Genomic DNA, 131967 nt, shown 5'->3' with positions numbered 1-131967 from the left:
ATTTTTCCTTAGCGGCTGGGTTTTTGAGGATTCTATGAAAGATTTGCAACAAGACTCAGGAGCTCAAAAAGTTAGTGTTTATTGTACAGTTCAAATAGATGTGTCCAGGGCTGGAGCGATAGCACAGCAGGTAGGGCGTTTGCCTTGCACGTGACCAACCCGGGCTCGATTCCCAGCATCCCATATGGTCCCCGAGCACCGCCAGGAGTAATTCCTGAGTGCAGAACCAGGAGTAACCCCTGAGCATCGCCGGGTGTAACCCAAATAGCAAAAAATAATAATAATAATAATGTGTCCAGGGCTGGAGCAATAGCACAGCACAGCGGGGAGGGCGTTTGCCTTGCACTTGGCCAAACCGGGTTCGAATTCCAGCATCCCATATGGTCCCCTGAGCACCTCCAGGAGTAATTCCTGAGTGCAGAGCCAGGAATTACCCCTGTGCATCTCCGGATGTGACCCAAAAAGCAAAAAAAAACCAAAAAAACACAGATGTGTCCAGATTTCTCCCAATGTCCACCTTTAGCCTTCCTCTGTCTCATGATGCCTGGCCCAATGTATGACTTCCTAAATCCTATCCTATGTCAATTTATTTGTTTTAGTTTGGGGGCCACACCCCGCTGTGTTCAGGTCTCACTCCTGCTCCCTCAGGGGGAGTATGGGATGACAGGGATGGAACTTGGGTCAGTCATGTGCCACCTCTGGGCTGTCTCCCTGCCCAGTTCGGAGACGCCGTGGGAAGGTTTCAGAGGAAGGGCTGTGTGGCAGACACCAGCAGGCCCAAAAAGGGGGGGGCACGGGTGCCAACTCCCCACTGCCCACAGACCTGCATCCCCGGGAGGTGAGAAAGGGAAGTAGCCCCTGCCGGAGAGGAAGAAAGAAAGCAGGCGGGGAGGAGTGGGGTGCCTGGCACGAGGAAGTGCCAGCCTTGATACCTAGTCTCCAACTTTTAGAAGCGGGGTGCTTTCCGAAGGAGAAGTACCCAGAGCAGGAGGAGGAGGAGGAGGAGGAGGAGGAGGACGTCATCGGAGCCCTACTGAGTCACTAAACCCAGGGCTCGGGGTCCCGTGGGGCCAGGGAGAGATGGCAGGGCAAGCTCAGGCTTTTGCTTATTTATTTGGTGGTGGTGAGGGGAGGGTCTGAGCCATGCCCAGCCATGCTTGAGGCTTACTCCTGACTCTGTACTCAGGATCACCCCCTGTGGGGCTCTGGGGACCCTCTGGGGTGCTGGGGATGGACCCCAGGTTGGCGACGTGCAAGGCAAGTGCCCGCCTCGCTGCCGCCCTGAGTACAGACTCTCACACGCAGGAGGCTGCATTCCTTTGAGTTGATTTGTTTACTGGGGGCCACGCTCGTCAGTGCTCAGGGCTCACTCCTGGTGGGTTTGAGGGACCGAACCCTGCTCAGCTGCACGCAAGGCAAACACTGTCCTCTGATCTATGCCTCTGGCCCCTCAAAGGGCTGGGTCTTATCCTGGCACTGCCCGGTGCCCCAAACACTGTCCCGAGTGACCCAGAGCACCAACCCTGCAGTAGCCCCTGAGCACTGCTGTGTGTCAAACAAACAACAAAGAGCACCCTTTCGGGGGGACCCCAGGAATCAAGTAGTAGGAATCCACTAGTGGCCAATGAGAACTAGGCAGGAGCGGTGATGAGTGCATTTTCCTCCTCCTCCTCCTCCTCCATCTTAAGAGTTGGGTGTTTGGGGCCAGAGAGATAGTGCAGTGGGCAGGGCGCTTACCTCACACGTTGGCTGACCTTGGTTCAGTTCCCGGCATCCCCTATGGTCCCCGCCAGAGTAACCCCTGAGCATTGCTGGGTGTGCCCCCGACCCCTCACCATCAGTACCAAAAGAGAGAAATCCAGTATAATTTCATTGTCTGGAGCAAAAGGGTAAGGACCTTTGATGCCACTAAAGATTTGGGGACAGGGGCTGGAGGCATGGTACAGGGGGTTAGGGATTATTTGCTTGGCACGAGCCCAGCCTAGGTTTGATCCCGGCAGCCCGCAGGGTCCCTTGAGCACTGGCAGGAGTGATCGCTGAGCACAGAGCCAGGAGTAAGCCCTGAGCACATCTGGTGTGGCCCCAAAACGAAAACGAAAAAGGAAAGAGGCGAAAGCGAGCCCTCCAGGCGCCAGTTCTTCCTTGGTCTGTCCTGGGCCCGTGTCTGCACCCCCGGCCCACCCCCGGCCCCTCTCTCCTCTCTCCTTCCCTCTCCGGGCCTCTGTGGTATGAAGTCAAAATTGGTTTTCAGCCATATCTCCTCATTCCAGGAGAAATTATATTTTTCTTTTTTGGCTTTTTGGGTCATACCCAGTGATGCTCAGGGGTTACTCGTGGCTATGCACAGGGGGGAGCAAATGGGATGCTGGGGATCGAACCCGGGTCAGCCCCGAGCAAGGCAAATGCCCTCCCCGCTGTCCTATCGCTTCAGCCCCTCCAGGAGAAACACCCTGAATGCTGATCTTCTGTCCTTAAAGGAAAAAGCAACCAGATCAAGTCACCCTACTTTCACTCCTGGCTCACAGCTGCCCTAATGATTCTGTTGGCCGAGAGTCAAGGGCAGCGTCCGGCTCCGGCCCTCCGGTTCCGCGTATCCCCGTGCTCCCGCGGGCTGGACCAGAGCAGGTAGGCTTGTCCAGGCCGTGAGGACGCTGCCCTCACAAGCCACAGGGCATCACCTCTGGGTTTAAGTCTGGGTTTTGCATTGGCCGAAGATGACCACCCCATCCCTGCCACCCACTGTGACCTTTCTAGAACTGGACCTTCCCAGCCCCTTTTTTTTTGCTTAATCCCCATGACCTATTGGCTGAAAGGCCAGTGCCAGATATGTTTGACCTTTGAACCCTAACCCCAGCTGCCCTCTCTCTCCTGAGCTGATCCTAACTCCCACCCCACCCGTCCCCTCCCACCAGGCACAAGCCCCCACAGGCCCCTGGACTTGGGCTGCTGGACTCAGGCTTTCCTGGGCTGCCCTCAGTGCGTACTCTTACACACACACACACATACACACACCACACACACATCACACACACTCTTAGGCTTTCGTTGGCTGCCCTCAGTGTGCGCTGTTACATGTACACACACATACACACCACACACACACCACACACACACATCACACACACACCACACACATAGGCTTCCCTTGGCTGCCCTCAGTGTGCGTTGCTACACACACACATACACACACCACACACACATCATACACACACCACACACACACTATACACACACATACACACCACACACAGGCTTCCCTTGGCTGCCCTCAGTGTGCGCTGTTACACACACACACACATACACACACCACACACACATCACACACACACCACACACACACCATACACACACACATACACACACATACACACACACATACACACACCACACACACATCACACACACACACCACACACACACCATACACACACACACCCCCCACACACTGGCTTCCCTTGGCTGCCCTCAGTGTGCGCTGCTACACACACACACACACACACACACACACACACACTCACACACACACACACACACACACACACACATCCTGTCTGCTGTGGAGCGTCCTGGCCAGGAGAGGTCCAAGCTCTGCTCCCGGGCTGCCCTCAGCAGCCGCCCCGGCCATTTGCCCTGTCCCGCCTCAGCTGAGGGCCCAGAGATCACCGACCTGAAACCTGAACGGGAATCCCTTCTCTGAATCCTTTCTCCGGCTTCCAGGAACGGGAGTCAATGGCTCCTCCCTTGATCCTCAAACCACTTTGCCTTTCCTCCAGCGCCTCTGAGGCTTTTGATTCCTGGGGTGACATCACCTCTTTCAGGAAGTCTTCCAGATTTGGCCGCCCTCCTCACAGGGTTTCTTTTTTTTTTTTTTTTTTTTCTTTTTGGGTCACACCCAGCGATGCTCAGGGGTTACTCCTGGCTCTGCACTCAGGAATTACTCCTGGCGGTGTTTGGAGGACCATATGGGATGCCGGGGATCGAACCCGGGTCGGCCGCGTGCAAGGCAAACGCCCTACCCGCTGTGCTATCGCTCCGGCCCCTTATAGGGTTTCTTTTTTGTTGTTTGTTTCTTACTCTTGGCTCTGACTACAGGGACCACTCTTGGTGGGGTTTGGGGTGCCAGGGATTGAACCTGATTTGGTCCAGCTAAAGCTGGTCTGGCCGTGTGCAAGGCAAGTGCCGTGCCTGCTGGATTGTCTCCCACCTTCCTCTGAGAGTTTCTTTAGTACTAAGGCACCATTAGGTTACATTGTAAATACTTTTCTTCTTTCTTTTTTTTTTTTAGCTTTTTGGGTTACACCTGGCCATGCACAGGGGTTACCCCTGGCTCTGCACTCAGGAATTACTCCTGGCGGTGCTCAGGGGACCAAATGGGATGCTGGGATTTGAATCCGGGTCAGCCGCATGCAAGGCAAATGCCCTACCCACTGTGCTATCGCTCCAGCCCCCAATACTTTTATTTTTTTAAGTTTTTCCACTTACACCTGTTAATGCTCAGGGCTTACTTCTGGCTCTGCACTCAAGGATTACTTCTGGTGGCGCTTGGGGGACCATATGGATTGCCGGGATCCAACTCAGGTCGGCCATGTGCAAGTAAGCACCCTACCCATTGTGCTATCTCTTCAGCCCCCCCTCTTTATTTCTTGTGGTGCCCAGGAGTTGAACCTAGGGTCTCACACACGAACACAGGCTCTATCACTGAGTTTTATCTCTAGCCCTGTAAATCCCTCTCTAACTCTCCGTCTCCCCCATCAGAGTCACCCTGGGGTCAGGGGTTCCTTAACAATGAGCCAGGGGGCTGGAGCGATAGCACAGCATGTAGGATGTTTGCATTGCACACGGCCGACCCGGGTTCAATCCCTGGTATCCCATTTGGTCCATTCATGCACCGCCAGGAGTAATTCTTGGGTGCAGAGCCAGGACTGACCCCTGAGTACCACCGGGTGTGACCCCCCAAAAAATTAAATAAATAAAAAGGATAGAGGGGTGATCCTTACCACTTTCTTTTTTTCTTTCTTTCTTTTTGGGTCACATCCAGCGATGCTCAGAGGGGTTACTCCTGGCTCTGCACTCAGGAGTTACTCCTGGCGGTGCTCAGGGGTCCATATGGAATGCCGGGAATCGAACTCAGGTTGGCCGCCTGCAAGGCAAATGCCCTACCCACTGTGCTATCGCTCCGGCCCCTGATCCTTACCACTTTCAACAAACAAACTAACTAACAAAGTAGTGACCCATCAAGGGGCCGGAGTGCTAGCTTGGTGCTGAGGCACATTTTACATGCAGGAGGCCCGGTTCAAGGCCACGACCCGGTCCAGTAAGCACTGCCAGGAGTGGCCACTACGCCAGATCAGGTATGTTCCCCCAAACAAATCAGTGAGCAGGAAGAGGGACAGAACCTTTGCTTTGCCTGTGTGAGGCCCTGGGGGTTGGGTCCCCGGCATCCCCTGAACACAGAGCCAGGAGTAGCTCCACCCCCAGGGCCAGCAGGTGTGGTCCCCAAACCTAAGGAAACATGAAGGGTCAGAGAGCGTTTCCAGCACTCGCAGTGACTCACCTCTGGGCCAAAACAACCCGGCTCAGCCTGTCGGCCCACCGCTGGGAATCAGCTTCCAGGAGGGAGAGCGGGCGTCGGAGGGCGCTGTCTGGCCACGTGCCCAGCACTTTTCTGCAGCACCTAGTTCAGTGCACACCCTCGACCCCTGCTCATCTGACCCCCGGAGATTCCCCTTCCTCTGCCCGACCCCCCCTCCAGCCTTCAGGGAGCGGCCAGCCGAATAGCAGGGCCAAGTTCTGTGCTAAGAAAGCCTTCTGGGTGACCAGCATCTCAACAAAGACTTCTTGTTCTCCTCTGACCCCGGAGCCACCCCCATTTCCTGCTGCCCCTCAAGCAGGCCCTGGGAATCATTAACACACTTTGTGAATGAATAACCTCTGGAGGTTTTAGAAACAAAAGATCCCTAGGCGAGGCCCACCTCCTCGCTGGTGGGCACCAATAGATGGTTGAAAAATCTGAAATATGCACCTAATCCTTCACCCAGCGTCATCAGGTCCAGTAATTTTACCTGTAGACGCTGATCTTCTAGCTCTGCCTATAAATTCTCCACGTTGTGTCTATGTAACGAGAAGATTTCCTCATCATATTATTTATAAAAATGAACCCATGGGGCCGGAGACATGCTATAGCAGGAGGGGCTCTCACCTTGCACGCTGCTGACCTGGGTTCGATCCCCAGCATCCCATATGGTCCCCCAAGCACTGCCATGTATATCCTTGAGCATCGCTGAGTGTGACCCCAAAACCTAAGCCAAACGAAAAGAATAAACCCAGATCCATAAAACAAACAGACAAAAGCCCAATCCTATGAGAAAGGGAGTTTGCTTCATTACTGCCGGCAGCAGAGAAAGACTATACAGCCATGAGCAGGCCTGTTGAGCTGAGCCGCCCGGCTGTGAGTAATAACATTCATGACTTGGCTAGAATAGGGAGGGAGGGGGTTGAGTCCCAATTCAGAATACCCAGGAGTCACCTTTGGAGCGGGAAATAGATAGATGTAGCTGGGGAGACAGATTTTTGGTTTGGGGGTTGTTTTTTTGTTTTATTTTTTGGATCGCATGCAGCAATGCGCAGGGGTTCCTCCTGGCTCTGCACTCAGGAATTACTCCTAGTGGTGCTTGCGGGACCATATTGGATGCCAGAGATTGAATCCAGATCAGCTTCGTGCAAGGCAAATGCCCTCCCCGCTGCTGTGCTATCACTCTGGCTCCCTGTGGGAACAGTTTTGATGCCACACCCAGCAGTGCAGAAGACTTACTCCTGTCTTTGTGTTCAGGGATCACTCCTGGCACTGCTCAGGGGGTGCCAGGGATTAAACTCAGCTTGGCTGCATGCAAGGAAATCTCTTCAGCCCCCTACTTTAATTTCCTAATGGGGAAACAAAGATTAAAACAAAACGAAAGATTGGGGCTGAAGCAATAGCACAGCGGGTAGGGTGTTTGCCTTGTACACGGTCGACCTGGGTTCGATTCCCAGCATCCCATATGGTCCCCTGAGCACAGCCAGGAGTAATTCCTGAGTGCAGAACCAGGAGTAACCCTGTGCATCGCCGGGTGTGACCCAAAAAGCAAAAAACAAACAAAAACAAAACAAAACGAAAGAGGAGTGGCAGGCTGTGCAGTGCCCTGGTGGTCTGGGCAGGGCTGGGGGTTTGAGCCCTGAGTAACCCCTAAACAATGTGGGGTGTGGTGCCTAAAGCCAATCAGACTGGCACCTTCGACCTCCTGCAGCTGGGGTCTGGCACCATGAATGAGGCAAACAAACGCATTAGAAGACAAGCACACAAGGACCGGTCAAGCTTCAGTGCGGCCTGGGCAGCACTGTCCACTGATGACGTCTGGTGAGGTGTGCGCTATTGATCACACAGAAAAAGCCAGTCATTCTCTGACTCTTAGGTGCAAGGGGTATGCTAAAAAGCAGTCTTTCCGAATGGATAAAGAGACTATGGCACATCTACACAGTGGAATACTATGCAGCTGTTAGGAAAAATGAAGTAATGAAATTTGCCTATGAATGGATGGACATGGAGAGTATCATCCTGAGTGAAATGAATCAGAAGGAAAGGGACAGGGGCTGGAGTGATAGCACAGTGGGTAGGGCATTTGCCTTGCACGTGGCCGACCCAGGTTCGATTCCCAGTATTACATATGGTCCCCTGAGCACTGCCAGGAGTGATTCCTGAGTGCATGAGCCAGGAATGAACCCTGAGCATCGCCGGGTGTGAGCCAACCCCCCAAAAAAGAAGAAGGGGGCTGTAGCGATAGCACAACGGGTAGGGTGTTTGCCTTGCACGCAGCCGACCTGGGTTCTAATCCCAGCATCCCATGTGGTCCCCTGAGCACCGCCAGGGGTAATTCCTGAGTGAAGAGCCAGGAGTAACCCCTGTGCATCGCCGGGTGTGACCCCCCAAAAAAAAACAAAAAAAAAAAAAAGAAGAAGAAGGAAAGGGACAGATATAGAATGACTGCATTCATCTGTGGTATATGAACTATATATACATAGTAGAAGACTAATATCCATGGCCAGGGAAACAGGGATTAAGAGGACTGGTCAATGGTTGAACTAACCACAAGTGTGTGGGGGAGCTGAAGATAGGTAAGATAGAGAAGAGACCAGTAGGACAAAAATAGCTGGGAATGACCAGGCTGGACAAGATCTGAGGGTTAAAAGTAGGTAAAGGGGGGCTGGAGTGATAACACCGTGGGAAGGGTGTTTTTTGCCTTGCACGCAGCCGACCCGGGTTCGATTCCCAGCATCCCATATGGTCCCCTGAGCACCGCCAGGAGTAATTCCTGAGTGCAAAGCCAGGAGCAATCTTTGTGCATCGCCAGGTGTGACTCAAAAAGCAAAAAAAACAAAAAAAGAATATCCCTTTACCTTTTTTTTTTTTTCTTTTGGGGTCACACCCGGCGATGTGCAGGGGTTACTCCTGGCTTTGCACTCAGGAATTACTCCTGGCGGTGCTCAGGAGACCATATGGGATGTTGGGAATCGAACCCAGGTTGGCCGCGTGCAAGGCAAACGCCCTACCGCTATACTATCCCTCCAGCCCCGGTAAAGGGATATTCTTGACAACCTTTCGGTATCAATACTGCAAACCACAATGCCCAAAAGCAGAGAGAAAGAGAGACAGAGACTGAGAAAGAAGAAAAGTGCCTGCCAGAGAGGCAGGCAGGAGTGGGGGGTGCGGGGTGATGGGAGGGAACCTGGGGACACTGGTGCTGGGAAATGTCCACTGGTGGAGGGATGGGTGCTGGAATACTATACAACTGAAATCCAATCATAAACGGCTTTGTAAGGGTCTATCTCACATTGAGTCAATAAAAAGTGAAAAAAAATAAAATAAAATAAAGCAGTCTTTCATTGGGCCAGAGCGCTAGCATAGCAGGTGGGGCTTGACTGACCTTGCGCTTGACTGAGCTCAGTTCAATCCCAGATGGTCCACTGAGCCCACCAGGAGTGAGTCTTGACAGGAGTAAGACCTGAGCGCCGCCAGGGGTGTGGCCCCAAAACCAGTATTTCAATTTTCCATGCCTGGGAGTCATCACTGGCTGAGGAAGCCCAGACTTCTAGCATGAGAAGGGGTTTTATTTTATTTTATTTAAAAAAAATAATTTTTTAAAATTTGCTTTATGGGTCAAACCCAGCGATGCACAGGGGTTACTCCTTCTTTGCACTCAGGAATTACTCCTGGCAGTGCTCAGGGGACCATATGGGATGTTGGGGATCAAACCCAGGTTCACTGCATGCAAGGCAAATGCTCTCCCTGCTGTGCTATCACTCCAGCCCCTAAAAATTAAAAAATTTTGTGTGTCCTGAGGGTCTTGGAGTTGCATTTATAGCTCTAAGTTCCTGTAGCATGCTCCATCTTCCTGATTTCTTTCTTATGGTAAAATTGGTCTATTCCAAGGGTGGAGGCCGAGGCTGGGTTCCACGTACCCTGATTGAGCCATTCAGTCACTTATTTCTTTAGCATGATCCAAAATAAAAGCAAAAGAAAAAAAGTCAAAACAAAAGAAAGGAGTCACGAGACTGTCCAGCCGATGGGTGCTTGCCTTGCATGCGGTGGCCCAGGTGTCACCCCCATTCCCAGCAGGAGGGATTCCCCGAGTGCAGAGCCTGGAGTAATTCCTGTGAGCTGGCAGGTGTGCCTTCCTGCTCCACCCCCCGCAACAAAAAAAATCAATAAGTAAAGAGCTGGGGCTGGAGCGATAGCACAGTGGGTAGGGCGTTTTCCTTGCAAGCAGCTGACCTGGGTTTGATTCCTAGCATCCTATATGGTCCCCCGAGCATCGCCAGGAGTAATTCCTGAGTGCAGAGCCAGGAGTAACCCCTGTGCATTGTCGGGTGTGACCCAAAAAGCCAAAAAAAAAAAAAAAAGTAAAAAGCTGAGTGCACCCACTCTCTACATGCTGGGTCCCCACCAGCACAAGGCTCCGCTCCCATCCCCGGCATGAGCCCCAACAGAGCTGGGAATAGCCCCAAGTGAGGGGAGACAGGCTCCGCTGATCCCTGGGCAGGCAGCCCACCCATGGAGCTAGAAGAACAATAATATTTATATCCGCGATGTTCCTGACAGAGCATTTAGAGTGCTTAGGGCTTTGCAGGTGTTCCTTCGGCTAATCCTTGCCCCCCCTCGCCCTCCTGAGAGGAAAGAGCAGGAATGGCTCTTGCTCCCCTTTTATTTATTTTCATTTTTCAGGGGCCTGGGGCCACACCTGTGGTGCTCAGGGCTCACTTCTGTTGCTGCCTGGGGGACCACCTGTGGTGCTGGGAGCAAACTGGGTCGGCGACATGCTAAGCAAGTGCTTTGCCTCCTTTACCAGCTCCCAGGCTCCCTTCCCTTTCACTAACCAGGTCCGTGTGGAGACTGGGCAGTACCAGGCCCCGTGGACCCCGGCATCCATCCGGCACCCCCAGGACCTGACCCTAATCCTCTCCCACTTCAGTTCAGCACACAACTTTTTTTGTGTGGGGGGAGGGGATACGCCATCTCTGACTCTGTGCTCAGGGATCACTTCTGGTGGGCTTGGGGGACCACATGGGGTGCCAGGGACTAAAGCCAGGTTGGCCACATGCAAAGGAAGCACCCTACCTGCTGTGCTATCTATCCCTTTGGCCCTGGGGTTTTATTTTTGTTTTAAAAATTTTTGTTTGGGGGCTGGAGAGATAGCACAGCGGGTAGGGCGTTTGCCTTGCACGCGGCCGACCCGGGTTCAAATCCCAGCATCCCATATGGTCCCCTGAGCATGGCCAGGGGTAATTCCTGAGTGCAGAGCCAGGAGTAACCCCTGTGTATTGCCAGGTGTGACCCAAAAAGAAAAAAAAAAATTTTTTGTTTGGGGGGCTGGGGCCATAGCACAGCGGGTAGGGTGTTTGCCTTGCATGTGGCCGACCCGGGTTCGATTCCCAGCATCCCATATGGTCCCCCAGCACTGCCAGGAATAATTCCTGAGTGCAGAGCCAGGAGTAACCCCTGTGCACTGTTGGATGTGACCCAAAAGCCAAAAAAAAAAAAAGGTTTTTTTTTTGTCTGTTTTGGGGGGTGTGGCTTACTCCTGGCTCTGTGCTCCAGGATCACTCCTGGTGGGCTGGAGATCAAACCCAGGTCAGCTGCTTTTGAGGCAGATGCCCTACCTGTGACACTATCGATCTGGTCCCTAGTTTGTTTTAACTGTCAGTGTTTTTTTTCTTTATGGGTCACACCTGGCAATGCACAGGGGTTACTCCTGGCTCTGCACTCAGGAATCACCGCTGGCGGTGCTCAGAGGACCATATAGGATGCTGGGAATTGAACCCGGGTCGGCCGTGTGCAAGGCAAATGCTTTACTTGCTGTACTATTGCTCCAGCCCCAACTGTCAGTGTTTTTTTAGTGGGGGAAGGCAGTGGCTAGGTGGCTAAAGGTGTCCAGGGCTTACCGACTCCTGATTCTGTGCTCAGGAATAAGTCCTGTGATACTCAGTAGACCATACAGGGTCAGTTCATGCAAAGAAGCATTCTGTGCTATCTCTCAGTGGAGAAATCCCTAACCTGAATTTTTTTCTTCACTTGGTTAAATACTTCCCGGAGGCTCTCAAGTGCTTCCCACCCTCCCAGCCACTCCCCTGCACCCCATCCTGCCTCAGCACCACCCGGCAACCAAAGGGGTAGCTCAGGGCTCTGTAGGCATCTGGGGCCTGCACTGGCATTTGTGGTTGGCTTTATTTGATTGGCCTGGTGTTTGGATTCTACCAGTTGTTAAATATTAATATCCTTGCCTGTACCTGGGTCATAAACACCTGTTCCCTTGGCTGCTCATTCACCAGGCAGATCTCTCTGAAGTCAGGAGACACCTCCCTCAGCAATAGAACAATCCAGCACATGCTGAGGTGTGTACTGGAGGGAGGGATGGGTGACGGGTGGTTGAACAGATTGGTGGATGGTGAATGGATGTATGCATGTATGATTAGGTGCATAGACTATGGCTGATGGGTAGAGGCATGAATAGTTGAATGCATGGATGGGTGGGTAGATTGATAAGTGAATGGGTGGATGGATGAGTGAATAGATAGATGGATTGGTGTATGGGTGAATGGATGGATGGATGAATGATGATTAGATGGATGGATGGGTGTCTGATAAGTGTAAGTGGATGACCGGATGAGTGGATGGATGGATGGAAAAGTGGGTGGGTGAGTGGTGGATGGATGAAAGGGTAGGTGGATTGGTGGGTGGATGGATGGAAGGCTGGGTGGGCCAGTGGGTGGATAGATGGAAGGCTGGGTGGGCCAGTGGGTGGATAGATGGAAGCCTGGGTGGGCCAGTGGGTAGATGGATGGAAGGGTAGGTGGATGGGTGGGTGGATGGATGAAAGGCTGGGTGGGCCAGTGGGTGGATGGATGGAAGGCTGGGTGGATCAGTGGGTAGATAAATGGAAGGGTGGGTGGATGGGTGGGAGATGGTGGATGGATGGATGGTGGGTGATGAATTGATATGTGAATGAATGAGTGGGGCCTAAATAGTTGAAGAAAACTACGAGCCACCCTCATCTTCAGAGTGGACTTTATAGCCTTTGTTTTGTTTGGCGGGGAACACAACCAGCAGTGGTCAGGGTTTACTCCTGGCTTTGTGCTCAGGGATCACTCCTGGCAGGCGTGGGGGACCATATGGAATGCCAGGGATGGAGCCCAGGTTGACTGCGTGCAAGGCAGGTGCCCTCCCTCTGCATTATCACTCTAGCCTGGACTCCAGTCTCACCCTAGGTCCTGCTCTTTGCCCTGCTCTGAGGTTTATGACTCAGGCCTCGCCCTGTCCTTGCCTAATGAGATTCTACACACACACACACACACACACACACACACACACACACACACACACACGAGTCTCGTCTCGACCCACGGAACTTCCACTCTCACTGCTGAGAGCCCTTGAGCCTTGGGAGACCAAGATGTGCCCATTCCATAAATGCATATGTGTGCAGACACACATCCCCATGCATACAGCAAGTGCACATATACCTGCACACATGCATGTGCATACGGTGGCACACAGTCTATCACTGCTCACCGCAGGTGCTGGGGGAAACCCTACACAACAGGACCCTCAGGATCCTGGGCAAATAGGGGGTGTTGAGCCACACTAGCAGTAGATTGTGGGGGTCCCTCTGTAAAGATCCCAGTGGCGGTCTGCAGGACGTGATGGGTCAGCCCTGGCAAATGACTTCATTTCAGAAAAGCCTCCCCCTGCATGCTGGCCTATGCTGGCCTATTGTACTTTTGTTTTGTTTCTTTTTGTTTTTTTTTTTTTTTTGCTTTTTGGGTCACACCTGGCTCTGCACAGGGGTTACTCCTGGCTCTTCACTCAGAAATTACTCCTGGCGGTGCTCAGGGGACCATATGGGATGCTGGGAATCGAACCCGGGTCGGCCGCGTGCAAGGCAAACGCCCTACCCGCTGTGCTATTGCTCCAGCCCCTCTTTTCTTTTTTTTTTTAATTCTCTGTCATATCCAGAGGGGTGCTCAGGGGTTACCCCTGGCTGTGCTCAGGTCCCTTCTGTGGTGCTCAGGGACCAAGCACCGCTGAGACTGACCTCTAGGCCTCCTGCAGGCAAGGCATGGTTTGATCTCCAGCACCATGTATGGACCCCGCACAGCACAGCCAAGAGTGATCCCTGAGCACTGAGCGAGGATACATCCTGAGCAGCACTGGTGTGGCCCAAACAGCCCACCCTCTGAACCCCCCAACATACCACCACCACCACCACCACACACACACACACACACACACACACACACACACACACACACACAAATCTATGTTCTAGCCCTTTGAGCCATTTCCCCACCTCCACCCCTCCACCCCCCCCCACACCTCCCAACTCATGGCTTTTGGGGGCAGAGGAAATTGGAAAGATTCTCTCAGGCCACGGAGTCACCTTACAGACTGGAAGCTGAGACTGAGAGTAGGAAAGAGGCGTTGCTTCAAGTCACACAGTCAAGGCTTTACACTCCTGGAATGCGATGGATGGCTAGATAAGTAAATACATTAGCTTTGTTTTGCTTTTTGGGTCACACCTGATGGGTTCCGGTGCTACTCCTGGCTCTGCTTAGGATCCCACAGTGTCAGGGATTGAACCTGGGGCTCCCACATGCAGTGTATGTGCCCCACCTCTCTGAGCTATCTCCTGCCCCCCCAAAGGTCCCTTCTAAGGGGAATTAAAGGACAAGAACTTTCCTTTAAGGATTCCAGGCACTGGGCCAAAGTAGAAGCCTCTCAGCTGCCCCTGCCTGACTTGAATTTGTCACAGAGGAGTTTCACAGGCTGTGGCTGGAGGGGAGATGGGTCCTTGGCCCAGAGAGACCGGGAAGCCCCTGCTGGACCTTATCTTGGTACAGAGTGTGGAAAGAGGGCGCTGGCAGGCCTCGGCAGGCTCAGGGCAGCAGCCCCTCCTCTTTCCTGGGAGTTATGGGGGAGGAAACCTGTAGTTCAGGGGCGCCCCTCAGGGGGGGCCCAGCACCGGCCTCCAGACTCAGGGAAAGAAGACTAGTTAATGTTTTTTTTTTTTTTTTTTTTGCTTTTTGGGTCACACCCAGCGATGCTCAGGGGTCACTCCTAGCTCTGCACTCAGGATTACCCTGGCCGTGCTCGGGGACCATATGGGATGATGCTGGGAATTGAACCCGGGTCAGCCTCGTGCAAGGCAAACGCCCTACCCGCTGTGCTATCACTCCAGCCCCAAGACTAGTTAATGTTTACTTAGCACTTCCTGCCTGCCGGGGTGTTCAGAGCGGCACAGCAATTGGCTTTACCCTCTAGGTCCTGGTGCCCAAGCCCGAGACCTGGCGCTTTCTAGGCCTCCGCTGCCTCCTCTGCACAAATGGGGCAGCTCTGGGGCTGGAGCGATAGCACAGCGGGTAGGGCGTTTGCCTTGCACGCAGCCGACCCGGGTTCGATTCCCAGCATCCCATATGGTCACCCGAGGACTGCCAGGAGTAATTCCTGAGTGCAGAGCCAGGAGTAACCCCTGAGCATTGCCAGGTGTGACCCAAAAAAAGCTTTAAAAAAAAATGGGGCAGCTCTTTCGCCTGAACCTTGTTACCTGGGGCAAATCCCTACTTCTCGGAGACTCTGCTTCTAAGCCTATAATGCAGGGGCCTGGGTGAGGCCTGGTGAGATTCTGATGAGCAGTCAGTGGTGGCTACCACTTATATCACCCACCATTTCTGTAGCTGTTCTGGCCCCTAGGTAGGGCACAGCTGGCATCCAAGAGGTAGTAAGTGGAGTCGGATGACCGCTTACCTCTCTGCATCCCTCAATATCTGACCAGCTTCTGCAGGGCAGGGGCCGTATTTATTTCATTTATTTCTGTGTCCCCAGTGCCGGGCCTAGTGTCTGGCACAGATGGAACTGAATTCACACACCTACCCTAATGATATCATGGGGGGCCAAGAGCAGAGCAGGAGGCAGAAGCTGATAGAGAGAATTTGATAAGGAAGATCAGCTGACACAGCTGAATTTTAGCTTCCTAAACATGACTCACCTAGACAATTTCTGCTTCCTGATACTACATGCTGGAAAGCACTCAGTACCACTCAAGAAGCAGTCTGGCCTAGCAAACTGAATCTGAATCAAATCTCAGATCTGAGTTCCTGTTGGTGTGACATGGGGGATGGAGGAACATGTTAAGTGACACCATGAAGTTGCGTTCAGTCAGCTACCAACTGGAAGAAACAGAAAAAAGCAGACCTGGTGGGTTATTATCTTTTCCTGCTTTGTTTTTGGGACACACCTCTCCGTGCTCAGGGATCACTCCTGGCTGGCTCGGTGCTGGGGCTTGAACCTGGCTCACTGTGCTGTACTATCGATTCAGCCCTTTTGGTTTTTTTTTTAATGTTTTTTTTCCTCTGATGGGTTTTTTTTTTCCTTTTTGGGTCACACCCTGCAATGCTCAGGGGTTACTCCTGGCTCTGTACTCAGGAATTACTCCTGTGCTCAGGGGACCATATGGGATGCCAGGGATAGAACCTGGCTTAGCCACATGCAAGGAAAATGTCTTCCCTGCTGGCTGTACTATTGCTCTGCCCCTCCCCCCATGGGTGTTTATTGTTTTTTTTCCTTGTCCTTTTGGGCTACAAAACTGTGGGTCAAACACAGCCTACAGGGGCTGGAGTGATAGCATAGCGGGTAGGGCGTTTGCCTTGCACACGGCCGACCTGGGTTCAAATCCCAGCATCCCATATGGTCCCCTGAGCACCGCCAGGAGTAATTCCTGAGTGCAGAGCCAGGAGTAACCCCTGTGCATCGCCAGGTGTGACCCAAAAACCAAAAAAAAGAAAAAACAAAAACAGCCTACCCACATGCAAGACACATGCTCTAGCTCTCTGCACCATCTCCCCGGCCCCTGAACTGTTGTTTTGGTTTGGTCTGGGGCTGGGGAGATGGGAGTTGCTCACCTGTGCTCAGGAGTGAGTCCTAGTGGTGCTAGGAGAACCATAAGCCGTGCCAGGGATCCAACCAGGGTTGGTCCAAGCAGCCACATGCCAAACAAGGGTCTTAACCGCCTCTACTATTTATTTATTTATTTATTTATTTATTTATTTCAGCTTTTCAGGTCGCACCCGGCGATGCACAGGGGTTACTCCTGGCTCTGCACTTAGGAATTACTCCTTGAGGTGCTGGGGGACTATATGGGAATGCTGGGAATCGAACCCGGGTCGGCCTCTTGCAAGGCAAACGCCCTACCCACTGTGCTATCACCCCAGCCCCTCCTCTACTATTTCTATGACCTCTGACCCGGTATTTTGCTTAGGGTTTTATTTTGGGGCTACAACAGGTGTGCTCAGCAGGTTCTCCCAGAGAGGACAATGTGGTGCCGAGGAGTCCAGGCCCCCCTGCTGGCAGGCGCCCCCCTCAGTCCACGCCCTAGGGTTTTGTTCCTAGGTTGTTTACTTCTATGTTTTTGTGTGAGGGGCCATACTCATGGTGCTCAGAGGGTAGCCCAGCTCTGTGCTGGGGGGGGGGGGTCACTTCTCCCTTATTCAGGGGCCCACTGCGTATGGGGATAGAATGCGGGCTTCCTGCTTGCTTGGGGGCGGGCGCTAGAGATGTTTCTCTGGCTCCTGCTTTTATTTTGTAAATGCTGCTCCAGGGGCCAGAAACGTCTCACCGCGGGAGAGCCACTTGCCTCGCCTGTGTGAGACCCTGGGCACCACAAGATTCATGAATGAATTGAAATTAAAATGCTTCTCAGGCCCCCCTGAACCTGGTGAGCTGGCGGGGCCCTCACCTTGCACGACTGAAAATGGGGGAGCAGGGCCGGAGCGACAGCACCGCGGGGACGGTGTCTGCTCAGCACGTGGCCCACCCGACATGGTCCCCCTGAACCCCACCAGGAGTGGTCCCTGAGTGCAGAGTCAGCCCTGAGCACCGCGGGGCGTGGCCCCCAAACCCAAACAAACAAGGACCGCTGGAAGTGGAAACGGGTACTCGAATACTCTCCCTTTGTGTTTGCAACCCTGCCCCGCCCCCAGCGAGCGGCTGAGCCGCAGAAGGCGGCACCCCTGTCCTTTCCCAGCTTGCTGGCGGCCGGGTGGCGCGGCCCACCCAGCCCCGGGTGCAGGGGAACAGCCTCCGCGGCCGCCCCAGCAATCCCCGGGCCGGGCACTTCCTCCTCCGCACCGCCCCTCCCCCCGGCCGCGGTGGGTGCGGTGGGCCGAGGTGGCCCCACCCGCCCGAGCCCTTTGCCTAAGAGAGGAAAGGAGCAGTTCTGCTCGCGGATTAATCATTAACTCCGGCTGCCTCCGTCGCCAGGACACCCAAGAAATAAAACTCTGCCAGAGGCGCACCCTGCAATAAGGAAACCTGGAATGTTTCACCCACCCCGAAGGGGCTCGCCCAGCTGCGCCCGGGTGGGGGTCTCCTGTTTCCGGGGAAGATCTGCAAGGCCTCTGACCGGCGTTTCTATTTTTAAATTTTATTATTATTATTGTTTTATCGAATCATTGTGAGGTAGACCCTTACAAAGCCGTTCCCGGTTGGATTTCAGTCATACAGTGCTCCAACACCTAGCCCTCCACCAGTGTACATTTCCCAGCACCCCCACCCCTGCCCGCCTCTATGGCAGGCGCTTTTCTTCTCTCTGTCTCTTTCTCTCTCTCTCTTTTTGGGCATTGGGGTTTGCAGTATTGATACTGAAAGGTGATCAAGAATATCCCTTTACCTACTTTTTTTTTTTTTTTTGGCTTTTTTGGGTCACACCCGGCGTTGCACAGGGGTTACTCCTGGCTCTGCACTCAGGAATTACCCCTGGCGGTGCTCAGGGGACCCTATGGGATGCTGGGAATCGAACCTGGGTCGGCCGCGTGCAAGGCAAACGCCCTACCCGCTGTGCTATCGCTCCAGCCCCCCTTTGCCTACTTTTAACCCTCAGATCTTGCCCAGCGCGATCATGCTGGTCGACGTTTCTTTCCCTGTGGATGCTCCAAATTCTCCCCCATTCCCGCTAGAGGGACCTTGGGAAGATCCCAGCTCCTAGATCTGAAATCTCTCCTCGAGGAGCTCAGGGATGCCCCTTCCCTCCGGAAGCCCCTCACAGAACCCAGGGGTGCAGGCAGCAGACAGCCGACCCGAGTTTCCCCCCATCCTCTCCCAGAGCACAAAACCCGGAGCAGCCTCCCGCACTGCAGGATTGATCCCCAACTCCTGCAGAAGACCCCTGCGGGACCTCCCCTTCCTGGTGGGCACCAACTCTGTACCCTGGGGGATCCTCGAACCCAACCATCCGCCTCCCCCACTGCCGCAGAGAAAAAGAAGGAGCACATCCTAGGCGGCGTGAGGCCCCCTCCCCCACCCCCTCACCCGGGAGCGTGCAAAGCAGCGCCCACTTTTTCACGCCTTTGAAGGAAGCAGCTTCCACTCTCTCCCCTTTAAAATGCTAATGACTGCTGTTTCGGGGGAGGGTCCGAATCCCTAACCAGACCACTTGAAAGTCGCCTTTTTTTTTTTTTTTTCCTAGTTCTAGCAAAGGCTCGAGATAGCTTAGGAGATTTGCAAGGGCGGTGGAGAAAGGCGAGCCTGCGGCCGGGCGCTCCCCCAGGGCTCCGACTTGGCGCCAACCTGGAGGGGGAAGGTCGGGCCCCAGCCCTTCGCTAATGGCTCGGGCTGATGGGCCGAGCTGCGGGGCTAAGTGCTCTCAACAGCCCCATTTTGCAGATGAGACTTGAGATCCAGGGAGATCCCGCTGCGACCCTGCAGGCTGGCGGGAGAACCCTCCAAGCAGCTTGCACGGCAGGGAAACTGAGGCACCGACCACAAAGCCGCGGCCCCACCCCGCCCCCACCCGGGCCCCTGCCCTCTCCCTGGAGAGTGTGCAGTGGCTCGTCCCGCCTGGCCTGTCCTCTAAGGCAGCTGGACTGAATGAGCTGAGTGTCCTGGAAGAGGCGCGGGGATCCGGGCATTTCCAAGGTCGGGCTGGACGGAAGCAAAGCCCTGATGTCTAAAGGCTCCCCCCGGCTGGAGGTGGTTTAAAATATGTATTTTTATAGAACTGGGAGAAACATAAATAACCGACAGACCTCCACCCCTGGGGCAAGGCCTCTGTGCTTCCATTATCTTGTCAGAGGGAAAGGAAATGCTGGAGCCATTCCCTGCTGAGCCCTGGGGTCCGAGGGGCTTAGAGCCAAGCAGCTGCCCTGGGCACTGCACTCAGAGACCCATTCAGTGGGAGTGGGGGTGGGGCCGCGCTGGCCGGAAACTGCCCTGTCTTAAGGTGATCTCTCTCCTTGGGGATTCACAAAGTTCCCTCCGTGGGCAAAGCAACCCACCCATGTACTCTGAGTGGAATGTGTTATTTGGGAGGGGGTATTGGACACACACGTGATGGTGCTCTGGGGATACTCCCAGCTTTGTGTTCAGGGGACTCTCATGGTGGTGCTCAGGGATTCAGTGCCAGCCTCTTACAAGCAAAGCATGTACTCTGTTTTTGTCTTTTTTTGTTTTTGGGTCACACCCGGCGATGCACAGGGGTTACTCCTGGCTTATGGACTCAGGAATTACCCCTGGCAGTGCTCAGGGGACCATATGGGATGCTGGGAATCAAACTTGGGTCGGCTGCGTGCAAGGCAAAGGCCCTACCCGCTGTGCTATTGCTCCAGTCCGCAAGCATGCACTCTGGCCCTGGGTGAAATGTTTGAAATATGTTCTTTCCCGATAGCACAGCGGGTAGGGCGTTTGCCTTGCACGCAGCTGACCCGGGTTCGATTCCTTCTGCCCCTTTCAGAGAGCCTGGCAAGCTACTGAGAGTATCTCGCCCGCACGGCAGAGCCTGGCAAGCTACCGGTGACGTATTCAATATGCCAAAAACAGTAACAACAAGTCTCACAATGGAGATGTTACTGGTGCCCGCTCGAGCATCTCCATGAGCAACAGGAAGACAGTGCAATAGTGCTGTGGTCTTCCTCTAGAGGAAGAGCAGGGGAGGGGCCAGAGATATTGGACACAGGTAAGGGGCACTAGTCTTGCATCCAACTAACCCTGGTTCGAAATCTCAGCACCACTCACAGAGCCAGGAAGTGTCTCTAAGCGCTGCCCATGTGGCTCCAAAACCAACCAAACAAAAAACACCAAAGAACAGGTGGTGACTGAACAGTGCCCATAAATGCCAAATCCTCTGGTCAATGGTTTTCTTGGAATTGCTCCTGTTGGCCCATTCAGACCTATGGGAAGGCTGAGGGATGTGGTCAGTGAGCGCTGACTCACTCGGCGCTATACAGTGAAAGCAATGCTGGTTTTCTTGTCAGAGTAGCCGAACCAGAGATAGTGCTGGTTCCTGGAAATCAGACATGGAAGGAAGCTATTAGCGTGTCTAAATGTCTAGTCTTTGTTTATCCAAATAATTCTTTTTTTCTTTTTGAGTCACACCTGGGATTACTCCTGGCTCTACACTCAGGAATTACTCCTGGTGGTGCTTGGGGGACCATATGGGATGCCGGGGATGGAACCCAGGTCAGCCACGTGAAAGGCAAATGCCCTACCTGCTGTACTATCCCTCTGGCCCCATATCCGAATAATTTTACTGGGGACCATTCTCTAGTGAAGATGGCGTTGGCTGTGTGTTAAGAGCGCAGTGCGGTTCAGGAGGTCTCTAAATTTGGATTTCGACTTGCTACATCAAAATGGTGATTATATGATGGTGAGTTATTTACAAGGAACAAGAAAGAACAACCTCTAAAGGGTCTTTTACAGGCCACCATTAAAGGACAGGCAGAGGACTGGAGAGGAAGTACAGGAGCTAGGGTGTTTATCTTGTGTCCTATTGACCCCAGTTAAGTCCCTGGCATTGCATAGGGTCCCCCAAGTACTGCCTGGGGTCACTTCTGAGTGGATTGCCAGAAATTGCACCTGAGCACCAAGTGTGGCCCCCACACTGGAACAAATAGAGGACAGGTTGGACTCTGTGGAGCAGAGACTGTCTGGGACCATGAGTGACGATCAGAGAGGAAAGGAAGAGGAATAAGAAAGAAGGGAGAGGCTTCCAGTGTTCCGTGTCATCTGCTGGCCTCTTTCTGTTCTTTGGATCTCAGTCCCCTGCCTGCCATCGCCCTGATTATTTTGAGATGTAACTGGATGAGATAGTCAGTGATCAATACTTAGCACAGAGCCTGGCATAGCACTGCAGTGTCCAGCTGCTACTATTGTTTGTTTTTCTTTTTTCTTTTTCATTTTGGAAAGACTCAATGTTTATTTTTAGGAGCCAGGATTTAGCACAGTGGTAGACCATGTGCTTTATATATGTGAGACCCTGTGTTCCATCCCTGACCCCACCCTCCCAATTTTTTATAGGTATTTAGGGGAGGGGAGGCTTGGACACACTCAGTGTTGGGCCAACTCGTGGCTCTATGATTAGAGGACCATGTGTGATGCCAGGGATCTAGCTTTCCAGCCTCTATTTCTTCTTATTTTTAAAATTAGTTGCTTCTATTTTATTTATTTATTTATTTATGTCTTTTTGGGTCACACCCAGCGATGCTCAGGGGTTACTCCTGGCTCTGCACTCAGGAATTATTCCTGGCAGTGTTCAGGGAACTGTATGGGATTCCGGGGATCAAACCCAGGTCAGCCGCATTCAAGGCAAATGCCTTACCTAGTGTACTAGCACTCCAGCCCCAATTGCTTCTATTTTTATCCCTCACATTCCTTCACTCACAGCTTCCATGGTGCAGAGACATTGGTTTTGTGAATTGTGTGGAATAGTTACAACAACATAGGAAAGTGTTAATGTTATTGCTTATTATTCTCTTTAGAAGGAGGGGAGACCGAAGCTTGGAAAAGTGAGTTCATGGGCTGGAGGGACAATTCCGACTACCAGGATTGATATCCAGGACCCCATATCGTCCCCGAAGCCCTGTGATCTCTGAGCATAGAGCCAGGAGTAAGTTCTGAGCACAACTGAATGTGGTCCCCCAAATAAAAAACAAAACATGGGTCCTGCAGGTGATTTGCAGATTCACTCAAACAGATCCCGAGTTTCAAAGAAAGCTGCGGAGCTAGAGCTGTAGCACGAGGTCAAGATCACACATAGTCCTCCAGTGCCGCCAGAAGACCCTAAGCACAGAGCAAGGACTAGACCCTGAATACTGGCCCCCTGAGTGTGTCCCAAAACTCTTCCATTATCTTCAAATAAAAGAACATTAAGGGCCAGAGCAGGTAGGGATCAAGAGGTGACAGTCAGAGAGGAAAAGAACTGGAATGAAAAAGTAAGGAGTGGCTTCCGGTGCTCCGTGGCACCTGCTGGCCTCTAGTCCTTTGGGTCTCAGTCCCCTGCCCGCCACCACCCTGAGAATTTGCCGTGCATGCGTCTGATCCGGATTCGATCCCTGGCACCTCCTGACCTAAAACCAAGAGTGATCCCTGAGTGCAGAGTCAGGAGTAACCCCTGAGCACCGGGTGTAGCCCCTCCGGAAAGAGCATTAGACAACGGTTCAATGGGGCAAGTTCTTCCCGAGGCCTGCAGCACTTCAGGGATTCGAACTACAGCCCACCTGAATAGCGCAGCCCCTGCGCCCGCCCCGGACTCTACCAATCGCCAGCCAGCGGGTCACCGGGTCTGTGGGCGGGGTCGTGAGTCGTTGGTCCCGCCCCCTGCCCGCATCGGAAGTGGAACCCACACCTCTCATTGGCTGTGACCCGCAGGTGCGCCTCCCAGCCAATCAGCGGGGCGGGGGCGGAGCCTCGGCGGCTCACCTGGCGGCGGCGGTGGCGCTGTCGGACTCAATACTGCCTAGCATTACCTGCGAGTTTCAGCTATCGCGGCCCCGCGCTGTCCGCCCTGCCGCGACCCAAGCCCACCCTACCGACCCTCCGGCCCGCCATGGGCCCTCGGTGCCACCGCCTTTCCGCGCTCCTGGGGCTGCTGCTCCTGCAGGTAGGTCGCGCCCGCGGCGTCCCCGCTCCCCGTGCCGGCCCCGCGCTCCTGCTTGGGAAAGTTCTGTCCGAAGGCCCGGACCGGCCTGGAATCCCACTGTCCTCCTACGGGGCTGGGATCGGTGCGGACAGCGCCGCGGCCCAGCTGGGGGCGCGGGGCGGGGAATCCCGGGCGCGGGGTCTTGGAACGCGCGTGTGTGCGCGCAGGACTTGGAAACCCGGAGCCGGTGCACGCCTAGGGGGAGAGCCAGGCGGCTGGGGGTCGGGAGGAAGAAAGGGACCCTCCGGATAGAGGAAGGGCAGCAAATAAACCTGGGGGCGCCGGGATCGGGGGCGGGGGTGCGGTTCAGAGCGTTTGGGGCTACTGGACCGAGGGAGCCTCCCGGCACAGTCCCCGGAGAGTTGGGCAGAGTTAGACGCGACGGGAGGGAGGTGGGGAGGGGGCCTGGCGGCCGCGAGTTTCGGTGAGGGCAGGCGGGGGGGACCCCCGAGCCTCCCTGACCCGGTACCTTTCCCCTCCCCCAGGTCCCGTCGCGGCTGTGCGGAGAGCCCGAGCCCTGCCGTCCCGGCTTCGGCGCCGAGAACTACACGTTCGCCGTGTCCCGGCGACACCTGGAGAGGGGCCGCGTCCTGGGCCGAGGTGAGCGCGCGCCGCGGGGTCCGCGCCGGGCGGGGCGGGGTGCGAGCGCCCCGGGGAGCGAAACCGGCGCGGCCTCGCCCCGGGCTGGGCGGCCCGGCCCCTCCCGGCCCGGCTCCGGTGACACCCCGCCGCAATCCGCGCCGATTTCGGGAGCTGAGCTTACCGCGGGGCCGTCTGCGGTCTCGGGGCTCCCCTGGCAAGGTTAATTATGCTATAAAGGGCTTTATTAGAGGCCTCCGCCGTGTCGCGACCGCTTTAGGGACCGTCCGTCTGTCTGTCTGTCATCCCAGAGGGAGACGCAGCGTGGAAGTCTCGATTCCTGGGTGCGCCCAGGAGCGCAGTGGGGCCTCCCCACTCCTCCCAACCCCCGTGCCTTTTGCTCTTAGAAATGAAAATACGGATGCAGGTTCCATCCGTCCGAGAAAAAATGCTGTGTGCGTGTTTTTTTTTTTTTTTCCCCAGAGCTTGGCCGCTCTGAGTCAGGGCTGGAACACTCCCGCACTGTACTTTGGTCCTATCTTTGTGGTCATCAGGATTCTCCTGCGAGCTCTGTTCCCTTCCACCTGCCCTGGGGAGTGTGAGAACCAGCCAGGCTGCTGCTCTCTCCCTCCTGGCTTCCCCCATTCCCCAGCGCCTGATTTCCTATCTGAGGCCTTTCTTCTCCCACTTGATTTTTGTCTGTTGGTGGAGTGTGTTCGAACAATAATAAGAAACCCTCTTAAAAGAGAGGGAGAGGGAGAGAGAGAGAGAGAGAGAGAGAGAGAAATCGCCCTCCACGCCCCCAGAGGGAATTCTCTGCTTTTTTTCCCAAGCTTTCCTTTCTGGTCTCGGCCACGTGAACACTGTGGCAGCAATCACGCTGTTGTCTGAAAAATGTTTTTGAACTTTGGAAGTTGTTCCAACTGTGGGCGGCTATTTTTTTTTAAACATAGAAACTGCAGCTTAATTGATGAAACATATTTGCTTTTCTGAGGTCCCTCTGGGTGGAGCGGCTTTGTAGGGGGGGTGGGGGGTAATCTGAGAGATGTTGTTACCCTCTGGCAGTGGGGCGGACATTAGGCTGCTCAGGGCTGGGCCAGGGTTGGGCCCGGACAACAGGAATGAATGGAGGGAGGGACATTCCAGCCCAGTCCTTGGACTCCACATTCTAGCAGGACCCCCCTCAGAGGCCATAGCACTTACTGTCAAAGGCAAAGGGTACGGGTGGCTTGGGAGGTTTCCACAGCCTCAGTGGGAGATCACTGCCATTTTTTGGCAAAATGGAGCTGGCTTGGAAGATCAGGAAACGGGAGTGTGTGGACACAAAGTGGAATGGTCTGCTGCAAGTGCTGGTCACTTGGTGCCTTGCTCACATTTGGTAGTACCCAGGTTTAGTTCCCTGCCTCTCAGCCTTTTGACTGACCTATGGTAATATAATTGCCTTGTCAGGCCTGAGTGATAGTACAGCGAGTAGAGCGCTTACTTGCCTTGTATGCCGCCAACCCAAGTTTGATCCCCCCATGCCACATTTGGTCCCCTGAGCACAGAGCCAGGAGTGATCCCTGAGCACAGAGCCAGGAGTAAGCCCTGAGCACCCAAATACCAAAAACAGACAAAAATTGCATAGTGAATGAAAATGATCATTATTGTAGATAGTGACACTATTATTTACTTTTATTTGTATATATTTACTTACAGGAGTGTTTTTTTTTGTAGCATTGGGACTCTTTTTTTTTTTTTTTTTTCTTTTTTGGGTCATACCCGGTGATGCACAGGGGTCACTCCTGGCTCTGGACTCAGGAATTACCCCTGACGGTGCTCAGGGGACCATATGGGATGCTGGGAATCGAACCCGGGTCGGCCAAGTGCAAGGAGAACGCCCTACCTGCTGTGCTATCGCTCCAGCCCTGCACTGGGGCTCTTAACCCAGGGCCTGACACATGTGAATCGAGCTGCTCTATTTTATTCGCTTATGTATTTCTGGTCTCCCAAGCAGTGCTCCTGGCATGGCAGGGGACTCGGGGCCTCTGCAGTTTCCCTGGATGCTTTGGGGGCCAGGGAGGGGGCAGCCTACCCAGCAGGGCTGTTGCTAGGAGCTGCTTCTGGTGTAGAGGGGAGAAGGGCACTGAGTGGTTCGTGGCTGGAGGTGTGGGTAGGTGCACCCGCAAGCTGCTTGGTGGTGCTTCCAGTCTCACTGTGTCCACACACTCACATTTGAGGGATTTCCCCAAGTGTTTCACTTTGGGACACCTTTGGGGGTGGGTCTCCTTCTACCAATCTAATGTTGGAACGGCCCTGGGACAGAAGCCACACCTGACTGAGGCCACACCTGTGACTGCAGGGCCAGAGGGAGGGAACTTAGCCTAGTTCCTTCCCCCCCACCCCCCATACTAAGGAGGGCCGGAAGTACTGGGGCTTTGAAAACCTGGGACTGGCCCTTGGCTCCTGGGCACAAACTTGGATTTTGGAGAAGCAGTATCTGACCAACCGCCAGCCTGCGCCTGAGGCCACCCTTTTCACAACCCTGGAGTAGTTTGCTGGGGGCCATCCTGTGCTCCTGTAGTATCTATTTCTCTTTATTTATTTTGGTTTGGGTGCCACACCCAGTGGTGCTCAGGGCTTGCTCCTGAATCTGGACCCAGGGATCAATCACTCCTGGCAGGGCTGGGCCAGGCTCACACCCTACCCACTGTAGCGACTCTATGGCCTCAGCCTAGTATCTCATTCCTTGGCTTCCTCTCCTGGTTGTGGGATAGAGGGAGACCGTTCAACCCCCAGTCTCTGCAGATCCTCCCTCGAGTGCCCTCTTGCTTGCCTTGTTCTTCCGCACCTTCTGGGTGGAGAGCTGCAGGCTCCCTGAGAGGGCCTGGGGCTCCGGAGTGCTCCTCAACTGTGCTCAGCCTCCAGTTACCCAGGGCCCGGGAACCTTGGCACCCGGGGCCTGGAGCAGGGGCCAGAGCTGGCGGAGGGCCCCACCCACACTGGTTAATATTCTCCTCTTTGTAAAGAAGTGTGGGAAGGTGTGAGCCCGGCAGGAGGACCTGCCACAATGAAGCTGAGCTTAACCAAAAACAAATAGAAAGGCTGCATGGGGCTCACCTTACACCCGCCCTGATGAAAGGAGCAGCCTCTGCTCCTCCCTCCTCCCCACGGGGCTGGCCCTCCTCCCACTGCTGGGGCTCATTCCTGTTTGCTGCTTTCTTTTAGTTACATTCCTTTCCCACCTTTTGCTCTTTCTCCTCATTTTTATTTTCTTATTTTATTTTATTTTTTTTCTTTTTGGGTCACACCCAGCGATGCTCAGGGGTTACTCCTGGCTCATAACTCAGGAGTTAACTCCTGGCAGTGCTTGGGGGACCATATGGGATGCCGGAGATCGAACCCGGGTCAGCCACGTGCAAGGCAAACGCCCTACCCGCTGTGCTATCTCTCTGGCCCCTCCCCTCATTTTTATTGAGGGGCTGTGATTTACGGCACGGATCCAAGTAGGGGCTAAGAGAGATAGTACAGCAGCCAGGGCACTTGCCTGGTGTGCAGCCAACCCTTGCCTGGTGACCAGCACCCCTGATGGTCCTTCTGAGCCCACCCAAGAGTGACCCCTGAGCTTAGAGTCAGGAGTAAGCCCTGAGCGCTACAGGGTTTGGCCCCCTAAACAGCAATCCCTCTCCCCCAAGAAAATACTGTTTATAATAGAGACTTTCAGGGTTATTGAGCCAGGGCAGGGGTTAAGGTTCTTGCCTTGCAGTGGCCGACCCAGATTTGTTCTCCATGGCAAAGTGCTCCCTGAGGACTGCCAGGGCTCCCCACCCCAAAAAAGTTTCAGGCCTACAGTGTCCAAATCCACACCCTCACCAGACCTCTCTCTTCACCAGTGTCTCAGGGTCCCCTCCCATGCCCCCCTGCCCCCTCCCTGGCTGACTCAGTTCCGTTGGCTGCCATGCAGTCACCATTGGCCACTTGTTACTCCCTTCTTTATAAGGGAGTATATATATTTATGACTTCCTGTCCCATACTCGAGCACATTCTGCATCTGTCCCTCCGTCGCTGACTCCCCAGGGGAGTGTCCCTCCTGGCTGCTTTCCTTCCCAAACACCCGCCTCTTAGGGCCGAGCCATAAGAGTGTCCAGCGGGTAGGACGCTTGGCCCTTACGCATGGCCAACTCGATTTTGATCCTGGCATCCACTTCCAGGAGGAATTCCTGAGTGCAATGCCAGCAGTAAGCAGATAGTAAACTGATAATTACAGATAATAAATTAAAAAAATAGAAACGACCAAACGCCTACCTGTTACACATTTCCCTTTGTGGGGGTAGGCAGGGAACCCCCGAGAGACCAGATGCCAGAGCAGCCGGCTCTCCTATCACCCCCAGACTGCTGCTGGTCCCCTAAGACTCCCTCCAAGCCAGCTGCCTTGGTTTCCACTCTGCCTTGCCCCCATCTTGTAGAGTTTCAGGTTCTCGGGGTGGGGGCTGCCATTAGCCTGGCTGGTGAGGATTAAGCCCTGGGAAGGTTCAGGTTTGAGGTCAGGCATCACCTTCGTGCCTCAGAGGCCTATCCCTAAGTGGGCGGGGAGGGGGTGAGTGCTAGGTTTTGTGGAAATTCAGTCAAGACCATCTGTCTATACCCGTAGGGCCCCGAAGTGAGTCCTAAATGCCTGGACAGCTGCAAACTGGAAGGGGCCCTGACCTTGCTCATTTGGTTTCTTTCTTTTTGCATTTTGTTTTTGGGGCACACCTGGTGGTGGTCTGGAGCTGCTCCCAGCTCTGTGCCCTGGGGTCCGTGCAGGACCAGGGATTGGCCCCGCCTTTTGAGCATCCCTCTGATCCCGCAGTTCCCCACTATCCCTGGGCACCTGCTGTTCTTCAGGCTTCCCCTGCGCTTTGGCCTTTTTCTCCTTTTCCTCCTTCCGAAGCCCCAGTCCCTCTTCCCCCTTCGGGATCTGATGGCATTTTTCTACCCCGGCTCAAAGTGTGCGTCTGGAAGGATCCTCCCCACCAGCCTTAGTTTCCCCGGCTGTGTAAGGGCCTCAGAGCGTCCTGCTGGGTGTCCTTGGTGACTATGAAATAAAGTCCCTGGGGTGGTGGGTGTCGCCCTTTGAGACTCTCCTCTGCAGCTTTTCCCTCAGGTTCAGGTGTTGTCCTGAGCTCCCTCCCACCCTGCAAACCAGATAAACCAGTTCCGCATGCCCCCTCCCTGCTCCTGTGTTAAAGCAAACAGTGGCCAGAATAAGGCCTTTGCTAAGGCAGGAAATTGGGAGCCTGTGGGTTCGCCTGTGGGTTTGCCTGTGGACCTTCCCCGGTCTGGGTCTATTGTTTAAGAGTTAGGGTGAGAAGGGACAGTTGGGGTCGGGGCGGGGCTCGACCCTGGTTTTGAGAGTGTTTCCGGATTCACAGGCCCACAGATCGCTGTCTGTGCCTTGTCCAACGCTTTGCCCAGCGCCTGAGACCACGCTTCGCTCCCAGACCCCACGTCCTGCCACCTGGCACTTCAGACAGGGTTTTCCTGCCAACTCCCTGGGCCTTGAATCTGGGTTCTGCAGGGTTGGGGGGCGGGGGACATTTGTAGCAGCTAGGGGAGGGCAGGGGGGCAGGACCACAGTTGGGTGGGGGGAGGGGCTGTCAGAATTTGCATTCGCTCTTCCAGTTTGATTCCCAGATTCCCAGGCTGACTCCAAGCACAGCCAGGGGTGGCCCTGGCACCGCGGGGCCTGAGCAGCCCCACGGTTTCTGGGCCCTGTCTACTCGGCGAGTATCACAGTGACTTGGTCCCAGAGTGCTGACTGGGAGGCCCGCCCGCCAGAGAGAAAGACCCTCCCTCCCCCTGCCCCCCAGTCTGCTGCCCCATCCGTAGTCCTGGCGTCGCCCATGTTTGCTGAGTAAATAGCTGGTTCTGGTCAGGGCATCGGACGGGGGTGCTCAGGGACCATACGTGGTGCTGGGGATCAGACTGGGCAGGCCCCATGCACGGCAAGTGCCCGCTGTGCAGTCTTCCAGCCCCGCCTCCTTCTGTCCTTTCAGTAAGTGCATTCCCCCAGCTCGAACCCGGTGATGCCCGTATGTGTGACCACTCGCACTTCCCACCCCTGCCTCCTCCCGCATCGTCCACGTGTCCGTCTTGTGTGCAGTGCCGCGGTCTGGCCCACCTGCCGGGGCTCTCGTCTCCCCTCACTGCTCTGGTCCTGCAGAAGAGGCGTCCCTGCTGGCGGGGCTGCTGGGCCGGGCTCTGGGCGTCTGGAATGTTCTCAGACCTCACCCTCCTCTAGGACGGCATCAGTCCGCACCCCGACCAGTGGCCAGGGGAGGAGTGTAACCTCTGTCTCCCCCAAATCAAAACCATTTTCAGTTGGGAGACTTCAAGATTTTACCCTAGTGGTTCCAGGCAGAAATAATTGTGGCACATTCTTTAGAAGTAGAGGAGAAAGAGGAACAAATGGGGAAGAAAAATGAGGTTGGATTGTTTTCTTTCCTTTTTTGTCACACTCGGTGATGCTCAGGGGTTACTCCTGGCTCTGCACTCAGGAATTACTCCTGGTGGTTCTTAGGGAACCATATGGGATGCCGGGGATGGAACCTGGGTCGGCCGTGTGCAAGGCAAATGCCCTCCCCGCTGTACTCTAACCCTGAAAAAGGAGTTCTTGGTCAGGAAAGGTTGACTCTGCCGCCTGAAGGATCCTCTGGGGTCTACACAGAGATATTTGGGGGTCTTGAACTTGAAAGAGCGTGAGGTAGCGTTTGGAAGCTGAATTCAAACAGGGCATCGGGGAGTGGCCTTTCTTCTTGCTTTGGTGTCAGTGGCGGCGTAGTGCTCAGGGATCCCTTGAACTGGAGGGGAATGGTTAGGGCTCTGCTGGGGGACTCGGGGCCAGCAGGCAGAGAGGTACTTGCTTACACCCAGTCCACAGGGCTCACAGCGTTATTTGTGCTCACGGTGGCCTAGAGCAGCAACTGTCCTCATCCCCAACTCCAGAAGAGAAGGTGGTCTCTCATCCCCAAGTTTAGGAGAGGGAGCGAGCGCCCAGTACTCCCATCTCTGGGAGAGGGGACCAGCCCCAGTACCCACCATCTCTGGGAGAGGCACAGGCCCCAGTACCCCCATCTCTGGGAGAGGGGACCACTCCAGTAACCCCATCTCTGGGAGAGACGCAGGCCCCAGCTGCTCACCTTGGGGACGGAGAGAGGTCCTGGTAGTCCCATCTCTGGGGAGAAGACAACCCCCGTCTTTGGGAGGGGGACAGGCTCCAGTACCCACGTCTCCCCCAGGATCCCCATCTCTGGGAGTTGGCGCAGGCTCCAGAGACTGGACCACTTGCCTGCAGTGCCAGCCAGGCTTGGCAGAGCAGAGCTGGGCCGCGTCTTGGACTTTCATCTCTCTAATTCTGTGCTTTCTCCACCCCCCCGCTCCCCCGGCCCTCTCGCATCCCTAGTGCATCTGCGGCGCCCTGCTCTGGAAGAAACTCCTTCTCTTGGGAAGAGATGTCTTCAGCCCCCTTGGATCTTCCCAGTTCTGGTTGTGGTGCTAGAGCTCAGCTCTTTTTCAGGGGCGGGGTGGGGTACACCTGGTGGTGCTCAGAGCTCACGCCTGCCTCTGCACTCCGGGATCAGCCGGGTCAGCCGTGAGCAAGGCGCCTTAGCCCCGTGCACCAGCTCTCCAGCCCAGAGAGCTCAGCTTTTGAAAGACCCAAGTGATCTTTTGCTTTGGGGCAATTTTCAGTTTTTTTTTTTCCTTTTTCATCTTTCATTTCCAAATAAATGCTCCTTTTTGTCGTTTCCAACTTCCTGGGTCCCTGAAAATGCAATTACACTGGCATTCAAAGACAGGGACCGAGGGCCGGAGGGATGGCACAGGCAGCCGACCCGGGCTTGATCCCTGGCACCCCACATGGTCTCCCGAAACTGCCAGGAGTGATCCCTGAGCACAGAGTCAGGAGTAAGCCCTGAGCACCACGGGGTGTGACCCCCAAAAGAGAATCAAAAGCGAAAGGCTGGGTTCAGGAGGGTAACTGTTTCAACAGGTCATTTTGTTGGTTTGTGGTGCTGGGACGGACCCAGGTTTCACACCTGCAAGGAAGGTGCTCGTGGCAACGCATCCGAGGAGGAGGAGGAGGAGGAGGAGGAGGAGGAGGAGGAGGAGGAGGAGGAGGAGGAGGAGGAGGAGAAGGAGGAGGAGGAAGGAGGAGGAGAAGGAGGAGGGGGAGGGGGAGGAGGAGGAGGAGAAGGAGGAGGAGGGGGAGGGGGAGAAGGAGGAGGAGGAGGAGGAGGAGGAGGGGGAGGGGGAGGAGGGGGAGGGGGAGGAGGAGGAGGAGGAGGAGGAGGAGGGGGAGGAGGAGGATGAGGAGGAGGAGGAGGGGGAGGAGGAGGATGAGGAGGGCAGCTTCTGACCAAATTCCTGTTGTGGCGTTTGCTGGGCGCAGGAGCCGGCTCAGGGCAGAGGCCTGCGAGAAGAGGGAGCTGCTTCCTGAAGGCCCGAGCCTGCTTCCCTGGAGACCGTGGCCAGCGCAGGACCCCGTGGGATAATTGGCCGGGGCCTAGATAATAATTAGTGGGCTTTGTAATTAGGAGAACTTAACAAGCCAAAAGCCTTTTAGATTTATGATACCTGGGCATGTTGAAGGCCAAGAACACCTGTTTCTGTGGTTTGGCTTTCAAACGCACCGAGGATGTCTTCTCATTTTTTCCCAGAAGAGTTTTCCTCTGAGAGAAGTTGCGTGCATATATTTATTTTTGGGGTCCCGGGGATCCAACCCAGGGCCTCATGCAGGCGAGGCCGGTGCTCTGCCGTCAAGCTCTCCTGGCAGGAGGTAGCAACTGCCTTTTTTGCTGGCCTTGCTGGCCTCGCACCTCCCTGGCAGCCCCTCTGCCTGGCTCCTACCCAGAACCTACCAGGTGCCCCATGTCACACAGAACAGAAGCCCGAATCTCGATTGCTCAGTTTGTTCCTCCAGGTTGCCTGGTGCTCAACCCCAGGGCCTTTGCCCAGGCCGCCCTCCCCACAGCCCAACCTGCTCCTTTGTGTCAAGTCTTTGCTCGAACGTTGCCCTCAGGGAGACCTTTCATTTTTCAGAATTAAAAAAAAATTATTATTACTGTTTTTAGGGGGCCACAACTGGTGGTCTCAGGCCTTACTCCTAGCTCTGCACTCAGGAATTACTCCTGGCGATGCTAGGTAAACCATTTGGGACCCTCAGGATTGAGCCCAAGGCCACTGCATGCAAGGCAAGTGCCCGACCTGCTGTACCATCGCTCCAGCCCCAGAGACCTTTCTTGAACCACCTGTTTTCTAGGGTTCCTTGGCACCTCCCTTCTTTGCTTTGTTTCCTCTCTCTCTCTCTCTGTCTCTCTCTCTCTCTCTGTCTCTCTCTGTCTTTGGCAGGGGGGGGGCGCCTTTTATTCACACCAGTCCCTGGGGACTACTCTCAGTTTGGTGCCTGGGGGTGGCGCGCATAGGGGACCTCGTGGTAGCAGGGATGGAATCCAGGCTTTCATATGCAAGCCACTGAGCAGCTCTCTCTCCATTTCATGCTTTATTTATTTATTTATTTTGGTTCATACCCAGTGATGCTCAGGGGTAACTCCTGGGTCTGTACTCAAGCATTACTCCTGGCAGTTCTTGGGGGACCATATGGGATGCCGGGGATTGGACCCGGGTCAGCTGCGTGCAAGGCCAATGCCCTCCCCGCTGTGCTATCTCTCCGGCCCCCATGCATCTTTTCTTAAAACAGAGAAATAGTTTTCTGGCGTGAGGGTGGAGCGGGCTGATCCACATCCCTGACTACTTTTGCTTCACGTCCCTCCTCCGGCCTTTCGCCATATCCCTGCCATTTTCTCCTGCTTCTGGAACTTGAGTTCAGGGGCTGGAGAGCTAGTGCAGCGGGTAGGGCACTTGCCAGGTATGTGACAGATCTAGCACCCCAAGGCCTGCCAGGAGTGACCCTTGAGTGCTGCTCAAGGCTCAAAAAGAAAATAAGAAGAGCTCAAGGGGCCCGAGCACTTTGGTCTGGCTCCTGGCAGTATTACCCAACGCACGGTAACTCTTCCTCTGTGTGTTGGACAAAAGAGATTTCCCTGGACAACTATATTATGTATGTCTTTTGTTCTTAGGAGATAGTCCTGGGTGCTTCTGAATTTTTTGGGGGAGTGGGGTAGGGCCACCCAGTGGAGTTTGGGGGGGACTGTATATGGTGCTGGGGATCAAATTGGGGTCAACCTGTGTTGTCTCTTCACCCCCCCTGTCTTTTATTTTATATTTTGGTTTCTTGGGCTACACCCAAGGTGCTCAGGGCTTACTCCTGGCCTCTGCACTACCAACCCTGCTCTATGCTATCTTACCTCTCTGGCCTCATTTTTTTTTTTTCTTTTTGGGTCATCCCAAAAAACGCCTTACCCGCTGTACTATTGCTCCAGCACCCCCCCATTTTTTTTTTTTTAAGAAAAGACACAGCCAAAGTGATAGTACAGTGGGTAGGGTGCTCGCCTGGCATGCAGCTGACCCAGATTTTATCTCCCGCACCCCATCTGGTCCCCTGAGCCCTGCCAGGTGTGAGCCCTGAGCTCGGGGCCAGGAGTAAGAACTGAGCACCAATGGGTGTGGCCCCAAAACAAAAAAGATGAAACCTTGTCAGAAGGAGCCACAGGAGGGATGCGAGGGGGCCTGAGTCTGCCTTGTGGCCTCCCACTTTCCACACCCCCCCTGGTGTCACCTTACCTCGCAGATTCGAGTGTAAAGGTCGGGCGAGCCATGTCTGCACCACACTTCTCGGTGTAAGGAAGCACCTTGCAGCAAGATCAAAATCTGAGCGGAGACCTGAGCCCGCCAGGGGCACCGGCTGGCTCTCCTGCTGTCTGGCCGCACCTTCCCCTGCCCCTCCCCGTACACCCAACACCTTCTCCTGGGCAACAGCAGCATCCTCAGGCCCATTAATTGTTCAAGACCCGGCGTCTGTTTCCTTTTGGCAATGCGTGGGGGACTGAAAGGAGCTTCTGGGGGAAGCCAAGAGAAAACTCTACAGGCACACATACCTTTAAAGTTGGGTTACGAGGGCTGGAGCGATAGCACAGCGGGTAGGGCGTTTGCCTTGCACGCGGCCAACCTGGGTTCTAATCCCAGCATCCCATATGGTCCCCTGAGGACTGCCAGGGGTAATTCCTGAGTGAAGAGCCAGGAGTAACCCCTGTGCATCGCCAGGTGTGACCTAAAAATCAAAAAATAAAAAATAAAGTTGGGTTACGAGCTGCCAGCCCAACTCCATCTGACGAATATACACTCATCGGGACGGGCCTTAGAGAGTTTTCTGTTTTAGTCTTGGGGGGCACGGGAACCACATCCAGCAGTGCTCAGGGATTACTCCTGGTGGTTCTCAGGGGACATTGTGCAGTGCCAGGGGACATGGACCCCCGGTCAGCTGCATGCAGGGCCAGTACCTCAACCCCTTTACGTCTTCTCTGGCCCCTTGAGATCTTTCTGTAAGATGCTGTGGAGAGAGAACCCCTGGGCTGGGCTGGGTTCACAGATTGGGCGATAAGATGCGGGATACTCCATTACATTTGAATTTTAGCCACAGAGATTTCCTTTCGCTTTTGCTTGTTTTGGGGTCACAGCAGGCAGTGCCCAACTCTGCCTGAGGCTGCGGAGAGCGACCGGCCTGCTGTGGAGTTGAACTTTGAGCTGTCTCCCTGGCAGACTGAGATCTTTTTTTTTTTTTCTTTTTGGCCAGGCTGGGATGGAACTCGGGGCTCCCAGGGGACCCCAGTGATCAGTCTACCACCCGCCACATCCTCCTCGCCTAGTGACTAACACTTTGGTTTGAGAACTTGTTGCTGAGAAAACCCTTTGTTGCTTTGACCCCTCTGGTCACAAACAGGCTGGATTGAGGTTTTCTCCTTTGAACCTCAGCTCCGAGTGATCAGAGATGGTTCTGGGTCTGCAGCCAGGAAGGGAGGGGGTGCAAGCAAGGTGGCCCCCCGGCCCGTGCTCTCTCAGCAGACAAGGTGGCTGCTCTCGTGGTCGTGGCTGGCCGTGTTCCCATCACCCGCCGCCTTCTCCGGAGGCTGCTGGAGCGATGGTGGTCGGATGTGCTGGCCGGAGCCAGGGCTCCACGGAGATGAAGGAAGAGGGGAGAGCCGGGCTGGAGGGGGCAGGCCCGGGAGCCAGGTCGCCTTGGTTCAGAGGCTCGTCTGCGCTGGCTCCCACCGCTCCCCTCGAGGGTGTCAGCTTCCAGCTGGGATCGGATGCTCTTTCCAAACCACCTGGCTCTTGGCAGGCTGCCCCAGAGGACTCTTGTTCTAGTCTAGCTTTTCCTCGCCAGCTCACGGTGGAGGAATGACAGTGTCCTGAACGGGCTGGGTGTCTGTGTACGCGTGGGCGCATGAGAGGGAGAGACACACAGACACAGTCTCCTGGGTTGGTTTTGGGCCTAAACCTTGTGAAACTCGGGCGTTGCTCCTGGCTCTGCACTCAGGAATTACTCCAGGGGGTGCTCAGGGGACAATATAGGATGCCGGGGATTGAACCCGGGGTTGGCCACGCAGGGCTAATACCCTCCCCGCTGTACTATCGCTCCGGCCCCGAGACAGACTTTGGAGGCAGGTTGTGTGTGAGCGAGTATATGTGGCTTGTGACTTATGGGGCAATATGCCTGTGCACACGTGAGACACACACACTGACTTTGAGGCAGATGGGGGGCGTTGGCTCGTCACAATGGCCCTCAGAGCTGGCGGGCGCCTCCTCCACGGAGCCTTCAGCAGGGCGGGCAGGAGTGTTTGGAAAAGGGATGGGGTGCGTGGGGAAAGTCTGGCTTCCTCATAGAAGACATCACCCCTGAGTCAGCCTGAAAAAGGTACCTGGGCACTTTCTGAGTGGGGGGAAGAGGTGGAGGGGGCCTGAGTCACGGCCACCGAAGCACAGGTGGGATCGGGTGACATCACCGTCTCCCAGGTGCCAGCTTTGACTCACAGATCCCGGGAGATATTGGCCGTCCAGCTGACCCTGGGATGACGGGGTTCACACGGTGCTTTCCTTGCCACCTACTCGGGGGCTCATCCCAGTGACGAAAGTTGTCGAGAAATGCGAGTTTGTCTTTCGTTAACGGGGGTGGGGACCACAGTGCTGCTCAGGACGGCTGTTTCCCGGACCCGTGCTGGGAGCTGACTTGGGGCAGGCGGCAGTAGGTACCTTGCCCCATGTACTCTCTTCTGGCTCTAGAAGCGAGTGACTTTCTATGCCTTTTATGGAGAAATGCTCTTCCTTTTTGTTTTTTTTTGGCTGGAGAGGGGTGTTTGGGCCCCTCTTGGTGGTTCTTGGTTCCAGGGGTGGGGGGACCATGTGGTGCTGGGGATTGAACTGTAAGAGGCGGGTGCTCAGCCCCTGGGCCGTCTCCCCAGCCCCCAGGAAAGCTCTCCGTGTAGATGAGTTTGAGACTGTCCTGAGAGTCCTTGGGAGGAAAGTCATGCGCTGGTTGCGTTGGTTTCCTTGCATGTTGGTTACTACTTCCTTTTCCCTCCTGTGACTAAATCTGTTGCCTGAGCTTGGGAGGACTTAGGGCTTCTGGAGCTCGGACCTGGGCTCTGGAGGTTCAGGAAGGCGGGGGCTGCTGTCTTGAGCGGGGAGGGGTTCTGGCATCAGGCCCCGCTTCCTTTCTCTTCTGACATGTGAAGGGAACTTGCCATGTTGGTGACTTGAGGGGTCCTTCGCCCTGTGGTGCTCAATCCCCGATGGAAAGTGACCTGGAGTGGAGATTGATGATTGGTTCTGCTTGGTTGGGCCCCCCCACAGCAGTGCTCAGGGGTGCTCCTGGAGACACCCCACCTGCCAGGGGCAGAAGCCGGGGTTCCCCTGTGCACTTAAGCCTCTGTGCCTCTTCCACCCTGAGAAATTCGGTTTGCCGAAACCCATTCTTCACCATCTTTTTTCCCTAAGTGGGAAAAAATATATGAATTTATTTGTTAATTAATTAACTAGTTAATTGCTTCTTTTTGGGGTGACACCCGGTGATGCACAGGGGTTACTCCTGGCTCATGCACTCAGGAATTACTCCTGGCAGTGCTTGGGGGACCCTGTGGGATGCTGGGAATTGAACCTGGGTCGGCCACATGCTAAGGCAAATGCCCTACCCACTGTGCTATCACTCCAGCCCCATATGTGGAATTTGTTACGTTCTTTATTATTTGGGGGTGGATGGCAGGTTTGGGTCACACCCAGCACTGCTCAGGGCTTACTCCCGGCTCTGCACTCAGGAGTCACTCCTGATGGGGCTCGGGGAAATGAGCAGGTGCAGCGCTGGGGGTGGAACCAGGGTCAGCACCCTCCCGCCGTGTAGCGGCTCGGTGCCTGTGTGAGCAAGACAGGTGACTCAGCCTCACAGCCCAGAGGTGTCCTTAAAAGGTTCTGCCGGAGCCCGTGTGCTGACAGCCCGGCTCGTTAAGGATGGCTGTCCTGGGTCATCCCAGTGTCACCTCCAGCCGACCTTTGAGGCAGGTCTTATGACGTCCCATCTTCAGCCGACAAAGTGGGGTCCAGGGCCGTAGCTCAGTGGGAGAGCACTTGCCTCGCCTGGGTGGGGTCCTGGGCCTGCTCCCCAATACCACACACAGAGCAGGGCTCCGTGATCTAAGTTCAGAGAAGTCAAAGTTGGAGCCGGGGAGATAGTACAGGGGCGAGGGCACTTAACTGTATCTGTGGCCGGGGCTGGAGCGATAGCACAGCGGGTAGGGCGTTTGCCTTGCACGCGGCCGACCCGGGTTCGATCCCCGGCATCCCATATGGTCCCCCAAGCACTGCCAGGAGTAATTCCTGATTGCAAAGCCAGGAGTAACCCCTGAGCATCGCTGGGTGTGACCCAAAAAGAAAAAAAACAACAACTTTATCCGTGGCCGACCCCCGCAGTGCATGGGGCACCCTGGGGTTAACTCCAGAGCACAGACCCGGGAGTAGTAGCCCTGAGACCTGTCGGGCATGACCCCTGGGCCCAAGACAGATAAGTGAAGTGGAAACGCCTGAAGATTATTGACCACTCCACGGTCCTACTGCCCGTGCCTGGGCACAGAAATGTCAGTCCCCGGCCCAGTCTGCTGCGCCCAAGGCTCAGCCCCACTGCTGAGAGTCTCTGAATAGTCTGAATTTTTCTCTTTGGCCTACAAAGGAAACTTCAGGTCTCCCCACCCCAACCCCCTAAATGGGTCACTGATTTTATGTTAGTCATTTTTTTCCCCCATTGTCGTGGGCGCCACACCCAGCTGAGCTGGTGGCCTCGCGCAGTGCCTGGGATCAAAGCCAGGGCCCGCACACACAAGTCCCGCGCTCTACCAGGAGACACACATCCCAGCCCCCGACCAGATCTTGTGTTTTGTGTTTTGGGACTCAGAGTAGCCCTGGGGTCTGTTTGTTTTGTTTTGTTCTGGGGCCACACCCAGCGGTGCTTAGGGCTTTCTCCTGACTCTGTGCTCAGGGATCACTCCTGGTGGCCTCGAGGGACCATAGGGGGTGCCGGGGATTGAACCCAGGTTGACTGCATGCGGGGCAAGCGCCCTCCCCGCTGTGCTGTCACTGGCCTCGTAGCTTCTTTCACAAAGTGGAATTTTCCTGAAATAGAAGTAGGGATTGTGGCCCAGCGCAAGAGTACGTTGGGTAGGGCACTTGGCTTGCATGTAGCCCACCCAGGTTTGATCCCTGGCATCCTATGTGGTTCCCTGAGTCCCGCCAGAATCAAACCCTGAGCGCAGAACCAGGAGTGACCTCTGAGCACCGCCTGGTGTGGCCCAGAGATAAACAAACCAAACATAGGGATTGCTCCGTAAAATGTGACCTATCTCACACCTTCACAGTGCGCCCTGGGAAGTGACCCCCTCACCTGCTGTGCCCCCCCCTTCTCTTTAACCAGCGTATCCGTGTCGTACCGTGTCCGTGCAGTGTGTGACACCCACTGTGCGCCCTGCAGCCCTGAGGTCTAGCTGGGGCCGGAGGCTGGGGGGGTGTGTGTGGGAGACGCCAAGTGCGCAGACAATGGGCGCATTGAGCGGCAGGTGGGGGAGACCTGTGTGGGCTGGAGCCGCCGGCTGGGCCTCGCTGGCTGGGGGGCTGGGTGGCATGTGAGGAGGGAGAGGGGAGGGCCCTGCTGTGGGCTGGGAGGGGGTGCCGTGGGGGCGGGGGTGGGTGGGAACCTCCCAGGCAGACCCACAGCCCAGCGGGTAGGACAAAGGGGATGTTTGCCCGGTGACTCAAGCACAGCACAGAGGTGAGACTGGACTTCCTGCCCGAGTCCCCGAAGGAGGGTGCAGATGGGGGAAAGGTCCCTGGCACTGCCGCCCTGGAAGGCTGGGTGGGGCAGCTGGCAGCCTCCGGGGCGAGCCGGGAGAAGCTGGAGAAACCGGAGTGGTCGGTGCTCTGCCCTCTCCCTCCCGCCCGCGCCCTGCCCACCGTGCCAGGCCTAGGCTTTGGGGGCAACGCCAGCCCCGTGCCCTCTGCCCACTCACACCCTCGGGGACTTGATGGACACTCGTCCCTGCGTCCTCACCGTTCCTCCCAGGTGCCCCTCTCAGCAAGCTGCACCCCCGCGCCATCTGCCCAGCCGCCCCCTGCTCATGATTAAGAACCTGGGCTTAGAACTAGGGGTACAGTGAGAGGGCAAGATGCGAGCTAGTGCAGAACCCCCGGACCCTGGAGCCCGGGGCCCTCTTGGGGCTTGTTTTCCCGGGTCTGGGTGGGAAGAGGCAGCAACGCCGACAAATATGTGAGGCATTTGGCGTGTCGGGCGGTGACAAATATTCAGGAACAGTGAATCTGAGTGGGAAGGGGCGTGGGGGACGTGGGGGGTGGTCTGCGAAAGCCTGCTGAAGGTGGTACCCCCACCCTAGAGACTGCAGACGGGTGAAGGGTCAGGCCTAGTGGGAAGAAGCGGCATAATGGGGGAGCATTTCCTTGGGGGTCCCATGACCCACGGAAGGGTGATAGGGATAGTCACAGAGCAATGGCCCGTATGCAGGGCCCAGAGTCCACTTTCTCCTTCTCCTTGGTCACCAGGGTCCTTTCATCCACCCTTTGTCTCCCTGTCCCCCACCAGCTGCCAGGCGCCCCCCCCACTATACTTGGTGTGTGTGTGTGTGTTTGAGCCACACTGTGATGCTCAGGGGTTACTCCTGGCTCTGCGTTCCTGGCAGTGCCTGAGGGACCGTATGGGATGCTGGGGGATGCAGGGGATCCAGCCTGTGTCTGCTGCGTGCCAAGCAAGTGCCCTCCCTGCTGTACTATCCCTCTGGCCGCCGACACACATTTCTAATGGTGCTGCTGGTGCCACGACCCCTGCAGGGGTGGCCAGTTCCTTCCTCTGTCTGCGCTGTGTGCTCTCTGCCCCGACTCATCTCACCTGCGCTTCGTCCCGGAAGCCTCCGGATCTTCCCACGAGGCCTAGGTGAGGCCGTCTTTCCCGGGTGCATTTGGGGTGCCCTGGGTTTGGTCTTCCCCTCAGCCTGGGTGCCCTGAAAGGTGCCAGCAGAGTGCCTGGGTTGTGGTTGGCCTCAGCAGCGGCTGATGGGGACAATGAGTGTCTGGGATGGGGAGGCTTTGGCATGGGGACCTTGGAGGGGGCGTGCTGTGTAGAATGAAAAAGCAGGACTTGACCTCGAAACTTATTTTTCAAAATGTGCTTGTGTTTGGGCCATACCTGGTGGTGTTTAGGCGCTGGGGGGTCGAACCCAGGTCAGTCTCATGCAAAGCCCCTATTCATTGTGTGTTGTGTTATTTCTCCAGGTCCCCCCACTTCCCCCAGTCAACCTCTCCAGACCTTCCCTCTCCCCAATTCCCATTGCACCATGAGGGGTCACATACCCCCCACTCCTTGGAATGTTGACACCTTGAATGCTCACCGCTGGAAATGCTGATGAGCTAATTAGCAGTTGTTTACGGCCTTGAACTACCCTAGGCCTGTTGGAGAATCACCCTGTAATTCTGGGAAACGCTTCCGTCTTTAAGGTGCTATGAAACTCCTGCAGAGCTAATTAAACAATGCAGCCTGTGGGGCTCCACCCCCTCAGATTCCAGCTGGATAAATCCCCTGGATGGGGGTGTGTGTGTGGGGGGGCGGGCTTCAACAGCAGAGCACCTGCCCTGCAAGTGTGAGGGCTCCCCCACACTCCCCCCCCTCCCCGCAACCCCCACTGTGTCAAAGCTAGTCCCAGAAAGGAGGGTCTGAGCTGAGCCGAGCCCCCTGGGTGCTAGCAAGTCTGGCTCCCACAGTAATGCACAGTGGGGCTTGCAGGGGCTTTCCTATCTGGAGGGGCACAATCAGGGGGGCAGAGGGAGAATTCTTTTTGATTTTTTTTCCCCCCCAGAATTACTGGGCGATTCTCCAATCACAGACTCCCCAGGTGATTCTTGGGTCAGGGAGCTGAGCTGGGGACCTGTGAACCCACATAAAGTTGTATGTGAGATGTGAGGGGGACACAGGCAGGCAGGCTTTAAGGTACCATGTCCCCCACCCCAAGATACAACAGTGCTGAGAGATCTCCCCCCCACCACCCGTCTGGATCTGATATGGGGACCCCTGTAGGGGCCACCACGCAGCGGCGAGAGGGGCGCCCAGGGCTGTGGACTTCCTCTGTGCTCTTCGAGAAGTGAATATGAGCAAAACATCCAGAAACTCAGGTGGACATGGAGTACCCTGTGTTTAGAGGGGAGAGCGTGGCGGGCCAAGTGTCGCCCCCAATCCTCCCTCCCCTGTGTCTTCCATCCCAGCTCTTCCTGGAGCCAAGCTGCTCCCCTCCCCCCAGGGATCTCATCCACCCAGTTCCTTGGTTCGGGGCTGATGGCTTGCAGCAGATCCCCTCACTTAGAAGTCACCCAGCTCTACTAGGACTCCACTGTGGTCGTGCCCGCGGTGAAACTCTGAGCAGAGCAGATCCAACGCGGAGATACAGCAACTGTGGTTTCGCTTTTACACTGGGCCGAGAGCAGTTTTAGGGGCTTTCCTTGCTGTGGACTCAGAGTAAATTTGTTTTATTGGGGTGGGGAAAGCGGGGGGGGGGAACAGACAGAACTGAACGGATTTATGGTTTATGCACATGGATTATGCACATGGATTATAATAGATCCAGCTAATGGGTAAGGCATTTCAGAAATTCACTTCTAAATACACTCTCAGTCTTCTGAGGGGGCATTACTCACCGACTCGGACACCTGGGTTGCCTTCACTTGTTATTGGACAGCTGGGCCTGGCAGGCAGCTTGCCGAGGCCGTCTGGCCCTGCCAGGACTTTCAGATATTAAACACCTTTTAAAGGGCTCGTTTCCTCTCCTGGGAAAGTTCCCTGTTGCAACTGGATCTGGTTTCGCCTTAGATCTTACACCTTGTTCTCAGCTAATCTGTCTCAGTGTAAGTGTCAAATTAATTAAAGGCCATTCCGAGGAACCCCGGGGATTGATAGGCACTTGTGTTTATGTAGGTGACCTCATTCAGTCTTCACACCAACCCTGATCACTCCCACTTTGTGGATGCCCAGACCTGTGCTCTGAGCTGGGGTGGGGGGTGTTAGTGCCTGACTGCCGGGATGGCTGATGAACATGGACCGGTCAGCTTCCCGGGGCCAGCAGGACTCAGCCATCCTGACTTCCTGTGAACTCCTTTCATTCCTGAAAGGGGGGGGTCCTCATGCCTGCTTCCTGAGGGCATGGTGGGAGACTCAACACAGTGAACCATAGAGAGTCAGGCAGGCAGACACTGGGAACCTCCCAGAGCCACCATTACTGTGCATAATTGCAGGACATAATAGCTGTTGTCATTATTAGTGTGGTCATTATTAGTGTGGTCACAGCTCTCCGTATTGTTGGGCATTGCCCCGAGCCGAATAATTGTTCTCTCTGTCTGTTGGTGTATGAGATTCTTTTTTTTTTTTTTTTTTTTTGCTTTTTGGGTCACACCCGGCTATGCACAGGGGTAACTCCTGGCTGTGCACTCAGGAACCACCCCTGACGGTGCTCAGGGGACCATATGAGATGCTGGGATTCAAACCCGGGTCAGCTGTGTGCAAGGCAAACACCCTACCAGCTGTGCTATCACTCTAGCCCCGGTGTATGAGGTTCTTGAGGTCTGTCGTGACATGAAACTGCAGCTTGGTGGGTGTTTTTTTTTTGGGGGGGGTCACATTTGGTGGTGCTTAGTGCTCACCCCTGGCTCTGCGCTCAGAGATCACTCCTGGCAAGCTGACCATATGGGATGCCAGGGATTGAACCCAGGTTAGCCGCATGCAAGGCAAGTGCCCTACCCACTGTATTATCACTCTGGCCCCACGTTTGCTTTTTGTCTTTGTCTTTGTCGGTTCCGTTTGGGATTTTGAGCCACACCTGGCAGTGCGCAGACATTCTGGCTTTGTCCTCATGGGTCATTCCTGGTGGGGCTCTGGAACCCACGGGCAGTGCTGGGGATTGGACTTGGGTCGGTTGCATACAGAGAAAGTGCTTTACCTCAGGTTCTCTCTTTTTTTTTTTTTTTTTTTTTTTTGCTTTTTGGGTCACACCCAGCAATGCTCAGAGGTTACTCCTGGCTCTGCACTCAGGAATTACTCCTGGCGGTGCTTGGGGGACCATATGGGATGCCGGGGATCGAACCCGGGTCGGCCGCATGCAAGGCAAACGCCCTACCCGCTGTGCTATCGCTCCGGCCCCTCAGGTTCTCTCTTGTCTCTGTCTCTCTCTTTGTCTCTCTGTCTCTCTCTCTCTGTCTCTCTGTCTCTCTGTCTCTCACTCTCTCTCTCCCTCTCCCTCCCTACTTTGGATAGTGACATTCCAGTAGCAGGAAATCTGGGATCCCCAGAAATGGTCTCCTTTTCCCATTAAGTTTTGGGGCCACACTCAGCAATACTCAAGGGCCATTCCTGACTCTGCACTCAGGAATTACTCCTGGTGATACTCAGGGGTCTATATGGGATGCCGGGGATTGAACCCAGATCAGCCACGTGCAAAGCAAGCACCGTACTTACTGTACTATTACTCTGGCCCAAACCATCTTCTTCGTTATTCTGTTTCTCCCCGGTGCTGAGGGTTGAACCCAGAGCTTCACACAATGCAGGGCAGATGCCACCCAGCTACAGCTTTGACTTGCTGCTGCCTCTAGTCTATTTTACTAAAAGAAAATGCATTTCAGAGTAGGCGGCCTTCTCTGGAGGAAAGAGAACCCCCATGAAGGAAAAGAAAGGAATTTCATATCCCAGTTTGGCCTGTGGGTGCTTCTGGAATGGAATGCCTATTTATTTATTTATTTTTTTGGTGGGTGGGTGGAGTGGAGGGGCATTCCTGGTGGTTCGCAGGGACTGCTCTCAGCTTGGTGCTCCAGGAACTGTGCTGTCCGTTTAACCTATCTTCCTGGCTCCCACTTGCTTATTCTTACTTTACTTCAGTGAAGAATTTCGAGGTCAAGGGGCTGGAGCGATAGCACAGCGGGTAGGGCGTTTGCCTTGCATGTGGCCGACCTGGGTTCGATTCCCAGCATCCCATATGGTCCCCTGAGCACCACCAGGAGTAATTCCTGAGTGCAGAGCCAGGAGTAACCCCTGTGCATCACCAGGTGTGATCCAAAAAGCAAAAAAAAAAAAGAATTTCGAGGTCAAATGGGGACTAGGAAATGAGTGAAGGAAAAATAAGGATAGGATGAGAACAGGACCAGACAAACCATAGAGGGCCACGGCTCCTGGCTTGAATCCCGGGCAGCACCCAGGGTCCCTGGACACCTCCAGGGGTCATTCCTGAGCACAGAGCAGGAACAGCTCCTGAAACCCGCCCCTGACTCTGCGATGCCCAAACCTAAAAAAGAGAAAAAACTAAAAAGAAGAAAACAGAGCAGACGACAAGGCTAGGAGCAGGGCCGCAGAGCCGGGACCCTGCTCAGAGCGGACCCCCGGGCAGAAGGGAACCGGTGAGGGCTGTGCTTGGGTTCCAGGGTGGGAAGCCTCGGCCAGGCCCTTCGTGGGGGATCCGGCCGCCCCGGAGAGCGCTGACTTCTGTTCGTACTTGTCTTTATTATACAACGAATAGAGTCTTGTTGATGGCAGGGAAAAAGCACAAGATGTAGTTATCTGAGAAGAGCAGAAACCATCTCCACCGTGCCTCCTGTCCCTGGCGAGGTCTGTCTGGGAACACAGGGGCGCCTCTCCTTGAAGATCTCGGCTGTGCCGTGGGTGGCCCTGTCCCATAAATGCCAGCTGCAGGAGGCCACCGTGAGGAGCAGAGGGAGCACTGGCTGCTGCCCTCCCCTGGCCCCCCCCCACCCCCACAGTCCCTGAGCCCAGGATTCCTCCCCAGATCCTCCCCAAACTCCTGTTCATCAGGGCACAGGCAAGTGTAGGAGAGGGCCCCGCGGTCCAGCTCTTCACTCGGGTCACTCTCCAGCTTAGTCCTGTGCCATCTTCTTCCCTGCCTGGAATGGGAGCCCCTCAGGGGTGGGGCTGGTCTGCCAGAGCTTTCCTGTGCTGTAGGACTTGGAGTATCCGTGTCTCCCCTACCCCCCAAGGTCCTGCACGTAGTAGGTCTGCAGGTGTCTGTTGACACAGCTCTTACACGTCTCTAGTAATAGCTACTGTTGTGAGTCTGTGTGCATGTTGTGTAGATGTAGGTGTTGTGAGTGTGTGGGGAGTGGGGTGGGGGGTACAAAGCTTTACGTACTTAATGTCTGACTGTCCCTGATGCCCCCAAGGGGGCCTGTCCTCAGCGTTTCACCGAACACCGGAGAGAGGCCAGCCCTCTCCTGCTCTGCAGTGTCCTCTCCTGGCTGCTCTTCCCGTTTTCCTTGCCCTCTGCCTGCCTGACCATCACTCAGCACTGGACAGGCTCCCAGAGGCAGGCGCCTGGTCCAGCTCTCCCTGGCCCACCCCCAGCTGTGGGCTGCACCCCAAACTCCCCCTCCTGCTTGGGCCAGGTTCCCCTGGCCGCTGAGCTCATGCCAGCACCCCCAGTCTGTGTACCCCCCACCAGGGGCTCGCAGGACCTGGGGGTCTAACAGATCTCTGCCTGGCCCACAGCAGCCACTTGAGGAATGTTTCTGGGTGGACAGAGGACTCCACACCTTCAGGTGACATCAGCGAATCCAGGTTGATTCAGGACCCATCACAGGGCCTGGAGGGTCCAGCTGCAGGCTGGCACCCCTGGGGGGCACCCAGCAAGTGGAGAGTGGGGGGAGGGGAGGGACTTCCTGGAAGAGGCACGGTCACTGTAGCCTGCTGGGGGGCGGCGGGGGGGCTACTTTCACAGTCTGAGGAGTGGACTGGGTGGCATCGGACGTGGTCAAGATGAAGGCCAGATCCCGTCTATCAGCCCAAGGACAGCCGGATGTGCCCACAGGGGCACCTCCCCGAGCAAGCCGCATGGACTTCCTGGCCATCCTTGGGCTCCTCCTGGGTTCCTCTGCACTCTTTTTTTTTTTTCCTTTTTGGGTCACACCCAGCGATGCTCAGAGGCCACTCCTGGCACTGCACTCAGGAATTACCCCTGGCCATGCTCAGGGGACCATATGGGACGCTGGGAATCGAACCCGGGTCAGCTGCGTGCAAGGCAAACGCCCTACCCGCTGTGCTATTGCTCCAGCCCCTCTGCACTCTTTCAACGCAAACACAGGTTTGTGTTTCGGGGAGGGGGCTTGCTTGTTCACCAACTCATTTTATTTTACGTTTGATTCTCCCACGCTGGAGGCCACTCCTGGCGCTGCTCGGCTCAGCGGAGTGGTGGTGCCCAGGGCAGGAGGGACCTTGCAGTGCTGGAAGCGGACCCCGGGGCTTCTGCGTGGCAGGAGCTGGCACCCCGGCCTCATCCCTCAGCTCCATCCGGGAGCCTTTGCCTCAACCTACCTCTACTAGTTGTGGAAGGAGCCGAGAAGCGACCAGCCCTGGGGGCTCGTGTCTCGGGTCTGGATTTGGGCCTCTGCCCTGTTGATGAAGCACTTCATAAGGGCCTCCCTGCAGCCCTGTCTTCCAGTGACAGCATGTGACCATGACCCCGCACTCAGGGTCTCTGTCTTCCCGCTGCTGACAGCTCTGACCTTTGGAGTCTCTGAGTAACCCGCCAGCTAATGCACCACGGCCCTTCCGGGAAAGTAGCGGAGCATGTTGAAGTGTGTGTGGGGGTCCTCGTTCGCACCTCACCGCCCTGGCGTCCGGGATCCTGCCAGCTGTGCGAGCATGTGGCACGAGGCTTCTGGAGACTCCCACCCTTTGTATGCCACATCACCCGCTGAGGCCCTCTGGGCTTAGGGGGACACGCCAGGGGGAGGGGGATGCCGAGGGTGGGGGCCCCGGGGTGGCTGGGGTGGCTGGGTGGGTGCACACAGACCCTGCGTTTCTGCGCCTCTGCAGGAGCAAACTTGAAACCCGTGGCACGTCCCAGCTGTCCCTTAGCACCCCTCGTGTGGGAACACTGGCATGTGGGAAGCCGGCCTGAGAGAGCAACTGGCCTGTGTCCCGGCGATCTGGGTCGGGGAGGTGTGGTGACTCGCCCCGGTGCGGGCAGCTCAGCGGTGGCCGCGCTGGGATCTGAGATGCAGCTCGGCCCCCACACTCGCCGCCCTGCCCCGGGCCCGTCCTGTTCTCATTCAGGGGAGGCAGGTTCTGCCCCTGGAGAGCTCACCGAGAGGAAAGAGTCTGGACACTGACTGACGAGAAAGAAGGGTCTGTTGTGAGTGGCTGGGAGTTAAGAAGGTGCCAGAGGGATGCTTTTGGCGTTGTAAGTTTTGGTGTCACACCCTGTAGCATTGAAGGGTAGGGTACTCCTGACCCTGTGCTCGGGAGTTGCTCCCAGTGCTCAGAGCACTGTGTGGTGAGGGGAGATCAAACGTGGGGCTTCCACAGGCAAAGCATGTGCCCCAGTCCTTTGTGCCGTCTTACCAGCTTCAGCTTATTCTTACAAAGTATTCCCCTCCACCCCCCAAAAAAAAAGGTTTCATTATGAAAAAATTAAGACATAAAAGTTGAGAAGTACAATCGATACTTCCTGGATGCCGGGCAGGGCCGTGGTGCCTTCCCTCTGTGCTTCCGTGCGCCTTCTGCGCCTTCTGACCCACCTGTGAGCGGGCCGTGGACGTTTCACCCCTAAACCTGCAGCTGGCCTCTCCCAAGAGTAGACTTTTTTTTTTAGTTTGTTTTGGGGCCACACCCGGTGGTGCCCAGGGCTCACTGCTGACTTTGGCCCCCAAGAGTAAAGACATTCCTCTTTTGTTTGCTTCTGGGCCCTACCCAGCAGTGTTCAGGGTTTACTCCTGGCTCTGTGTTCAGGGATCACTCCCAGCGGGACCCAGGGGATGCCCGGATTGAACCCGGGTAAGCTGCGTGCAAGGCGAGTGCCCGGTCCCACTGTTCTATCGCTCTGGCCCCGATACATTCTCCTTTTGAAGCGCAGTCTCCTGGTCCCTGCTGGGAACACCTTCCATCTCACTTGACACCCACTCCATGCACTGATATCCCAACCCTCCCCGCGTGCCCTCTTGGTACCTCACAGCCGCTCCTGGGTACTCAGCAGGGCTTGGGAGGCGGAAAGGGGGAATTCTTGCCAACCAGAGCCCAGGGGTCTCCTTTCATCCCCCCGCTTTGGGGAGCGAACTTCAGCATCTGTCCTAGGGAGGGGTGGAGGTTTCTGTTTGCATGTTTCTAAGCACAGCTTCATGTAAGCGATATCCATGCACGCCCCACCCCTTGCACGAGGCGTCCCCTCGTTTGGAGAGTCTTCTTTCTGCTCCCTTCCCGGCAATGCGGCCCGACAGGCACTTCTACATCTGAAGCTTCCAAGGAAAACAAAACCGATAGTTTCAGCACGCTGCTTTCAAAAGGATCAGGAGGTTCTGCTTTAAAAGCTCTTGAAAGTGCCTGGATGGCACACCCTAAGGGCTGCGCTTTCCCTGGCGCCCAGATCCCGGCTTGCTTTTCTTTCTTTCTTTCTTCCTCTCTTTCTTTCTTTCTTTCTTTCTTTCTTTCTTTCTTTCTTTCTTTCTTTCTTTCTTTCTTTCTTTCTTTCTTTCTTTCTTTCTTTCTTTCTTTCTTTCTTTCTTTCTCTCTCTTTCTCTCTTTCTTTCTTTCTCTTTTTCTTTCTCTCTCTTTCTCCCTTCCTTCCTTCCTTCCTTCCTTCCTTCCTTCCTTCCTTCCTTCCTTCCTTCCTTCCTTCCTTCCTTCCTTCCTTCCTTCCTTCTTCTCTCTCTTCTCTTCTCTTCTCTTCTCTTCTCTTCTCTTCTCTTCTCTTCTCTTCTCTTCTCTTCTCTTCTCTTCTCTTCTCTTCTCTTCTCTTCTCTTCTCTTCTCTTCTCTTCTCTTCTCTTCTCTTCTTTCTTGCCTTCCTGCTTCCTGCCTTCCTGCCTTTCTTTTCATCACACCTGGCAATGCACAGGGGATACTCCTGGCTCTGCACTCAGGAATCACTCCTGGCAGATGCTGGAGATTGAACCTGGGTCGGCCGCACAGTACCCGGATAGTACAGTGCCCTACCCACTGCACTATCATTCCACCCCCAAACCCGGTCCACTTTCATCCCCCCATCCAGAAGGAGGACCTAGTGGTGGGCTGTAAAATGCCCCTGAGGCCCAGAGCCACAGAAGAACAGCAGGTCCAATGCTTGCCTTGCAGACAAGGGACCTGGATACAGTCGAACCCCTCCCTCCCCCCCAGCTTCCCATTTTGGTTTCCTGAGCTCTCCGAGAGTGATCCCTGAGCACAGCCAGGAGGAAGTGTGGGTCACCCCAGCCCCTCAAAAAAAAAATCCTCTTTGATTTCTTGGGGCTCGAGTGATGGTACAGCGGGTAGGGTGCTTGCCTTGCCGGTGGCCAGCCAGGGTTTCAGTTCCCAGCATCCCTTGAGCGCAGAGCCAAGAGTAAGCCCTGATCTTAGCTCGTGTGGCTGAAACCAAAAAAGCAGACCTGTTTGATTCCTGTGGTCCAGTAGGAGGTAGCAAAGCCTAGCCGGTCTCCTTGTGCTACTGGGTGGGGCGCGGGGAGGGCCAGCGTTCCTGGCAGTACCTGGGGGCATGAGCTATTGGGCATCAGGCTCAGGGTGACACAGATATGCGCCTCCCTGATTGAACCACCCTCTAGCCCCGCACTCCCTGACTTTTGCTGTTGCTATTTTTTGTTTTGGGGCCACATCTTGCAGTGCTCAGGGTTTGCTTCTGGCTCAGTGCTCAGGGGTCACTCCGGGAACCATATGGGGTGCCAGGGATTGGCCGCATACAAGGCAAGCGCCCTACAGGCCGTACTATTGCTCCAGCCCCTTATTTATTTGAAAACATTTTTGGGGGGCTGGAGTGATAGCACAGCGGGTAGGGCGTTTGCCTGGCACTCGGCCGACCCAGGTTCGATTCCCAGCATCCCATATGGTCCCCTGAGCACCGCCAGAGGTAATTCCTGAGTGCACTGCCGGGTGTGACCCAAAAAGCAAAAAGCAAAAAAAAAAAAAAAAAAAAAAAAATCAACCAACATTTTTTTTGGGGGGGTTGGTTTTAGGGCCACACCTGCCTGCTCAGGGCTTCGTCCTGACTGTGCCCAGAGATCACTCCTGGCGGTGCTGGAGATTGAGCCTGGGTCATCTACATGCAAGGCAGTGCCTTAACTTCTGTCCTATCTCGTCAGGTCCCTTAGTGGGTCTTTTTATTTTTTTATTTCATTTACTTCTCTTTATTTGTTATTATTTTTTACATTTTTAGGCACTGTGGCTTACAGTGCTCCTAATCAGAGGGTCTCAGGAATAAACTACTCCAACACCCCTCCCTCTACCTGCGTCCACTTCCCCGCTTCAAGACCCCCGTTCCTTCCCTGCGGTCAGTGTCCTGCTAAGGCCAGTTCAGTTTCTGTTGCCGCTGGGCACCTGTTAGACCCCGCTTGGTTTCTCCCTCCTGCTTCCGAGCGAGATCCTTCTGTCGCCTAAGGATTCTGATCCCTGTGCACGGGACTCTGCAGAGCGGCTCTTTCTGATAGCGTGACCCCGCAGGGTGTGCGGGGGATGATGCCCGATGCCCAGAGCTCGGTGCTCGTTGCCGATCTTCCTGGCCTGAAGCGGTGCTGCCCACTTGTTGATGGTCGGGTCCACGGGCACGAAGAAAAGAGGGGGAAACTCTCGCCTCCCCCCATCCTCTCCCTCCCGTCTGTTGGGATTGTATTTGTGCCGAGCAGGGGTCATAGATAGTTTGTGGTGCCTGCACACTTTGTGGGGTGCTCCCCAGGGGCCAGGAGTCCTTTGAGTTGAGGTGTCCACACACATGCCCCTTGTGGTGGTGGTGGCCGGGGCCCGGGTGGCGGGAGGCTCAGAGCAGAGCTGCCAGCAGAGTGCGTGGCCTTGTGCCTGCGCCCCTGAGCCGTCTCCGGCCCCACCCCAGCTTTTGTGAGTTTGATTTTGGGCCACGCCAGGCAGTACTCAGGGGTCACTGCCGAGACCAGACTCTGCTCCAGATCTCTGAGCTCTCTCTCCGGCCTCCCACATTACTTTTTTGGGGTGTTGGGGGGCGCTTTGGGTCATATCCAGTGTTGCTCAGGGCCTACTACTGGCTCTGTAGTTAGGGTGACTTAGGGGACCATATGTCGTTCTTGGGGGGCTGAAGGGGGCTGATTGCATGCAAGGCAATTGACTTGACTCCTGTACTTGTCTCCAGCTGCCCCCTTTTTTTGGGGGAGGTATCTGGGTCATACTTGGCTGTGCTCAAGGAATCTTGGTGGTCCCAGTGATCAAACCCCGGGTTGGCCACATGCGAGGCAAAGTGTCCTATCTCTCTGGGCCTCCTCCAGCCCATGTAAAAAATTTTTACTTTTCAGATATTTCCATCAGATCTGTTTTTAGGTGAGAAGACCACAACTTGGGGGTAGGGCAGTGACTTAACTTGAACAGTGACAAGTCTTGGCAAGGAGGTGGGAGACCTGGACCCCTCACACAGCTGGTGGAATGTAGAATTGTGTAACCCCTGCAGAAAACTGTTTGGCAGTTCCTCAAAAAAATCAAACATACTCACCCCGGGCAGATGCCCAGGAGAAATGTAAACACCTGGCTGCTTAAAAAAAAAAAAAGTTTATTTGAATGTTCACAGCATTCTTGGTAGCAGCCCCAAATAAGGCCGATCCAAATACTCACCAACGAATAAAGAAGATATGGAAACTTATGTATACTGTATTTCGGTTTAAAAGTTGGTTTATGAGACTGGAGAGATAGTACAAGGGGCAAGTTGCTTGCCTTGCTTGAAGCTGACCCTATTTCGACTCCCAGTACTACATACGGTCTCCTGGGCCGTCCTGAGCACTGAGCCAGGAATAGTCCCTGAGCACCTACAGGTGTGTCCCCCACCCAGTGGGTTCATATCCTTCTGTTTAAAAAACAAAACAAAACTTCAAAATAGTTTTGCCTCACTTGTTTGTTTGTTTTTGGGTGATAACTGGTGGTGCTCAGGGTTTATCTCCTGTGTGCTGTGTACGATCTCCCTGGTCACTGCCACTCATTACTTGCAGCAGGAAATACAGCACTAAATCCGCAGTGACCTGTGTGACAGACTATTACATAGCCATCAATGGGAATGAAATAGATATGTTATGATCCGGGTGAACTTGTAAACAACATGCTAGGTGAAAGAAGGCAGCCCACAAAAGCCCACGGATGTACCCCACAAGGATGCCAGGTCCAGAAATAGACAGGTCCATGGGGAGAGGGATCCATGTGTGGATGCTAGGGGAAGAAGAGAGGGCTAGCACTGATCACCCTAGACCCGTGGTTTCTCCTGAGGAACGTTCTGGAATTATTCTTCTTATTTTTATCATTAGCTACCCGTGGTGTATTCGATATGCCAAAATCAGTAACAAGTCTCACAATGGAGACATTACTGGTGCCTGCTCAAGCAAATTGATGAGCAACAGGATGACAGTGACAGTTGACAGTGATTTTTTTTTTTTTGCTTTTTTGGGGTCACACCTGGCAATGCACAGGGGTTACTCCTGGCTCTGCACTCAGGAATCACCTCTGGCAGTGCTCAGGGGACCATATGGGATGCTGGGAATCGAACCCGGGTCGGTTGCGTGCAAGGCAAACGTCCTTCCCGCTTTATTATCGCTCCAGCCCCTGACAGTGATTTTTATTTGCACACCCAGCAATACTTGGGGGTTACGCCTGGCTCTGCACTCAGAAATCACTCCTGGCGATTCTTGGGGGACCATATGGGATGCCGGGATCAAACCTAAACCGGCTATCTGCAAAGCAAACGCCCTACCCGCTTATTATCACTCTGACTAGAAATGTTCTGGAATTAGAATGAGGTCATGGTTGCACAGCATCAGGAGTAACCAAGAATCACGGAATCTATACCTTGAATAAGAACGTTTTTTTTCCAAAGGGTGAATGGCATGGATTTGAAAAGGGGGCAGGAAGAAAGAAGCAGTTATCCGTGAAGCAGTTCCTGTTAGTCCAGCCTCTGGACCGCACCCTCTAGAACCTTCCCATTAACCGGAGGGATTCTGGGAAACCGAGCCAACAGCCTGCCCAGGAAAGTGGACACCCGTCAGCCTGACAGAGGCTTTGCTCAGGAGCCTCAGCTAATGGCTAAAAGGGCGGTTAGAGGGTAAACCACGGCCGGCCCTGGTCAGCAGAAACGGTGCATTAGGGACGCCGGGGGACTGGATGGGTGGGGGCTGGGGTTCTGCCTCCCCCTCACTCCCCAGGGGGCCCCAGGGGGCCCCAGCCAGCAAGTCTGTTCTCTGGGACTTGACACTCCGGGGGTGTCCACTTCCTTAAGCACATTGAAGCTGCTGAGAAGCGAGGCCTTGTGAGCCCCCATTACCGGCTTGCTATGAGGGAAGCCCCCACCCCCCAGTGTGGGACTCGTCATGCTGTGGCCCCAGGGATGCTTCCCCCCAAGCCCAGCTCCCCTCTCGGTTGGGAGGAGTCGTGGGGAGCTGCTGGCAGCTTGGCTTCCTGCCCGCCTGCCCGAGGAACCAGGCGCAAACGGCTCTCCTCTTAGTCTGGGGAGGGTTTGCACCTGTGAACAGCAGGGCTGTATTTCCTGCCCTCTTCCCCACCACCTCCCAGCTCTTTTTGGTTTTTGGGTCACACCCAGCTGTGCCCAGGGCTTCTGGTTCTGGGCTCAAGAATCACTTCCCACCGCTGGCGGGATTGGCGGGGATATATGTGGTGCCCGGGTGCGACCCGGGTTGGCTGTGTACAAAGCAGATGTCCTACCCGCTTCTCATAGGAGCACTGTCTGGGAGTCCCTTGCTGGTGTGTGGAGACTTTGGGGGGAGGGGGGCTCCCGGCAGCCGTGCTTCTCTTCTGTTGAAGCCCACCTCAGGTCCCCTCCTGTATCTGTGGGGGCCCTGGGCAGTGCCAGGGATCAGACACACTTGCAGGGCCATTGCTTGCCTGCTGAGCCACAACCCTCGGCTGCACAATGTGGAGTTTCTATTGCCCTGCCCCTCCTTTTTATTTTTCTATTTAATCCATTATATATTCTTTAAAAATTATTTTATTTAATTTTTATGTAATTTTTTTTTTTGGCTTTTTGGGTCATACCCGGCAATCCTCCGGGGTTCCTCCTGGCTCTGCACTCCGGAATCAGTCCTGGCAGTGCTTGGGAGACCATCTGGGATGCTGGGAATTGAACCCGAGTTGGCCACATGCAAGGCAAACGCCCTCCCCGCTGTACTATTGCTCCGGCCCCTTTATTTTACCTTTATAAAGTTGCTCACAATATTTGATTATGTTTAATATTCAAACACCAATCCCACCATTTTCACCTTCCCACCACCATGTTTTGAATGTTTCTATCGCAAACCCCAAATCCTGCCCCCAAAGCAGAACTGAAATAATTTATTTTGTATTGCTTGTTATGAATAATCCACTAAAAATGATCCAAAAAGGGTTTCTTAGAGAAAAGTGTGTGAAAATTGTTATATTTCACCCAGGAGCCATTAAGCCCTTCTATAAGAGATTAGTAACAGTTGTTAAAGGTTGAGTCTTGTGTGCTTATATATGTCTGTCTAAATATATTTCCCCAAATATATCTGTATAAATATATTTCCCCCTAAGATTGGTTGCCTTCTACTCTAAGCCCCAATCAGATGCGGTGTGCTACTCTTGGTACACTGGTGCAAAGTATGAGATGTCCAGGAATAGACTCACTCCTGGGTGAGGCTCGTCTGAGCGTGTGGAGAGCAGCCGTGAGCCCGGCAGGGGTTGAGTTCTGGACGTTTCCAGCTGTGGGGGCTGGGCCCATTGGGGAGGGGCCTCACCTGCCCCCTTCCATGGTACCCCGAGTGAAACAGCCTGGTGTGGGGTCTGGCGGCATGACTGTGGCGTATTGTTCTGTACTCGCTTCCCAGAGATTTATAATGAGTCTGGATCGTGGCTGCTTATGAGATTATGTGGATCCAGAGGCAGCCTGTGGGGGTGACTGCCAAGGTGCCAGAAATAGGAGATGGGGGGAGGTCACCCATTCCTGGTTCCATTGGGCCTGGAGTTTTCAGTCACTGGTCCCGCATACCTGGGTTTTCTGCAGATTCACTCATGGGTGGGGCTTGTCCGAGAGCATGGCAGTGGTTGAGTTCTGGAGGTTTTCGGCTGCCGGGGCTGGCTCTGTTGGGCAGGGACGGCCTGCCCCTCCTCTTAATAAGCGAGGTCCATAAGAGGAACCGCTCTAATAAAGAGGAGATTTGAGAGTTAATTTCCCCAAGTCACACAGCTGGAGGAGCAGTTGATTGAGGTTCCTGTGGGTCTGCACGCGACCTGCAGCCGGGCTGGGATGTGGTTTCTGGGGTGCGCAGGGCACGCAGGGCCCAGCTGTCTGCCCAGCCCTTCCCTTCTCCAGTGTCCACGCTCCTGATTGTGCAGGACCAGCCAGGCACACCTGAGGGGTTGGCCTGTGCCTCACTCTGCCGAGGGCAGCGTCTCACCCATGCCGCTTTGCCTCTGCACCAGCTCAGGGTCAGTGGTCTCCACAGCTGGGCTTTTGGGGGAAAACATCCACCATTTACTGGGTCGATGGCAGCCTTGTGAGGGACTGACCACACCACCATCGCGTCGGCACAACGGAGCTGGTACTGCCTCGCTATCTTGAGTGTCTTCTTTTTTCAGTTTTCAGTTTTAATTTTCTTTTTTTGGGAGGGGGTCACACCCAATAATGCGCAGGATTTACTCCTGGCTCTGTGCTCAGGGATCACTCCTGGGGGGACTCAGGGGACCATATGGGACGCGGGGATTGGACCCAGGTCTGTTGCATGCGAGGAAGCACCCTATCCGCCGTGCTATCGCTCGGGCCCCAGAGTGTCTCATTCTGATAAGGCAACTGAAGTCTGCCGTGGGCGTCTGGGGACCTCTGAAGACAGCACGTGCCTGCTGGCATGAGCCTCCCCTCCTGTTGGCCCTGCTGCCCTTCCGTCTCTGGTGGTCATACTGTGAAGCCTGCGGGTGGGACTTGCCGTGGCCCAGGCTCAGTTCTGGTGTTTGTTTCCTCAGAGCTTGCACACGTGGTTACCGGCCCCCTCGGGGCTATGATGGGGTGTCTGCCAGGCGGGTGATTGACCCCTGAATTATCTCTGCACCCCAAACCCTTTTATTTTGTTTTCGGAACCACACCTGGCAGCGGCCATGTTGGGGATGGTTTGGTTCTGGAGGTGTCCCAATGGGCCATATGGTGCTAGGGATGGAAACCGGGCCTTCCCACATAGAAAGAAATTATTTATGTGAGATCGAAAACAAACATGAATGGACTTAAATGTAGATGAATGAATTGAATGGATTTTTTCTTTTTCTTTTTCTGCTTTTTGGGTCACACCTGGCGATGCTCAGGGGTTACTCCTGGCTCTGCACTCAGGAATCACCCCTGGCGGTGCTCGGGGGACCATATGGAATGTTGGGAATCGAACCCGGGTCGGCCGAGTGCAAGGCAAACGCCCTACCCTCTGTACTATCACTCCAGCCCCTGAATTGAATGGATTTAATTCATGGAGCACAGCAGGTTGGGCGTTTGCCTTGCACGCGGTGGACCCAGGTTCGATTCCTCCCTCCCCCTCAGAGCCCAGCAAGCTACCAAGAGTATCCCGCTCGCACGGCAGAGCCTGGTAAGCTACCCATGACATATTAGATATGCCAAAAACAGTAACAAGTCTCACAATGGAGACGTTACTGGTGCCCGCTCGAGCAAATTGATGAACAACGGGATTACAGTGCTACAGGTGAATTAAAAGTAAATCCTTAAAAAAAAAAAATCCTTGCCTACCTTCTGTTCCATCCATCCATCAACAGTTCACCTCCCGAAACAACTCCTGTGGATCAACTTCTTTTGGGGGGTGGGGGGGGGAACACCCGGCGATGCTCAAGGCTTACTCTTGGCCCTGCACTCAGGAGTCACTCCTGGCGGTGCTGGGGGACCTTATGGAAGGCCTGGGTTAGCGCACGCAAGGCAAGCACCCTACACGCCGTCCTAGCACTCTGTTCCCTGTAGAGACCAGTTGACCAGTTCATTCAGTTTGGGACCCCGCTGCTCAGGGTGTTAGTCCCAGCTGGGCGCTGGGGGCTGGGGAGGGGCTGCCAGGGCCCCGGGCACAGAACTTGCACCACTGCCCTTTGCACGCTCTCCCCTTCCGCCCGCACAGTTCCACCGCCTGGAACCTTTGGGCCCCGATAGGGACGGGCACCAGGTGGCTTCTCCAGAGCTGGAAGAGATCTGGAGCCAAAGCCTTTGGCCAGACTGGGCTGGGATTCTCGTTCGGGCCCACCGTGGCTCTTCCCCACGCCAGCACCGTCCTCCCTGTTTGCGGCTGGCTGTTTCTCAGGCCGTGCCCAGAACCCACACGCAGGTTTGCCATCCGGCTTCAGCAGACTTTTCATCACCACCCTCCACCCCACTCGCAGCTGCAGCCACTGCGTCTGATTCTCCAGACCTTTCAACACAGTGAAATATGTAGCGTTTTGTGCACCATTTAAACTTCCCCAGGCCTGCGCCCCACCCAGGCTGACTCAGTCCGGTAATGGGCTCTTGTCTTTTCACTTAAAGGCGCCAAGCTTTTAAGCTCGTCTATGCTGTTGCACTGGTTAGTATTTTGTTTCTTTACTGAGAAGCTGTCTTCTCTCTATGTCTGTGGACATTTACATGCATGTGTCCATATGTAGCACTGTCCTCCCGTTGTTCATCTCTGCTCAGCTGCACCAGTAACATTTCCATTGTGACTTGTTGTTACTGTTTTTGGCATATCTAATACACCAGTACCATTTCCATTGTAACTTGTTGTTACTGTTTTTGGCATATCGAATACATCATGGGTAGCTTGTCAGGCTCTCCCGCGGGCGGGATACTCTCCGTAGCTTGCCGGGCTCTCCGAGAGGGGCAGAGGAATTGAACCCGGGTCGGCCGCGTGCAAGGAAAACGCCCTACCCGCTGTGCTATCACTCCAGCCCAACAACAAGTCTTACAATGGAGACTTTACTGGTGTCCGCTGGAGCAAATCAGTGAGCAAAGGGATGACAGTGATACAGTGATACGGTGTGTCCATATGTGTGTGTGAGTTTTTGTTTTGTTTTAGTTTTGGGGACATGCCCAGCTGTGCTCAGGGCCTATGCCTGGATCTGTGTCAGGGGTCACTCCCGATGGTATTTGGGGTACTATAGGACCGGGGACCAAGCCAGTGATGGCTGTGTGCAGGGAAGTTCCTGACCCTTTAGACTATCTCCTGGGCCCCTATTTTTTTTTTTTTTTTTTGCTTTTTGGGTCACACCCAGCGATGCTCAGGGGTTACTCCTGGCTTTGCACTCAGGAATTACTCCTGGCGGTGCTTGGGGGACCATATGGGATGCTGGGGATTGAACCCGGGTCGGCTGCGTGCAAGGCAAACGCCCTACCCGCTGTGCTATCGCTCCAGCCCCTAGGAGCCATATTTTATCCATGTTAGTGGCTTAATGTTGTCTTTTTAAAATTTTTATTTATTTATTTGGCTTTTTGGGTCACACCTGGCGATGTTCAGGGATTACTTCTGGCACTGCACTCAGGAATTACTCCTGGCTGTGCTCAGGGAACCCTATGGGATGCCGGGGATTGAACCTGGGTGGCCTGCGTGCAAGGCAAATGCCCTCCCTGCTATACTATTGTTCCAACCCAATTTATTTATTTATTTTTGGTTTTGGGGTTTGGGGCCACATCTGGCAGTGCTCAGGGCTTACTCTCGAGTGCTGGCTCTGCGCACACTCCTGCCAGGGCTCAGGGGACCATATGGGGCACCAGGGATTGAACCCTGTGTTGGATGCATGCAAGGCTAGCGCCCCTACCCTCTGTCCTATGGCTCTGGCCCCCTGTATTGTCTATTTTTGCTTGCCTTGGGGTCACACCTGGCAGTGTTTAGGGTTTTCTCCTCTGACCTTGGAGCTTGGGACTTGCTCCAGGTGATGCTGGCATTGAACCCAGCCTCCTGCCTGCAGAGCCTCCCTCCCAACCCTTTGAACTTGCTCCTGGGTCCAGCATCCTTCTTTCACTTTGCTGGAGAGGAAGTAGAGATTATTGGTGGGGTGTGGTGAGGGAGGGGGCAGCTCTCAGGATTGCTGGGTCCACTCTTGGTCCAGGGCCCCCCCACCTCGGGATGATTTGACTCCGCTGTCACCTGTGACAAGCTGACTTTTCAGTCACCATGTCTTCAGCTGGACAGTGCCCCCTTTTTGGACACGTGACTTACCATGCCCAGAGAACTTGACTTGGCCCAGCGTGGGCTCCCGCTGCATGTTCCTTGTTCTGCAGCTCACTGGCCAAGAGCACGGTGATGTGACCGTGGCATGTGGACTTTGGCCACTGTTGCTGGGACTTTCCAAGGCACCAGGCAGACCTGTGTGGAGAGGAGGCCTGGGGACACCCTGAGGTCCGACATGCCTGTCTCCAGGGATGGGCCCGGTCTGCCTCACTGGTATACAGGCACCTACCCCCACTTTAGAAAAGTAGGTTGACTGGGGTGCCGGTAGGGGGAAGTGAGTGAGTTAGGATAGGGGCGAGGATCCCACCTGTAAGTCAAACAGCAGTGACATCACTGTCACTGTCATCTCCTGTGTGGACAAGGCCGTGGGCCCCGTGTCTCCCACGTATATATGTGTCATGATGGCTTCGTTGAGCTGAAACTCACGTGTGTCATGTGCTTATTTCAAGTATAGGATTTGAGCAGGCTTTCCACTACACCCAAAGGTGCGCACAGTACTGGGGTGTCGGGGGAATGTTGGGTCACACCCAGCAATGCTCAGCGCTCTGTGCTCAGGGCTTACTCCTGGCGGGGCTCAGAGGACCATATGGGGTCATTTGTGTGCAAGATCAACGTCATACCCGTTGTTCTGTCCCTCCGGCCACTGTGCACACTTTTAGAACATTTTCCTTCATCATCCCTAAAAGAAGCCCCTCTGAAGGGCCTGGAGAGAGTCCAAAGGGCTGAGCACCTGCTTGGCAAGGGGCCTGCCTGGGTTCCAACCCTGCAGCCCAGGCCCTGCTGGGTGTGGACCCCCCAAAGCAAAGTGAAAGGAGGGAGGAAGCACTGCTGGCCCCCTTCTGTGCCACCTGCTGGCTCCCCCCCCCCATCCCACCCCCGCCACACCTCCCTAGCACCGGGCGGCCAGGGACTTGTTTGGGTCTGTCGATTGGCCGCTGCTGGATAAACGGAACCTTAGGACACACGTTGGCCATGACTGTCTCTGCAGGATCCAGCCCCGGCTGCGGTGTCAGCAGTTCTTTTATTGCTGCCCGCGAGGCCATTATGCTGCCCTGTCTGCTGCCCTGTCGTCTAAGTTCTGTGGAGGACAAGGTACAGCTTTTGAAATGAAAAACAGCACTACCGCCGGGGGTCAGGGACAGAGGTGGGACTCGGGCCCCTGACGCACAGTGACTGAGGAACGGGAGCTTTCGAACCGTCAAAGGCACCCGAGAATCCAGGGCAAAGCGTGGTCGCTCATGGTTTGAGGGATGAGGATGGGACAGCAAGAGGCCTGGAGAGCCACACGATCTCGGTGAGGGTGTCGGGCTCTGCCCCTGTCAACACTGCGGGGCTTGGGTCAGTCAGACCCAAGTTGGATCCCAGCCCTCCATTCCTTGCTGTGTGGCCTTGGGGACAGTCACTCAATATCTCTAAGCCTTTACTGGTCAAACCTGGGTGTTGATGGCTCCCTCTTTAGATATCTGCGAGAGCTAAAGCATGCTCCGTATTCCTCTAGCCTCTCCCGCCTCAGGAGAACCGTTTTCCACACTCTTGTTTTTTTTTTTTTTGCTTTTTGGGTCACACCCAGCAATGCTCAGGGGTCACTCCTGGCTCTGCACTCAGGAATTACTTATGGTGGTGCTCAGGAGACCATTGGTAGGCAAGCAGGAGGCAAACAGTGCCAGAGTTTTGCCCAGCCTGGCCACAGGAATGTTTCCAGGAAGAATCCACCTGGCCCGGTCTGGCGCGGACTGGGTGTTCAGTATTTAACCTGCAGCCCGAAAGGGGGTGGGGGTGGGCAGTGATGAAGCGCCTCTCTTCTTCTTCCTTTCCTTTTTTGGGGAGGGGCTTTTTGAGTCACACCCAGCATTGCCCAGGGGTTATTCCTGGTTCTGCACTTAGGAATTACTCCTGGCAGTGCTCAGGGGGCCCTACGGGATGCCAGGGATTGAACCCGGGTGCCCGCATGCAAGGAAAATGCTCTCTCCACTGTATTATTGCTCCGGCCCTTCCTTTAGCTTTGAAACCAAATTCCCCTCCTGGAGAGAGTCTGCCAGCCCCGCACACTGCGACCTGTCACTACCACCCCCCCCCCCACCCCACACCCACCTTTTTTTGGCTTTTGGCCGCACTGCACTGCTCAGAACTTACTTCTGACTCTGCCCAGGGATCACTCCAGGCGGAACTTGAGGACCCGAGAGGGTGCTGGGGCTTGAACCCGTGTCAGAAGCATGCAGCCTTGCCCGCTGGGCAAATCTCTCTATTCCCATTGATGCCCTCTCTCCCTGGGCAGATGGGAACCTGCTGTGTTTCCTGTTGGACCAACTTTCACTGTATCACTGTATCACTGTCATCTCATTGCTCTTCGATTTGCTCTGGCGGGCACCAGTAACATCTCCATTGTGAGACTTCTTGTTACTGTTTTTGGCATATCAAATACGCCGTGGGTAGCTTGCCAGGCTCTGCCATGAGGACGAGATACTCTTGGTAGCTTGCCGGGCTGAGAGGGACGGAGGAATTGAACCCGGGTTGGCAGTGCAAGGCAAATGCCCTACCCGCTGTGCTATCGCTCCAACCTTAACCCAACCAAAATAAGAATTGAGAGGCAAAGCACGAACGACCTTGAGGGCACAAGGAAGCTTAAAATCAAGAGGGGGCCCTGGAGAGATAGTGCAGCCGGCCAGGTGCCTGCCTTGCATCCTGGCAAACTGAGTGTGGTTCCCAGCACCTTGATTTCTGAGCACAGAGCTGGGAGTAGGCCCTGAGCACACCAGTGTGTGCCTCCCTGCAAGAAAAAAAAATGAAAAAGAGGAAACGGAGGGTGACTTTCCTTGCCACCTCACTGGGCACCTTCCCCCCTCGCTCCCTGGCAGTGTGCTCTCTGCGCTGTCCACGGCGTTGATGGGAACGGAAGTGAGGAGCCTTTCCTTCCCCCCCGGGGCGTGCAGGCTGAAGTCCATGGAAACAGACACTGTTCATCCTTTGCTCTGGGCCAGCCTGTGTCCGAGGGCTGGACTTCACTCCCGCTCCTGGGGACCGGGGAGCCTCGAGATAGCACGGGGGGACCCTGACGGGTTGGGCGCCCCCTGCGCTGCTCCCATGGTCTCCGACTTCTGCTGATGGGTGCGTGCGAAGGATTCCAAGCTGCCGGTTTTCTCCAGAACCTGGGTTGGGGGAGGGGGGGAGAGGGGGTGGACGTTGGCTGCTTAGAGAAACTGCGGTGTCAGCTCACTTCCAGTGGCCTCAGGCGGAACATTCTCGAATCCGAACTTAAAACTTCCTCCTCGACCTGGCCATCTGCTTCTCCGATGCCTGGGTCTGTCTGTGAGGTTCCGTGTTGATTCAGGAAGCCAGAGAGGAGGCACATGTGTGTGGGAAGGAAGAGGGGCCACCTGTGACTCTGCTAGTTACCCCACTGGCCCGCCACCGTGGGACCTGCATTGCCCTGGGCTCACTGCCCGGCAACACCCCCACCCACCACCCCCAGTAAGCCCAGACCACAATGTTGTCCCTGCCACAGTGGCTTGTGGCTTGTCCAGGTCTCCCAGGCCTCCCAGTGCCGGCTGCACAGAGCTGTCCTCTCCGTGCTTTGTCAGTGTCAAGTGGACATGTCCAGTGAGTCTCTGCAGGGTGGAAAGGCAGCCGGCGGGACCCACAGATGGTGCCGCAGGCCGGGCGTTTGCCTTGCATGCTGCCGACCCCTGCTCCATCCTTGGCACGATGGATGGTTCCCTGATCCCTGAGCACAGAGCCAGAAGTAAGCCCTGAGCACAGCTGGGAGTGACCCAGCCCCTGCCTCGCCCCAAAATAGATAAATAAATAGAGAAGGGCTGTTCTCTTCCTAGGGCAGCCTGAGCCTGAGGTCTGATGGCTCTTGGCCTCCCTTTGGGTTTTTGTTCGTTTGTTTGCTCCTGGCTTAGTGCTCAGAGGATCATGCAGTGTTCAGGAGTGAGCGTGGGTCTCCTGTATGAAAGCACCAGCTTCAGCCCATTGAGTTCCATCTGGCCGGATCTGACCTCTCACTTTTTAATGTAGTTTTTATTTGTTTGAGGGCCAGACCCAGCAATGGTCAAAAGTTACTTCTGGCCGGGCTTGGAGGATCAGCTCTGTGCAAGGCAAGCACCCCACCGGCTGTATTATTGCTTCAGCCTCTGCTTCTTACTTTGTTGTTGCTATTTGTTTCTGGACCACTCCTGGCGGGCTCGGGAGTCCGTACAGGGTGCCAGGGATTAGACCCAGAGCAGTCGCATACAAGGCAAACACCCTCCCGGCTGTCTCTCTTCTGGGCCTGCCTCTCTTGTTGAAAAGATAAAATCACATGTTCTGCTGAGCATGGCTGCCTGATTGACCTGCAGGGTTTCCAGACACCAGTCACAGGAAGATACTAGAACTACGCAGTGCCACCCAGGAAACAGGAAAAGCCAAGACAGGGCTGAGGGTGGGAGGTGGAGGAGGAGGGTGACTTAGAAACAGCCAGAAGGAGTTTCTGCCTTGCTCGCTGGCTGAGGATAATTGCCACTCTCCCCAGGATTCTTTTCTCTCCTCTTTGATCTTCAACATTGAAGTTAGAAACCAAAGCCCTTGGTTTTGGGGGGCACACAATGGTAGCACCCCTCCCCCCCAACTCTGTGATCTTGTCTTGAGGTCATGGGTCTGATTTTCCGTTTTGAGGCTGAGCGCTCAAGTTCAAATGGCCCCTGGAATCCGGCTCTGTGTCTGGGGGGGTGGGAAGAGACTGATGACAGGGAACAATCCATAATGGGGCCTTTGTGAGGAGAGTCTTCCCTTTGCGCTGACGCCCGTTACGGCGAGCTCAGACCTGGTAAAGCCGGCTCAGAACACGAGGCCCTGTCCTGGGACCCCACTTCTCACAGAGTCTGAGTCTTTGCGAGGCGCCTTCTTCCGCACCCACATTCCCGGTGCAGGCCCACGGTGGGCAGGAGGCAAACGGGCCGAACAGACACCCGCAAGGCGCTGATTCCCAGCGAAAAAATGTTCTGAGCCTCTCAGCCGCCCAGACCACACACCGGCGGCAGGAAGTTGGGTGGCAGGAAATTCACTAGATGGACTTCGGCGCCCTTTGTTGGGTACCAGAAGGTGGCTCCTTCTGAAGAAGCTCAAAAAGCAGGGTGCTGGAAGATGAGTAGCGCACTCCAGCCTCTCGGGGCTTGTTCAGATACTTTTAAAAAGTGAGTTGTTTGGCTGGAGTGACAGTACAGCAGGCTTGCTTTCTCCTGGCTGACCGGGGCTTGGTCCCAGGCATCCTCTCTGGTCCCCTGACCCTGCCAGGAGTAGCCCTCAAGCAAAAAAAAAAGTGGCTTGTTCATTTTCATCCGTAACTCACTCTTGGTAACAGGCATTGTAGCACCAAGATGTGTCAGGCAAATCGGCTTTACCTGCCCGCCGAGCTGGGAAGATAGTTCAGTACAGGGGATGAGGTGTGTGCCTCGCACGCAGCTGACCCGGGTTCAATCCCGAGCACCCCATACGTGTGGTTCCCAAGACCTGCCAGGCATGATCCCTGAATGCAGAGCCAGGAGTAAGTCCTGAGCACCGCCGGGTGTGGCCCCGAAGCAAATAGAATAGAGCCCGATTCTTGGTGTGCTGTACGTGTCTGCAGTATGAAAATAGTCAATAAAAGCTTAGTTGAGACTGGAGTGCTTTGGCTTTTAAGTTGAGGTAACGGTGGTTTACAAGACAGTAAATGTTTATATGTATCTGAGAGGAGCAGTGTTGCCACACCAAAGTCTGCCCTCCATGGTCCCTCCCCCCTTCCCGCCACTTCCCCATCCCCTGGTAACCTCTGTGGTCAGGGCTTGTTGTCACTGGGCACTGTCACTTCCCTTGCTTTGTTCTTTATATGCCACCTATGAGTGACATCATCCCGTATTTGTCTTTTTCATTCTGACTTAACTCATTTAGTGTGACGCCCTCCAGTTCGTTTCAGCGTGGAGCAAAGGCAATGTGTCATCTCTTTTTTTTTTTCTCTCCTCGTTTGTCTGTTTTTGGGTTACACTTGCCAGTGCTCAGGGGTCACTCCTGGCTCTGCCCAGGGATCTTGTGGTGCTCAGTGGACCATATGGGATGCGGGGAATTGAATGTGTGTTGCCTACATGCTGTGCTATCTCTCTGGTCCTGCCAGCTGTCTTTTCCCCCACCCCCCACAACTTTTTGGGCCACACCTGGTGGTGCTCAGGGCTGAACACCTGGCTCTGCACTCAGGGATCATTTCTGGTGGGCTCCAGCGACCATACGTGGTGCCGGGGATTGAAGCTGGGCCAGCCATGTGCAAGGCAAGCACCCTCCCCTCTGTGCTCTTGGCCGGCCCCGTCTGTCATCTTTAGTAGCTGGGTTGTATTCTATTGCGCGTCTGCCTGCCTCTACCCCGTGGATGGACGCTCATCTGTTTCCGGCCTGGGCTGTGGTACACAGCGCTGAAAGGAGCACAGATAGCTGCACGATTCTGTCAAGTGTGAATTTTGCTGTGTTCCTTGGGTAGATAGCTAGGAATAGAATTGTTGGGTCTTATGGCCAGTCTTTGTTTGGGGGGTAGAAATCTCTAAGACTGTAATGTTTCGTTTTGTTTTTTTTCCTTTTGGGTCACACCCGGCGATGCACAAGGGTTACTCCTGGCTCTTCACTCAGGAATTACTCTTGGCGGTGCTTGGGGACCATATGGGATGCTGGGAATCGAACCCTCCAATCCGGGTCAGCTGCGTGCAAGGCAAACGCCCTACCCGCTGTGCTATTGCTCCAGCCCCAAGACTGTAATTTTTAAAGGTGACATTTGGGGCTGGAGTGATAGCACAGCGGGTAGGGCGTTTGCCTTGCACGCGGCCGACCCGGGTTCGATCCCCAGCATCCCATATGGTCCCCTGAGCACCGCCAGGAGTGATTCCTGAGTGCAGAGCCAGGAGTAACCCCTGTGCATCGCCAGGTGTGACCCAAAAAGCAAAAAAAAAAAAAAAAATAAAGGTGACATTATGGTGGTTTAAAAATCTCTTGTCATTTAGAGATAGTCGCTGCGCTCGTACCTCTGTCACTGGGCTTTGGTTTGGGGACCAAGTGGCCAAGCCAAGGGGCAGTTTAGAGAGCTCCAGGCAGCTGAATCCCGAGTCCGGACCGACTTCCATCTTTGTTTAAAGTTTTACTCAGAAATTCTTCCAATAAATCTTTTCCCACATGGCCTCAGCCACTGAAATGGCCCCGTCTGCTCCGGGGTGGGGTGCTGGCTTTCTGCGCACGCCGACACTGCCGCAGCCTGGCAGGGTCCAGGTGGGCTTCCAGAGCCTTCCGGCAGCTGGCGAGCCCCTCAGCCTTCCCTAATTTCCAGCTTATCGGCCCAGCCGATCCCGCAGCCCAGGAAGATAATGGGCCTGCAGGAGCACCTGGAAATTCAGGTTGGGGCTGCCCGTCCGCAAGCCCTGGGTGGGTGGGGCCTGCCCACCCTTGAGCCCAGATGCCCCAAAGCTGCCCGAGCTCCGGCGTCTTGCGTCAAGTTATTTGCAGAAGCATCTCCGTCCTCTCGGGCCCACACCCATGGCGAGTCTCATCATGCTCCCGACTTTCACTGCCCAGATTCGCGCTGGCTGGGCCAAGGAATTCCTCGTGCTGCGCCCTCACACTCAGCGTCTGTGACAAGCGCCCACCTACCCCACCCGCCTCCCCAGTCCAGTCACCCCCATGTATTTCCTAGGGGGCGGGGAGGGCTGTTCCTAAAATATCCTGTTCTGCTCCTTGAAAAGGAACTGTTTTTGCCTTAACTTTGTGCAGTCATACCATAATAGCTTTGACCACGATTGTAGCAAACCACACCTGAACTACCATGAAAGGTTTAAAGGAGGGTGTGGCTGGAGTGATAGCACGGTGGGTATTGACCAGGCATCACTTGTGGGGGAGCCCCGGCTCCTTCCGGGGAACCCACTTTTCCTGTGGTTGCTGATCCGTTGATTGGCCTGAGAGAAACTCCTGGCATGAGGTGACCTGGGGTCCTTTGGGATCCTAGCTCCGTGGCAAAACTCTTCCACAGTGGTCCAGGGCTGGGGACAGAGGACGTACCGCAGGTGTCTGACGCCTTACATGTAGCCCATGCCGGTTTGTATTTTTGGTTTTGGGTCACGTCTGGCAATGTTTGGGGCTTACTCCTGGCTCTGTGTTCAGGAATCATTCCTGGTGATGCTCGGGAACATGCAGGGTGCAGGGAATTGAACCCAGGTTGGCAGTATGCAAGGCAAGTGCCCGACCTGTGTACTATCTCGCAGGCCCCGTGCTGATTTTGATCCCTAGCACCATATACGGTCTCCCGAGTACTGCCAGGAGTGACCCCTCGCACAGAGCCCCCTGAGTACCACTGGGCCTTGCTCCCTCCCCTCAATTAGTCAAAGTGCTACTAGGTGCTCTTACTCCTCCTCACTGTCACCCCACCGCCACCACCACCATCTATCTGTCCGTGTGTGGTCTCTCTTGTGCGCGCGCCCACTTTCTGTGTCTTGCAAGTGAGCCTGTGGCAAGGGCCTGTCCCGGCTGGACTGTCCACTGGTTGCTCGCACCATGCAGACTTAACTTTCTTTCTTCTCCAAGTGGGGATGACTTAGTGCCCCAAGCCTGGTCTCCTTTTCTCTGACCAAGGGTGGGGCCCCTGACATCAGATGTGTTTGCGAGAGTGGCCCCTGGTGGGGGAAGTGAGAACTGCATTCCGGGAGGGCGGGAGGGCAGAGACCTGAGCCTCCTCGACCCAGCCCTGTGTGTGTCCAGCCTTGTAAAGGCCAGGGGAGAGCAGGAATTGTTACAGGAGATCCTCCTGGACAAAAGAGACACTGTCCTGCAGGGCTGCCGAGAATGACTCCGGAGCTATTTCCTTTGCTGGGAAGGCAGGTTTCTGCCAGGTGGCTCCTTCCCAGAGCACCCTCTGGCGAGTCACACCTTCCCGAAGCTCCTCGCCCTGTCACTCCTGTATCACCCGCTTGCCGCCCCCCACCCGCTGAGCCAGTGCCCAGCTCCCGCACGGGAAGGTCCGAGTCCCGAGTGCCGGGGGCCTGTGGGTCCCTGTGCCTAGCTCACCTCTCTCGTTTGACGCTTTCAGAGCTGTCGTGCTTAAAGCAGCTTTGTCTCTGCGTCAGCAGTGCCCGGCCCGAATGGTCTGTCTCTGTCTCCTGACCTTGTCTTGGGGCCCTTCCCTGGAGCCCAGCGCAGGCTCTCCGGCCGTTGTCAGCCCTGGACAGAGCCAGCTTCTCCCGCCCGGACTGCGAGCCGGCACCCAACTCGTCGTTCTCCATGTCTGTTGGTGGAATCCTCACTGAAGAGGCCCAAGTGGCATTTACAAAAAAGCAGTTCCCTCCCCTTTGTCGGTGGTGGAGGAGCCAGGGGGGCCACACACTTGGTTGTGGCACCCGGGCTCACCAACAGCCGCGCTGCAGGGTTAGCACTCCCACGTGGCGTGGGGGCAGCCGCAGCACCATGCTCAGTTACTCCCGCCCCGGCTCCTCACACCCTCGCTCCATTTACTTATTTACTTATTGTTCACACTCCGTGACGCTCAGCGTTTATTCCTGACTCTGCACTCAGGGATGACTCCTGACAGGCTTAGGGGACCATATGGGATGCCGGGGATCGAACCCGGGTCAGCCATGTGCAAGGCAAGTGCCCTCCCCTCTGTGCTATGGCTCCAACCCCCTACTTATTTGTTTAATTTTTGTTTGTTTGTTTGTTTTGGAGCTACACCCAGTGGTGCTCAGGACTAACCCCTGGCTCTGTGCTCAGGGATCACTCCTGGTGGTACCTGGGGGACCATGTGTGGAGCCTGGAATCGGATGTGGGTCAGCGCATGCCAGGCATGCACCTGACTTGCTGTCCTATCTCTCTGGCTCTCTTCAGGCTTTTGTCAAGCCTTTTTTAACATTACGTGCCAGCCACTAGGTTAGGTATCTTAAAGGATGCTGCAATCAGTGCCTTAATGCTCCAGTTCAGTACATGGAGGCACTGAGGTCAAATAACTGCCCGAGGACGACACAGAACTTAAAAGCAGAACTGGGGTTTGAACCCTGGTAGTTGGGCCCTGAGAGTCTGTACTCAGTGTGTGTGTGTGTGTGTGTGTGTGTGTGTGTGTGTGTCTGTGTGTCTGTGTGTCTGTGTGTCTGTGTGTCTGTGTGTCTGTGTGTGTTGCTCAGGACTACAGGCGCCAGGGACTTAGGGGCCCCAGGGTGGGGGCTGCTTTCACGGGGAGGGTGTTCACTGCTCACATACCTTAGCTGCCTCTCCCCTGCGTGGGGCCGGATGTGCCGGTGCTTGTCGTGAGCGGGCCAGGCATTCAGGGGCTGACTCAGCTCGCCCCAATAGTTCCCAATGGCTGTGATTTCTTCCCCGCAGTGGCCTTCGAGGGATGCACTGGTCAGCCGAGGACGGTCTATAACTCCATGGACACCCGCTTCAGGGTGGGCACGAACGGCGTGATCTCTGTCAAGCGGCCCGTGAAGCTGCACAACTCCGAGCTGAGCTTCTTCGTGCAAGCCTGGGACGCCAGCCTCCGGAAGCACTCTGCCAGGGTCACCCTGAAGCTCTCGGAACGCCAGCGCCGCCACCACCACTACAACCGTCGTGTCTATCCTCGCCCCCTGGGGAGTTTGGAGGCGGTGAGTTTTTCATTTGCCTTCCTGGCCCCCCTCTCCCCCCACACACCTTCTTCTTTTGGGGGCCACACTGATAAGTGTTCAGGGCTTAGTACTGGCCCCGTGCTCTGGGATCACTCCTGGCAATGCTGCGGACAGGGCAGGGGCCAGTCTGTCTCCGAGTCTTCTGCCTATTCCCAGGCGCCTGTCACCACTGGTCACACGTTTGCTATAGGGTTGTCATGCAAATTGTCCTGTGGTTAATTGAATGTCCAGTGCACCCCTGTCTTAGTCCCCGGGGTCAACGGCCTCCAGCCTTCTTGCCTCTGAGGGCCGGTACCCGTGCATCCTTCCCCCCAACCCGCACTGTCAGCCAAGGCGGTCTAGGGAGTTCCGACCTTACGACAGCCTGTGGTCCTGCAGCTCCGGCAGTCCATGGGCCACTGGGGTCAATGCTGTAGCTTTTCCCCACTTGAAAATGCTCCAGATGCTGTCGAGTGTCCCGGGGCAGGGGAGGAGCAGGCAGGGGACACCATTGATCTAACTTAATTCTTTTATTTTTGCTTTTTTTTTTTTTTTTTCTTTTTGGATTGCACCCGGCGATGCACAGGGGTCACTCCTGGCTCATGCACTCAGGAATCACCCCTGGCGGTGCTCAGGGGACCATATGGGATGCTGGGATTCGAACCCGGGTCTGCCTCGTGCAAGGCAAACGCCCTACCCGCTGTGCTATCACTCCAGCCCCTAACTTAATTCTTTTGTGTGTTTTGTTTGGGGGCCATACTTGGCAGTGCTCAACGCTTCCTCCTGGTTCTGTGCTCAGGAATTACTCCTGGTAGTGCTCGGGGGACTATATGGGGTGCTGAGGATTAAACCCAAGTGGGGTGTCTGCAATATAAGTACCCTACCCACTCACTATATTATTGCACTAGCTTCAATTTTTTTTTTTTTTGCTTTTTTTTGGGTCACACCCAGCGATGCTCAGGGGTTACGCCTGGCTTTGCACTCAGGAATTACTCTTGGCAGTGCTTGAGGGACCATATGGGATGCCGGGGATCGAACCCGGGTCGGCCGCGTGCAAGGCGAACGCCCTACCCGCTGTGCTATCGCTCCAGGCCCTCAATTTTTTTTTTTAAACTTTATATTTTTGCAGTGCTGGGAGTCAAAGCCAGGGGCCCCGTATGCGATGCTTGTGTTCTGTCCCTGAGCAACATCCCTGGCCCCTTGACCCTCACTCCTGCTGGATTTTATTATTATTATTTGCTGTTGCGTGTAGAAGGAATCAGCGGCAGCGAGGGCCCGGAGTCATCACCTTTATTTCTGTCGCTGGTATTCTAAGATCACGGGTTCTTGTCTGGGAGTGCCTCCTGGTAGCCCGGGCGTTATTGCCCACAGTGGAACATCCCCTTTGGTAAGATGGAACTCCCCGTGACCACACACCTCAGTCCATGTGAGATGTTTGTGCTGTGTCAGGCACATGATTTGCACACAGATGTGCTTCCTGGGTCCGTCTCGGAGGGCGGATGAGCGAGCAGGTGTTCTTGCCCATTTTGCTGTATTTCTCACCAGAAGAGGCTCAGCGAAGAGGGGGAAGGTGTTGGGGGGCGCTTTGGACCCCTTTCCCCGCTCCCGAGCTGTGTTCTTGCACCGCCACGTTCCCGTAGTGTTCTGTAGTGTTCCCACGGCCTAGCCGGCCCTTGGCCGGGACAGCCCAGAGCTCAGTGAGGGACCAGGTGGCTTGGCTGGAACGGAGAGCATGTTTCTTGGCAGGAACTTGCTGGCGGCCGCTGCCCCAAGCAGAAGCCTTTGTCACTTTGTCACTTTCTAAATGGCCCCATGGTGCTTCTCACCCCAGTGGCTCCCTGGACCCGGCTCCTGGCTTTCCTCTTGGGCTTCTGGGAACTTCCTAGTCCCGGTCGATCCCATTTTCCTCCCTGGTGTCTTTGGGCGAACCAGGAGAACGGGGCACAGAAGCCTTGGCAGACAGGAAGGCAGATTTGAGGTTTGCGTTTCCTCAGCCTTCCCCTTCATGTCAGCTGTGTCACACTCGAGGATCACAGCCATTTGTCTCCCGACAGCAGAATCTTTGGGTATAAGAAAACCGCAGGGTGAGCTGGGTCCCACCTACCTTTTGCTTGGGCATCCCTGGCACGTGGCTTGTCACCAGGGATACTCGGTGAAAAGGGTAGAGATTTTTTTTTTGTTTGTTTTTGGGTCACACCCGGCAATGCACAGGGGTGTTTCCTGGCTCATGCACTCAGGAATCACTCCTGGTGGTGCTCGAGGGACCATATGGGATGCTGGGAATCGAACCCGGGTCGGCCGCATGCAAGGCAAACGCCCTATCCGCTGTATTATTGCTCCAGCCCCCAACTTTGCAGAAGTCTTAAAGTCATTTTTTTGTAGCTGCAGGGTGGCACGCGCTGTGTTGGCATTCATTCATATGCACTCACTCTGCGGGCATGGAGGGCCCCGAGGCTTTGGGGGGGCTGTGCTGACCGTTAGTTTTGCTCCTGTGATGGGGTCTCATCCCAACATCCCAAACCAACTCATTGTCAAAAGCATTGTCTTTTTTTCTGTTTAATTTTCTTATTGAATCACTGAGATTACAGAGTTGTTCGTGCTTAGGTTTCCGTCATGCAATATTCCTACACCCGTCCCTCTACCAGTGTACATTGCCCAGCACCTGTGTCCCCAGTTTCTCCCCCATCACCCCCCACACTCCCCAGCCTGCCTGCCTCGATGGCAGTGCTTTTCCTTTCTCTTTCTCTTTCTCCCCCCCAACCCCTACACTTTTGGACATTGAGGTTTGCCATACAGATACTGGAAGGTTATCAATATCCCTTTACCTGCTCTCAACACTCAGTTCTTGTCCAGCGGGATCATTCCCCGCTATTAGTCATACTGGTCCCTTCTCTATCTTACCTCCCCTCCGTCCCAACACACTTGTGGTAGATTCCAACTCCTAGCCCCTGTTTTCCCTGGCCATGGCTATTAGCCTCATACTATAAATTAGTCTCATTTATATCCCACAAATGAATGCAGTCATTCTCTATCTGTCCCTCTCTTTCCGACTCATTTCTCTCAGCATGGTCCTCTCCAGGTCCATCCGTTTATAGGCAAGTTTCATGACATCATTTTTCTGACAGCTGCGAGTGGCTGCTTGATCCAGGCCCCATACTAAGTGCTCGGCTGGGAGTGCCAGCAGGTGACTAAGCCGTTCCGAGCTCCGTGAGGCACTCAGCACCAGTAGCCTCATGCCGTGGCTCTTGCTTTGAATTTGGGGCCACGCCTGGAAGTGCTCAGGGGCTACTCCCCGCATTGTGTGGAGGGGTCAGCCCTGATGGTACCAATGGGGCCACAGGATGCTGGAGATCGAAACAGGCCTCCCACCTGCAGGCCATGTGCCCTTAGGCCTTTGGGCCGTCTCCCCAGCCTCCTCTGTCTCCGTCTCTGTCTCCATTTGGGGTTCTTCCATAAGTCTTCCAAAGAAGAGGGGATGCCGTAAGGAGGAGCCAGAGGCAGGCAGGCTGGCTGCAGTTCGGGGTTGGGGTGGGGGGCTGCTTATCTGGATTAATGCAGGAATGCGGGGGGGGGGGGTGGTGGTGGTAGGGCGGGCGGGGGAGGGCTTGGGCATGTATGTGACCTGCACTCAGGAATGTAGGGTTAGAAGGATTTTTTTGTTTTTTATCATATCTGGTCACAGTGTGTATTTTGAGGGTTTTTGTTTTGTTTTGTTTTCTTTTTGAGTTGCAGCCGGCAATGCACAGGGGTTACCTCCTGGCTCTGAACTCAGGAATTACTCCTGGCGGTGCTCAGGGGACCATATGGGATGCTGGGAATTGAACCCGGGTCGGCCACGTGCAAGGCAAACGCCCTCCTCGCTGTGCTATTGCTCCAGCCCCACAGTGTGTATTTTGAATCAAACTTTCAAAGCCAGGAAATGGGGTTTAACTGCATGTGGCAAGTGGTGCTCAGGGACCAGGAGTCTGTAATCACACAGCAGGTGGGAGTGAAGAGTTTTGGTCCTCAAGAGCCTTTGGAGACCTGGAGGCTGGGAGCGCCTCTCGGCGGTGGGGATGGTTTCTCGGGGCTGTGACTGACCCCAGGTCTCCGGTGCTCGAGGGACGCACAGCCTGTCAGGCGCTTCAGCAGTTTGAAAGATGCTTTTCTTCCATCTGCGATGATCTTATTTCCCTGCGTGTGCATAAAGTTATCTTTATCACCCATAAAAACTGTTCAATACAAATCTCGGGGGTGGTTTTGGTTCCCATCCCAGCGCTTTTGAGTAGATTGAACCAAATAGATACAATTGGGAGAGATGAAGGCATTTGTATTGATCACCCTGGAGTTCTCAGTATCAGTTCCCCGAACACACTCATTTTGTCTGATCACTCCACTCCGGGGGACCTGTAACCCTAGAAAATTAAAGTACCCCTGAACTTCCAGGTGCTGAATCAGCTCTGAGGTGAAATCACCAGGGCATATTGTCAATTAAAAAATGACAGGTGTGATGAGTAGGCCTGAAGGAACTTGTAAAATAATAGCAAGCCTATAATCACCGCACATAATGATGAGTTCGTCTCTGGCCACTAGGGAAGATCAAAGGAGAGTCTGATCTTTAGTCCATGACTGAGGGGGTCATTGGGTCGCGATGGGGCTGTTCATTTTGTTCTAATGGGGGGTGTGGGGGGCATCCTGGCACCCCTGGAGGTGTTCTGGGGTTCTTCCTGGCTGTGTCCAGGATCGACCCCTGGTGGAGACTGTCGGTGGTGCAGGTTTCTCAGACTGGGATGGGTGACCTGCAAGGTAAGGGCCCTAATCCCGTACGTGTCTCTGGCCCCTGCTCCAGCTGTTAGTAAGTCCAGACACACAGCCAGGCTGCTCCACCCTCCCGGCACTCAGTCCTGCTCTTCCTCCCTTTCCCTTGCAGGAGTCTGTCCCCGGAGCCCAGCCGGAAGTGCTCACGTTCCGCAGCTCCCGCTCTCATGGTCTCCGCAGGCAGAAGAGAGACTGGGTCATCCCTCCCATCAGCTGCTCGGAAAACGAAAAAGGCCCATTTCCTAAAAATCTGGTGCAGGTAGAGACGGGTTTGTCCGGGGGAGGAGCTGGCTTGAGGGAAGGACCGAGGCGAGAAGGGGACCCGCCCGGCTCACTCACTCTCCTCCTGTTTGGTCTCCAGATCAAATCCAACAGGGACAAAGAAACCGAGGTTTACTACAGCATCACCGGGCAGGGAGCAGACTCGCCCCCTGTTGGCGTGTTTGTCATTGAGCGAGAGACGGGATGGCTGAAGGTGACCCAGCCCCTGGACCGGGAGAACATTGCCAACTACACGGTGAGTGGGTGTTGCTGTCTGCGGTGCCGGGCAAATGCTCTGCACCCCCGGCTCAGTGCTGAGTCCTTCTTTGCTTGTTACTCACCCTTCTCTGGGATTAGTCAGCCCACGTCCTCCCTAGATCACAGGAGCTTATATCTGACACCCGCTGCTCTGCTGAAGTGACAGGAGAATCTGGGGGCGGGTGCAGGTTCATTTCCCCTGGGTTAGGAACAAAGGTATGAGAGAGAGAGAGAGAGAGAGAGAGAGAGAGAGAGAGAGAGAGAGAGAGAGAGAGAGAGAGAGAGAGAGAGAGAGAGAGAGAGAGGGAGGGAGAGAGGGATGGAGAGAGGGAGAGAGGAGAATCTTCACACCTCAAGCATCTCTCTCTTTCTATCTCTTTTTTTTTCCTTTTTTGGGTCACACCCAGTGATGCTCAGGTGTTACTCCTGGCTCTGCACTCAGGAGTTACTCCTGGTGGTACTTGGGGGACCATATGAGCTTCCGGGGATTGAACTTGGGTCGGCTGCATGCAAGGCAAATGCCCTACCTGCTATACTATCACTCTGGCCTGCAAGCATGTCTTAAGAACTAAGATGGCAGACAGCTTTTTTGGGGCTCTGAGAGTCTTTGATTCAAAGGAAGTGGCCAGTGATGGTGTGTATGTGTGTGTGGGAGGGAGGGCAAGTGGCATTTTTGGGGCTTGGCAGGAGCAAGAGCCCCAGGGAAGGCAGGAGCTGGTGCTCTGAGGCCGAGAGCAGGAAGGTCTGAGAGAGAGCAGCTGTCCTGCCGGATGGAGAGTCCCTCCCCCTCCCTGGACCGGGCAGCTGTAGCCTGGCCGGTGTGTTGTCCAGTTGGTGACCTTTTAAAAGCCCTCTCCCTTCAACTCTCTGACCCCCTTGCAGCAGTCACGTGTGTGTGGGCCTCAGGAAAGTGAAAGTGAAGGGGCTGGTGAGGTGGAGCCCACGCCAGGGCCAGACCTGCACCCCACACCGCCTTCACCGCCTCCTTCTCTTGCAGCTCTTCTCTCACGCCGTGTCTTCCAACGGGCACGCCATCGAGGACCCCATGGAGATTGTGATTAAGGTGACAGATCAGAATGACAACAAGCCTCAGTTCATCAAGCAGGTCTTCGAGGGCTCTGTTACAGAAGGGGCTCTCCCGGGTATGTCCAGGGCCCCAGGGAAACACTGATAGTCTTTGACCCCCAAAATGGTGCTGAGGCTGCTGTGAAGTCACGTCCGTAACAGAGCTTTAGCATCCTGAGAGAGATGTCATACCTGAGTGAGTGCGTGAGAGGGCTGTCATGTGTGAAGGAGTGACAGTGTTTGAGAATGTGTGTGAAAGCGAGATTGTGTGTGAGTTTGTGTGAGAATATGTGGGTGTGAGAAAGTGTATGTGTGTGTGATAGATTTATATGTGTGAGTGTGAGTGATATTATATGTGAGTTTGTGTGAGAATGTGTGTGTGTTAGAGTGAGAGTGATAGCGTGTAAAAGAGTGAAATTATGCATGAGAATGTGTGAGAGAAAAATATTTGAGAGAGAGGGAGAGAGAGAGAGAGAGAGAGAGAGAGAGAGAGAGAGAGAGAGCGCTAAGAAGCTGATACAACCTCACAACCCTGAGAATGGCTCACATTAAACAACCACCAATGGATTGTTGGTGAGGGTATGCAGGGGAGGGAGCCTTCATATTTTGGTGGGAATGTAAATTGGTTGAGACTTTTTTTTCTTTTCTTTTTGGGTCACACCCGGCGATGCACAGGGTGTACTCCTGGCTCTGCACTCAGGAATTACTCCTGGCGGTGCTCAGGGGACCATATGGGATGCTGGGAATTGAACCCGGGTCGGCCACATGCAAGGCAAACGCCCTACCTGCTGTGCTATCGCTCCAGCCCCGGTTGAGACCATTTTTGCTTTTGTTTTTTGTTGCTTCTAATTTAAATATATAGTTTAGGTCATATTTGTAACAGTGTTAATATGTATGATTTTGATATATACAGTCACCTTACTCCATCACCACCAAAGTGCTAAGATGCCCAACCAGTGTCCAGTCACAACTCAGCCCTCCCTCACCCCCCTCACCCCCCTCACCCCCCACAACCCCTACCCTATTTGGTATTTTCAGTTCTGTCCTCCAGCACCAAGGGATGCAATTATTTGATACTGTGCATCTTCTTGCTTCTTTCCTCTGCATGTCCCAGTTGAGGGAGATCATCCTGTGTTTGGATGCCATCCAGTTCCTTCCAAGTTGTAGTGAACTGCAAAGTGTTTTCTCTTTTCTGAGGGAGGCCATTTCTAAGAACTGTGGGTTGGGCTGTGGGGCTGCAGCGACAGTACAGTGGGTAGAGCACTTCTGTTGTGTGCGGCCAACCTAGGTTAGATCCCTCGGCCCACGTATGGTCCCCCAAGCCCTGTCAGGAGTGATCCATGAGCAAAGAGTTTAGAGTCCATCCCTGAGCACTGTTGGTTGTACTCTTCCCCCCCCCTCCAAAAAAAAAAAAATAGAGGCTGGAGAGATAGTGCAGCAGTAAAGTGCTTGCCTTGCACATGGCCAGTATGGTCCTCCAAGCCCCTCCAGGAGTGAATCCTGAGCGCAGAGCCAGGAATAAGCCCCGAGTGCAGAGCCAGTTACGGCCCCAAACCCAAAAGCAAACAAAAGTAAGAATAGAACTGCCGATATGATCCATTTATTCTACTTCTGGGTATATTTGTACGCCTATTGACAGGTGAAATGATAAGTAGTATGTGGTATATACACAATAGAATTCCTGGAAATTCTTCCGAGATTCCAGAGCTCGTCCCGTGGTGGTGAAACGTGCTGGGACTATTTTCTTCCACCTTGAAGGTTACGCTCCCAGGTGGTTATCCTCAGACGAAGCTGGAGCAGGAAGCCTTTTGCAGAAATTTCTGGAATTCGTCTCATTTTACATATCATCCAGGAGACAGGGGAAAAGTTATTTATTTCCCATCCTCTGTTTTCACCCCTCCTAACTACTCTTCATCCAGAAAATGGGCTGGGTCCTCCCTTACCACTTAGGTTAGAATTGGAGAGTTTAGGTTCCAGAGAGACCGTACGGGGAGGATGGTGCTTGCCTTCAGGCAGCTCACCATGCTTTGATTTCTGGCACCACATATCATCTCCTGAGCACAGAGTGAGGAGTAATCCCTAAGCACTGTGGGTGTAGGCCCCCAATTAATTAAGAAAAATTAATTGAAGGGCCTGGAGAGATAGTACAGCAGCTATGACACGTGTCTTACATACATCTGGCCTGGGTTCAATCTCCGGCATCTGATAGTTTCCTGGGTTCAATCTCCGGCATCTGATAGTTTCCTCTAGGCCCAGCCAAGAGTGACTCCTGAGCACAGAGCCAGGAATAAGCCCTGAGCACTGCCAGGTGTGTCCTCCCCACCAAACCACCATAAAAACAAATTGGAGGGGCTGGAGCGATAGTATAGCGGGTAGGGTGTTTGCCTTGAATGCAGGCGACCCAGGTTCAATTCCCAGCATCCCATAGGGTCCCCTGAGCACCGCCAGGGGTAATTCCTGAGTGCAGAACCCCCCGTGCATTGCCGGGTGTGACCCAAAAAGGAAAAAAAAAATTGGGAGAGGTTAGAGCAAACGAAGCTGAGATGGCAGGAATAACCCCTGTGCATCGCCGGGTGTGACCCAGAAAGTCACAAATAAATAAATAAATAAATAAATAAATAAATAAATAAATAAATAAATAAATAAATAAATAAATAAATAAATTGATTGATTGATTGGAGAGGTTAGAGTGAACGAAGCTGAGATGGCTTGGTCCCGGTTCAGCACTGGGTAGAACGGTTCTACAGCACTGCCCAGCCCTGTAGTGCAGCCTGATAGACTCATGGTTCGTCTTCTCCCCCATGTGCCCAGGAACCTCCGTCATGGAGATCTCGGCCACGGACGCCGACGACCCGGACACCTACAACGCTGCCATCGCCTATAGCATCCTCAGCCAGGATCCCCCGCTGCCCCAGCCCAAGATGTTCTCTGTGGACAAAGTCTCGGGGACCATCAGAGTGACCACCCCTGGACTGGATCGGGAGGTCAGAGGCCAGGGGCAAGCAGCAGGTGGGGGGTAAATAGACTCTCAGCTAAGTCTCCGAGAAAGGGCCAAAGGCCCGAGAGACTGTCATGGGGAGGGGGGAGGGGGGCTGAGCTTGCCTCTGGGTCCCGGCAGACAGGGGTGAAGTGCTGTGTGTCCGGCAGCGGCCTCGGGGCCTGACTGTGTGTTTGCCGTCTGCAGAGTATCCCCACTTACACGCTGGTGGTGCAGGCCGCTGACTTAGAAGGGGAGGGCTTGACCACGACGGCCACGGCGGTGATCACCATCCTGGACAGCAACGACAACCCCCCCACCTTCGACCCCACCACGGTAATTCCTGGGTTGTTCCCCACGCATGCCAGGGACAGTTCCCGACTAGAGAGTCTGAACTTGGGAGAGGAAGGAAGCAGGGTGAGGGGGCCCGTTGGCTCGGGTTTGTGAAGTTCCGAAAGCAGCCGCAGAGTCCGTGTCCTCCCGGGCCACTTGCTGGCAAATCTTGCATCAACCTGTATTGATTCCCTGACCGGCGATACCACCGTCTGTCCCAGCACGGGTTTAGATACTGCAGACAGAAACACAAACCGAATTCTCTTCTCCTGGGGTTCACAGGCCAGTGAGGATGGTGCTAGGCAACTGATGCAGATTCCTGTGTGCGACTGTATTAAGGGTCGGCAAGGAGAAGATAGTGTGGCAGGAAACAGCCTCGTCAGAGCAGCTCCCTTTTAGCTCAGTGGTCAGACGTGCCTTCTATTTTTATTTATTTATTATTTTGCTTCTTGGGTCACACCTGGCAAGGCACAGGGGTTACTCCTGGCTCTGCATTCAGGAATTACCCCTGGCAGTGCTCAGAGGACCATATGGGATGCTGGGAATCGAACCCGGGTCGGCTGTGTGCAAGGCAGATGCCCTGCCCATTGTGCTCTCGCTCCAGCCCCCATATGTGCCTTCTAGAAATTGAGCAAATCGAGCTGGAACCAGAGCTAGGTAGGGCCCAGAGTGCCCTGCAGGAACCAGACTGGGTGCGCCCCGCGATGCCACAAACATAAGGAAAACTGCTCTTTTTTTTTCTTCTTCTTTTTTTCTTTTTCTTTTTTTTTTTTGGGGGGGGGCCACGCCCAGCGGTACTCAGGGATTGCTCCTGGCTCTACACTTAGGAATTACTCCTGGCAGTGCTCCGGGGACCATATGGGATGCCGGGATTGAACCTGGGTTGGCCGCGTGCAAGGCAAACTCCCTACCCACTGTACTGTCCCTCTGGCCCCATGCCCCTCTTTTCTCACGTCACAAAAAGCCAAAAGGCCTGACCTCCTTTCTTACTGCCCTCTCCTTGGAGCATGAATTCCATCTTGGTGTGGCTCTCGATGACCGGGGCCCCAGAGGTCCAGCCGCATCTGGGTTTCATTCAGGAAGGGGTTTAGTTAAGGCCAGTGCTTTAGTTTCTGAAGATCTGGCCCACATGTTTTATTGGTCCCCCATTAGCAGTTGCTAACTAAAGGAAGCCTCGATCTGCCTGGGTACGTGACAGGGGAGAATGAGTATTCATCTGCACCCTGAGTGTTGGACAGAGGTTGAGGGAAGGTGAAAGAACATCCAAGGCAGAGCGTTTTAGGTGTGATGCCCTAACGCAAGGAGAAAGGCTCGGCGCCGGGGCCTGGCTCCAGCGGGGTCTCCGTATGTCCTCAGACTCATCATCTACTTTCTTCCCTTTGCAGTACGAGGGGTCAGTGCTTGAGAATGAAGTTAATGCCAAGGTCACCACCCTCCAAGTGACTGATGCTGATGCCCCCAACACCCCGGCGTGGAGGGCCGTGTACACCATCATAAATGATAAAGAGGAGCTGTTTTTTGTCACCACAGACCCCGAAACCAATGATGGCATTCTGAGAACGACTAAGGTTTGTATGGTGCCTGCAAAGATGCAGAAAGCGATGGCTCGGTCGGCCACTGGTCCCTGTGTCCCCCGGCTGCTCAGAACTGCTTCTATGCAGTGATTCTATTAGCATGATACTGGCAGTAGAAGAGTGAATGACCCCCTCCCCCATCCCCCAAGTTCTGAAGCCTCACTGGGCTTGGCCGTGACACTCCGGGCTCGTGGGAGAATCGGGAAACTCTTTGCCCAGCCTTCTATAGTGAAAGAAGTACTAGACGGTACTTTTAACGGGCTCTTTCCCTGAAACATTCGCTTCCCCTTATGCATTCTGCAGAGAAGAGACAGGCTCTGCCAGTTTCTGCTATTGTGATGGATCATTTCTGAAGTGAGCGTTTCTGAAAGATGTCCTAGAAACGTGAAAGCCAGGTTACGTGGCTTCTCTATTGGAGTCAGAGTTCACAGCTGCCTGCATCAGGCCCAGAACTTGCCCTCCAGCAAGTGAACAGCCCCTGTATTTCTGAGTTACTTACGAGGCAGCCGTGTCTCTTGTGGTCTTCTGTATCGTAACAGAGAAGGTGGGCAGGGTTCCTGCCATCCCACGTGCTTCCTGGACAGGTCTCTGGATGTTCTTTAGAGCACCTTCGAGGGAGCTGTCTCCTCCTCCTGTTTGGTTTAGCCATGGAACCAGAACCGGACGCCGCAGGCGTCTGCAGTCCTTGCTGAATGAGTATGTGACCGCGTGGCCAGCAGGCCTGTCTGCTCCTCGCAGTGCACTATAGCCTGTCACACAGGCTCTATTGAACGGTCTGACCCCCCTTGGGTAAATCAGTGATTTAATGTACTTGTGTCTTGTTCAGGGAGCTGTCGCCATTTAATTTATTTATTTTAGTTAGTTTTCTTTTTTGGGTCACACCCGGTGATGCACAGGAGTTACTCCTGGTTCGTGCACTCAGGAATTACTCCTGTTGGTGTTCAGGGGACCATAGGGGATGCTGGGAATCAAACCCGGGTCAGCCCTCCCTGCTGTGCTATCGCTGCAGGCTGCTTTTGCCATTTGAGATTTCATATTGCTCTTCATTCTCTTAAGGCTGTTCTACGCTAATGTGGCTGCATGTGAGTCAAGGGCAAACTTTGTAAAGATTTAGCCCTCAGGACCTAACCTCTGGGCCTGCGTTTAGGGCCCCGGCACTCCCATTCTGGAAAAACTCTTAAATTCATTCTTCATGAGTCTGATTTGAGATCACTGTCATATTGCTGACCAGAAGCAGTGATTAAGGATCTTTTTTTTTTTTTTTTTTGGTAACTGACTTGACGTGTATTTTCCCTGCATTTTGCCTGTTCTTTAGGGATTGGATTATGAGGCCAAGAAGCAATACACTCTCTACGTGGTAGTGTCTAACGAAGACCCCTTTGACGTCCAACTGCCCACCTCCACGGCCACCGTAACTGTGAATGTGCAAGATGTAAATGAGGCCCCCATCTTTGTGCCTCCTGAAAAGAGCCAGTCTGTGCCAGAAGACTTAGCAGTGGGCAGTGAAATCACAACCTACACTGCCCGGGATCCTGACATTTTCGAGACTCAGAAGATAACGTAAGGGGGGGCCCCTCTCCTCACTGTGTGTGGTTGAAACACTTCGTCATGCCGATTCCTTATCAGCAGTCTGCGCAAGGCTAGACCCTTCTTTTATTTGCTTGCTTTTTCTTTCTTTTCTTTCTTTCTTTTATTTTTTTTGATTGGGTGGGGGCAGTGGTCGTGCTCAGGGGCTACTCCTGGCTCAGTGCTAAGGAGACTATATGGGGTGCTTGAGATACACTGGGGTCTGCTAACATACAAAGCCAGTGACTGAGTCCAGTTCTGTCTTTTCTGGCCCTGTTTTTTTTCTTTTGAAAAAATTTTCCCTTTTATTTTTTTTTTTTTTTTTTTTTTTTTTTTTTTTTTTTTGCTTTTTGGGTCACACCTGGCAATGCACAGGGGTTACTCCTGGCTCTGCACTCAGGAATTACCCCTGGCCGTGCTCAGGGGACCATATGGGATGCTGGGATTTGAACCCGGGTCGGCCGCGTGCAAGGCAAACGCCCTACCCGCTGTGCTATCTCTCCAGCCCCCTCCCTTTTATTTTAATTAAAAAAAATTTATTTGAATCACTGTGAGATAGACCCTTACTAAACCATTCATGATTGGATTTCAGTCATACAGTATTTCAACACCCATCCCTCCACCAGTGTACATTTCCCAGCATCAGTATCCTCGGGTTCCCTCCCACCACTCCCCACCCCCCACCCCTGCCTGTCTCTATGACAGGCGCTTTCCTTCTCTCTCTCTCTCTCTCTCTCTCTCTCTCTCTCCCCCCTCTCATTTTTATCTATTTATTTATTTATTTGTTTGTTTGTTTGTTTATTGCTTTTTGGGTCACACCTGGCGATGCACAGGGTTACTCCTGGCGCTGCACTCAGGAATTACTCCTGGCGGTGCTCAGGGGACCATATGGGATGCTGGGATCGAACCGCAGTCAGCCGCATGCAAGGCAAATGCCCTACCCGCTGTGCTATCGCTCCAGACCCTCTCTCATTTATTTATTTTTATTTTATTTTATTTTATTTATTTATTTATTTATTTATTTATTTATTTATTTATTTATTTATTTTTGCTTTTTGGGTCACACCCAGCAATGCTCAGGGGTTACTCCTGGCTCTGTACTCAGGAATTACTCCTGGCAGTGCTCGGGGGACCATATGGGATGCTGGGAATCAAACCCTGGTTGGCCGCGTGCAAGGCAAACGCTCTACCCGCTGTGCTATCACTCCAGCCCCTCTCATTTATTTTTTAATTACCTTTGATCCGGGGTTGGAGCGATAGCACAGCGGTTGGGCATTTGCCTTGCATGCGGCATGTGGCCGACCCGAGTTCGATTCCTCCACCCCTCTCGGAGAGTCCGGCAAGCTACCGAGAGCATCGAGTCTGCGCGGCAGAGCCTGGCAAGCTACTCATGCGTATTGGATATGCCAAAACAGTAACAGTAAGTCTCTCAATGAGAGACGTTACTGGAGCCCACTCAAACAAATCGATGAGCAACGGGATGACAGTGACAGTGACCTTTGATCCCTTTTCCATGTGTCTTCTCTTCTCCCCCACCCCCAAATCTCTTCCCCAATTCTACAACTTTTTTATTCCATCCAGTCTTTCGGCTACCCTAGGAGGATTCTTTTTCTTTTTTTTTTGGCGGGGGAGTGGGGGTGGTTGGTTTTGGGGCTCCCCCTGGTGGTGTTCAGGGATCACTCCTGGATCACGCCACATGGAGTGGTGGGGATCAAACCCGGGTCGGCCATGCGCTAGGAAAAGGACCCACTCGTTGTGCTGTCACTCTAGCCGCTCTGCCTCCACATGAGTTCGTGCAGGATGGTGGGATATGGATGGTTTGCATACATGGTATTGTCTCAACTTGCTGGCTCTTTCTCCTGCTAAGCTTATAGTCATTGCAGTACTGTAAATCACAGGGCCCTACCCGCCCACGCTGAAAACACACTCAAACTGATTGTTGTGTCATTCCCGTGCTAAGCCAAAGCTTGTTCTTCCTCAGGTATCGAATTTGGAGAGACCCTGCCCATTGGCTGGAGATTAACCCTAACACTGGTGCCATTTCTACTCGAGCGGAGATGGACAGAGAGAACACGGAGTACGTGAAGAACAGCACCTACGAGGTCCTCATCATTGCCACGGATGATGGTGAGGCTTCCTCTGCCCGCTCAGGGCTGCCCACACTGCTTCCTGGGCACGTACCTCCTATTCTCCAATTCTATCTCTCCAGCCCTGGTTTGTTTTTTAATTACCTTTCATCCTTGATTAGCTCATTTTATGTAGCATAGTCCTTTATATGAGAAAAAAAAATCAAATTTAAGGCGTGTATTCGTAGTGGTTCTTACAAAACAAAAAAGAAGAAAGACCCCAAACTAAAAAAAAAAATACCTTTCTCTAAAAGTTATAAATGCAAATTTCCATACGCATGTAAAGTATTCGAGTGCACAAAAGGATATGGATGGAAGTGGGAAGGGTGTATTCCTCATTAATGAGGATAGAACTGTAAGACACAGCACAGTCTGCTAGTTATGTTCATATAAATGAATGCTTCAGCCCCTAGATTTGATTTTTCTTCTTTTTTAAATTTAAAACTTGTATTTGTGGGGCTGGAGCGATAGCACAGTGGGTAGGGCATTTGCCTTGCATGCGGCCAACCCAAGTTAGAATCCCAGCATCCCATATGGTCCCCCGAGCACCGTTAGGAGTAATTCCTGAGTGCATGAGCCAGGAGTAACCCCTGTGCATGGCCGGGTGTGACCCAAAAAGCAAACAAACAAACAAACTTGTATTTGTGGGGAGAGCCTGGCAAGCTGCCAAGAGTATCCCGCCTGCACGGCAGAGCCTGGCAAGCTCCCCGCCCGTGGCATATTCGATATGCCAAAAACGGTAACAACAAGTCTCACAATGGAGATGTTACTAGTGCCTGCTTGAGCAAATCGATGAACAATGGGACGACAGTGCTCCAATGCTCCAGTGCTCCAGTGCACTATTTGTGGGGCTCGGGATATAGCTCTGGAGTCAGGAGCAAAGCATGTGCCAGGATCTAGGTTTGAACCCCGTCCAGCACGACTCCCCTATAGCCCAGTTCGCAGAGTATCGCCAAGAGGGGCCCCAGAACCCCTGAGTGCTACTTGAGAGGGTCCCTCAAAATACTTTTTGTTTGTTTGTTGTTTTGTTTTGGAACCACACAGCAGTGCTCAGGGGTTTACTCCTGGCTCTGTGCTCAGGAATTATTCCTGGTGATGCCTGGGAACAATATGGGATGCTGGGAATCGAACCCAGGTTGGGCGTGTGCAAGGCTACCACCCTACCCACTGCACTATCTCTCTGACCTTCAGAATGATTTTGTTGTTGTTGTTGTTGTTTGGGGGGTCACATCCAGCGGTGCTCAAGACTTACTCCTAGCTCTGTGCTCAGGGATCACTCCTGGAGGTGCTGGGGGGGAGTGAGCCATATAAGGTGCAAGGGAACAAACCCGGGTCAGCTGTGGACAAGGCCAGCGCCCTACCTGCTGTATTCTCTCTGCAGCCCTAACGTGCCGTTCTTCTGTTTTTGCTTTTTGTATATGTCTTGTCCCAGGCACGAGCATGCTCCCCCTCCCACCCCCCCCTCGCCCCCAGTTCTGGTGTCATTCTCCTGATTACCTGATTAGATTCAGGGAGGTGGCAGGGAAGGGTGAATGATTTTCTCCAGGTAACCGTGCAGCTTGAGGACAGGGATCTTCTTAGCACCTTAATGGCTTTCAACTAACTCCTTTTAATTAAACATTACCTGGATATCACTGTATCACTATTATCCTGTTGTTCATCTTATTTGCTCCAGCGGGCACCAGTAATGTCTCCATTTGCCCCAGCCCTGAGATTTTAGCAGCCTCTCCCTACTTGTCCTTCCCAACGGTGCCGTATTGGAGGCTCTTTCAGGGTCAGGGGAATGAGACCCATTATTGTTACTGTTCTTGGCATATCAAATACGCCACAGGGAGCTTGCCAGGCTCTGCTGTGCAGTCAGGATACTCTCGGTAGCTTGCTGGGCTCTCTGAGAAGGACGGAGAATGTATACAAGGATATAAGCATGTATGTTAAAACCAAACACATGTGTGCTGCTCTAGGTACGTCAGTGGGCTAGGCTATAAGAGGCGTGCTTCTGGGAGCTTTTGTTTTATAAAACATAAAACAAATACCTGGATATAGCACAATTTAGTCACTCACATTTCAGAACATGGTTTAACTCATTACTTCCATGAGTATAAATAAGCATCTCCGGGTAGGCCCATGACCTCCTTTCTCGTGGCTTGAGAACTGGTGGTGGCAGTGAAGACTTGATGGTGGCACCAGGCGGTGCCAGGATGGGGAGTTAGAGGAGGGGGACGGGAGCTGGGGGGCGGTGGGGGGAGTATCACAGCGGGAGGTTGTTGTTCACATGGGAGAATGGGCGTGTCAGAACCTCTGGGACTGGGGGGCTCTGAGGAAGCAGCAGGGATGGAGGAACGTTGCCTCAGAGTTCCCGTGTGTGTCTCCTCGGCAGGGTCTCCGGTTGCTACGGGAACAGGAACTTTTCTCCTCCACCTCATCGATGTCAACGACAACGCCCCCGAGCCAGACCCCCGCCAGCTGGACTTCTGCCAGAGGAACCCGCACCCTCGGGTCATCAACATCATCGACCGGGATATTTCCCCCAACACTTCGCCCTTCACAGCCGAACTCACCCACGGGGCAAGTGTCAACTGGACCATCCAGTTCACCGACAGAGGTAGGAACCCTGGAGTTTAGAAGCGGCGTCCCGGCCGCCTCCCTGCCCTCTCACCTTCCCGAGGGCTCCCCATCTCTTTTCCGTTTCCTCGGACCTCTGCATTTGAGACACCCCGCCAAGCCCTTGACCTTCCATAGGGTTTGACCCCCGACAACACCGCGTGTGAGCAGCAAGCAATGATTCTGTTTCCACTCCTGGCAGGGCGAGACCATATGGGGTGCTGCTGGGTGCTGGGGATTGAATTTCTTTCTTTCTTTTTTTTTAAAAAAACTTCTTTTTTGTTGTTCTTTTCTTTTGGGGCCACACATGGCAGTGCTCAGGGGCCACTTCTGGTTCTGCCCTCAGGAATTACTCCTAGTGGTGCTGGGGGAATCATGCATGAGGTGCTGGGGATTGAACCCGGGTGGGCTACATGTCAGGCAAGCACCCTCCCCACGGTAGCAGCACCTGTTGTTTTACATTTAACATTTGTTATTATAGGCAAGATGGGTTACAAAAGTCCTAATGTCTATTTTTGATGTACAATTGTGCTAATGCCTATTTAAAAATTTTTTGTTGTTGTTTTTTAGTATTTTTTTTCTTTTTTTGGTTCACTCCTGGCTCTGCATTCAGGAATTTTTTTTTTTTCTTTTTGGGTCACACCTGGTGATGCTTAGGGGTTACTCCTGGCTCTGCACTCAGGAATTACTCCTGGCGGTGCTCAGGGGACCATATGGGATGCTGGGAATCGAACCTGGGTCAGCCATGTGCAAGGCAAACGCCCTACCTGCTGGGCTATTGCTCCAGCCCCAGCTAATGCCTGTTTTTGACGTACTGTGCCTTCACCAAAGTACCCCAAACCCCCACCACTGGCCCCCTGTCATTGTTGGTACACCTTTTTTCCTTCCTCTGGTTCTGGTACTTTTTCCTGCTGATTTCTTTCGAGGGGTGGGCTATCCGCGGCTCAGGGGCTTTCCCTGGCTCTGTGCTTGGATGATGCTGGGGATGGAACCCAGGTCTGTGTCTTGCCGGGGATCGATGATCTCTATAAGTGTGGTCCGACCCACTGTACTGTCTCTCCCAGCCTGTTTCCCTGCTGCACCTCTGAAATGGTTTTGGTCCCCCCCCCACACACACCCCATCCTTACTCCCCTCCGATTTTATGCTGTGATTGATGAACTTCTTTCTCTCTCAAAGACTTTTTTTTTTTTAATTTTAATTTTTATTTCTTGAATCTCCGTGAGAACAGTTCCAAAGCTTTCCAGTTTAAGTCTCCATCATACAATGATCAAGGCACCCATCCCTTCACCCGTGCACGTTTTCCACCTCCAAGAACCCCAGTATACCCCCCTCCCACCCCTCCCCCTGCCTGTGTGGCAGATGATTTCCACATCTTGACTCTCTTTCCACTCTGATCACGTTCAGTATTTCGACAGAAGACCCTCCATTGTCATTTTTAACCACCCCTTTTTCTTCCATTGCTTTCTGCAGAGCACAATGCTCTCCTCATGAAGCCCGCGAAGCACCTGGAGGTGGGCGAATACAAAGTTAACCTCAAGCTCGCAGATCAACAGGGCAAAGACCAGGTGACCACGCTGGATGTGTTCGTGTGTGACTGCGAAGGGGACAACAACTGTAAGCGCATCAGTGCGTACGTCGAGTCCGGGCTCCAGGTCCCCGCCATCCTGGGCATTCTCGGAGGCATCCTCGCTCTGTTGAGTACGTACAAGGGGGTCAGCCTTGGTCTCTGGAAGTGGGGGGAGGCCTGGGGCTGGAGCCATAGCACAGCGGGGAGGGCATTTGCCTGGCACGCGGCTGACCAGGGTTCAATCCCTGGGACCATGGACGGTCCCCTGTGTGCCGCCAGGTATGGCTCCCCCAAACAAACAAAGGAACCCTCAGGGTTAGCCTGAGACATTCATGCCACATCACGTCGTTTGGGTGAGTGGCCATCGAGAGAGCCGCGGTGTGGGGGCTCACTCGGTGGCTTCCACCACGATGGCCGGACATAAACAGGGCTTGGCCCCAGCGCCTGCAAGATGCATGTAATGTGTTTGGGAGGTGCAGGGAGCTCTGGGGCTTCTCTCCCTGACTCTGTCCAAAGGGAAGAGAAAGAACATACCAGGTGGTTTTTAGAGCCTCTACCCCGCCGCGCCTGTCTCCGCCTGGAGCATTTTCCCCAGAGCTGGGGGACGTTCCGAGAGGTCTGAGATGGGCCCAGGAGCACCCGCACTTGCATGCCGTCGCCCGCTCCGTCCACCTGCATCCCCAGAGGCAGGGCGTGAGCGTCCGTGCGGGCCCTGTGCTGGCCGGCAGCGGGGTGGCTTCGTGTCTCTGACCTCGGCCCTCTCCCCTGTCCAGTCCTGCTGCTGCTGCTGCTGCTGTTTGTCCGAAGGAGGACGGTGGTCAAAGAGCCCTTACTGCCGCCCGAGGACGACACCCGGGACAACGTTTATTACTATGATGAAGAAGGAGGCGGCGAAGAGGACCAGGTGGGGCCTGCGGCTTTCTGGCCATCACTGTGGGAGGAGGCAGGTGCTTGAAGTAGCTCAGAGCCCTCCAGGAAGGGAGACCTCACTGGGGCTGGCCTGCCGACGGCTTTGCACCAGATGAATGCACAGGCCTGGAGCCACTTGGCAGCTTGCACAGACTCGGGGCTTGGAGCAGTGGCACTGGGGCCCGACTACCGAGTCAGTTCTTACTGTTGTTGCAGGGGCCACACTTTGTGGTACTCTGAGATCAGGCAGTGTCCAGGACCAGCCCTCAGCCTGGCACCAGCCAAGCATGTGCTCTAGCCCACGGAACGCTGCGTTCTTGTGTGTGTGTGCATGTGCATGTGCATGTGCATGCTCGCACGTGTGTGTGTGTGTGTGTGTGTGTGTGTGTGTGTGTGTGTGTGTGTGTGTGTGTGTTTGCTTTTGTTGGGAATGGAACCCGGGCCTCATATTTTTTCCCTCTGAGCTACATCCACAACCCTCATTGTTCTTTCTGTTGGCTTTTTTTGGGAAGGGCTCCCAAGCTGTGCTCAAGGGGTCCCTCCTAGCTTTGCCAGTGACTGGAGTGAAGACCAGAGGATGTGGTGCTGCCTGGGCCGTGTGGAGATGACGTGGGTCAGCTGTGCTCAGCGCTCCTGGGCTCAGCTATATGCGAGGCATCAGCCCGGATGTGTGAGCCCTGTTTATTTTGAAGGCCACACCTGGCGATACTCAGGGCACTCTGAAGAGCCAGGGATTGACTCTGGCATTTACTCCATTCCTGGTCCATTTATATTTAGAATATAAACTTCCATTAAATAATGAGTCAGAATTTGCTACATAATCTGCATCTTTATTCACACGTGTCCTCATGGTGTGGGAGAATTGTATTTCCACCCAGTGCTATTTTGTTTGGACTCTGGGTTTGAAAGCTGTCAGGTAACACAGGCTTGTGATCTTGTTTGGACTCTGGGTTTGAAAGCTGTCAGGTAACACAGACTTGTGATCTTGTTTGGACTCTGGGTTTGAAAGCTGTCAGGTAACACAGGCTTGTGACCGTAAATAGCGTGCAGTTCCCTGTGTCTCACTCCCCACTTTTACTTTTTTCTCCCAAAGGACTTTGACTTGAGCCAGTTGCACAGAGGCCTGGATGCTCGGCCCGAAGTGACTCGAAACGATGTGGCACCGACTCTCCTGAGTGTGCCCCAGTATCGGCCACGCCCGGCGAATCCAGACGAAATTGGAAACTTCATTGATGAAGTAAGTAATGGCCACCCCCCCCCAAAAAAAAAAAAAAAACCAAGATGCCGCTCATCCCAGAACCAAGAGGCGTCTTTATTTAGGATCCTTTCCTAAGACATGTTTTCTCCTTCCAGGATCCTTGCGCCCTTTTTTTTTTAATATGCCTGCCCTGAATTTCAGAGCTAACACTTAGCATTAGGTGTGGTAACTTTGCAGAAATCCATGTTGCTTGAAGGGATGCAGCAGAAGTAGACATGAGACGAAAGATTTAAAGACAGTTTGTCCTGTTGTAAGGGAGGATGGGAATCAGGTTAATTAGCTGAGGAAGAACTAGGGACATGGACAGGAAAGGAGCCAAGTCCCTCAGACTCTCTGCCTTCAGCTGTCGCCTGGTCACTTGGTCAGATACTGTACTGTTGTTTTGGGGAGTTGTGTGTGTGGGGGTGGGGGCAAATGTTGAGGCCACACCTGGCAGTGCTTAGGAGCTACTGCCAGCTCTGTGCTTGGGAGTCACTCCCCACGGTGCTCGGGGGACATATGCAGTGCCAGGGATTGAATCTTGTAATCTTGTCTGTTGCGTGAGAGGCAAACGCCTTAATCCCACCTCACTCCCGTTTACTTTCTCTTTTGAGTCCTTGAGTGATTAGCAGGGCTTGTGTGGCCCGGCAGTTCTCGTTAGTCATCACGGTGGGTCTGACCTGCCACCTGCCACCTGCTTCCTGTGGAGGGGTGTTGACGCAGCAGTGATGGAAGTGACCCTCACTTGCGTGTCATTCCATCCGATCATAGCTTTTATTCATCAGAAATAATTGCCAGGGTCCGGAGCAATAGTACAGTGGGTGGGGTGTTTGCCTTGCATGCAGCTACCCCAGCATCCCAAACGGTCCGCTGAGCACTGCCAGGAGAGAGCCCTGAGCACCGCTGGCCCAAAAAAAAAACAAACAAGCAAAATGTTGCCAGTTTCATAGATCAGGAGATCTGAAATTATATATAAATAACAAAATTGCAAGTTTAGCTTCAGTTCCACGGCCCTGCTCTCCAAAGTCAGGGTTTGGGCATTCAAGCTTCCAGAACTTTCTTCCCAGACTAAATGTAATCTGTGTGCCCGGCCTCTGTTTCCCCGATTCACACGTGGACCTGCCGGGGGCCCGGAGAAGGTGGCAAGGCCTCGGTGTGACGGGCGTGCCGTGCCCTCGCTGAAAGGCCCTTCTGTCTTCCTTCCCGCAGAACCTGAAGGCGGCCGACACGGACCCCACGGCGCCGCCCTACGACTCCCTGCTGGTGTTCGACTACGAGGGCAGCGGCTCTGACGCGGCCTCCCTCAGCTCCCTGAACTCCTCGGACTCGGACCAGGACCAGGACTACGACTACCTGAACGAGTGGGGCAACCGCTTTAAGAAACTGGCCGACATGTACGGGGGCGGCGAGGACGACTGAGGGATGCCGAGTCCCCTGTGAAGGCCGGCAGAGCTGCCGGTGGGCCCTCGGCTTCCTCCCCTTGGCCCGTGCGGGAGGGGAAGAGAGAGACAGAAAGATCATGAAACAGATGGTTTTAAAGGGGGATTATTTTGTGTGTGGGTTTTTGTTGGGGTTTTGTTTGTTTGCTTTTTCCCACTTTTTAGATGTAACTGTCTTAGGGACTTTAGACTTAGACCTTAGAAGATTTTCTTTTGTCCTGCTTTTGGCCCAGTGGTGACGTCCAGAAGATCCCCCCCCCCCCAAGCCCTTAGTAGGAAGACGAGGGGCAACTGGTCTATGTTGTATGTAGAGAAATTTTTTTTTTTTTTGCTTTTCATCCCCCTCCTGCTACTAAGAACGAATGTCATTATGGGGACCACGGGGACTTTGGTTGTAAACACGGACCCTTGACCAGAAAAATGTGAGTCTTCAGACTCTGTGTCCTCCTCTTGTCCGTCACAGACCAGAGACTCAAGCCCAGCGTGCTACGGGCAGAGGCAGAACAAGAGATGCTCGTCTCCACAGAGGGATCCTGGGAACGTGAGCGCTTGGGAGAAGCAGGAGGGTAGTTGAGGCGGGCCACCTCTAGCCAGGAACGGGAAGAACCGTGGCATCACCACAGGTGTGCCCTGTCAGGATCTGTCTTTTTGCCAGGCTTTGGACTGGAAGCACAGAATAGCCAAGTGCCTGCATTTCTGGCGGACCCGGACACGCTGGCCCCCGCCCCCCACGCCAACTGTGCATAGGAAACACTTTCCCAGGGGTACTGTGGGGTGACGGGCTGTGGGGCAATCTGCACCTCGGAATTCTAATCAAGATCGCTTTACTCATGACCTCAAGGTTATCTATCGTGCCTATAATCACGCCTTAATTTTGCCTTGATTTTCCCCCCTCCCCCACCCCCCCAATTTCAACGAATGGAATTCTGTGTAGAGAATGCTCCCATTTTGAGTGCTGAGTGCAGATGAAAATTTTGTATTTGGAAATGGAAAAGTTAATTGTGAGATTTATTCTTAAATATTCATTTTTATAAATTTTATTAATAAAGAATTTTAAAAACCTTGTTTGTGTGTGAGCGACTAGACGTGTCCAGACAAGACGGACCCAGCATTTGGCTCGGTGCTACTGGGGGCTGAGGCAGGAGCGGCCGTTCCAGGGAGGCGTCCGAGGCATCCGTGGAGAATGGCGTGCGCAGATCAAGATGACAGCAGCGCCCGCAAGACGCGGCCTCCCTAGGGGACGCTGGACAGTTTGTCAAAGTCCTTTGCACTTTCGTGACTAGAGAGGTGCTAGTAGTGTCACCAAGGCCAGGGCTGCTGCTCTAGCCCGTACGATGGCCACGAAAGCCACATGCACCCACAGGACAGATCTGGTCTGAAATCCCAGTAGCGCTGTCACTGTTGGCAGGCTGCAGTTACGGAGAATTGCAATTCCGAGGATCACTCCTCCAGGGCTCAGGGGACCATGTAGGTACCAGGAATGGAACCTGGTCAGCTGCATGCAGGGTAAGCGCCTTCCCCACTGTCCTCTGTCTCTGGCCCCTACGGCAGGCTTTGAAGCAGAATGATAGAATCCAGGCTCAGGGCTGGAGCCTGGCAGCAGAATGCTGTCTCTGTGTGAACTATCACAAATGTGTGTGATTATTGGCAGGTCCTGGTGGTTTTGTCCATGTAAAGGACAGCATTGCAAGGGGCCGGAGTACAGGCACTGCATATCGTTCCTCTAAACATTGCCAGGAATGAGGGGGTGGAGTGACATGCAGCAGGTAGGGAGTTTGCCTTGCTGCAGCCTACCCGGGTTTGATCACTGCATTCCTGATGGCCCTCCAGGCTATCAGGAGTGATCCCTGAGTGCAGAGCCAGGGGTAGGACCACCAGATATAGCCCAATCCTATACATTGCCACAAAGTGAGCCCTGAGTTTCACAAAAAAAAAAAAAATGCCCCTCACACACACAAAATAAAAGGAAATAGTATTCAGAGGTCCCTCAATGAGCATTTGGTAGGTGGGGAAATAACCAATCATTTCAATGCAATTGAAAATTAAAAAATGAGGCAATGCAATGAACAATTCAAGCTATGCATTAAAAGTATTTTTAAGACGTACATGGGCTCAGCATGCATTGCTTGCCTCAGAAGTGAGTGATATATAAGCCGTGGAATGACTCAAGATGCTGACGAGACTCCAGAAAAGAACTGTGACATGAATATGGACCCACTAGGGAAGGGGATGGGATTATACAAGACTGAAAATCTTTATCTACCCTCGTAGGAAGTCAATAGCAAACAGCTGAGAGTGGTCATTATCAAGGAAGCACTAATGCATACTTTTAGTAGTTTGGAGGGGGCGTCTGTGAAGACACAACTGAGGTCATTTAAGTTGCAGTTCTGGGAAACTGCAGTACTGGAAAGGGTCGGGATCAATTAGGATGCTGCTGACTGGGTTTTGTTGGGGGACCACCCCGACTCCAACCCTCCAGCCGCTGTGATTACTGGTTTCTGGACCTGTCTCCTCTTGGACTGGAAGCTCCAGGACAGAGACCCCGTCTGCCGGGCTCCTAACTGGCACAGACCCACTGTCCAGCCTTAGGGTCTGGCTTCCAGGGAGTGAGTCATGAGATCAGCTGCTGCTGATTGTCAGCAGAAACCAGGCAAAAGGCAATTGTGCCTCTTGCCCTGCTCTGGGGATGTGCAAGCTGCTGTCTGAGCTGTCCCAGAAGCTGCCCAGGACAAGTCCATAAGAGACAATGTGCTCTGGAGGCCTGGCTGGTGGTGATGCCCAGGAAAGGCCTCCAGGTGGACTCAGGGCTCCATGTGTGGTATTTGGCGATGCAGAATCTCTGGCTCAAGACTGTCCAGGATTGTCTTTTCTTAAGGGGGCACACCTGGCCCGGCATGCATGAATCACTGTTGGTGGGCCCTGGGGACCATATGGGATGCAGGTCTTGAATCCAGGTTGGCTGCATGTGAGGCAAACTCCCTACCCACTGTACTCTCTCTCTGGCTCCCATACAGGATTTTTTTTTTTTCTTTTTGGGTCACACCTGGCGATGCACAGGGGTTACTCCTGGCTCTGCACTCAGGAATTACCCCTGGCGGTGCTCAGGGGACCATATGGGATGCTGGGAATCGAACCCGGGTCGGCCACGTGCAAGGCAAACTCCCTACCCGCTGTGCTATTGCTCCAGCCCCCGCAAACAGGATTCTTAAGTCATTTTGCAAGTGATAGTTTAAAAAGGCCTACCATAGGTAGGGATTCTACTTTGCATGCAGCTGATAGCTGACCGGATTCAATTCCCAGCATCCTATATGGTCCCCTAGTACCTCCAGGAGTGATTCTAGGGGTAATCCCAGAGCATTGCTGAATGTGACAAACATTGTGTGTGTTGTGTGACACCCCCGACACACACACACACACACACACACACAAATCAGTAATTACAATGCACCAGAGCATTGCAATCTGGGAGGCCCTGAGAAACCAGAGGAGGGTCCCTGTAGAGCTGACAAATCCACAGGTCACCCCACAACATCCTCAGCAAAGTGCATTTCAACCTCAGTCATGCACTTAACAATGAGGAAACAGGACCTGAGTGATAGTGCAGGGGGTTGGGCGTTTGCCTTGCATGCAGCTGACCTGGGTTTGGTCCCCGGCATCCCATACGGTCTCCCAAGCACCACCAGGACTAATTACTGAGTGCAGAGCCAGAAGTAACCCCCTGAGAATGGCTGGGTGTGATCTAAAGAAGAAACAATGAGGAAATAGTTTTGTGAAATACATGAGGTGATTTTTCCCTTGTTCTAGATTTGAAGCATGGTCACCTTTGGACATGCCACCGAGATTCCTAGAGTAGGAAACCTGTTTCAGGGACTTCCAGTGGCTATTCAGCCCCAGCCCTGGCTCAAATCCCTGTATCCCTGTATTACATGTGGTCCTCTAACTACCACCAGGGGCCAGGAATAGCCCCTAAGCACAGCCTGGTGTGACCCCAAAACCAAAAATAAAGAAGAGAAATGAAGGAAGAAAGCCTTTTTCAATTTAATATGCATGGAATTTTCCAGGAATGTATGACACCCAAGAAATAAAAGACGAAGGAAGGAAGAAAGCTTTTTTCAATTTAATATGCATGGAATTTTCCAGGAATGTATGATTGAGCAAAGAAAAGACCAAAGATCAAACCTTCCCCCTCCCCAGCAGTGGGAGGAAATGGAACTTAGGTATACACACACACACACACACACACACACACACACACACACACACACACACACACGCTCGTGCGCAAAGTGCGCAAAGCACTGAGTCACGTTCGTGGTCTTGGTTCTTTTTGGTTTTGGGTCTACTCCCAGCTGTGTTTGGAGCTACTCCTGGCTTGGTGCTCAGTGGACCGTATTGGAGTCAGAAATGGAACCTGGAGTGGGGTGGTGCAGTGACAGTACACCTAGTGCCTTTACCAGATGTATAGCAGACCAGGGTTCAGTCCCCCAAGCACACCAGGACGATTCCTGAGCGCAGAGCCAAAAGTAAGCGCTGGACACCAATGACTGGCAGATGGAAGGAAGGGAGGGAGGACGGGAAAGAGATGGAATCGGGCTTCCACATGCACAGTAGGCCCCTTAGCCTCTTGAACCCGGCCCACCAAGATCAAACTTCCAGGAATTTTACTACATCTATTTCAAAAATCATCTCTAGTAGTTATATTAGCTATGACATTCACAATTGATGTGTTGCCAATAATGAAACAGAACAATATTCAACACTCTCGAGCCAATAAGGAAACAGAACAATACTTTTACATTTTGGGGTTATGCTAAGGGGATCATGGTGGTACCGGGGTATCAAACCAGGGGCTTCTGAGCTCTTCTCTTTGAGCTATCTCTCCAAGCTTTCATCAAATATTGTTATAATTTCATTACCAGTCCGTGCAAATGTATCTATATATATTTTTTAATTTAAATCTATTTTTTAATAAGTGAATCACCGTGAGGGTACAGTTACAGATTTAAACATTTTTTTTTTTTATTTTTTTTTTGCTTTTTGGGTCTCACCCGGCGATGCACAGGGTTTACTCCTGGCTTTGCACTCAGGAGTTACTCCTGGCGGTGCTCAGGGGACCATATGGGATGCTGGGGATCGAACCCGGGTCAGCCGCGTGCAAGGCAAACGCCCTACCCGCTGTGCTATCGCTCCAGCCCCCAGATTTAAACATTTTTGTGCTCATGTTTCCCTCATACAAAGTTCGAGAACCCATCCCTTCACCAGTGCCCATTCTCCACCACAAATAAACCCAGCATCCCTCCAACCCTCCCCAATCCCATCTCCCCCCCACCCCACTCTGTCACTGTGGGAGGGTATTCCCTTTTGTTCTCTCTCTCTAATTAGGTGTCAAATGTATCTATATTTTACATTCTTTTCGTGCCTAAATATGTTATTTTATGATTAACGACTTCTCTCTTCCTTCTTCATTATACAGCCAGCAATACATTGTGCATGTAGGCACTTTGTGCTGGCTATAAGACCTTATCATTGAGGGAGGGAAACAGAGACCAGAAGAAAGATTGATTTTGCAAAGAGGGCGTGCCGACTGGCCGGCCACGCCCCCAAACGGCGAGCGGCGCCGCCACACTCAAGATGGCGGCGACGCGTGTTCACTGAGGCCGCCCGAGCGCGGCGGGAGCAGCGCGTTCCACTCCAATCATGGCCGCCCCCCGGCCGGACCCGGGCGAGCGGGCTCCAGAAACGTGCGACCTGCGGCAGATTTTGGAGGCGTTGCAATTGCTGCTGAGCCCGGGAGGTGAGAGGACGGGTCGGTCCAGGCGGTCCCCGGTACTTCCTTAGCGCCGCCGCCCTCCCTCCGGTCGCCCGCGTGCCCCAGGCCCTCGCCGGGGTCCTGCTGGGGGCTTCGACCTTTGCCTCCTGGACACTCCTGACCCTCGAGGAAACTGAGGCTCCCGGAGGGGCCTTTGGACCCGGGTGCAACCCACGTGTCGCTCCTCTCCGTGCCCCCCGCGACGCTGCTGCGAGCAGGGGATGCTCGAGCTTGCAGCGGGCGCTCCCAGCCCCGTGGGGCGCTGGAAATTGGTCCTGCAGGGGGGGGGTCCGGCCGGGCGGAGCGGGCTCGCGGCGCGGTCATCCGGGGGCGCTCACGAGCTCTGTCCACTGCGGAATCCGAGAAACCCCAGGGCCGCCCCCGCCCCTTGCAGCCAAGACACAGCTGTCCGCATTCGCGGGGGACCCGCGGCAGCGGCTATACCAGACTCTTCGCATGTGGCGCAGGGGGGTCGATTTCCTGCTTGAGACCCTGAGTTCGATCCCCGACACCTTATGCTCTGAGCACTGCGGAGGTGGGGGGGTCTATAAAAAACAGTTGTGAAAGCTGCTTTTATTTACTTATTTTTAAAGTCCATTTTTTGGGGGGAGGGTTAGTCTTTTGGTTTGGGGACACAGTGGGCAGTGCTCAGGGATCACACTTGGGGCTCCCAGGGGACTGTTGGGGTTGGAGTACTGCGGGTATAACCCTCAGCGGGTAATGTGCTGGTTTTCAGTGTCGCGAAACCCAGAAGTTAGATTAGTGGAAGGGAGGAACGGCTACTGCTTTTTCCCAGGGCTCCTTTCCAGAAGCGTTATCTGGGGGAGGAACACTGGGGGGCAGACAGTGCGGGGTGATGAGCAGGAGCTTGAGGTCAGACTGACCTGAGATGAACATGCACCCAGCAAGGGACCCTCCATCGCCTCACCTGGACACAGCTGCCTTGCTCGAGTTTCCTCTCCCTCAGAGCTAGGAGGAGCGAGTTAAAGACATGAAGCACTTAGAAAACTGTTGTAGGAGGGGCCGGAGCGATAGCACAGCAGGTAGGGCGTTTGCCTTGCACGTGGCCCGGGTTCGATCCCCGGCATCCCATATGGTCCCCCAAGCACCGCCAGGAGTAATTCCTGAGTGCAAAGCCACGAGTAACCCCTGAGCATCGCTGGGTGTGACCCAAAAAGCAAAAAAAAAAAAAACCAAAAAACCAAAACTGTAGTAGGGGCTGGAGAGATAATACAATGGGGAGAGCACTTGCCTTATATCTGGCCAGTGAGGGTTCGATCTCTGGCACCCCATATAGTCCCCCAGAAACCTCAGGAATCCCTGAACACAGAGTCGGGAGTAAGCCCTGAGCATGGCTGGTGTGGTCCAAAAACCAAGCCCAAACCATATTAACCACTAACTTAAGGTTTTTTTTTTTTTTTTTTTTTTTTTTGCTTTTTGGGTCACACCCAGCGATGCTCAGGGGTTATTCCTGGCTCTGCACTCAGGAATTACTCCTGGCAGTGCTTGGGGGACCATATGGGATGCCGGGGATCGAACCCGGGTTGGCCGCGTGCAAGGCAAACGGCCAACCCGCTGTGCTATGGCTCTGGCCCCTAACTTAAGTTTTTTTGTTTATTTAGGTTTGGTTTGTGGACTCACATCGGGTGGTGCTTAGGGTTACCCTTGGGCTAGACCTGCTGGGTCCTAGGGGACTAGCTACTGCTGATGCTCAGGCCGGGGCCCTTATCCCAGGCATGCACTCCAACCTTTTGTGTTATCTCCCAGGTCCCTGATTTAAGGGTTTCTTTTGGTTTTTGTTTTTGCTTTTTGGATCACACCTGGCGATGCACAGGGGTTACTCCTGGCTCTGCACTCAGGAATTACTTCTGACAGTGCTCGGGGGACCGTATGGGATGCTGGGGACTGAACTTGGTTTTCTGCTAGCAAGGCAAATGCCCTACCTGCTGTGCTATCCTTCTGGCCCCAAACTACTGCATGTCCTGCCCCCCTCCTTTCAGCAACCCCCTCTTCTTTAAAAATTTTTTTAAAAAAATCACTACATGTTACTTTTTTTTTTCTTTTTTGGGTCACACCCGGCAATGCACAGGTGTTACTCCTGGCTCATGCACTCAGGAATTACCCCTGGCGGTGCTGGGGGATCATATGGGATACTGGGAATCAAACCCGCCCTACCCGCTGTGCTATTGTTCCAGCCCCTGCATGTTACTATTTTTTTTAGAAAGTAGAAGTTTATTGGAAAGTAAAAGAGAAAGGAAAAGAAACTCCTACGTGGGGAGGAACTTAGGTAGGACTAAGTTACTCCTTGTGTGTTAACAGTGACTTTTTTCCTTTTCTTTTTTGGGGGGTGGTACACACCTTACAGTGCTCAGGGCTTTGCCCTCAGGGATCTGGGTTGGCCGCATGCAACGCAAGTGCTCTACCTGCTGTACTGTCGCTCTGGCCCTCATGTCTTAGTATTGATAGGAAAATGGTTTCGATCTTAGAACCCCATGGAAGCTGAGTTCTCTGCCGGGACATGAATGACCCTGCATGAGGACCTTACGTGGAAGGGAAGGCGCCTTTATTTCAAGCTACCAGTAGAGGGCAGAAAAGACCACTTTATTAAGACTAGAAAAACTAACAACTTTAGTAGTATTCAACTTTATATCTAATATCTAAATAGATATTAATTAATTTAATTTTTTTTGTCGTTTGGGTCACACCCAGAGATGCTCAGGGGCTACTCCTGGCTCTGCACTCAGGAATGACTCCCGGTGGTGCCCGGGAGACCATATGGGATGCCGGGGATGGAACCCGGGTTGGCTGCGTATAAGCCTACCTGCTGTGCTGTCGCTCCAGCCCCTAGATGTTACTGTGTGTGGACAGAAAAAGAGACCTGGCATTCGGTCTGGGCTGGGGCAGAAACCAGGGGGATCTTTCCAGAGGTGTGGAACCCGGGCCAGAGCATGACCTCAGTGGATAATTTTCCTCACTGAGCAAGTACAGTTTCTTTCAGTGTCTCCCATCTCTCCTCTCCTCTCTCTCTCTCTCTCTCTCTCTCTCTCTCTCTCTCTCTCTCTCTCTCTCTCTCTCTCTCTCTAATTCTGCCTTCGTTCCTTCACAGGCTCGAGTTCATTACACATCACAAAGCACGACGTCCTGTTGGCCACGCTGGAATCGAACCTGTCGGCTCTGGAGGACCAGGTCCAGCGGGACCCTCGCTGGGAGGGGCTGAGGCGCCTGCGGGCGGCAGTGGCGGCCAAGGCCCCGTGGCCCCAGACCTCCGCGGACGTCACCTGGACCTTCACCGCCCAGCTCCTGCTGCTGCTGCTGTGTCTGAAGGAGACGCTGCTCCGCCTGGCCGCCGGCTTCCGCCCCGGGAGGCCCGACCCCAGGACCCCGGAAGCCGCCCCCGCCCTGAGCCCCGACACGCTCAGCATCTCCCAGCAGAAGACCGTCCAGTCGGCCTTGCAGTTTGTGGTCACCTTGGGGCTCTGCCCCTACCTCATGCCCGGGGTCGGGGTCCCCTGGAGATGCAGGAGCGAGTTCGGCGCCATGGTGCAGGCCGTGGTGCGCCCCGACGTGGCCCCCGCCGCCGCCCGCAGGCTCCACACGAGCTGCCACGGGCTCCTGAGTGTGGCCCAACACGCGGCACTGGCGAGCTTGGTTTTCTGCCGCCACCTGGGGGACGTGGTGGCGTGTCTGTGCCAAGTGGGCTTCTGCCCAATCCAGAGGAAACCCCTTTCTCCCGAGGCGGAGGTGAGCTGTGTGCGGGGGCGAGGGTGCACGCATGCACGGATCCGTGTCTGTCTTGGGGGGTGGTTGGGGTGAAAGACAACTCAGGCCTTTAAGGAAGGGCGTGAGGAAGGCTAGGATTCCGACGAGGGGCTGGAGCAGTCGGAGGGGACAAGGGGAGGGCGTTTGCCACGCAAACAGCCAACCTGGGCTTGATCCCCAGCATCCCACATGGTCTCCCAAGCATTGCCAAGAAGAATTCCTGGGCATCGCCGGGTGTAGCCCCCAAACCAATCACTGTCACCCCGTTGCTCATCAATTTGTTCGAGCGGGCATCAGTAACGTCTGTTATTGAGAGACTTATTGTTACTGTTTTTGGCATATCCAATATGTACGGGTAGCTTGCCAGGCTCTGCCGCGCGGGCTCCATACTCTCGGTAGCTTGCCGGGCTCTCCGAGAGGGACGGAGGAATCGAACTCGGGTCGGCCGCGTGAAAGGCGAACGCCCAACTGCTGTGCTATCACTCCAGCCCATAGATAAATAAATAGAATTCCTGTTGAAGGCCACAGCATACCTGGTAGGTCCATGAACAATGCCCAGGTGATGGCAGAGGAACAGCTGCCAGGCTGGCCACTGAGTCTGCTTCAAGCTCAGTGTTCAGGTCAGTGAAATATCCTGCCTGAAGTGAGTGAGGAGATGGATAGGGGCCCGGAGCTGTCAGCACTGCAATTTCCTCCCGGTGGGCAGGAAACGGGAGGCAAAGAAACCCTCCCACTGGGCCCTTCCTGGCACTTTGCCAGCTGGTTTACTTCCGCTGAGCCTGGCCTTTCTCGTAGGTGTTGACTGAGGCGGAGCGAGCCCTCTCCAAGAAGGCCTTGCGAGATGTCTTGGACCAGGTGTATCAGCCCTTGGCCGTTCGAGAACTGCTGATCCTCCAGGGAGGACCGCCCCAGGTACTCGCCCGGGACCCTGGGGGCACCTCAGGGATGATCACGTGTGCTGTGCTGCCTTCTGGAGACTAAAGAACCTCCCGGAGTCTCACTGCATCTAGGTGGTATTTGAAAAACAAAGTTACTGGGATGCTTAAGATAGTTCTCGTTTCTGGTGGCCCTCGGGGGCCAACTCTGCTCTGTGCCCGGGAGTCGCTCCTGCAGGTGCTCAGGGACCCTGCAGAGCCAGCGCCTGGACCCGGGCCTGCCGCATGTGTAGCGTACACTCGGCCCTGTCAGCCGTCTCTCTGGCCACCCTTCAAGTAACTTTGGCTACACTCAGCAAGTGTTCAGGGCTTACTCCTGACTCTGTGCTCAGGGGTCACTGCTGGCGGTGCTGAGTGGACCATATTGTGGTTCCGCAGCACTGGGATTGAAACGGGGTCCCCCTCATGCAAGGCGGGCACTTTCTACTGTCGCTTTTACTATCTCTATCTCTCTGGCCCTCTCTGGAAAGCAAAGTAAACCTGCTTACCCTTGGTGCTCTCTGGCCAGCAAAGTAAACTTTGCTCACACTTGGCGGCACTCAGGGCTTACTCCTGGCTCTGTGCTCAGAGACCACTCTTTAGCAATTACTTTAGGACCATATAGTGGTGCTGGGGAAGTCATTTGGGTTGCCGGGGATCGGACCCAGGTCAGCCTCTTGCAAGGCAAGTTCCTTACCCGCTGTACTATCTCACCAGCCTGGATAGCGTGCAGTTAATAACACAAACAGAGCATGGTTATGAATCCTGAATAATATATTGAATATCCTGATTATGTGTTCATCATAATGGTGATGACGTCATGTGACTCTGATGTTGTTAATCTGACTTGAACGTAATTTCTGTACATCCTACCTCTCGTATTATATCATGCCTGCCTCCCCTCTCAGTCCGGCCCGGATGTGAAGACCCAGCCCGGGTGTCGGGTACCAGCGTGGCTCCGGCGTCTGTGTGGGCAGCTGCTCTCCGAAAGGCTGATGAGGCCCAGCGGGGTTCAGGCCGTGGTCCGGGGCATTCTGGAAGGAGCAGGAGGTAAGGAACAAGCGCTTGTCACTTTGGTATCCGTTTTCCTTGCTGTTAGGATGAGTGTGTTGGTTTAGCAATTACTTTAGCGATTGACTTTGAGCCCTGATAGAGACTACTCTGTGCCTTTGTAGAGACTGAGGCGGTTAGCCCTTAATGAACTCTTTTGTAGGAGGCAGACCTGGCAGTGCTCTGGGCTTACTCCTGGCTCTGTGCTCAGGGATCATTCCTGGTGGGGCTTGGGGGACCATTATGTGGTACTCAGGAGTGAATCAAGGTCAGCCACATGCACGGCAAACACCCTAACCCACTACACGATTTCTTGGCCCCTACTGAGCTTTTTTCATTTTTTTCTTTTTGCTTTTTTGGGTCACACCCAGTGATGCTCAGGGGTTACTCCTGACTCTGCGCTCAGTAATTACCCCCTGGCGGTGCTTGGGGGACCATATAGGATGCTGGGGATTAAACCCAGGTTGGCCACGTGCAAGGCAAAGGCCCTACCCGCTGTACTATCACTCCGGGCCCTAATGAGCTTTTTTTCTAAGAAACCTGGTTTTCTTGTCATTTTGTAGTCATCTTGTAGTTATTCTGAAATAACTACATAGTATCAGCTATTTATAAATTTCAAAAGATGTGCAATGCATGTGAACGTTCAGAAGCAGAGAGTTTCTGAAGATCCCCCACGGGCCAGAGAGAAGTTCCAGCTCAGCATGCAGGAGGCTTGGGTTTGATCTCCGCTGCCACACGGTCCCCTGAGCTTCTCTGCAAGTGACCCCTAAGCACTGAATCAGGAGTAGATCTCAAGCACTGCCAGGTGTGGCCCCTACGCCTAAAGTAAACGAGAGAACCCCAGTGGAAATGTGAAACTCTTGGTGGGAAGGACTGTGACCTAGTGTGTGAAGAATCTTTACCCGGTGCTCAGAAGACAGTTCAGTTCTCCCAAAGCCAGAGACCTCTTGGGATGAAAATGGAAACTCATTCCCAGAATTATATTCTCTGAGTCCTTTTTTGTTTGTGGGTGTGGAGGGAGGAGGTAGTGGATGGAGGCACACCCAGCAGTGCTCAGGACTCACTCCCGGAGGTGCTTTCGGGACCATACGGGATGCCAGGGATACTTCTGGGTCAGCCACATAGCAGGCAAACGCCCTAACCACTCTACCATCTCTCCGGCCCCTCTGAGTTGAATTCTCGTTAATAGAAAGAAAGCGAAGCACCATGCTGAACATCACGGCAGTTTTTAATTTGTAGTTTTTGGCGTTTTTAAACAGTTATAGGGGCATGTTGTTTCAAGAGTCCAGCAGGTCCCTGAGGTGTCCAGAGAAAAACGGCCACTTGGCCCCTCCATGGCACTTCCTGTCCCTGGAGCAGCACTTTGAGTGCTCTCGTCGCGTCCCCTCCGAGTGTCCAGCTCTAAGGCCAAGTGGCACCTTTTTTAATTTTTAGATTTCTGAAATTTCTTAATTTCTTAGTTTTAATTTTTTTTCCTTTTTTTTCTTTTTTTTTTACTTTTTGGGTCACACCCAGCGATGCACAGGGGTCACTCCTGGCTCATGCACTCAGGAATTACCCCTGGCAGTGCTCAGGGGACCATATGGGATGCTGGGAATCGAACCCGGGTCGGCCGCATGCAAGGCAAACGCCCTTCCCGTTGTGCTATCGCTCCAGCACCAAATTTCTGATTTTTTTAGTCTTAGCCTTCTGCGTCAGCCTCCTGCCCAGGCAGAAGGGGGTTCTGGTCTCTTTCCAAACCTGCCTGCTCTCACGGCCCCTGAAACACTTCCCACCCTCCTCGCCCCTCACGTCCTGGAATCATGGTTTGGGTAGATCAACAGTTGATGTTGAGTTCTAACGATGTAATTATTATTTAGAGCCGCACTCTATTATTGTAGACCGCGAGTGGTTTTTTTCCTCTCTGCTTCCTGGAGTTAATAAGTACCTGTTTGGTTTGTCTGCTTGTCTTTGTCCTTCCCACTGCTCTGTTCACACACTCTTCCCCGGGTTTCGGCCTCCTTCAGCTTCGAGTCCGTTAGCCTCCTCCCTCCGAATGGCCTTTCTCGACAGCTGTGTACAGCTGTTAGACTCTATCCAGGAACTTCAAGTTGAAAAGTTGCTCTAAGAGCATTGGACCATGAATTTCTCGGTACCCTGGGGTTGGAGCAGTGGTACAGTGGGTAGGGCATTTGCCTTGCATGTGGCCGAGCCACATTCAATTCCCAGCATCCCATATGGTCCCCTGAGCACCGCCAGGAGTAATTCCTGAGTGCAGAGCCAGGAGTAACCCCTGAGCATCGCTGGGTGTGACCCAAAAAGCCAAACAAGAAAAAAAGTCTCAATATCCTTAGCTTAGTTACATAGTACATAGGTCATAGGTATCTTTTTTGGGGGGCACGGGATGTCAGGGATTGAACAACCTACCTATCTTCCCTCCCTCTCTCCTTCCTTCCTTCTTTCTTACTCTGACTTTCTGGAGCACCCAGCAGTGCTCAGACCACCCCTCGCTTGGTGCTCGGGGATCCCTTCTGGCAGTGCCCAGAGGACCAGGTGACACCAGGTCTCCTGTGCACACAGCATGCGCTCAGCCCTGCGGCTGCCTCTCAGCAGTGTGTTCCATGTCTCTGTCACGCCCCAGCTGCCAGGCTTCCTGTGGCCCCTCCGCGGGTCAGGCAGGAGGCCGGGCCCGTCCCCCTCCTCCCCCACACCTCAGCGTCGGGCTGCCCGTCACCCTGTGTCGGGGAGTCTCTGCTTCTCTGACCTGCCCAGGCGAGATGCCCGGGTCGCTGCTCGGCTTTGGGGAGCGAGGGCCAGGGCGGGGCCCAGGGCTGGAGCACGTGCTTCACACGCAGGGGCTCCGTCTCTAGCACCCCACGGTCCCCCTGCTCTGCTGGGAGAGACCCCCAAGGGCCACGTTGGGGGTCGTGCTGTCAGGTGTGCTCCCCAAACCCAAACCAAACCCTTGACCCTCAGTCTTAGCCTCAAGGGGGGCCCGCCATGAGCTGTGGCATTTCTGTCTGTCGCTGGCAGCGGGGGCGGCTGGAGGGAGTGACGCCGAGGCCACGGCTGCCGACTGGAAGAAGTGTGACTTGATTGCGAAGATCCTGGCCTCCTGTCCCCAGCAGTCCATGTCACCGGAGAGTTACTACCGGGACATCTGCCCGCAGGTAAGCCGCCCTGAGGCTGGAGGCTGGTTGAGGGTAGCCGCTTCTCGGAGAAAGTGGACTTTCCGTGATCTCTGAGCGGGAGCCCGAGACCGTGGCGTGTTTCAGCTCATTGATTTGAGAGGCCTTCTTCATGGGTGGAGAGAAGCCCGTGGAGAGACCCGCCTGATGGGAGGTTTCAGGGTGACGACCCTGTGGGCCATGCCGCATGGACCCCCGAGCACCCAGCTGGGTGTGATCTCCAGGAGAGGAAGGAAGGAAGGGAGGGAGGGAGGGAGGGAGGGAGGGAGGGAGGGAGGGAGGGAGGAAGGAAGGAAGGAAAGAAGGAAGGAAGGAAGGAAGGAAGGAAGGAAGGAAGGAAGGAAGGAAGGAAGGAAGGAAGGGAAGGAAGGAGAAAAAGGGAGGGAAGGGGAGGAAGAAAGAAAGAGAGAAAGAGAAAAAAAGAGAAAGAAAGAGAGGAAGAAAGAGAGAAAGCAAGCCTGCCTCACCACTGTTACATGACTGTAGCCAGCTCTTCAAGCTGAAATGTAAAACTGAAGTTTAGTCTCATTCCTTATTGTTTCTCTGTGTTTTTTAATAGTTAAAAAAATAAAGGTCTGGGGCAGGAACAGTCATGCAGTGGATACTTGCCTTGAACACGGCCTCCCTGGGTTCAATCCCCAGTACCCCATATGGTCCCCTGAGCCCCCAGGAACCCCAATCCTGAGGACAGAGTCAGGAGTAAGCCCTGAGCAGTGCCTGGTGGGCGGGGGTGATAGCTCAGAGGCCCGGGTGGGGGGCCCTGACTAGTGTCTCTGGCTGTCTCCACCTGCTGTCACCTCTGGCCCTCCACCTGCCGTGACCCTGGGAGCCCTGAGCACTGTCCTGCCGAGCTTCTGAACAGAGCTGGGAACGTCAGGCCGGTGCCTGTGGACCAAGCGTTGCCTGGACCAGTCCTATTAGGAATAGGCTGTTAGGGACTCGGCCTCTCGTGCTGTGACCCAGGTTCCATCCCCAGCATCCCATTTGGTTCCCTGAGCCCCGCAGGAGTAAGCCCTGAGCACTGCCTAGTGGGCCTCCCCACCACAGAAGCAAACAGACAGACTGGAGAGAAAGGACCGGCTGGGGAGAGCTGCGGGGTCAAGGTGCTCGCCTTGTGTCCCTCCTACCCTAGTTCAAATCCTTGATACCACAGATGGGCCCCGATGTGCCACCAAGGGTCACTCCTGAGCACAGAGCCAAGAATAGCCCCTGAGCACGGCCATGTGTGACCCAAAAACTAAACACACAGCCACAACCCAAAAAGCCCAACAGCACCCTAATTTGGTTGAATCAGGATTCTTGTACTTAACTGATTATTTACTTAATTAGCGGGAGGAGGATGGTTTGGGCCATACATGGCAGTGCTCAGGGCTTCTGGCTCTGTGCCCAGACTCACTCCTGGTGGACCTATCAGATGCTGGGGATTCAACCCAGGTCAGCCATGTGCCAGGCAGGCGCCCTGGCCTGGAGTGCTAGTGTGCTATCACTCTGGTTCTCTTAATTTCAACATTTGCAGGGATTGAACCCAGGACCACACACATGTGAGACTTGCACTCTGCTGCTGAGCCTAGTCCCCGTTTTTTGGTTGAGAGAAATTAATGCTGAATTAATTAATTAACTAATTAATTAATGTAATTCTCCTTGCGGTGAGGCTGTTCTAATTTTATGCAATATTTCTTTCAGATTCTGGATCTGTTTCACTTTCAAGACCGATTGACAGCACGGCAGTTCCAGAGAGTCGCTGCCACGACCTTCCTGACCATGTCCAGAGCAAAGCCGGACCTGGCGGCCCAGTACTTGCTGCAGCCAGTGCTGGCGCCCCTTCGCCGCTGCTTACAGACGGCAGGTATGGAGGCGCCTGGGGCGGGGGTCGGGGTCGGGGCCGGGGCCGGGGTTGCTCTGAAGGAAATTCTCTCTTTTTTTTTTTTGCTTTTTGGGTCATACCCAGGGTGGTGCTCGGGGGACATATGGGATGCCAGGGTTCCAGCCTGGGTCAGCCGCGTTGGAGGCCAATGCCCTGCCATGCTGTACTGTCACTCTGGCTCCTGCAGGAAATTCTTGAGTGTCCAGTGGAAGTGGCTTCAGTCTCTGTGATGTCAGCGTCTTGGTTTTTTTTTTTTTTTTTTTTTTTTTTTGCTTTTTGGGCCACACCCAGCGATGCACAGGAGTTACTCCTGGTTCTGCACTCAGGAATTACCACTGGCGGTACTCAGGGGAACCATATGGGATGCTGGGAATCGAACCCGGGTCGGCTGAGTGCAAGGCAAACGCCCTACCCGCTGTGCTATTGCTCCAGCCCCCAGCGTCTTGGTTTTGATTTCTTTCCTGCGGGAGTGGGGAGCCTTGGGTCCTGTCCAGCAGTGTCGGGGTCAAGGCAGGCCCATTCCTCGGGTCTCTCTGCTCTCACTTTCGTAAAGAGGGACCCCCTGAGCCTCTCAAGCCTCTCTCAGCACTCGGCCTGACTGACTGCTGAGCATTGGCCTCCCTCACTCTCCTTTCGTGCTTTCTACATGTGGCATCTTTTGAAGCATTTGAGAATTACTTGCAGGTAGCCCTGAATTGTCCTTCCAACGTATATTTTAACCCTAGAATCCAGTCAAGGGTCCTACGTAGCACTTACCTGCCCCGTCTTCCCGTGTCCTCCCGTGTCGGCTGGTCCCCGGTCTTTCGTCTGGCCCCCACTGTGCTGTTTTTGAGGAGCCCGTGTCAGACAGTGCTCCTCGGCGTGCCTCTGTGTAGTGTTTGCTCACGGTTAGATCCAGGAGAAACGCTGGGCAAGAATCCGAGGTGGAAGCGGGGAAGGAAACGGGACACGCGCCTTTGCGTGCACCCAGCGCCTTGCGCCTGGCCTGCGGTCCTTCATTCACTGCATTCAAACAGGAATTCTAAGATCCTGTGTCCTGCGCTGCGTGGCAGTGGCTTTGTTCTCAGTGACACGTGGAGTGGCCGTGCCTGCATCTGGTGGCACGGCACCGTTCACGAGATGCTGTGTATGCGTGGTGCTGGATGGTGTGTTGCAGGAGCCATGTTGAGTTTCTAATTTTATTGTATTATTTGTTTACTTTTGGTTTTTGCCCCCCCTCCCCCGGCAGTCCTCAGGGCTTTCCTGGCTCTGTGCTTCGGGGGTCACTCCCAGCGGGCTTGGAGGACCCTCTGGGATGCTGGGGATTGAACCTGGGCTGGCCAGGTGCAAGCAGGCTCCCTACCCTCTGTACTATTGCCTAGTTTCTAATTTTAGCTGTGACTTATTGCACAAGCTTTCTCGTAAAACTTTATGCCTCAGATTCAGTTTTTTTGATTAGAGGAGACACTGAATGTGAGGTTTTTGTTTTTTGTTTTTCTTTCTTTCTAGAGATTCCAGAGAGTGACTTAGTGCCAGGATCCATTCTGGTAACAGAGGAAGAACTTGGACGATGTATTGAAGATGTGTTTAAGGTTGGTAGTTTGAATCAGTAATGTTTTTAGCTAATATTTATATGTAGTTGAGAAAAAATTAGTAGTTTGCCTTTTTAATTGGTATTTCAAAATTGGCATGGCTGGTCTGAAATTCCCAACTGCCAAAATCTTTTCATTTTGGAAACTAAAATTTTATATTAGTGGGGGAGAAAAAAAGGATATGTTTTGTTATTTTTTACATTCAGTGTGAGGGCCACATTGGCGTTGCTCAGGGCCCACCAGGGCCAGACCTTGCAGTGATGGAGACTTCCAGGGGCTGGGACCGAGTCCAGGGCCTTGCGGTACAAGGCATGTACTTTTCACTTGAGCCACATGCCCAGTGGTTAATCTGAAAGTGAAACCATTCTGTTTTCTATACCTGCCATCTTCTACCAAGTAAGATGTGTTTTTCGAAAAAACTGATAGGTGCTCCTAGTACTATAGATTTCAGAGAAGTATATCATGATACTGAATCGACTTTACTAGTATTGATAGAAACCACCATCATCAAGAATCAGAATAAATGGGATTCTGCAAGGGATACTTATACTGGAAAAAAAACATAAATTACATGTTCTCTGTAATTATAATTTTTTTTTTTTGCTTCTTGGGTCACACCCGGCAATGCACAGGGGTCATTCCTGGCTCATGCACTCAGAAATTACCTCTGGCGGTGCTCAGGGGACCATATGGGATGCTGGGATTAGAACCCGGGTTGGCCGAGTGCAAGGCAAATGCCCTACCCGCTGTGCTATTGCTCCAGCCCCTGTAATTATAATTTTAATATGAATTTTTTTTTCTTTTTGGGTCACACCCGGCAATGCTCAGGGGTTACTCCTGGCTCTACACTCAGGAATTACTCTTGGTGGTGCTCGGGGGGCCATATGGGATGCTGAGAATTGAACTCGGGTCGGCCACATGTAAGGCAAACTCCCTACCCACTGTGCTATCACTCCAGCCCTCTTTTTTTTTTTCTTTTAAAACTAAAATTTAATTTTCTAGGGCTCTGCACTCAGGGATCACTCCTGACAGTGCTTGGGGGGCCATATGTTACGGGAAGTATGGGGGGTGGCGTCAGAGGTGGTGGGGATCTCCACCTTGAAATACCTCTTTTCAGGCAAAAGTAAAATCCTTTATATTAGGGTCAGGTAGAGTTAGGGCAAATATTCTCTACATTAGGGGCCGGAGAGATAGCACAGCGGGTAGGGCGTTTGCTTAGTACATGCCCGACCCTGGTTCAATCCCCTACATCCCATATGGCCCCCCAAACACCACCAGGAGTAATTCCTGAGTGCAGAGCCAGCAGTAACCCCTGAGCATGGCCGGGTGTGACCCGAAAACCAGACAAAAACAAATTCCCTACATTATATTTTATTTATTTGGTTTTAGTGAAGCCAGGTGGTTTTTGCTGAATGAAACTTATGTAGAAAGATGTGGGGGCCGGAGCGATAGCACAGCGGGTAGGGTGTTTGCCTTGCACGTGGTCGACCCGGGTTCAATTCCCAGCATCCCATATGGTCCCCTGAGCACCGCCAGGAGTGATTCCTGAGTGCAGAGCCAGGAGTAACCCCTGTGCATCGCCGGGTGTGACCCAAAAAGCAAAAAAAAAAAAAAAAAAGATGTGAAGAGGGGCTGGAGCGATAGCACAGTGAGTAGGGCGTTTGCCTTGTACGTGGCCGACCCGGGTTCGATTCCCAGCCTCCCTTATGGTCCCCTGAGCACCACCAGGAGTAATTCCTGAGTGCAGAGCCAGGAGTAATCCCTGTGCATCGCCGGGTGTGACCCCAAAAAACCAAAGAAAGAAAGAAAGAAAGAAACACGTGAAGGGAGAGGAAGAGAGGACACGCGTGCGTAGGCGAGAACGTGGGCTTCTCCCGAGTGGGAGGGGCCGCGGCAGAGACTCCGCGGCAGGCGAGTGGGATCTGTGTTCTGGGGAGAGTGTCGAGCTCTCCTAATAATCCTTAACAATCCTGTGGCAGCGTCTCACCGTTAGACTCTTTACACTAGCAAAGAGCTTTGAGAAGGTCCAGCTGCTTTGGAACTTAGTTTGGCGGCTTCTCAAAAAGTGGTAAACGTGGGTGGGAGAGACGGTCTGGCCTTGTAAGCAGCCAGCCCGGGCTGGGTCCCTGGCACAGAGCCAGGGCTGGCCCCTGGGGACTGTCAGGTTTCCTCGGACCTCTATACTTTCCCCACTCAAGAACAAACATGTTTCCAGTGGAGACCGGGGGAGATGGTACAAAGGATTGGAGCTCAGGCTTTGCATGTAGGACCCCCAGGGTCAAACCCGGGCTCTGCAGAGGCCCTCGAGCACCGCCCTGTGTGGCCCCTGAGGACTTAGCCCCCCAGATCTGTCGGGTGGGGCCCCCCAACAAACAAAATGGAACATAGTTTTGTGACCTACAAGTTCCATTTTTGGTTCTGTACCCAAGAGACGTGAAAATGTGGTCACACGAGAGGCATGCCTTAGTATGCCTGGTGACATAATTGAGGGCAACCAAAATGTGAAGCAACCCAATGTCTGTCAGCTGCCAAGGTCTCATGCGAAGGGGGATGCTTCTCAGCTGAAAAATGGCGTGGAGCTATGTTCATGCCACAGCAGGCGTGAGCACTAACAGGTGCATTTTTAAAACGTATTAAAACTGTCATTTTTTTAAGCTTTAAAAGAAGCCAGGGAACAAAAGACCACCGTGCTGTGTGATTCCACTTAGACGAACTAATTAGGAGCTGGATTCCTGGAGACAGAAAGCAGATGAGTGGTTGCTAGGGGCTGGGGCTGTGGGGTTGAGAATAGCTGCTAATCAATCTGGGTTTTGTTGTGTGTGTGTTTTTTTTTTTTAAGTATAAAAATGCTCTGGAATTATATAGTAATTCAGCCTTGTGAATATACTAAAGCCCACAAACTGGATTGTACATTTTGAGGAGGAATTTTATGGTGTGTGAGTTGTATCAGCAGTCCAAAAATTGTATCGCAGCACGTAACTGAGCCACGTTCGATCCCCGGCACCTGATAGGGTCCTCTGAACCCTGCTGGTAGAGATCCCTGGCCAGGAGTAAGCCCAGAGCACTACAGGTATGGCCCCCAAATCCCAACACAACACACACACACACACACACACACACACACACACACATTATCTATTCTAATTAAACATTTCCAGGTAAATTTTAATTTTTCTCTTTTTTTAAAAATAATTTTTGGACCTGGCAGTGCTCAGGGCTTACTCCTAGTCTGCACTCAGGGACCACTCCTGGCGGGCTCCAGGGACCGTATGGGATCCTGGGGATTGGACCATGCGAGGCAGACGCCCTCCCCACTGTACTGCCGCTCGGGCCCAAGCATGGAACACTTCCACCGTAATAGAAAGCGGCGAAGTGTCTGGGTGTGGAATGGCAGAATAATCTGAAAGTGCTCTCAGGGCATGGAGCGATTCTCAGTTTTTGAGCCTAGTGAACGTCCAAGGAACACGTGCCAGTGTTCACTGTGAGTCTAGAGAGCTTCCAAGGAGCGCTCACCAGAAGCCAGGCCGGGGGTGGGAGGGCCCGTCATCCTCACCGTCGAGCTTGGTGCCTCGACGCCCTCCTGGCGAGGCAAGCAGAGCCTTGCAGCGTGCTGAAGACATTTGATTAAGCGTGGGGACGGCACGGCCGTGCAAGTGGGACGGCTGTGGGGGGTAATTATTCTCTCGGAAGGTTCCAGCAGCTCAGCTGCAGTGGGAAAACAGAGGAAAATGTGTACGTTGGAGGAACGTGGTAGACACTCTAAAATTTAGCCACAAAGGATGTGTTGTCTTTATTAGCTTTCTGCTAATGCTAAATTATAGAGTACAGCTCCAAGGCAGGAAGCGGGGAAAACATCTGGGGCGGCTCCATGGATCCAGCCACCCGCTGCCACCCAGCGGAGGCAAGAGGCAGTCCCCGGGGGGTGGGGGGGCAGCGCCGGGACGGGCCCAGCCCCGGCCGCCCTCACTCCCCATCCTTTCCAGCAGACTGAGTGAGGCGCAGCTCACACACCACACAGTGAATTCATTTAAAGTGTCGGTTCTAGTTTACGCACAGGATCGTACCACCAGCCCCAGAATCTAACTGGAGAATATTTTTGTTCCCCCCAAACAGATGCCTTTCCCATTCACTGTTTCCCCCCATTCTCATCTCTTGTCTCTAGCTCTTGGCACCTACTAATTTACTTTCTGTCTCTAGTAGATTGCCGGTTCTGGGTGCGTGATATAAATGGAATCGTGCAGTGTGGTCTCTTTATTTATTTATTTATTTATTTATTTATTTAATTAATTTATTTATTTACTTATTTATTTTTTGGCCGGTCCTAGTAATGTTTGTAGATACCTCCAGCGAGTTACTCTGGTTTGCTCCTGACGGTGCTCAGGGAACCGTGAGGTGCCAGGGATTGAACCCGGAGCTCCTGCATACTCTCGAGCCCTCTCTGGCCCCAATAATTGAGCTTTTAAATGCTCAACTGTATTCCATTACACAAATCTATGACATTTTCTCTTTCTTTTTTTTTTTTCTTTTTGGGTCACACCCAGCGATGTCAGGGGTTACTTCTGGCTCTGCACTCAGGAATTACTCCTGACGGTGCTTGAGGGAATCAAGGGGATGCCGGAGATCGAACCTGGGTCAGCCGCATACAAGGCAAATGCCCTACCCGCTGTACTATCGCTCTGGCCCCATGAATCTATCACGCTTTACCGATTCAAATTTGGCTATCGTGAGGACTCCTACTATGGAATTTCATGTTCTGGTCATAGTAATTGTGATATAGAGATGATAGATGGGGGTGGAATTGCTGGATCCTATGTTTAAATTTTTTTTAGGAACGGCCAGAGTGTCCCTCAGAATGCCAGCACCATACCATAATCCCATCAGGAATCTATGAGAATTCCAGTTTATCCACATCTGGCCGGAACTTGTGATTATCTTTTTGGGGAGGTGTCTGGGTGTTGTGGGTAGGTTGGTTTCCCCGGCTATAGGTCTTTTTTGCATTTGTTTCATTTTTGTTTGGGGACCATACCTGGTAATGCTCAGGGGCTGCTCCTGGGTCATGCCCAGGGATCGACCCCCGGCGTCCTGCGTACAAGGCCTGTGCTCCATCCCCCAGTCTCTCTGTCTCTCCACTCCTGCTCTTGTTTGTGGGTTCCGGGGCTGGGCCGGGTGCAGGGAGTTCTCAGCACCGTGGCCGTCTAGAGAGGGGAAGGGAACAGAATTGAAACTTGGCTTCGCTGCTTGAAACTGCATCGCATCAAGCACCCCCCTCCTTTGGGTGGGGGCGCCTCCCGCCTGAGCCTCAGAGAGACCCTCCGCCCGGCCCACCTTAACCCAGCCGCCCCATGCTCTCTCTGCTCAGGTGGGGGCCAATCCCTAGAAGCTTCCGTTTTCTTGACTGGAGAGTGTCAGTGGTTTCAGCAAACGGGCAGAGAGAGACCCTGATTTTCCAGACACCGGCCATGGGAGATCGAGTTCGGGCTCGGCTATTTGGGAATTTGGGGGCTGTTGAGCTGCTGCAGTGTCGGGGTCTCGGCCCAGGGATGCTCCCGCCCGTGACCCCCGAACGGCAAAATACGTTTCAGCATAGAAGAGGCTAGAATTCATTTCCTGCACTCTCATTTCCATTTTATCTCTCTGTTTCCAGACTCAGGGACTCTTGATTTTAATTACCCAAGTCTCCCCCGCCCCCTCCCCCCACACACCGCATTTCATCTCAATGAATTTCTAATTAAAGTTTCTGTCATATCGGCCAGTCGACACCTCTTCCTGAATTTTAATGATCTCTGTAGAGTAAGCCAGGAAAATGGAGTTTTAGAACAGTTTCAGATTGACAGAAAAACAGAGGGGGAAGTACAGGGGACGGCCCCCATACTCATCTCTGTGTGTGTGTGAGACCCCCGGCCCTGCTGTGTCAGGTCTGAACCAACAGTGACGTGTCAGCCTCCCCCCAAGCTGTGGGTTCACTCTTTTTGTCTTTCTGCAGTGCTCAAGAGTTATTCCTGGCTCTGCACTCGGGAATCACTCCAGCTGCTCAGGGAACCATAAGTATGGGACCTTATTGTTCTGGTTCATTCTGTTTTGGCGGGGTTGAAGGGGTCAGGACCAGGGGACCGTATACAGTGCTGGGGTTCAAACCCAGGCTGACGGCTTGCAAGGCAAGAGCCGTATCTCTGTGTTGTGACCAAGAGTGAACCATTTGTTTTGTTTTGATTTTTGGTTTTTGCGCCCCCCCAAACTGAAGCTGAGCCCTGAGTGTAGAACCAGGGTCCGCCCTGAGCACCACCAGTGTGGTTCCCTAATGGAAGAGCAGAAAGGAAAAAAAGAAATGCCATTACCTGTAGTCATGTTTGCGTTGTAAGGTGACAGGGATGTGGGAGGGGCGGGTGTGAGGGTACCTTTTAGATTGTATATTATTTTGTTTGTTTGTTTGTTTGCTTTGGTGCTCAGGGGTCACTCCTGGCAGGCTCAGGGATCATATTCGGTGTTGGGGATCCAATCGGTGGGGTACATGCAAAGCGAACACCCTACCCACTGTGCTATCTCACGGACCCCAAATTGTATTTGACTGCGCTTAACTGCTTTTTCACCGAAAAAGCTTTCAGTAGCATGGAATTGAATCATCTGTTTACTCTGGTTGGTGATGAAATAGGGAACTTGATTTTCTCCTCGTAGATTAGTAGTTGAAGAGGGAAGAGATAACTGTATTCAAGGATTATCTATTACATGCAACCTCTAAAAGCTATTGGAAGGGCTGGAGCTATAGTACAGCGGGTAGGGTGTTTGCCTTGCATGCGACAAACCCAGGTTCTACTCCTGGCATCCCATATGGTCCCCTGACCACTGCCAGGACTGTGTGAGGGGACAGCTGAGTGAGTTGGACATTTGGACCCTCGCAAGCCTAAGAAAGAGGTAGAACTTGTGTCGGGTTGCTTTGATCAGCACCATTGCCTTTTTCCCTCTAAAAAGCACAATCTCGTCATTAGGATACGGCCACCCCGGCTGTGCTCAGGGCTGACTCCTGGTTCTGCACTCAGGGATCATTCCTGGTGGGCTCAGGGAGACCCTACTGGGTGCCGGGGATCGAACCCGGGTCAGCTGTGTATAAAGGCAAATGCCCTACCCACTCTCCTATCACGCTGGTCCTCTGTAAAGCCTTTTTCTAAAGATACGAGTTCTTGGTCCTTGTAAGAAAATAAAGTATCAGAAAAGAATTTAAAAACTGGCAGCATTTGGGGCTGGAAGCATAGAACAGCAGGCAGGACACTTGCCTGGCATTCGGGCTATCTAGGTTTGATCCCCGGCTCTGCCCGTGGTCCCCTGAGCCCTTCCGGAAGACAGGAGGAAGCCCTGAATGCTGCCCATGTGCCCGCCTCCCTCAAAAAAATGGGGCGCGGGGCTGGAGCAATAGCACAGCGGGTAGGGCGTTTGCCTTGCACACGGCCGACCAGGGTTCGATTCCCAGCATCCCATATGGTCCCCTGAGCACTGCCAGGGGTAATTCCTGAGTGCAGAGCTAGGAGTAACCCCTGTGCATCACCGGGTGTGATCCAAAGAGAAAAAAAAATGGGGCGCATCTAACAATTCAGATGAAACCCCAAGAAATATGGCAGAGGAAGTTCCTGTTAAAGTTTGGAGGGCTTCGGGCCCCAGTTCCTTGCCAGTAAGGAGCTTGAACTCCTCCTGCACTTTGAGTGTTGGGTTAGTTCGGTTCGGTACCGAGGTGATGGCGAGGAAGGACGGCTCCCTAGGATCTGCTGCTGGGGGTGGGGCGAGCCCAACAATAGCCTCTGCTCGCTGGGGAGCCCCTTCCCTGCTGCAGTCTCGCCCATAATTAGACCTGAGCACGGCAGACAATGCGCTTCATTCAGCCGGGCTTACCGGGATTAGATCACGCCCAGCAATCTGGCTCCGTGGTCATCGGGCTCCACGGAGGAGTCTGGTGGCTTCAGGAAAAGAAACCAGCTTCCCTGGAAAAGCACAGATTCCCCCCGCCCCCCAAGCTGGTACTGCCTGGACCTGTAGCTTCCTTCAAACAGCCTTCGTTGGTGCCTTTGTGCTTTTTCCTTTTCCTCTTTTTTTTTTTTTCTTTTTGGGTCACACCCAGCAGTGCACAGGGGTTATTCCTGGCTCTGCACTCAGGAATTACTCCTGGCAGTGCTGGGGGCCATATGGGATGCTGGGAATTGAACCTGGGTTGGCCGAGTGCAAGGCAAATGCCCTACCCGCTGTGCTATCGCTCCAGCCCCTCCTTTTCCTCTTTTTGTTTTGTTTTTGGGGTGGGCTACTCCCAGGGGTGCTGAGGATGGAAGCTGCTTGAAGTGGTGATCCGGGAACCACGAAGTGCTGGGGCTCGAACCCTGGGCCTCCTGCATGCCAGCCCTGTGCTTCTCTCCCTGGTGCCTGGATGCTCCTTCTGTAGCGAGTGCCTCTTTGGCTTCCCTGTCCCTGTCCTTTAAACTGCAGCCGCCTTGGCTTTGGGAGAGTGCCATGATTTTCACCAGCCCACTGTGAGGAATCTGCTGTCGTTCCTGGAAGAGGAAAGTTCTTGTGTCGTTCTTGCTGCTAGGGGTCGGGTGAAAACACTGTCGGTCTGTTTCTCCATCCTCATCCCCCCTGTCTCAGCACTACACAGTCAGGTTTTAATTGTTGTCCTTTTTGGTGACAGAATAACACTTTGAGATCCTCTTGTGTTTGTTGTTTTCTGTGTAGAACTTTGCACTTTCATCCTGGAGGTCATCGACCTTGGATTTCATTATTGTTGGCATCGGTTTGCTTCTTTCATTTTCTGTTCGATCCCAAGCAGGGCCAGGGGGGCCTCATTCATGTGGAGACGCCAGCAGTGGGTCGGACAGCGCTTGGCTTGCGGTGGGAACTCGGGACTGGGCTGTCGAATGCGTGTGCACCGGCTGTCCCCAAGGGCCTGTGTGTGCCTCGCACGCGGGAAGCCTGGGTTTGGTCCCATGGATCCTGGAATGAGCGAACCTGAGCAACAAGACATAACGATTGGGTTTTCCCACCCCCCCACTTTATTTAAACACTGTGGTTTACAAAGTTGTTCACGATGATTTGTTATAGGCATTCGATATTCCAACAGCAATCCCATACCACCATTGCCTGCCCGCCACCACTGTCTCCGTTTTTCCCAACCACCCCTCGAGCCCCCTAGCAGGCCCACAACCATTTGATTTATCTAACTTAATTATTGTGAGTAAGAGCCAGCCTGGGGCGGAGCCCCCCCAGCAGGTGGACCGCATGCTTTGCATTCAGGGGGCTGAGATTTGATTCCCGGCACCACCTGGTCTCCTGAGCACTGCAGGGTGTGGCCCCCAAATGCAGAGGTGAGGCCTCGCAAGCTTCACACCGAAGAGCTGGCGCAGATCCTCGAGGCCGGGGTATTTCCTCTGAACTGGTGGAGACTAGGACACGCCCCGGTGGGCTGTGACGTCTTCAAACCTAAAGCAAGCGATGTTTTCAGAGTTCTTGATTGTTTTTTTCTCCCCAGGGTCATTTTACATTTTTTCTGTTTGGGATGTTACTAGGCCCGAGTGCCTAAGAGCAGAGCCCTAAGCAGGAAGAGGAGTATGGGCAGAGGTGAGGGAGTCCCGAGGCGGACGGGGAGAGCCCTGGAAGGCCCGTTGGGAAGGAGTGGCCGGAAACGAGACCCTTTCCCTGCCCCAGCCGCCTCTTCCTCCGAGGCACCTAGGGGAGGGCACAGACCAGTTTTTTTGTTTGTTTGTTTGTTTTGCTTTTTGGGTCACACTCGGCAATGCACAGGGGTTACTCCTGGCTCTGCACTCAGGAATTACTCCTGGTGGTGCTCAGGGGACCATATGGGATGCTGGGATTCGAACCCGGGTCGGCCGCGTGCAAGGCAAACGCCCTACCCGCTGTGCTATCACTCCAGCCCCACACAGACGTTTGGTCTCTGGAGTTTCGGCCTCTCTGCCCACCGCAGGTGCCTTCGTTAGCCTTGGGGTTAAAACTGTTTGCCTTTGGGACTGCAAAGATAGTACAGTGGGGAGTGCGTTTGCCTGGCATGTGGCCAGCCCAGGATCGATCCCCGGCACCCCAAATGGCCCCCTGAGCCCTGCCAGGAGTGATCCCTGAGCACCGCCGGGTGTGACACAAAAGCACGAAAAAATAAAACAGAGAAACGGCCTTCGTCTCTGGACCTCGTGCTGCCCCACAGGAAGCGTGGGCGGCGGCTGAGCCCCGTCCCTCTCGCCCCGCCCGTCCCGCAGGTGTCCGTGGTGGCGAACGAGCCCGTGCCGGTGCTGCTGGACTCGCTGTCGGCCGTCCTGCCCGCGCTCTTCCCGCTGCACTGCTTCACCACGCAGGGCGTCTCCCACCTGAGGTAAGCTGCGGCGTGGCGCCCGGCCTGCGTGTGGCTTGTTCCCAGCCCGAAGGTCGGTTTCTCGCGGCTTCCTTGGTGCAGAGTCAGGCCCACGTCTGAGGGCGCCCCGGGTCTGCGTCTGAGCGTGCGCAGGTGGCGGGGTAGGCGTTCCCCGGCCTCTCCGAGGCAGCAGAGAAATGTCTGTCTGGGGACCCCAGGGTGCCCCTGTTTGACGGCGAGTGCCACTGGCACGCCGCGCACAGGAACAGGTGGCTGGAGGGGCCAGCGGTGGGAGCGGGGAGCTGAGTGTGCGTCTCTGGGACGGGTCTGGGGCTCCCGGTCATTGGTCATCCAGACAATAATCTGTATCTTTTCCCTTGGGGATCACACCCGGTGGTGCTCACGACTTACTCCTGGCCCTGCACTCAGGAATTACTCCTGGTGGGGCTCAGGGACCATCTGGGATACAGGGGGTCGAACCCGGGTCAGCCGCATACAAGGCAAGCGCCCTACCCGCTGTACTGTCTCTCTGGCCCGACAGTAATCTTTTGCTTGGGACTTTAAGTGGGACTAATTTTGTGCCAGCTCTCTTTTTGCAGCTTTAGTTGTTTCTTGTTCCTTATAAGAAGTTCATATCCTATTTTTTGGGGGGGTGGGTGTGGGGTGGGCGACCATCACGTCACGCTCTTGTTTCAGTTTCAAAGCCCGAATCCTCCCAGCTGTATTTTGTCCTTATGGGGGCCCGGTGGGGAAGAGGATTTGGGGGGCGTTGTTTGCTTTGGGGCCACACCTGGCAGTTCTCGGGGCTTACTCCTGCCTCTGTGCCGAGGATCTTTCCCGGCAGGTTTGGGGGACCCTCTGGGGTGCCTGGGATCACACCCAGGTCTGTTGGCCTTCGAGGCCGTCTCCAGCCCCTTCCCCTCGCAGCTGGCTGGCCCCAGGCAGGGGGACGGGACTGGCGTCAGCTGTGGGATGTTCCTGCTTGCTTGCCCGTGTGGGCGCCGTGGCTAGTTTTTGTCACTGGGGGGCTTCTCTTGGCGTGCCAGAGCCAAGATGTCCGCACACTGCTGATCACACGGCGGGTCGCGTCCCCAGCCAGAGTCGCCAGTGGGTGGATCTCGGGAGACGAGCTTTCTGGAAGTCGCACGCAGCGGGCTTCCCCGAGCTGCCTCCGTGAGTGGGCCGTGTGTAGGAGGCACGGGGACCTGTCTGTCTGTCTGTCTGTCTCTTGGTTGTCAGCTGGGCGTGTTTGAGGTGTCGCCCTGAATGACAAGCTCATCCGTCACGGCTGTGCCCCCTGCCAGGTCACCTTGCCAGGAGATCATCTTATGGACCCTGGAGAGGCTGGACAGGACGAAGGCCATCGCCAGCCTGAAAGGCATTTCGGGGCTGGACATATCCACGGCCTCGCTCCACCCTCGGTGTCACTTCACGGCTGCCCCTCAAGGCGGCGTCATGGTCACCATCCAAGGGGCCGTCTGGTGAGTGGCTGTCCTGCCTCCTGGGGGTTCATTGTGCCCGGGGAGAGCAGTGGGACTCGTCCACTAGGGGGCGCCGATAGGAAGGAAACCAGAGGCGCGGCCGGTCAGGCGCTGCGGTTCATAATCTCGAAACGAAATGTGAGCTTTAAATAATTCTTTTTTTATTTTTCCCTATTCTTTTTTCCCATGCTGTCAGCTAACAATCTGTCAGATACCCTTATTTCACTAGGTCCTTATGTTCAGGGGTTACTCCCGGCTCTGCACTCGGGAATTACTCCTAGCGGTGCTCAGGGGACCCTATGGAATGCTGGGAACTGAACCCGGGTCGGCTGCGTGCAAGGCAAATGCTCTCCCCACTCTACTGTCGCTCCAGCCCCTCACCAGGTCCTTTCAGGGACCCAGAGCAGCGGGCAGATCCGTTCCCTGTGACAGCCCAGTTCCCCCTCTCTGAGCGTTTCCTGTGTCTCCCAAGTCAGGTTGGCGTCCAGAGAGGGTTGGTCACGGTGGTCTCACCGAGGGAAGCATGAAAGGCGCTCAGTCGGTGTTAAAGGAATAGGTGATTGATTGCGCCAGCATCTCCCGAATGTATTTTATTTTATTTCCATATTTCTTTTTATGTTGTTGTTTTGTGTTGGGGGGACCGTATCTGGTGATGCTCGGTGATTAGTTCTGGCTCTGCACTCGGGGATTTCTCTGGGCAGTATTTGGGGGACCACGTGAGATGCCGGGGGTGGAATCTGCAAGTGGCCACGTGCAAGGCAAACGCCCTCCCTGCTGTCCTGTCGTTCTGGCCTCCTCCTTGGTCTTCCTGACTTCTCTGCCATGGTGACGGAGCGGTCCCTCTGCTCAGACTGAGCCCCAGACCCTCGGGAGTCAGGGATCCGGCCGTCACCCGTGTTCATTTCCTCCTTGTCTTGGCAACTTACCGAAGTACCAGGGGTGAGGCCAGCCCGTCTCCCCTCGCAGAGCCTCTTCCCTGCCGTCGGCGAGCCTGGCTCGGGAGCCCCGGGCGGGCAGTGGGACTCGGTCACTGAGACGAGCCCGTAAGTTTAGGGTGGAGATCACTAGGGGCTCTCAGAAACTCTCTCGGGGACTCCACCAGGAGAAATCTTCTGTCCCCCCCCGCCCCACCCCACCCCTGCAGTGAGGAAGATGAAGATGAAGCTCTGTACCAGAAGGTGTCCTCGGAACAGCACCGGGCGGAGCAGCTCGGGGCCCTGCTGGCCCACTGCCAGGAAAGCGGCTTGGCCGGGGACTTCTTCATCTTCTGCCTGAAGGTACGGACCAAGCAGAACCCTGGGGCCGCCTGGGTTGTCTCGGTAGCTTCTGAAATGGGGGTTCAGGTCAGGTTCAGGAGAAACTGCCAAGAGTAGGTCAAGGGTCATGCGCAACCCCCCTTCCCCCCCGCCCCTCCCTTCCCCGTGGCCTCTGACTCGGGAGGAAGAAAAAGAAGGAAGAACGTTCCTTCAGTGGGACCGCAGGGTCCGGCAGTCCGGGGCAGCCTGCGCTCAGGTTGCCGGGAGGACCCAGGCGGGCCCCTGGCCGGGGAAGGGGTTAACCAGAGCCGTGTTGCCGCTGAGAAGGCTTTTGAAGTTAATAGCTGGTTCCGCAGCTCTCCAGTAATCCCTCCTCCTTTCTCAGGTGGTTTTGGAAAGGAGATTTAGCAGCCCTGCCTCTCTCATTCCTTTCTCTACCCACTTGAAACCTTTCTGGGTTTGTTTCTTGGAGTGGGTGATTGTACTTCCTCTCGCCCTGATCTCTGGGGTGCCCCCTACCTCCCCCTGCCCCGCCCAGCCTGCCCATTCTCACCCTTCGAGACCCGTCTTCCATGACTCCCCCTGGGGAGAGTGTTGGCTCCCAGAGTGACTGTGGGGTTCAGGGCGCCATGGGTGGGCTTCACCAGCAGGCACCGGGTAAATAAGGGGGTGCTCTGTAATGCATCCTCCCCTCCCCTTTGATATCCATGCCCTCTTCCCCGCACTCATTCTAGTACTGTGCCCGAGAGAGACACCAAGCCCTGAGCGGAATCAACTTTGGGGCCCGAGAGGCCGTGCAGCAGGTCAGGTGCTTGTCCTGTCAGTGGCTAATCCGGGTTCAATCCCCAACACTGCATACTGCCAGGGAGTAAGCCCTGAGCACCGCCAGGGAGTAAGCCCTGAGCATAGAGCCGGGAGTAAGCCCTGAGCACTGCCGGGCATGATCCCTGAGCACAGAGCTGGGAGTGAGCCCTGAGCACTGCCAGGCGTGATTTCTGAGCACAGAGCCGGGAGTAAGCCCTGAGCACCGCCAGGTGTGCCCTCCCCCACTCCGCCACCCCCTGAAAGAAGAAATAAGACCCTTGCCTTCGTTCCCGGCTACTCTCAGCAGTGCTTCTGGAACGTGCAGGGCCAACGGTTGAACCCAGAGCTGCTGCGTGCCGAGCCTGCTGCCAGCCCTAATTAAATAACGTTTGAAGAAATGGTTTACGGAGCTGAAGATCACGGGGCTCTGCACCAAGGCTGCCCCCCGGGGTCTTCCCTGTGTTTAGGGCTCGCAGTAGGTGTTGGGTGTTGTGGGTGCTGGGCAGCTCAGATGCCTCTGTCGCCCTCGCCCCAGTGTTCATAACCAGGTTTGCACCCCAGCATTGTCACATGCCCCCGAGGGAGCAGAAACCCCCAGGCACCTTGGGGAAGTGCCGCTGTGAAGCATTAATTGTTAAGGAACTTACCCGGGGAAACTCTCTTACCCGGGGAGCTGAAGGTAGAGGGAAATCCTCCAAACCCACGGTACCACGGTCTAGCCGTAGTTTAAGTCCTGAACACACTCCCTGGTCTCTTCAGGGGGTTGGGAAATGTTCCATGGCCCGAGGCCTGCAAGGAAGGTGAGTCTCGGAGAACATGGCTGTTTCGGTAAAGACGGTTTTTTTTTTTTTCTGGGTGTGTTTTGCTGGGGTCCCTTCACTCTGGCCTTTCTCCTTTGGGAAGGAGCTGACCCGCGTGGCGGTGGAAGCGGAAGCAGAGGCGGGCGCGGAGCCTTCCTGGGGCTGGAGTGTCCTGGAGCCGGGGCTGCAGCGCGACCTTCTGGAGCGCCAGGAGCAGAAGCTGCTCGTGCTGCAGCTGGTGACGGTGCTGTGCGAGACGGTGTCCGAGCAGATATTCACCAACATGGCCCAGGTCGGTGGCAGCCTCGTCCCTGTCCCCATTCTAGTGGTGTTTGACTGTTTTTGTGTCTTTACGTTCTTTCCCCGCAGATGATCAGAAACTGATCTTCACTCCCGGCCCAGCCTGTAGGCCGCCTCCTGGCCCCGGCGCCGTATTTCTGTATTTATTTATTTTGGGTGTTCTGGGCGTCAGACCCAGGGCCCCACATGGACAGGTGACTGTTCTCTACCAGTGAGCCACCTCCTGGGCCCCTCATCTATTTTTTTAAAAAGATTCACGGATTATTATTTTTGAGGGACAGGTGGTTTGGGCCACACTTGGCAGTGCTGAGGGACTGTCTGGTGCTTGGTGGTGGCTCCTGATGTGTGATGCCGGGGATCAAACTTAGGCCGACTTCATGCACGGTGAGTGCCTTACCTGGGCCCTGTCTCTCTGGCCTCTCCATGGATAAGTCTGTCTCTCACACATGGAGCTGGAGGGCCAGAGAGATGGCCCAGCGGGTAAGGTGCTTGCCTTGCACACAGCTGACTGGGTTCAGTCCCTGGCACCCCAGATGGTCCCCCAAGCCCACTCGGAGTGACCCTTGAGTGCAGAGCCAGGAGTAAGCCCTGAACACAGCTGGTTGTGGATCTAAGCACACATGTGTGCGTGCAAATACACACACACACACACACAAGTTGATCATAATTAGAAAATCAAATCCGAAAAATATTTACTATTAAGATCACTTTGAATTTTTCAGATCCTCCAACTTCACTCCCATCTCCACTACAGTCGGCAAAGTTTTAGACATTAAAAAATAAACTGCTTTCAGGGTAGTAGTATGCAATGCCTAAATTTGTATTGCGCAGCTATTACTTTTACCAGCTCCTTTTCATCAACAACAAAAAAAAGGAAATAAGGGCCTGGGCGATCACCCGGAGTCTGGAGCGCATGCTTCCTAGGGGAGCGTCCAGCTAAACGCCCAGCACCACAACGGGCCCCCGGAGCAGTGAGCTGGGAGCAGCCCCCGGCACTGCTGGAAACGGGGTTCCCCTCCCCCACCATCTCACTCACACACACACACACACACAGAGCAGTAAAGCACAGACTCTGCAGCCACTTGACCCGAGTGAGCCGTTGCTGGCCGGGGAGTGGTTCTCCGTGAGATTGTGATTGTCACGCTCCACGCTGATTCTCCGGCTCTTTGTACCGTCCTCGCTGTCGCCTGCCTCCGGGTGTTGCTAAGCAGCATCTCTCCGGCTCCTGCTGGGAAAATTTGCAGCTGCCTGTCAGCTTCGATTTCTCTGTGCCTATTTAATGAGAATCATGTTCCCTGGCCTCTTGCACCTCCAGTTCACTGACCCCGTGTTGCTCTGCGGGGGACTTGCTTCGCCTGCGTTTATCTCAGCTCCCTGAAGACTCCTTCACCTCGACCTGGTGTTTTTGTGTCAGGATGTGCGGGCTGGAAGGGGAAATGGTCGAGGAGCTGATAGGCCCTGAGCTTTTGCACTTTACCTTCCTTTGCTCTTAATTAAGGAACAATGGTGCGAGGCTGATACTAGCGTGACTTCCCCCTTAGCTTAGCCTTCAGCTGCAGTTCAGATGTGTCAGGAGGAAAAGAAACACAAGGGCTATGGTAAATTGCCTCTCTCAGCCTTATTCTGAGTGATGATTTTGGTATGTTTTTTCACACACACATACACACACACACACACACACATCTATGGGTATTTTCAGTAGTAAATGATGTCATTAAGAAGCAAAGTTTTGGGGCTGGAGTGATAGGCAGTGGGTAGGGTGCTTGCCTTGCACACAGCCAATCTGTTTTTTTTTTGCTTTTTGGGTCACACCCAGCGATGCTCAGGGGTTACTCCTGGCTTTGCACTCAAGAATTACTCTTGGTGATGCTTGGGGGACCATATGGGGTGCCGGGGATCGAACCTGGGTCAGCCGCGTGCAAGGCAAACATCCTACCCACTGTGCTATTGCTCCGGCCCCACCAATCTGGGTTTGATCCCCTGCACTCCCCTTAATCCCTGGGGTACCGTCAGGAGTGATTCCTGAGAGCAGGCAGTCAGGAGTAACCCCTGAGTGTTTCTGGGTGGCCCGAAAGCCAAAAACCAAAGCAAACAAACAGACAAACAAAATCAAGGCTTTTAGGGGCAGGAGAGATAGTATGGAGGCTAGGGTGCTAGGGTGCTCATCTTATATGTGGCTGACCTGGTCTTAATCCCTTGATCCCAGGTACCCCATATGAACCCCTCATCCACGAGGAGGGAGCCCTAACAATGCTGGGAGGGCCCCAAACCCAAAACGAAGCAGCAAGAGTTTTTGTTTTGGGGCCACACCCAGTGATGGTCAGGGCTTACTGCTAACTCTGTAGGTAGGAATTACTCCTGGCCATGCTCTGGGGACCCTATGGGGTGCCTGGGTTCGAACCAGGTCGTCCATGGGCGAGACAAAGCGTTCCACCTACTGTACTATCTCTCTAACTTGAAGCAACAAGATTTTTGGCATAAGAAAAACATGGAGTCAGAGAACATGGGTTTAAAAAAAAAGCCTTTAATACTAAATTTCACTTTTGAGTGTTGATAGAAACTCATGGTTTCTTTTTCTTATTTTTTTTTCCTTTTTATGTCATACCTGGCGATGCACAGGGGTTACTCCTGGCTCTGCACTCAGGAATCACCCCTGGCGGTGCTCAGGGGACCATATGGGATGCTGGGAATCGAACCCGGGTCAGCCGCATGGAAGGCAAACGCCCTACCTGCTGTGCTATTGCTCCAGCATCCTTTTTTCTCATTTTTAAGAGTAGGTGTTCCTTGGGGCTGGAGAGAGAGTTTGGCGGGCTCAGCAGTTCCTTTGCTGTGGCTGGGATTTCATCCCTAGCACCCCGCATCGCTCCCAAAACCCTTCCAGGAGTGATCCCTGAGCACAAAGCCAGGAGTAAACCCTGAGCACAGTGGGTGTGTTCCCAAGGAACAAAAACAACAACAACAACAACAACAAAAAAAGAATAGGTACTTCTTAGGGCTCGTGGGAGCAGAGCACAAGTTCAGTGGCCTTCGTAGCCCCGAGCAGTGGCCCTGGGGGTCCCTGAAGACCACTGGGCCAAGCACTAAAACATCAGGCCCCTGCCCCTCCACCCCTTCCCCACCCCCTCAGGGCTGAGCACCACTAGAGGGTCCCCAAGCCAGCCCCTTCCCTCTGCACCCCTCTGGACCCACTGCGTCGCTCCAGTTAAAGACAGATATTCCCAGCTCAGTGCCCTGTTAGTGCCAAGAAGCAGGACAGCCCAGCAGCAGGGGGCATCCTGGGTGCCAGGTTAGTGTTTCTCTCCCCCCACTTTTTTTTTTTTTTGCCACACTCGGCTGTGCTCAGGGTTATTTATTTATTTATTTTCTATAATGTAGGAGTACTGCTATTTATTCAGCCATTGATTGATCTGATTGAATTGGGCATGAACTCCACATTACTTTTTTTAAATTTAATTTTAAAATTTTATAAGTTAGTTCACAATGTCTGATGACATTCAATATTCAAACACCAATCCCACCACCACGACACCTTCCCACCACCAAATTCGGGATGTTTCCATCCCAAACCCCAATCCCTGTCCCAAAACACAACCGAAAGAATATATTTCGTATTGTCTGTTATGAAGAACTGCTGAGCATGCTTACAAAAAAGTGTTTGTATAGGAAACAGTGTGAAGATTCTTCTATTTTGCAGGAGCCATTAAGATTTTTTTTTTCTTTTTGGGTCACACCCAGCGATGCACAGGGGTTACTCCTGGCGGTGCTCAGGAGACCATATGGGATGCTGGGTTTCAAACCCAGGTCGGCCGCGTGCAAGGCAAACGCCCTACCCGCTGTGCTATCACTCCAGCCCCATTAAGATATTTTATAGGATATTACTAACATGTTGTTAAAGTTTGGGTGATGTGAGCTTTGGTATATATATCTGAAAATATGTACATATGCATATATATATATACATATATATATATTTCCCTCTATGATTTGTTGTCTACTATCTGAACCTCATCAGATGTGGTGTGGTAATTATGGGGAATGGGTAGGAAGTGTTTTTTTTTTTTTTGCTTTTGCTTTTTGGGTCACACCCATTGATGCTCAGTGGTTACTCCTGGCTCTGCACTCAGGAATTACTCCTGGTGGTGCTCAGGGGACCATCTGGGATGCTGAAATTGACCCAGGTCAGCCGCGTGCAAGGCAAACACCCCACCCGCTTTGCTGCTATCACTGCAGCCCGGGGAGTATTTTACGATGTGTCCAGGAGTATGTTTACTCCCATCTGAAGCTCAGCCAGAGTGCATGGGGAGTAGCCTTGAGCACAGAGGTGGTTGGGTTGTGGAGTTCAGCTACTAGGGCTGGGTCCCTTGGGCAGAGAGGGCTCTCACCCCCCCCCTGGGGTGCCCCGTGTGAAACAGTCTGGTGTGGAGCCCGGTGGCATGGTTATGGGGGCCTGATGTCATGCTCCCTTTTGGGAGAAGCAGCCGTGTAGTCAGGATGGTGGCTGATGGCGAGATTATCTGGTGCTGGCAGGAGGTGGCTTATGGGCGTGCCCCATGGGTCGATGGAGACTGGGGAAAGCAGGCAGAGGATCTCCATTCCTGGTCCCGTTGTGTGCTCAGGTTTTATACCTGGCTCTGAGCTCAGGGATCACTTCTGGTGGGGCTTGGGAGACCCCCTGGGGTGCAGGGTTCAAGTGCAGGTTGGTTGCATGCAAGACCAATGCCCTACCCACTGTACTGGCTCTCTGGCGCCAGATTCGGGTTTCTAAATACCATTTCCTGTGAAAAGAACACGTCCATCTGGCGCTGAGGCTCACTCTTGGTCTCCTGCACACA

At 54.0% G+C, this 131967-nt stretch overlaps 2 protein-coding genes across 2 annotated transcripts in view; both read left to right on the top strand.

Annotated features, from left to right (window-relative positions):
* Positions 1-23980: 23980 nt before the first annotated feature.
* Positions 23981-95069, top strand: CDH1 (cadherin 1). The gene is made up of 15 exons (XM_055145756.1): positions 23981-24092; positions 71054-71316; positions 76226-76372; positions 76475-76630; positions 77630-77774; positions 80509-80681; positions 80882-81010; positions 82393-82575; positions 83897-84141; positions 86129-86274; positions 88651-88875; positions 90346-90573; positions 91216-91346; positions 92445-92588; positions 93798-95069. The coding sequence occupies exons 2-15, from the start codon at positions 71101-71103 to the stop codon at positions 94005-94007; spliced, it is 2478 nt and encodes an 825-aa protein (XP_055001731.1). The 5' UTR covers positions 23981-24092; positions 71054-71100; the 3' UTR covers positions 94008-95069.
* A 4605-nt stretch (positions 95070-99674) lies between these two features.
* Positions 99675-131967, top strand: part of TANGO6 (transport and golgi organization 6 homolog) — a 156985-nt gene continuing 124692 nt past the window's right edge. The window contains exons 1-11 of the mRNA XM_055145697.1: positions 99675-99821; positions 102943-103577; positions 104391-104507; positions 105418-105559; positions 108572-108708; positions 110410-110572; positions 112079-112161; positions 122403-122515; positions 123799-123975; positions 125120-125252; positions 126939-127127. Coding sequence (XP_055001672.1) covers positions 99725-99821; positions 102943-103577; positions 104391-104507; positions 105418-105559; positions 108572-108708; positions 110410-110572; positions 112079-112161; positions 122403-122515; positions 123799-123975; positions 125120-125252; positions 126939-127127 — 1986 coding nt within the window. The 5' untranslated portion in view covers positions 99675-99724. The remainder of the gene's footprint in view (positions 99822-102942; positions 103578-104390; positions 104508-105417; positions 105560-108571; positions 108709-110409; positions 110573-112078; positions 112162-122402; positions 122516-123798; positions 123976-125119; positions 125253-126938; positions 127128-131967) is intronic.

The sequence above is a fragment of the Sorex araneus genome, chromosome 8 (assembly GCF_027595985.1).
Source record: "Sorex araneus isolate mSorAra2 chromosome 8, mSorAra2.pri, whole genome shotgun sequence".
Classification (NCBI taxonomy): domain Eukaryota; kingdom Metazoa; phylum Chordata; class Mammalia; order Eulipotyphla; family Soricidae; genus Sorex; species Sorex araneus.
Note: the sequence above shows the minus strand (reverse complement) of the source record. Positions and strands in the feature narration are given on the sequence as shown.

What these genes read in the sequence shown, in the direction of transcription:
- CDH1 (XM_055145756.1), top strand. Translation starts at nt 71,101, where the DNA reads ATGGACACCCGCTTCAGGGTGGGCACGAACGGCGTGATCTCTGTCAAG. An exon ending in TACAGAAGGGGCTCTCCCGG is followed by an intron (nt 77,775 to 80,508) that starts GTATGTCCAGGG and finishes CCATGTGCCCAG; the next exon opens with GAACCTCCGTCATGGAGATC. An exon ending in CATCCAGTTCACCGACAGAG is followed by an intron (nt 88,876 to 90,345) that starts GTAGGAACCCTG and finishes TGCTTTCTGCAG; the next exon opens with AGCACAATGCTCTCCTCATG.